The sequence below is a fragment of the Enhydra lutris genome, unplaced genomic scaffold (assembly GCF_002288905.1).
Source record: "Enhydra lutris kenyoni isolate GAN:26980312 unplaced genomic scaffold, ASM228890v2 scaffoldscaffold20, whole genome shotgun sequence".
Classification (NCBI taxonomy): domain Eukaryota; kingdom Metazoa; phylum Chordata; class Mammalia; order Carnivora; family Mustelidae; genus Enhydra; species Enhydra lutris.
Window position 1 is genome coordinate 24773992 of NW_019154104.1, and position 144179 is coordinate 24918170.

The 144179-nt window shown below is 45.7% G+C and overlaps 1 protein-coding gene across 1 annotated transcript; it reads right to left on the reverse strand.

Moving 5' to 3' along the window:
* Nucleotides 1-33879: 33879 nt before the first annotated feature.
* Nucleotides 33880-102157, reverse strand: LOC111148507 (dicer 1, ribonuclease III). Its single transcript, XM_022505113.1, has 29 exons — nt 102107-102157; nt 79764-79827; nt 78782-78882; nt 74932-75119; nt 73948-74110; nt 72576-72706; nt 71519-71653; nt 70915-71075; nt 68940-69108; nt 67006-67478; nt 60914-61046; nt 59201-59443; nt 58497-58651; nt 55717-55849; nt 54892-54967; nt 53924-54063; nt 52092-52271; nt 51637-51850; nt 51284-51437; nt 49944-50126; nt 49363-49468; nt 48790-48965; nt 47061-47844; nt 43282-43437; nt 39224-40112; nt 37299-37567; nt 34581-34743; nt 34419-34494; nt 33880-34068 (listed from the first exon to the last, which is right to left on the reverse strand). The coding sequence occupies exons 4-29, from the start codon at nt 75043-75045 to the stop codon at nt 33903-33905; spliced, it is 5742 nt and encodes a 1913-aa protein (XP_022360821.1). The 5' UTR covers nt 75046-75119; nt 78782-78882; nt 79764-79827; nt 102107-102157; the 3' UTR covers nt 33880-33902.
* Between the last annotated feature and the right edge of the window lie 42022 nt (nt 102158-144179).

The window sequence follows — 144179 nt, forward strand, 5'->3', positions numbered from 1 at the left end:
ACAAATACCTGTGACTGCGTGGGTTGCTGAACAGGGACAGGATTGCTGACCACGGCCGAGCGCCCTCCATTGACCGGGAGCAGACAGAGTCATTGCTTGTCCCGGCGTCTCGGGCAGCCAGCGCCCGCTGGGCAGACTCGACCCCTCAGATAGAATTCGGGGGAAACCCACGGTACATCCACACCCTGGACGACTCAGTAATAAGAAGGAACATACTCGGCTGCATCTCGAGGGGACGGCGCTGAGTGAACGAAAGCCAGTCTCAGGAGTCTCCGGGCCGCTTGGCTCCATTTACGTGACATTCTCCGTGTGAGCAAACGGTAGAGACATGGGAGAGATGGGGGGGTGCCAGGCGCTGGGCCCCAGGGAGGGCGGGCCTGTCCATCCAGGGGAAATAGGAGGGAGTTGCTGGAGGAGAACAGTCCAGATCACCACCACGGTGACAATCACACGAATCTGCACCAGCGATAAAGTGTCACAGCACTATATGCAAAGACATAAAAAAAAAAAAAAATGAAACGCAAGCATCCGTAAACACCAGTGGAATCAGCAAAGCCTATAGTCCGGTTTGCTGTGTTGTGCCAAACGATGTCCTGATTTTGATCATGGGCGGCGGTCACGCACGTTGTCACCTTGGGGGAAAGCTCACACAGGACCTCGTGATACTGTTTTTGCAACTTCTGATGAAACTGCAATTATTCTAAAGAAAGATAAAATTTCTGTACCACCCCAAGCTCAGACCCTCCGTCTCCACCCACCTCTCTCCATCCTTCGGACACCAAGTGACATCGGTGCTAGGTGGCTGCCTCTTCTGGGAAACCGGCAGGCGGCCCAGTGCCATAGACCAGTCACTCACACTCCTGTGCCTGGAAGGGACTGGAAACCCACAAGCTCCACCTCTCTGGTGTGGGTAACACACACACACACACACACACACACACACACACACACACACGGGCCCGTGTGCAAGCGCAAGCATCAGGCACCCTCCCCCTTGTCTCAATTCTGCACCCGATTCTGAGCGAAGACCCTGCATGTTTCCAGGGTGATCTGTGATATAATAAGAGAAAATTCTACCCAGATCCATGGTTGCTCACGTGCACAGCCTCCCAAGAGAGCAGCGGGGAGATGAAATCTGGAGACCCCAGGCTGGAGCCCTTCCTTGTGGGCCCATCCCCCACCAGCTGGAGCCGAAGGATCTTTCATTGCACCATTCTGTCCTAAAGGGGACACTTCTATCTGTCATTCAGGCCACAGGCCGCAGGCAGAAGCCCCGCCGGTTTTCGTTAAGTGGGGGCAGGGGGTAACTTGCCAGGGTTAGACCCTAAGATAGATGCATCGGGAGGCCCACGTGGGTTTGTGGCTCAGGGATGAGATGGCAAGTCTACTTTGAGCGCCGTCCAGATTCTGGTGGGAGAAAGTAAAAAAAAAAAAAGAGAGAGAGAGAGAGAGAGAAAGAAAGAGAGTTTCCTTCTTATGGCCACACAGTGAGCAGCAACTGTGTCTACACTAAAACAAGGCTGTAGACACAGTGTTGTCTTAACCCTTGGCTAGTCCTGTGCACTGTCTACACAGGGTAAGGGCTGGCAGGGACCTGGGGTCTCCGAGGTGAACTAGGTGCCTGAATGGGCCTGGGATATGAGCACTGGATGAGGAGTCAATGGGGTCCTCATTCTGATTCTGCTCTGATTCACCATATGAGACCCTTTCCCTGCCTGGGCCTCAAGGAAAGGAGGGGAAAGGATGTTGTTCTGATCAGTTGTGGTTCACACCCAAGGCTCAGCATCCTGCCTTTACATCTTAGAAGAGGCATTTAGGGCAATGATCACATGCCTGTCTATCTTCAGCTTCCTGAAACATCATGTAACCATGAAAAATGTCTGCAGACATTGCCACATGTCCCCTGGGGGTAAGAGCACCCTCCCCCACCCCCATGGAAAACCACTGCCCTACACTCACAGCACTCAGATCAGGGAGTGGTCCAGACTCTCACCCGATGGAAGAAGCCCGTGTACCCTTTCTCTGCCAGACTGTCCCCCACCTCTGCTCTGATGCCTCCTGCATTGGGAGCTCTGGAGCAGGGTCCTTCCCTCTAAGACAGCACTCCTCATTAGAAAGTTCTCTTTGGCTTGAGCTACAGGGTCTGTCGCTGTTTGGAACCATCTAGAACTGGGCTGTGCCTTCCCCTGTGTTCCAGGTCATTGGCTATTTGTAGAGAACCATGATTTCCCTTTTCTTCTCCAGAAACATCTCCATGGAAGGCAGGAGATACCAGGGCAGGAGAAACGAGTAAACACTTGGGTTAGCAGCAGACTTAGACGTCCCATAAGCCCCCTATGTGGACGTGGTGATAGATTCATCAACTACTACGCTCATATAAACAAATACATTAATCAATACGTAAAGACAACTTTGAGAAATATTTCATTCATTCCAATGTGCTCATGGGTATACAAACCAGATGACATGAATTATAGTAGAACTTGCTCAACCATCCGGCGCTTCTAACAATTCCCCAACAGGTGGTTGGCTTTTAGCAACTGCTGGGCCATCTTTTGACGTAGCTGTCACTAGCCATGATTTGATATGGTGAATCCCCGGTCTTAGTCCACTCGGGCTGCTGTAATGGAACACCACAGACTGAGGGCTCAACACAGTTGTTTTGAATTCCTCACAGTTCTAGAGGCTAGAAGTCCAAGATCAAGGTGCCAACAGATGTGGTTCCTGGTGAGCCCTCTTCCTGGCTTGTAGGTGGCAAATTTCTCTGTGTCCTCACATGATCTCTTTGTGTGTGAGCACAGAGAGGGCTCTGCTGTCTCTTCCTCTTCGTAGAAGGGCACTAACCCCACCATGGGGGCTCCACCCCATCACCTCATCTAAACCTGTTACCTCTCACAGGCCCCACCTCCTGACACATCACACTGGGGCTAGAACTTCAACTTCTGGATTTGGGGAGGACACACTCAGTCCATAGCACCTCTAAATGCTTCTAGTGGCCTGCCCATTGAGAGCCCCTGGGACGCTGGCGGCCAGCCCTTCGCAGATCCCCGCAGGTGTATGGGCCCCGGCCACACACCCAGTTGGACACCGGACTCCGTCTGACCTCGCCATGTCTCTGACCTCGTCCCCACCGCCTTCCCCTCCCTGCAGCCCTGGTTGTGCCAGACCCCCTGCCTGGAGCCCTGTTCTGCCGAGCACTTACATAGAGTTTACATGGAAAACTACTTCAGGTCTTTACTCAAAGGCTAATTTCTCAGTTAAACTCTCCTTGGCCACCCTTTCCTAAAACTGTCCTGTCCTTGCTTCGGGCAGCCCATTTCCCTCTTCTGCCTTGTTTTCTCCTGGCACTTGTCCCTAGCTGGCATTCTGCGCGTCATGAGTTAGGAAGCAAGGATCCGAGGGTGGGGCTCCTAACTGGGCTCCATAATGTGGCCTGTGGCCACCCTCAAAAGACCACTCCCTGAGAGCCCTCCGGTCCACCATCACACAACTATAATGGGATTGTTCAAGGAAAGGGGCGGGGTGAGGGAAAGGAACTTTCTGGAGTGCCTAGAACCTTCTGCTATCTCATTTATGCCTCCCCTAGGAGACAGGTATTTCCACTCCCGTGTTCCACAGGTAAAAGCTGAGGGTCAAGGGGAGTCTAAGTCAAGGTCAGAGAATCAGTAAGAAGAAGCACCGAGCCAGAACCAACCCCAGGTCGGCCCTGCTGCAAAGCCTGTGACCTCTCTGCCCAGCCTCCGTGTCTGGGAGGTCACAGACATGCAAGACACACACCCAACACTCTGGGGCTGAGATCCTCTGCTTCTCAGCCGCGTCAAGCCCAGGGAGCCTGCCCACCTGAAGCCTGGAACCCTCGGAAGGAGACGGGTGACGGGACCTGCCACCGAGGAGCCACAGGCTTGTGTCCTCCCCGCCAAGAGGAACCACGCCCTGCTCCGTGCTCCTGCCCATCAGAGCTGTCCGCTCCCATCAGGCGGGGGCCTCAGACGTACAAAACCCAGGCCCGGCCTCGGGCTGGTTTCAGGTTTCTACAACACGGTAAAGCGGCGTGTTTCTAGTTCTCCATCTGTAAACATCTCTCCTTCTAACACAGTAACTGCTGTTTATACAGAGCTATAAAAACAGAGGTCAGAGCACAATAAGATTATAGTCTTACTTCAATACGTCCAATCCATAATAAAATAAAATCTTACAAACGATCCAGAGGACCCGTTTAGGGGTTCTCGAAGAATTAATGTCTGTCGTATGTAAGGATTCTATTTGGGCATAATATTTTCCACAGCTGTCAGGGCCGATTTAAAAGGCAATATCCTTTCACTGGCATTTGATTTAGACTCTGTTTATACCATGTGGGGGATTGTTAATGCTGCAACATCTGACTCGGGGGTGTTCGATTACACGGAGGCCACCGCCGAGGGGACGACGTCGCATGATGTCGTGGGAGTCCGGGGCGTGGGGCTGGAACCCGGCAGTGGGGCGTGAGGGACTCTGCTCCGCAGGCAGTCTGGGTTGGCGGCAAGCAGTTTGGCAGGGGAAGGCTTGGCCGTGGTCACAGAGTAAGAATGTGGGGGGAGCCGGGATCGGGCGTCCTGGCCCCCCACCACCACCCCTGTTTCCCTGCTCTGCTCTGGAACCCACCTTAACCCTCACAGCTCACTGGTGTGACTCCCTGCCTCAGCCACCTGGGGTGCCCAGAAGTTTCCACTCACATTAATTTCCAGTTGTCCAGTCCTAGGCTCTGCTACAGACATCTACTCCTGAGAAAGTATAGTAAAGTAGTCAAGGTTCTCGACTGAAACAGAACCGTGAAGAGATTTGTTTTAAAGAATTGGCTCCCACGGATGGGGGGAAACTGGCAAGTGCACAGTCTGCAGGGCAAGCTGGTTCAAATCTGTCCACTGGCAGAATTCCGTCTCGCTTAGCAGAGGTCAGTCTTCTGTTCTCTTCAGGCCGTCAACTGATTGGAAGAGGCCCACCCGCCTGAGGGAGAGTCATTTGCTTTCCTCAAAGTCTACCGGTTTAAATGTTAATCTCATGCAAACACACTGTCACAGAAACACCCGGAATAATGTTGCACCACGTATCTGGACATCGTAGCCCAGCCAAGTTGAGATGGAAATTCCCCGTCTCAGAGGAGAAGACGTCCATACCACATGGAGCCCCTCGGGTCCTCAGACAGCACAGCCCCTGGGCAAGTTCCCTCATGTGTCTGGGGTCATGCCCTCTGCGGACCATGGGAGTCAGAGTCCAGCCCCTGGAGGCTGGGGCTTGGACTGAATGGGCCGGGGTCCATGAGGCTTACTCTTCCCCTGCACCCCTGTCCCTCCGCTGCCATCACTCGCCTGCCCTCCTCTTTGGAAGCAGTCCGGCCACCGCCTGCTCTCTCCACTCACGGCTGTCCGCTCCGACCGCCAGCTTCTGACTCAGCCAGGCCCTTGGACCCTTCCTGAGCACCTGTGCCTGTGGCTGCCAGTGCAGCACCCACCAAGCACTGATCTCCGTCACCCCCCGCCGCACGTGAATGCACATGGACACACGCACACACTCACACCCCCTCCAACACATACACTTGTGCCCCAATGCATACACACATACATCCAACACACACACACACACACACACACACACACACCCCTAACATACTTACACATATGCACTCCAGGATCGCGCAGCTCCCCTGATTTGCAAAAGAAACTGTTTGGTCTATCAAATCCCCTTTGTCTCTATGCTGACATGAGAGCCAGCCGCCTCCGACCCTCTCAGAGGGACGTCGTCCTGGATGAAACGGTTCTAAATACTGGGCATTTCTGTTCAAACGCTGTTCACAGAGACCCCTCGGTGTCCAGCACGGGGCTGTGTTCGGGGAAACAGACCATGGTGGGAATGTGTGTCGTCTTCTTCCAGGCGTCGTGATGTTAATTGGAGGCATGATGCAGGTGAGGGCCGGGTGGATGCCTGTGGGGACAGGGGGCTGACAGCCGAGCGCTTTCCTTCATTCCACAGTTACTGAGCCCCCCAGATGTGCTGAGGGCTTGACTGACCCCTCTGATAACTTCCATCTGAGGATGTCATTGTCCCAGCTGGGATTTGTCCCCCAGACAGCCTCTCCTGCCTGTCCTCACCTGTCCCCACAGTCGCTGGGAGCTCTAGCTCCAGGCGAGGTTTGTAACCCCCCCCCCCCAGAGCCAGAGGCAGGGCTCCATCGCTCTGAGGACAGCAGGACCCTAGCTCCATGCCATCTGTCACCCAGTACCTATGAGCGGCAGATCTGTACCAGGCCTGGGACGCCGAGGGGCATCACCATGGCCCTGTCCTCAAGGAGGACATTGGTAAACTCGCACAGTGGATCTCGTCCTCCTGGGGTTAGAGGCTACAACAGCATAGATGACAAGAGTCACAAGAACCCACATATACAGCCCCTCCTCCCTCCCACCTCCTCAGGGTGCCCCTGCCTTGACTCACCGCTGCCTCCTAGCAAGCTCGGCCCTTGCTCTACCTGCGCCCCAGCGACTCACACTGTCCCGCCTCCCTGAGCACAAGGCCACTGAGCTGGCTGGTGTCTGGAGCCACCTTGGAGGAAAAAGATGCCACACCCCCGTGGGCTCCTGGGAGCTGGGGCTGGGGCAGGGCTCGTGGCCGCCCCCGCTGGGACACAGGCATCCTCCGTGGTTGTCAGGGAGGGATGCCTGAATTATTTAACTTGTTTACTCCAGTTTCTTCACTGGCTGCATATAGTTGAGCATGGACACGAGAAGAGTCCCCAGATGGCAGTTCAAAGGAAGGTGTTCTACGACTGGGGACGCAGTTTGTGCGGGCCTGTGACACATCCTGCCGTGTTTTTATGTATGAATGTGTGCATCAGGGATTTCGGCTGCACAGCAAAGCCACGTGGGCTGCATTTATGTAAAATATCTGGCGTCATAGAGCTGGGCAGCAAGGACAGCACACAACCCAGGAGCCTGGGAGTATGAGTGCCTCAGCCCAGCACCGCCTCTCACCGTGCCGGGGCCGCCGTGCCCCTCACCTCGTCTGCACTGACACAGGAGCAGGTCCCGGGAGGTAATCGTCAAAGCCTCTCTGGCTCCAACAGCCCTCCACACACGGAATGTTCTGGGCTCTCTCTAGTTGGGCAACAAGCTGTAGCTGTGAAACAGATAACTTCATCCTAGAAAACTGCTGGAAAACACGATGACACAAAGAATTTGAGGGGAGAGCCCAGGGCGTGTGGCACACTTGAATTAGGGCCTCCGAAGTGCACCGGGGTGGGCAAGATCCCAGACTCTGAAGCCCGACAGACCCGGATTCTGCTCCTGGCTCTCCTCCTGGCAGGCTGTGTGACCTTGGGGAAGTCACTCAGCCTCTCTGGACTTCTGTTCCTTCATCTATAAAATGGAACTGATGATAATCACTCTGACCCCACAGGGAGGGGTGGGGTGAAAACATCGCACGGAACCGACTGGAAAAATGCCACATAAGAAGGGCTCGACACATGTTTATTACTATTATTACTGGACTGTGTGGCTGAGGTGGACCTACACAGCCCCATCCTCGGTGTCAGTAAGCCACGGGGTTGAGCAGTGCACAGCAGCGTTTTGCCTGTGAAAACATTTTGGTGCAATTTTCTGACCCGCAAAAATATTTTTACAATGAAAACGCACGTCTGGTATGGAGCTGCTCAGTCTCACGGCTTACTTAGTTTTTCAGGAAAATAAACAAAAGTGAATTTGCGGACACAGGGGGATGGACTCACAGCAAGCAGTCACGGCACCCGCCTGCCCCCAGCGTGCCCCCCACCCTGCCCGGCAGAGCAGCAGAATCTCAGCCCAAGTCACCAACCAGCTTGTCCCTTGTCCGGGAGGCCACGGAGTCCAGAGTCCAGAGTCCGGCAGCCTGGTGGGGGGCAGGGGGCAGCTGGGACCCTGGGGCGCCCACCCACTCCTCACGGCTCAGAGCAGGTGACCTCTGGAAGCAGCAAGGGGACCTGCCCAAGATCTCACAGCAAGGGCGTGCTTGCCCCTGTTAGTTTGCTTAGATATTTGCCATCACTCCTTGAATGTACCCCAATTCTTTAAGGAAGCCGTTCCATCCAGATATGAGGCTTGGGGACATGACCAAGGTCATCAGGTGCCCGGGCTCCGGATTCCTTAATTAGAGACAAAAGGCTCTTGGGAAAGTCTTTGCCGGGTCCTGGATGACTGCTCTCCAGGCAAGGTCCTTGGTCTGGAAAGGCGGCGGGCGGTTGAGGGACAAGCACGGTGTTGCCCAAATGGGGGATCCCAGAACACGCCTGTCTCCCGGAGTTCTATCCAGTTCGCAGACGGGGTGAGGCCAAGAGAGCCCAGACTTCTGGTCTGGGTTGGTGTGAGAGCGCACCCTTCTCTCCCCTCGCTTATGCAAGGAAAAGCCGCGAAGGGGCATTGAAACTCAGCCGTGCCTTCACCCGCTCGGCCCGCCTGGGGACCCACGAGGGGAGTCCATTCCGGCACAGGCCCGCTCGGGCTGCATTCCAGCAGAACCGTCCTGGCACCGGAGAGGGGGCTGTTGGAGGGGCGGGAGCGGCGCCGGTGGGCAGGAGGAGGCAGCCTGCCCTCTGTCCACTGGCCCGGACCCGCCAGCCCGCAGTCAGAGAACGTGTCTGGCTGGACTCGGACGCGGTGGCAGCCAGCGCACCCCAGAGGTCTCCGGAAGCTGCCCCGCCCCAATTTCGCCACCCAAGATGTTCAGCAAGGTCGGCTCAGGGCAGAGGCAACCGTGGAAACCGCTGTCCTCACGTTTTCCCAGGCAGAGGCCTCTCTCCTGTGCCTGCCACAGTTGAACAGCCGCCTGTCATCTGGGAGGAAAACCTGGGCCCCAGAATAGAGAAGAGGCGGCGTGTTCCTTCTGTGCCAGATTTCCTTCCTGTTGACTGAGCGACGTGGCCCTGCCCTCGGGTGCTCACGATCACTGCTGTGACAGGTGCCAAGGAGGAAAAGCATGGGGCACGTGGGCGCAGGCGTCAGGGAAAGCCTGGTCTGATCTGGGCACCTGGGGGCCTCCCGGGGGAGGCAGCCTCTCAGTTGCTCTCCGGGGCCAGTTGCTACTGAGCAGGAGAAAGAAGCAGGTGGGGAAGGGGTGCGGGGGGAGGAGCTGCGCGGACAAGCATGCCGGGAGGGAAGGGGCACGGACCGGGGGAGGCTAGGGCCCGCCGAGCAGGGAGCGGGAACTGGCGGGATGGGCCGACTCAGGCCTCAGAAAAGATCTGGGGCCTTCTGTGAAATGGGGTCAGAGGGTAGGGGCTCTGAGGGTTAAGCCAGGGTATTTGCTGTCGTTCTGGCAACCGAGTGGAGAGAGGCTTCGAGGAGGCAGGTCTGGGAGGGGATGGGAGAGCTTTAGGGCGCCTCAGAGTTGCCCAGGCAAGAGGCAGAAGAGACGGAACATGGGGGTGGAGTGACGACAGGCCTCCTGCCTTCTTGGGCCGGGTGGCCAGGCCAGGGTTGCGGGGAGTGCAGTCAGGAAACAGAAGGGTCCTGGGGGATGCCAGGTTTCTTCCTGGAGCCCCCGCCAGCAATGGAGGAAGACATGTCGGGGGGCCCTGAAGTCCAGAACGTTCTCTTCTTGACACTGGCAGCTGCAGTCACCAGGTTGGGCGCGCTTGGCCAGCTCCTGTGGGAAGCCCAGCGGAGCCCAGAGGCAGGGGGAGCCAGGGCAGCCACCCCACCGCGCCCCCCACTGTAGCCCCGCGCCTCTCCCACGCACCGTGCATGCCAGTCACCAGGCATCCTGGTCAAATGCACGTTCTCACTCTGCGGGTCTGGGGAAGGTCCCAGAATCCAGAGGCTCACAGTACGCTGCGCAGGTCCACAACTAACCCAGGAGCAAGGGGTTATGGAGACTCTGCCTGGGCTCCAGGTCAGAGACGTGATGGCCCCATGCCTGGGGGGGGGGGGCGGAGAACTCTCGCCTATCCCCCCTCGAAGGCAGGATCTCGGCATCTCTCCCTCCGTGCTATCCTCGGCTTCCCCGAGGAATCCTGGTGTCGTTGACTTGCTCAGGACCACGTTCTCTCGGACCCGGATGGCATCTGCCATTTTCCAGCTCACCTGCTCCAGGATCCAGTGGTTTCCGCCGGGCCTGGCCCTGCTGCAAGGAAACTCAGCTGGAAGGGCCCAAGGGGTGGCCCGGGGAACACCCACGTGGCATTGAGCCGTGTGTGGGTCTGGAGCCCAGAGAGCCACGGGTGGGAGTGCGCGGTGAAGGGACCCTAGCAGAGGCCCTGGGGAAGGACGGGCACGTTCGTTTCCTAAGGAGGCCACCACGAAAACCACAAACCGGGCGGCTCGACCCAACAGAAATGTATTCTGTCACAGTGCCGGATGCCAGAAATCCAAAGTCAGGGTGTCTGCCGGGCCATGCTCTGACGGCTCTAGGACAGAACACTTCCTCGCCGCTTCTGGCTCCTGGGGGTTCCGTGGGGTCACGTGGGCCTCTCCACTGTGTGTCTGTGTCCTCAGATGGCCACCTTACTGGGACATCAGTCATAACTGACTAGGGTCCATCCTCCTGACCTTGCCTCCATCCGCAAAGACCCGATTTCCAAGGAAGCCTCCCGTTCCCAGGTACCTGGTTCAGGACTTCAACGTACCTTTTGAGGGGACACAGTTCAACGCACAATGACGGGGGATCCCAAGAGAGTGTGTACAGTGAGGCCAGAGCCAGCGGCCTCCCAGCGCTGCCCAGCGCGGTGGCCCCCTGGGCCCGCACACCCCCCGCCGGCTCCCCGCATGAGAGGAGGGATGAGCTGTCCGCCCCCTCGGCGGCCTCCCTGGGCCGCTCGGCACTGAGGTCTCTGCCTGTAAACCGGGCTCCATTGGCTGTAAACTGTTTGTAAGGTTTTAAATAAACAGCCCCGGTCCTTCTGAAGTCTGGTGGCTTACCACGCAGCCCGGGCTTTGGCAGCTGTCGGCAAACTCCACAGCCCGACTCTGCAAGCGAACCGATGGGCAGAGCCACCCACAGAGGCCGGCAAGGAGGCTCCCGCGGCCACAGGCCACACCGGGGCACCTCCCACGGCCCCGCGGGGGCCCGGTGGCCCGGGAGGGGTGGGCTCGTCTCTAGCTCACATGCCGCCTGCTGGGTGAGAACTCGGCACACTCTTTCCCCATAGGCCTCAGTTTCCCCGGCGGAGGGGTAGGGTACAGGGAGGTGCGGCTCAGCTTCAGGCCGGGATACTTCAGTGGGAAGACTTCACCCCCTGAGGCAGGCTGGGACCCAGGAACGGGTCCCTCCCTTTACCACAGTGGAAGTCGGGGGACCTTGGTTCCCCCGTGGAAACGACAGACAGATGGCCTGTTCATCCTCGTGGCCTCCAGCGGCCATCGCTTCACGGCCTGGCCAGCGGGCAAAAGGCAGCCTCGGCAGGGGGTTAACCAGGCCCCCAAAGGGTGGATTTTCAGTGCGTGAGAGCAGCAGCCTGTATTTTAAGGTGGGGAAATTTCACAGAGGGATCTGGATTTCGAGCTGCTCCTTGGAAAGCCCACGTGGCAGCGTGCAGCCCACACTGCCTTCGGGAAGGGAGGCCGCTGGCATTCACTCCTGGGCTGCTGTCTCCTTCTAGCAAGCTCCAAGGCGGTGAGCTGGCCCTCGTGCCCGATATTTAGCCGGCAGGAAAATCAGAGTTAAAAAGGCCAAGGGTTTCAAAAAGAGCAGTGAGACCTATGCGGAATTTAAGAAACAAAACAGATGAACATAGGGGACGGGAAGGAAAAATAAAATAAGATGAAAATTGAGAGGGAGGCAAACCAGAAGAGACTGTTAACTAGGGAACACACTGAGGGCTGCTGGAGGGAAGGGGGTGGGGGACGCGGTAACTGGGTGATGGGCTGTAGGGAGGGGACATGATGGCATGAGCACTGCGGTGTCGCATGCAACCGATGAATCACTAAATTCTACTTCTGAAACCAGTAATACATACGTACGTACACACACACACACACAAGTATCAGATGTGTTAGTGCATGGAAAGGTTTATATTTCTGCTTTCTTTCAGAACGCTCACAGTCATCTAATCTATGGATATTTGTTGAATATAATTATTTGCTTCGCCTGAAGAGATTTTAGAGTTTGTATTATAAAAATAACTGATTCCAAGAAAATAAAGCTCAATAACACTGAAAAAAGGAAAAAAAAAAAAAAAGAGCAGTGAGACACGAGGGATAGCCTAGACATGTGCTGGGCTCATTGGACTCCTTAGCAGCTGCCTGGCCCACTCAGACCTCCTGGATTATAGTCCACCAGTGCTTTCCCCAGAGAAAAGCTTCTGGACGGTTCCACCAAAGGGCACCAACTAACATGACTACTTGCCTAGAGGTTAGAGCACGAGCGCCAGATTCTTCCAGAGCTGGAATCCCAACGCCGCACTCATGAGCTGTGAGGCCTGAGGAAGCCCCTGTAACCTCCCTCAGCCTCAGGACCCTCATCTGGAAATAGAGCTCCTGCTGGGAAACGAAAGGTTAAGGGAGGATGGTGCATGAAAAATGATTAGCGTGCTAATTGGAATCTAGTTTTATTGTCGTCATGGTTGTTTCTCTTGCTGTTGCTGTTGGTGGGTGTCCCGTGGCTCAGTTTCATTCTCCCAGAAACAGACTCTGAGGCCAGGAGGAGGTGCAGAGGTTTGTTTGTGGGAGAAGAAGGACCCCAGGACACACCAGCAGGGAGCTGGGAATATGGGACAAAGAAGGGAAGGGTGCCGAGCAAGTGTATGTGGACGAGCTTGTCACCACTGTGGGCAACGGCCCCCAGTCCTGCTGGGGGCTCTGGAGCCAATGCAGCCCACATACCTCAGAGCTGACCTGCCTCAGAGCTTACACACCTCAGAGCCCACACACCTCAGAGCCTACACAACTCAGAGCTGATATACATCAGAGCTTACACACCTCAGAGCCTATGCATTCTCAGAGAGTATATACCTCAGCCCACGCACATCAGAGCCCACACACGTCAGAGCTTACACACATCAGAGCCCACACACCTCAGAGTCCACACACTGCAGAGTCCACACACCATAGAGCCCACACACCTCAGAGCTCACACACTGCAGAGCTCGCACACCTCAGAGCCTGCACACCTCAGAGCTCACACATCTCAGAGCTCACGTCTCAGAGCTCACACACCTTAGAGACCACACACCTCAGAGCTTACACACCTCAGAGCTATCCATCTACCCTACCCCCTACCCCTATGAACACGGAAGCTGCAGCCCTGGTACACCAGCTGTAGTCACTCATTGGCTAAGGGCTGTCGGCAGAGGCTGGTTACCTCCTGGCCCCCAGGCCAGCACCGGGTAGGAGGAGTGAGCTCCGGCAGCCACAGAAATGCTGGTGCCAGCATTTGGGAGATAAGTGGTGAGACCTGAGGTCCTCTGGGTGAGGAGATGTGGGCAGGCCACCAAGGGCATCAGCCAGAGCTCATGTTTCTCTTTTACATGGATGCAAAATCTGCATTTGATTCCATAATATGTCCATGTCTGTTTTAAGATAGAAATATATTGGAAAAATAAGATGATAGATAGACAGGCAGACACTGGACCTTAAGAATTGACTAAAAGTAATATTATAAGAATGTGCTTCATGTTTACACTGCAATTCTTTGTACTCCCTAGCACGTGCACACACACACACACACACACACACACACACACTTAGATGCTGAGATGGCCAGGACCCCATTGGTGAAATTGAACCTTCGTGACTTCACTCAAACCTCACAATAATCCTGTGCATGAAACACATATTATCCCCATTTTACAGATGAGGAAATCAAGGCCCAGGGTGACGAGTGACTTGCTTGGACCTTGACTGATAAGTAGATAAGAAGCACTGGAAGGTGGCCCTTCAGCAGTGAGACCCCATGGAGCCCAGGCTTCAGAGGGGCTCCCTATGTACTCTATGCAGGGACATAGCCTAGAGGACCAGAGGTCTCCTGGAAGTGAGGGTGGGGGGGTGGAATCAGACTTGCATTTTGGCAAGATCACTGTGGCAACATGCAGAGGAGTCTGGAAAGGAGGAAGCCAGGGCAGGAGAGCAGCGGTGAGGCTGCTGAGATGGGCCCTGGTGGGGCTGAGCAAGACAACCAAAGCCAGAAGCTCTAACAGAAGAACTGGCAGGGTCAGGGCTCACTGGGAGGCAGGTGAGGGGATAGGGAGGGAGGTGACGAGCATGACTCCCAGGTTTCTGATTTGGACAACTGGGTGGAAGGTGGTGCCCTTTACTAAGACAGGACGCACAGGGGAAGGAGTGACTTCAGAGAGCAGGAGAAGATGATCTGTTCTCAATGAGATGATGTTAAGGGCCATCCGAGGGGGAGTCAGGGGATGGATGGATATGTGAGACCAGAGATGAGCACCATCAGTCTGGACTGGAGATTTAGATCTGGGGAGCCATCTGCACTTACGGCGATCAAGGCCATGGGACTAGAAGATGTCACCCAGAGAGAATGAGGAGAGGGGAGGAGGGAGAGCAGCACCCAGGGCAGAGCTCAGAGAACTCTCACATCAGAAGAAGAGCCAGTGCAGGAGGCCGAGCTGTGGTCACAGAGGCCAAGGGAGAACATCTGAGAAAGGAAGACATGGCGGCCAAGGGCAGAACGGTAGGATCCTGCCACCTCCCTGGGGCGGGCTCACAGGGGGCGCTCTAAGAAGACTTTCCTGATTGAAGGCGCACACGAAGGAATGGCATTTCCTTAGCTCCTTGCAGCTTGCAAAGTTCCACCACCGCTCTGGACCCTGGCGACCCTCGTAAGAGGTGAGCGCGGCTGACCCCACGCTACAGGTTGAAAGTCTGAGCCGTCAAAAACTTCGGCAGTGGGCGGAGAACTGAACTCAACTCGTAGGTTCTTCACGGGGTAATTTCTCTTCCCTGGCTCCCCATGGCTCTGTCTGGCCCTGAGGGCAACTAATTGGTGCCCTGGGGTTAAGCGCTTTCCCAGAGCCTCCTCTGTAGCCCTCCCACTGCCTCTCAAAAGCCTAGGTTGCCGGCACCAAGCAGGGATATTTGGTGCGTGAGAGTTGATTGGTTTTTGACAAATCCGGCTTGGCCTCTTTTTAGCACCTACTCATCCCCCAGGGGCTGGAAACCTGATATTTTAATGATTTGCTCCAGACCCTTTGGGGGTGGGGCAGAGATTCCATGAGGCCAAAATTGGTGGAGGCAGGCCTGGGAGATGTAATTAGCAGGTGAGGACTCGCTGGGCTGGGAAATAAGGTACAGTCCGCGCACGGTGGGTTGTGTCACGCATCTACCTCCGTTCCAGCAGGAGCAACTCTGGGTCCCCCAGAAGCGGAGGGACAGCTTTCCCAGGCCAGTGGGGAGAGAGACTTCAGGAGGGGTCGCTCATCTGTCTGGTGACCCAACAAATATTTCCCTCTGTCCCTATTTGGTCCCAATGAAGTTCCACCTCTTTGTTTTTATAAATGGAGAAACTGAGATCCAGTGCAGATACAAGTCTCATGCAAGGTCACACAGTGAGTTAATGATATCATCATCATCCTCACCATTGTCCTTGTCATCTCCACCACCACCACCACCATCATCACCACCATCATCACCACTAACACAAGCACCATCACCATCATCACTGCCATCAACATAATCACCATCATTACCATTATCACCACCATGATCATCTCTACCACCACCACCATCATCACCATCACCACTATTCACCATCATCACTACCACCATCATTACCATCACCCTCATCTCCATCATTACCAACATAACCACCACCATCACCACCAACACCATTACCACCATCATCACCACTAGCACCACCACCACCATCATCACCACCACTGCCATCAACATAATTACTATCATTACCATTATCACCACCATGACCACCACCACCATCACCACTGCCATCAACATAATCACTATCATTACTACCGTTACCACCATGATCACAAAGACCACCATCATCACCACCAACATCAGACCATCACCACCACCACCACCATCACTGCCATCACCATCATTACGATCATCACCACCACCACCATCACTGCCATCACCACCATTACCACCACCACCACCACCACCACCAAACAGGCCTCTTACTGAGTCCCATCAGTGTCTGGAAGACGATTACACATCAGCTGCCCATTAGGCCCCACCTAAAGTGAGAGGAAATGGTGCTGCTCTTAGCTTCAGCCCCATTATTCCTTTCCCTGAAAGGAAATTCAGAGCTTGGAGGTATGAACACCAGAGTATTTAGGAATCAGCAGGCCAGGCTGGGGATTGATTGCTGGTCCATGGATGTCCCCTGGATGTCACCATTGTCATGGCCTCGCCTCCTTGTAACCGCTTCCTGGAAGGCCCCTAAGCTGGGCATGGAGTGTGCTGGAGATTCTCTCTCTCCCTCTGCCCCTCCAGGGCGTGTGTCTGGCCCTGTGCTAAGAAACAGAAGAATCTGACAGTGGTGTGGCCATGGTGACTTTAGTGCGAGAAGGTCATACAGCTGCTAAGTGGCACGATCCGGGTTCAAACCCAGTCCTGCCTGACTCTCCAAGACTTAACCCACGGCTGCGAAAGCCAATGAAATAAATGAGGATGTGACAGGAAATACCTTCCCTGCATCTCTTAAGTCTGAGCTGGAGGGAGGTGGAAGATGGGGGAAGGAAGGAGCTGGAGCCAGGTGACAGCTGTGATGGGCCCACTGAGGAGCCAAGTGAAGAGGGTGCAAAGCAGGGAGTAGAGAAAGACAGGAGGACAAAGCCACCTGAGGCCTGGGCGTGGTCTGAGCTCTTTTTGTCTGACAGCGGCACAGGACAGGACTGGCAGGACAGGAAGGCTGAAGATGGGGCTGCCACCTAGGGGCCATGAGAAAGGTCCAGGCAGGCCAGGAGGAGAGGCAGAAGCTGGACATGCAGAGATGGCCAGGAGAGAAAATTCTAAGGGAGAGGTGAGCAAAAGGGAGGAGGAGGAAGGGGGCCTGACATTGCTAGAGGAGAAACACAGGTGCAGCAGCCCAGTGAAGAAAAGCAGAGGGAACGAGTCCACTGCACCCGGGCTGGGCACGGGAAATGCCAGGCAGCGTCGGGAAAATCAGTGCGGTCTTAGAGCTGGAGCATCGACTCAGGATCCGCTCTGCACATTCAGCATTATTCATTCATTGAATTAATTCGTACTGAAAACCTCCGGTTTCGGGCTCTGGACCACACACTCAGGGAGGCAATGATGGTTCGTAATGGTCCTGGCACCGCAGGAGTGTAGACTGACGCCATCCCGAGTACAGGATGATGGTGAAATGGTTCCTCACCTTTTTTCTCTGATAAGATCCAGGATGCCCCTCCCCACCTTGTGTGCATGCTCGTGCTCTCTCTCTGAAGAAAAGGAAGGAAGGAAGAAAGGGAGGGAGGGAGGGAGGGAAGGAAAGATTATGTTGGAAGGTCTGAATGCTCTCTATGGCTGTCACCCTGCATGGTTCCAAGAGCGTGAGGATTAGGGAGCAGGGAGGAGGGAGGAAGGTCTAGTCTGGGTATTCCCTGAAGAGGGCAGAGGAAACACTCATCACAGCCCCAGCCCCTAAAATCTGACCAATCTGGGAGTCTGGGCTGCATCTCTACATTCCGGGGGATTAGGGTTTTAGCTGCCAACTCTGCTGACAGGCCACTCCTTCTTCCAGATGCCTCTCTCTGGAGCCCCTTAGGTGGAGTCCAGCATGCAGGCTCGAGCATGTGAGGTCCCAGTGCCCTAATTTCCACGGGGACAGCTGCACTGGCAGTGCTCCCTTCAGGATGTGCTCTCCTAGGCAAGCTCCTGAGTATGTAATTCCCCAGCCTCCCCTCTTTCAGTCCATGGCCCCCTTGCCATGTCCTCTTCCTCACCCCCCTACCCCCCCAACCCTACTGGTTTGCCATTTGCAGCCTGACACTTTGAAATGCAGGTCCAACTTCAGCTGGCTTTGACCAGAAAATATCCACCCGTCACAGCTGCGCCTTTGGAAGGAGAATGAAATCTGCAAATCCTCCTCCAAGAGCCTCCCAGCAAGGAAGAAGGCTACCTTCGCTGCCTTTGCCTGAGTGACGAGCGAAGGGACACAGATGACTTCAAGTCATCCAAGGGTCCTCATGCCTGGCAGAATGAGTCTGACAACACAGGCAGCCAGGGTGCCTTCCCCACCACCATCGTCACCATCGTCACCATTATCATCACCACCACAACCACCACTACCACCATCATCACCATCACCGTCATCATACTACCACCATCACCACCAGCACCACCAGCACCGCTGCCATCAATATAATCATTATCACCACCATGACCACCATGACTACCATTACCATCACGACCAGCACCACTGCCATCAACATAATCATTATCATTACCACCATCACCTCCATCTCTTTGGTCCAGGTGTGCTCTTTGCCTCTGTGCACCACCCCCCAGAGTTGGACTGGCATCACCTCCATGGCAGGAGCCACCAACCCCAGCAGGATCCATTGTGCAGATGTTCAGCAACCAAATAAGATATGATTGATTATTATACTTACCAGTTATTTAATAAAGATACTCATCGTCAAATAATCATTAAACCATTCCAAGTTCCAATTAAACATAAAAATCAAGCAACCTAACTTTTGAAACTTGTGGATGGAGCTTTGGGATCTGCTCCTCCATTCTGCCTTCTCGGTCGTTCAACAGACCGTCACCGCCCCAGGTGAATCGGAGATGATCCAGAGCTCAGCCCTGAGTGGCTCACAGTAGGGCTTCAGGAATGCAGAGTAAGACTGATAACATGTGTAGATGTACATGGTACGCAAACTCAGGAGACAGTTCCACCAAGATGAGGAATCCAGGAAGGCTTCCTAGAGAAGGGATTACCTTGAATGCCGGGAAAAGTGGGCCACATGGAGAGAGACGGTGGTTCAGCAGAGCAGGGGCGGGGAGATTGAGGCCATGACAGCGGGAGTGTCGGGAGGCTGGGGTATATGGGTTTGCTTGTTTGGGGTCTGGTGGGGGCAACTACCAACCCGTTCATAATTCAAGGACCAAGCTGGGCTGTTAGGCCAATGAGATCCTGGAGTTTCCGGATCACATTGCCATTTCAAATCAGGAGTCCTTCTGGGCAGCACTCCCAGCCCTTAAACCATCCGGCACTGGTGCCCAACAGACTTCCAAAGTCCAAGCTCTGCGGGGAAAACCTTGCTGCTGCCGCTGTCCCATAGTCCTGCCCCGCCTCAAGGACCACTTCCCTTCCAAGCCCCACCCCCCCGCCCAATTCCACCTCTACTCACCTCCCCCAGAACCCATCATTACCTTCTCTCTGATTCTGTGACTCCCTGGGTCCCTTCCTTGGGGCGGAAATACCGTTCTGGCCCGTCAGTCTGATATTCAAATGCTTCCTCACCCCGCGGTAGGAGAGGACAGCGGAATGGCCGGACGTGCAGGCTCTGGACGCAGAGCGCCTGGGGAGGAGCCAGAGGAGCTGGGCTGTTTGCTGGAGGAGGCGGCCACACTCTCGGAAGGCTAAGTAGGAGTTAGTGAGATGAGGGAGGGACGAGCAAGGGAAATTCAGGCAGAAAGTGGCACAAGGCCGGAGGCATGTTCGGATCAAGGTGGGAAGTTCGGATCATGGTGGGGGTGCGATGGGGGGTGGCTGCCGAGGACACGGAATTCCTAGGGCTGGATCAGGACAGACCGCCAGTACAGTGGCCGAGAAGGTAAATACCGTCCCTCCCAGCCCCGGGAACGCAGCGCACACGGGAGGCCATCGGCAGACGGTGGCTGCTCACTCGCCTGGACGACACACACCTTTAGGGGACACGACCCTCCAGACACACCGAGGCATCGGCTAAAGGGTTTTCTAATGGACCCACCGTGAGGAGCCTTCTGGCCAGACCCAGCTTAGCCTTCCCTCTCCCCTCCTTTCCCGGGGCTCTAAGGCTGCCATCCTATCAGCCATCAGTTTCTTTTTTTCATTCATTCACTCGCTGATCATTATCCTCCGCCCTTCCGGCGCTTCAGACAGGCCGTCCGTTTAATTTCATAAAACTAAACAGCACGCTCGTTTCTTTCAGGACGCGTGATATGTTCTGGGGAATGTTTTTCGGAGCAGTGAAAAATTTAATTTTTTCCCCCAGCATTGAGATGTGTCAAACATAATTTATGCCTGGACATAATTCATCCCTAAAGATAAATATTGAAACCCAAGAGAGGAGAGACGGCTGCAGAATTTCCAGGGGCGGGCGGGTAGGAAAGGGGGTCTCCCTTCCTGATCCCACCGCCGGAAAGGTGAAAAAAGTGTAAACGAAACGAAAGTAAAGTAGCGAACTCCAGGTCTGTTCCCAGTCTCCTCCCAGAACCGCTGCAGACTTTTTTTTTTTTTTTTTTTAAACGGGCCTCTTTTGTGTCTGTTGAACTGTTGCTCTGTCTTGCATAAAATCTCTCGCAATAGAAGTCCTCAATTAAAGTCACCTGCTGGTCTTCGTCAGCTGAGCTTGACGCCGTCAAATCACGCAGAGCTCCTTAAGCCAATACAAGTCATTAAGGAGGAGGTGAATTAGAGATCCGACGTGGCGGACAGGAGCCATCCATAATCAATTGATATCTTCCTCTGCTGGAGGCGGGGTCTCGGGGAGCCCCCTCCCCGCTGGCCTCCTCTGCAGAGGCCGCTACCCCTGGATCTAATTAGGCTGAGGCTCAGCAGGTCCGAGGCTGCGCTGAAAGGCCATCAGTAGGCGAGCCCATTAATAACTCGCCGGTGCCCTGCGGATTGTAATTGTCAGGCTGCAATTTACAGTAACCCTCCAATGCAAAAGCCTAAGCCGCTGCAGCTGACTGGAAATTCATACGCCCATTTGAAAGAGAAAAACACAAGATGCACGGGTTAAAAGGGCAAAGCATGCAAGTGTGTCTGCTGAGTGACAGACATTTTAGTACTAGCCTGGGACCATATTTTAAAAGGTCACTGAAAACTCTTGGCTTGGGCCCTCTGACAAACAATGAACGTTCCACATATTTATTTGCCATCTCTTTGTTTTTACAGCAAGCAGAATAAATGAGTTAAATGACGTTGTGCGGGTCTGCTTACTGTCAGCACAGGTTATAAGTCACTATTAAACTCCATCAAATCAAACCAAACCCGGTCAAGGCAATGAGACTAAAAGTTATTTGCATTCCTTCTGTCATAAAAAATCATATCCCCTTACTCAAGACTTTCGTTTCTTTATTAAATGCAGCCACAAGAGTATTTCAGGTCTGGCAATATAAGCTGAGGAAAGCCTTCTCGGTATAACTCAGTGTAACAGCTTAGACCCGACCCACTAAAAAGTCCCAGTTGAGCGTATCTGGGCACTCCATCAAGACATACATATTACTTTTAAATAAGATTAGCCTTTATATTTTGCTGCTTAAGTTAAAACTTTTCATGTCATTCTCTACTTTTATGTAAACTCCAACATAATTCTGTTTTAGCAAAATACTTCAAACAAATTAAAAACCTCAAGTCAAACGTGTCCTTAACAAAAACTTTCTTAATGGTATCGCAATGTGTTTGCTGACACTAAAACACTTTTAAATAAGATGGATTTTTCCCTCCATTTCCCTGCATTTGTAATTATGGCTGCGCGGAGTACGCCTTCAGTTACAATGGCAAAAGCAGCTATCTGTACTCCGAATACTATTCGACCAATAGCTTACCAGGGAACCACTGTGTGTCTTTCCCCATCTGCCTCCTGTTGGGTTCTCTGTGAGTTGTGAAATGGAAAGTGATCAACAGGGACTTCACGGCGGGGGGGTGGGGGGGTGGGGGAAGGGTACCGGGAAGCCACAGGGTAGGCGGGAAGGAGGGGGTCGTGGCCCCGAATGGATCTCGTGTGGGAAATCACAGAGTTGTTGATCACAGTGTCTTTGGGAGGAGATCAGAATCAAAGTCAACGCCTGGACCCTGCATCCATTCCTAATCCAAAAAAGATGTCGTGGCCATTATTAGGAGTGCGGGGATTTGGAAAGGCAACTGTTTTGAAAAGTGAACTGTAAGCAGTTTCAGTGCCTGCTCGGGTCACAGATCAAATCAGAGGGGACGGCAGATTTGCCTGTGGTGTCTTCACGTTTGCAGGCGCTCGGGGACTTGGTGGGATCTTCAGACCGAAGTACAACTGCAGATTTGGAGTTCTCGGCACATCTGCGGGAGTACTCTTCACCCGGGTCCTTCCCGCCTGCCTGAGGCTTCCGGGCAAACCCCAGACTTCCCACACTTTATCTCGTCGAGGCCAACAAGATCCTTCAGAGACAGGTGGGAATTACCCTCCCCATCTGACAGCCCTCGAAGGGAAAGCTCAGAATTACGAAGAGTGTCTAATGTCACACTTGTGGTGTTGCAGGCAGAATTCCAAGATGACCCTGAGGACCCCCATCCCTCAGCATACATGCTGTGGGCAGCATGATGGGATGTCACTGTCATACTTAGGTTATGTTATATGACAAAGGCGAAATGACTGTGCAGATGTAATTAAGGTCCCTAATCAGTTGACACTAAAAGAATCAAATGGCACATTATCCTAGGTGGGCCTGACCTAATCAGGTGAGCTTCTAAACAATAATAGCCAAAAACAAAAAATGGATCCAATGGATCCCTGAAAAGAGACTGAAGTGGGAAAGAAGCTCTCCTATCCGCCTTGCAGAAGCAAGCTCCCAGAAGTTCTGCACCTGAAAGAAATGAATTCTGCCAACAACCATGTGAGCTTGGAAGGATCCCAGGCCCAGATGACACCACGGCCCAGCCAACACCTTGATCGTGGCCTTGAGGCCCTGAGCAGGGAACCCAGCTAAGCTGAGCCTAGACTCTGGACCCAAAGAAACCTGGGGGTAACAAATGCATACCATTTTGGGCCATCAAATGTATGTCAACCTGTTACCCAGCCATGGAAAACAAGTCCAAATGGCTCGTAATACACTCGGGGCCTCCTGGCCACCAACCTAGGAGACGCGCTCCGACATCCACATTGCGGCCATATTTCTATCCCATGTGTATGCTCCTTTCTAATATTTGCAGTCCAAACATTGAATATAAGCTTACTTTTAAGTCGCTTATATCCTACCACTTTCTAATCCTACAATATATTCTTAAATATACTAAAATCTGCTTCTTGCTTTGGCCATTACTATGAAATTGTCTAAGGGCTGTCTTATAATACAAAAAGAGAGCCTATAATACCGTTTCCTTTTTCATTTCAAAGACCCGCACACAGCAGCGTACTTGACACCAATATGAATTTTTCTTGGTGAGCCCATAAAAATTAGTACCTTATGAGAAAAGTCGTACCTTTAAAAACACCTGACTAAATATTTCATAAATGCAACACACAGCAAATTCCTACAGTAGATTCACTGGATTTACAACCATCAAACTATATTAAACTTACAATATCAAGATTTATCACCTACTAAATGGAGTCTCGTTTTAGTAATATCTTGCATTTGATCCCAAAGGATCTCAAATACCTTCAACCCTTCACCAGGGCACTCCACTGTAATTCATAACGAGGTAACAGAAACCCTCACTGTAAGGCCGCCGCTGCCACATTTGGGGATTAGCTCACCTATCAAAGAAGGGTAGCCAGATCTGGGCTGGAAGGCAGCGGCTGCTTTACGGGAGTGCAGAAACAGTACCAAGATCCAGACCGGGGGTGGGCGGGGGAGCAGCCCAGGGAACCACAGATGTAGAGTGGGAGGGTCCCAACAGGCGGTCCCAGGGGGTTTTCAAACATTTGTTTTTGGCAGTAGAACCCTTCCTTCCAACATGATGTTGTAAGAGTCCAATAAATAAAACAGATAAACCTGCACCGGGTCTGGCCGAGGTGGAAAGGAGGAGACCCCAGCCCCCGCAGCCTCCTGCAGCACACGATGGGAGACCGTTTCCACTCCCACAATTCCTCACACCGGCTACACGTCAGGATCCACCTGGCCTCACCCCAGAGATTCTGGCTTTGTTATGATTCTAACTCAGATATGCTGGTCTGGCCTTATGTCTGAGGAACCTGAGAGACCCCGAGCAGGAGAGATGTGCTTAAGGAAGTCAAGATTTAAAACTACAGCCCAGAAAAATATAGCCTGCTCGCAGAATGTGTGCAGGGATGTCATCCTCCGCGTTGAAACCGTAAATTTGGGTTAAAATATGAGTTAATTTTGAAGATTTATAGTGACCATTTACCTTAAATAATTCCTCAGAAAGACGCAGGGCTTTGTGATGAAGGCAAAGAACATGAACGGCAAAGAATACCATGGTCTACTGAAAAGACCGCACATGTCCGCGGCATCGCGTACAACTACTGTTGGTTCTATAGAGACATCCTGTAAGAACTTCTACGCATCCCTCAACACCCAGTTCGAGCACTACCCTCTCAGCAAATCATCCTCCCTCCACCCCACCCCCCCGCCCAATAAACCATCCTTTAATCCTCCAGCCTTTTTCTACTGTGCCTGGTCAGCTCTTCATTGGAGAGGACACTGGATTGGGATTATTTGGTTATACACACCTGTCACCACCATAACTTGAGCCCTGAACACAGGCCCTGTGTTTTGTTCATTTTCAGGGATGTCTTCAGCATCTCCACTTTTCTCTGTTCATCTGGGAGAGCAGCAGTAGCACCTACTTTTCCCGGAGACACAGGGAAGGTGCTCAGGGACAGGAAGCACTTAGTAAATGTTATCCATCACTATTACTTAAACTTGGCCATGCCACTCTGCCTTGCACTCAAATACATTACCCTGTTTTATCATCTTCCAAGCACATACCATTCTCCAAAATGATCAGCTTTCTTTGATTGACATCTGTCTCCCCCTCCACACTCCCACCCTCCAGGGATGCAAGCATCTGTGACCATGAATGTGAGGGACACTCACTTCACGGTGCCCGGAAGGCCCGGGCCACAGAGGGTGCTGAATCAATCAATGTTCATGGTTTTGGAAGCACAAATGACGTATCGAGCAAAAGAGCGAGAACATGAGCTCGGCTTCTAGGAATCTACAGTCTTAACCAGCCATGATTGAAATCTCTATTGCTTCTGCCTCTGCAAATTAAATGCTTGTGGCTTTGAGTATCAACAGTTAGCAGATCCCGTGGGCCCATTCCTTCACCGTAGAGGAGGAGACAGTGGCCACAGGAGACTGATGGCTTGGCAGGGAGTGACAGATCCAGGGCAGCGATGCTGTGGTGCCAGCTCCTGGCCACTGGCCGCCCGGCTCCTCTGGGCACCCCTGGTACAGGACGGTTAAAGTTGGCTTGCCCCAGGGGTGTGTCTGGGACTCAGGAATGCCAGATGCCTCGAAATGCTCAGACCACTAGCTGACAGTACCTCCCTTTTGTCAACAAAATTGGTTTTAGGGAGCCTTACTTCTGAAAAGCCTAGATTTTCTATTTATAAACATAACCTCAAGTTGGAATTCTAGCTTGTTAAGACGACTGATTCAGCCCTTTATTCCCAAATAGGTAAATATAAGTAAAAATAACTAACCACCAAACAAAACCCAAAGTGGCCTTATGGCTCTTAGGAGAACTTAAAGCTCAAACACACTTTCCCATAAAAGAAACTTCTGTCCCACTGTGTCTGCCCACATTGGAGCCCCAGGCTCTCAAAGGGAGAAAACAAAGAGTGCCACACACCCCCTCCCCGGCGCTGCGAAGTGTAGCCCTACCCATTTATCATTGTCACGCAGGCCCACTGGCCTCGGCCGCAAGAGCCAGTGCCAAGTTCAAGGATATGACTCAAGTGGTACCTGCCTCCCCAAGCACCACTTACTCATCTAGGTTGGCCCCACATCGAAAACTTAGTAGCTGCTTAATAAATATATCCCGGACCAAGGAGAGCCAATGTGCTCACTACAGCCGGTCTCGTTCCCCAGAGTGACGGCACAGGTGCCACTACAGGCCAGGGTCGAGGCACCAGGGAGGTGGAGAAGCTGTGCACACTGGGATCTGTTCCCCAGCCAGCTCTGGTGGATTTGGCCATGGCCGGTCTTCCCCACGAGGATCCACTAGAATGTAACTTCCGGTAACAAGGGCAAAATCTTCATATGCTTCCTTGCCCTGCTCCCAGCAGAAGAGTGCCTGCACACAGAAGGTGCTGGATAAACGAATGAGTGAACAGATGAACTGGAGGTCTACCAGAAATCCGGCTCGGAGTGGCGCAGCAGTCCAAGCAAAAAGGGGACAGAGCTGCTCCAACATCCAACGTCCGTTTAAACCGAATCTTCCGGAAAAGTAAGGCTCTGCCACAGATGTTTCTCTGCTGGGTCTTTAACTCTACGTGACCCAAATGTGTCCAAAGGACCAAGAGGCCCAGCCCTCACCCAAGACTAGGACACAATATTTAGGAGACCCAGGTCTGGGGCTCCTGTTAAGTGGCTGATTCTTGATTTTGGCTTGGGTCATGATCCCAGAGTCGTGGGATCAAGACCTGTGTCGAGCTGCCTGAATCTCCTTGAGATTCTCTCTCCCTTCCGTCCCTTCCCCCACTCATGCTCGCTAGCACACATGCTCACTCTAAAATGAATAAAATCTGAAAAAAGAGAGAGAGGGAGGGAGAGAGAGAGACCCAGGTCCTATTCTCCTTGGAGAAAACATGGTAAAAAGCAGGGATGTCCCCCCCGACCCCAGATGGCGCTGGCTCCACTCCCGTATGCCCACTTCCCTCCTGATCCCGCACCTCATCTGTCTCCTGGAGAATCGTCTATGACGGCAGACCCAGAATAGCACAGCCCTGAACTGAGATCAGTATCCACTGTAACCCAGAAGCTTTTGGGACTCGAGCCACAGAGTGGTGGCTGCATTCCAGTAGCTCACAGACCCCGGGAGAAGTGGTGGGGACCAAAGGATGGACACAGGCTGCAAGGTGGTGGGAAGAAGGCGTCCCGCGGGCAAGGTGCCCGGCTGTGTCTGCAAGGATGAGTAGTGTTGGGTGAGTAGAGGAGGAGGTGGGGAGCGCCAGGATAGTTTTTAGGCAGGGTCACCACCGCCTAGAAAGGCCTCTCGAAAAGCTGCAGGCTTGGTCTTATGGAGAAGACCAGGTCTATCAACCTGAAATGGGCAAGGTGCACCCCTCCGAGGGAGGTGAATTTCACTACTCCGTGCCTCATTTTCCTCATCTGAAAAGGGGGATCGCAGCAGTAACAATGAGCATTTATTATGGGCCCGTGACATGCGGGGCACTGTGCCCAGCACTGTACACGAACTGTCACTGAATCCAAATGATGTAGAGGCAGGGACACGAGGCTGAGTGGCTAACGACTTACCCAAAGTCACACAGTGCTGGAAATCAGGCAGGCTGACTCCAGTTCTCAGTATGAACCTCCACAAGGAGTCCATTTCCAGGCTTGTGGTGAGGAGTCAGTGACATATAATGTGTACGACGTTCGGCAGCCATCAGGCACCAAGTTCATGTTCAGTAACCCTTGGCTGATTATCAGGGGCCCACAAGCCCTGTCCTTGACGTCAACATGTTTTGCAACTCAGAATGTTTCAACAGAGTGAAAGGCAACTCAAAGAAAGGAAGAATATACTTGCAAATCACAAATCTGGTAAAAGGGCTTAATATCCAATATACACAGGTAACTCTCACAACTCACCACCACCACCAAAAACAACAACAACAACAACGACAACAACAACAACAACAAAAAAGCTCAAAAATTGACAAAGGACCTGAAGGGACGTTTCTCCAAAGAAGACATACGATGGCCAAGAAGCACATGAAAAGATGCTCCGTGTCACTGATAATTAGGAAAAGGCAAATCAAAACTACGAGGTGCCACCTCTTACCCCTTAGCATAGAAATGACAGAAAACCAAGACACTGAAACAAGTGTCAGTGAGGCTGTGGAGGAACCGGAACACATTCCACCGCCGTGGAAAGCAGGTTGCGGCTCCTCCAAAAGCCACAGACAGCATTCCTGTACGATCCCGCAAGTCCGCTTCTGGATACGGACACTGCAGCCGACCTGAGGGCAGGCATTTGAGCAGGTATGTGGATAGCAATATTCAAAGCAACGCCTGTCACAAAGCCAGAAGGGGGAAGCAACCCAGGCCTCCACCCGCGGCTGGATGGGCAAACAAAACGCGGCGTACGCGTACGCTGGAGTACGACTCAGCCTAAGGAAGGAAGGAAATTCCGACAGCTGCTTCGGTATGGATGGACCTGGAGTGAAATCAGTCAGTCAGATGCCAAAGGACAAATACTGCGTGATTTTACTTCTATCAAGCACCTCGAGTCATGGCATTCACAGAGACGGAAAGCAGAACAGTGGCGGGCAGGAGCTCGGGGAGGAAGGCGAGGGAAGTGAGTGTTTCGCAGATGCAAAGTTGCAGTCTGGGATGAAGAAAAAGTTCTGGGGCTGGACGGTGGGGACGGCTGCCTGCATAACATGGACGTGTTTAACGCTACTAAACTGTACCCTGAAAAATGGCCGAAATGTTAAGTTTTATGTCTAGCTGACCACAAAACAAAAAAAGAGAAAGAAAAAGATCGAAGGGTTCTCCCCACGTTGCCTTGCGAGCAGCTTAAAAAGCGAGCTTGTGGCTTGCCCAGCTACCACGAGTGCACACCCTTGCTCCCAGCGTCTTCGCAAGGACCCCGAGTCTGTTCTCAACCTGGCCGGTCGTGACCCGGCATCTTCCATCCCATCTAAAAGCATGCACTGTGTTCTGCTTATGGATCTGTAAAAAGAAAACACTTTGCTTCCATCTGGATTCTTTTCACACCCATCATGACCTGCAAGCTGATCTGCCTGGCCCGACTGCGTTCTCTGTCGCCGGCCAGAGGAGGGCAGGGGCACGGTGGCAGGAAAGCACTGTGGCACGGACACGCGGCCCACGCTACCCAGTGACTTCTGGGTCTTAAGGCCAGCTCAAACCCGTGGTGCTGCGCCAAATTCTTGGGATTCAAATACACAGACTTGTTCTCCTTTAGAGAAGCTGGAAGGGAGGAAAAGGAAGGGATTAATCTGGACTTTGAACAGAAGAAAACTAAAAATTTTTTTCTACTTCTAAGAGACTTATTACTAACCAATCTTGTCCCTACAGCCAAATCCTTTCTATTAGTCCTCAGTTTACTAAGTCACAAAAAGACTGGGTCAAATCTTGGGAGACAGAATTCTTGCTTAACCAATAATATCAGGAATACATCCTAAAAACCTGGAAGCTGAACATTCTGTCCATTCGATTTTAGAATAACCAAATTCACTTAAAGAATGTGTCAAATGTCTCGTGTATAATCCAGGACCTGGAACGCATCAGTCAATGTGGCAAAATTTCAGAAAAATACACTTATTATTTAAATCTCAAAAAGAAAAAGGCAACCACTACTATACAACTCTACCAGTAAACGTGAAGGAGAACTCGGTCAGCAAAATTTTTATCATATTAAAATGGGCATTTTCATACGACCGCGGAGCTAGAACACGTGAGAAAGATCCTGTCTGCTACAACCATTTCGGTGTTACCACCCTCTTGAACAGAACCAAAATGGGAAAAGAAAAAGATAGAAGGACACGGAATGAACAGACCATAACTTTATTGGAGCTTGACTCTGCTACAATTATGACAAAACAAACAACTAAAGGTAATCGGGGCCCGGGTGCCCGCTGGACGGTCCCGCAGCACAGTTACCGGAGGGATGGGTTACAGGGCGTTCCTTAGAACAGGTGCAGCATGTGATGGGAAATAGGCTACTGTCAATCAAATTATGTTAGTTTTCCTTGATTTTAGTCATTTTCCTTCACTCTATTTACAGCAGAAAAAAGCCAGAAAGTTTACTCGCTGTTCACCTCTGCGTTTTTGCTGGGTAACCTGCTGATGCAGTGAATTCTGAATGCATCCAGAAAATTTAAATTCTCTGTGGTGGTTGTCCAAAGAAAAATGGGCCAGGAAAAAAAAAAAAACAAACACTTAATGATTGCAATATATTTACAAGTTAGTTCTGAAAGACCATTTTCACAGCTAGTGGAAACCACAACACTAGTCTCAATGCAAGTTCCCGCGAGATAACTCCTGGCGGCTCCGAAAACTGGTAAATTCGCTTTAATACACTTGGTCTTAAACATATCTTAAAAGCTTTCCATGTACAATATAAAAGAAATTTATTTGGAAATAATTAAATTCCTGAAAAGTAATCAGTGGTTGAAAAAATATATCTACTGAAATGCAATTAAACCATCTAGGTGGACCGCTGGGAACAGGAGCTGGGCGAGGGCTCGGACGGATTCTCAGATGCGGTTTCAACAGAGATACCCAGGACTCAGATTGGTGGCTTAGGTCCCGTGTGGATTAAATACCCTATGAGAGGAAGACGGAGAGATTGCCATCGGCTGGGCCCTTAGACAGCACCATGGCAGGGCTGGGTATGGGGCACTCTGGGCGCCCCAGTCTCCATCATACTGGGAACAACCTAGAAGGGCACGGTGCTGGGCGAAGAGCCATCTTTATGAGCCGCCGAGCAGCCTCAGGCCTCGCTAGTTAGGGAGGGTAAGTCTGATCATTCTGAGGGCAAGCTACTACGAAGAACGTTAAACTATTAGTAGTTTAAGAGATCATTACAGGAGTGTTAGAGATCATTCTAAATTTAATCACTTCACATGACGTAAAAGAAAGAAAAAAAAGTAACAAAACATTGAAAAAAAAACATAATTAAGAGTTCGGTTAACAAATCTTTGTCATACTTTCACAAACAGTAAAAAATGCCACAGACAAAAATGACCTATTTAAGTTGTGCAAGGATATGACACATTGCAGGCATTATAATTATCTTTTTCAAATCCGGTAAATCAAAACAGCAGCGAGGCCAAACCACATTTTTTTTCCTCTCCGTTAAGCATATTTTCCTTGAAATGAGGTAAAGCATGGTACCAAGTGCAATGCTTATCTGTGCTACACCAACAGAACAAAGGGGGACAAAGCTATTACACAACGCAGCATAGTTAGGACTATTGAAAGTGTATTATAAAAGAAATAAAAAATCTTTACAATGAAGGTTCATGCCGATTAACCTCCACACAATCATCATAAGGAACTCCGGAGTTGCTTCTTCAAGACACACTTCCCCAGTCCTGCACACACGTGCCCGCAGCACCACCACACCTCCCACCAGCGGGGCCTCCGTATTACATTCGGTCTCATGTTGCAGTCACAGGAACAAAAGGATGACACACACACGGGCGGAAAGGGGGGCCACACAGAGTGATTTTCTTCCTTAGTTAATGGATGCAAAACATTTCAACAAGCTAGACTGGGGGAACTCTACAGCATTAAAAATCAGCAGCACGAAAGCGTTCATAACCATCTCGTATGTCTCAGAGTTTTTATTTTTTAACTTAGCAACCAGGGGATCACAGAATGCGTCCAAGTGCGAGTCACAAATTAAAATTAGCTATCTTTCTCCAACAACAACAAAAAAAATGAAATAGCTAAAGTTTGCCGTTGATAAAACATTTTGAATGGTAGCAGGAAATTTGAACCCCTGAGAATGTATGACCTAATCTTATCCAAGTCTGAACTTTTTCGTATTAACAAAAAATACTCTTCTTAAGATTACAAAATATATTGAGGCATTTTTCTCCCAACGGGAATTGTAACTGTGAAACAATCTGGTTTTGGTGCCAGGAGGCGAGAGAATCCCTTAACACTGGGATTAGTGCATTAGATGCAATGCAAAGCCCTAAGCTCCTGGCATCAGGTAGTTTATAAATCAAGAAGAGATTTGCGATCTAACTTGATCACAAATCACCCTCGCAAGTAAAATTCACATCCAGCCTTACTTACTTGTTAATTGTACATGTTTACAGTTAATATAATTCAAGAATTGCTTGGTTTTAACTTGCTAGGAGACCTTACGCTGAGGTTTTGTTTTTTGTTTTTGTTTTTTTTTTAAAAAAAAAAAGAAAGAAAGAAAGAAATCGGAAGGTTCCCAATCAGAAATATTTTTAAAATGAGTCTACCCAAATTAATTTGCTCAAAAACTCATTTAATAATTTAGATCGCAATTTAAATATAAGTTTGGAGACAACAAATAACGTTGGAGAAGCTTAACATCCCTTTCACTCGGGTCTCCTTAGAAAATGGAGTTGACGGTTTTCTCTGTGCACACGTGCAGAGGTGTTTCTCTGGGGGTGGGGGGTGCAGATAAAGCAAGAAGTACAGTATTCAACTGTAACTGAAAATGAAAAATGCAGCATTACATGAAGCGTCGAGTTCAGAGCGATGTGCTGGAAAACACTAGACACCTCTGCTCGGCTTGCTTAAACTTCAAGCATAATTAATGGGGCAAATTGCAGCAAACCTCTACTGGTATGTTGGTGGGAGTGCAAGACCAACCCACAGCTTTTAAAAAGGTAAATTAAGAGGTATTATAGTTACAGTGCAAAAAAAAAAAAATTAAAATTTCAAGCATAATACATAAACATAGCACCAAACGGGGAAAACGCATGCAAAAGAAAAGAAGAACTGAGGTATTTAGGTGAAGAGTGCCTACAAGTCTAACGAAAGAAACTTCGGCAAATGCCTACAAATGTCTTTTTTTTTTTTTTCTCTTTTCCAAAGATGGAAATCATGAGCTTGTTTCCCTCCATTAATGAGCTCAATCACAGGCGTGTCGCGATGATGGCAGTCTGTCGCAAACGTTAGACTCCCACGGCATTAGCGGCGCGGCTTTGGTAGGTGAAGAACGCACGCAACAGTGTGACAAGTACAGTGAGACACTTAAGTGACAAGACTAAGGGTAAAGGTGCTCTGTTTTGCTTCTTTAAATAAGTAACCAATCAGTTATAAAATCTGCAGCATATTTTAGGTGTGATATGTCTAGGGTTTATCTTGTTAGAGCAACAGCCTACCGGGCGGAACTGCCACGAACAATCTCCGTCAGTGGAACGACCTGGCGGAGGTTTTTAGCAAAATTGGGTATTTAGCCAAAGATTTTTATTTCGGTGCTTTAAAAAATCCATAGACTGCATATATAATATTCTGGTTTTCAAAATGCCTTCAGGACACATACGACAGGATCTCTAACATAATCCTGTAATAAGTAACGTCATGACTACACTAGTGAGTTGCAAATACCGCTCTAGCTCGACATCTCAATGCATAATAAAAGGAAGGGAATGTAAAATAGTTTGTTCCAAAAAGATCAGAAATTAAAGAATATCCATGAGGGTTTTACTTTTAAGGCAAGAACCTTTTGTATGCAAGACTATGTCGCATGAGAAAACGAAGACCTGATTCACCAACATGCCAGCCAGCGTTCATTAAAAACCTGTCCCTTACTCTATCAAGTGCAATGGCGACCGGGAGACGTCCTCTTATGCAACAGAACTGGAAAGAAAAAACGGGGTGGGCACGCTTCTCCTCTCGCAAGGCGCACCCGTCTCCTGGGCGCAGCGGCCACGGCGGGACCGGCACCGGCGCCCACGCTGACCAGGGAAGGGCGCTCCCCGGAATCTAGGGGCTGTCTTAGCGGTAACCTCCTTGGCCTCCTAACGCTAAGCAGAGCAGACAGAAATGAAACTAAAACACTAAAACAAAACCCCAAAACAAAGCACAGCTAACTAACTGTCAACAGTTCTCGCGCACACTTGCTAATGTCCTCGTTAAAGCACTCTCGTGATTTAAACAAAGCAGAAGTGAGGAAAGAAGACAAGATTGTGTTTGCGCAAAAAACTAAAACTACAATTAGTTCCAAAATTTTTATACATATGTTAAATGTTTTATTCTGTAATCTATCTTGTTATCAAACAAACTTTAAATTCTGCCTTCGATTCATTCCCCTCACTATAGACTTGAAACCATCCTTCTCAATTTAAATAGTTAGCCCCTTAATTCTGCTTTTCGTGGTTTGTTTTTGTTTTTGTTTTTGTTTTTGTTTCGTTGTAAAAAGGGGTTTCAGCTGTTGGGAACCTGAGGTTGATTGGCTTTGAGGCTGCGTAGGGCTCTTCTTGCTGCTGCAGACTTGGCGATCCTGTAGCTCCGGCCGACGCCTTTAAACTTCCCCTTCCCCACCACTTCCACCGTGACTCTGACCTTGCCGTCATACGTCCTCTCAGCCGGGCTGTAAAAAAGCCAAACAGCTTGAATCCGAAGTCAGAAGTATTTATTATTATTGTCAATCAGGACGGAGCACGCGCTTGGAGGCAGAGGGCCGGCTACACGCTGCCGGCACACAAAGGAAACGCGCATTACACAGCGGCGTGGCCGCGGCAGACCGGCCGAGTCTCTTCTCTAACTCGGCCTTACTCTATCAAAGCAGAAGGGAAAGCCAATCCGACTACAAACGGAGAGTGCAGAGTGCATGCCCCAGTGTAAATATTTCTCAGAATCATTAGTTTATGGCATCTTTGACAACTCTTCCCCCTCTTGTTTTTAAGAAACTTAATTTCTTCCACGTGCGGTTTTGCTTACCTGAATTTGGCAGTTTCTGGTTCCATTTCAAGCAATTCTCGCACAGGGGAGCGGGGCACATTTGCAGAAAATTTTTCTGTAATCAAAAGAAAAGTCATGTGAATAATATCCTTATAGTTGTTTTTAATTATGACTGCTTCTTTCGAAGGGAGCAAACAGTACCTATCAGCGGCCGCATCATTGGGTAGTACACCTGCCACACCATCTCCAGGGACATCCCGCTATCCATGTAAATGGCACCAGCAAGCGACTCAAAAATGTCCCCCATGGCCTTTGGAACTTCGATGTCCTCCTCCTTCTCTTCATCCTCCTCAGACCTCCTAAGCTATTGACATAGAGAAAAGTGATTCGTAAGCAACAAGACCACCTTTTAAAGGCGTTCCACGGTGCTGGGTTTTTATTCTTGGCTGGGACTTTTATTAAACCCTTTAATAAGGGTAACAATACCTTATGGCCATCACCTACTACACTGTAATAGGTTCTTCACAAACATCTTATCCAAAAAAAAAATAAAATTTTTCTCCCAATTTCTCAAGGGATCAAAAAATGCCTTCCCCTGTTAGTATTATTACTCTGCGCTCAGCAAAGGGGAAAAAGTCCTTCCGAATGAAAACAAAAACCACACGAAATTAGAAATAGTTAATAAATGTATGAAAAAAATTTCAAATCCACTCGTAAGCAAAGAGGTGCATCTTAAAACAGTTCTACCCCCTAGCGGCCTGCAAGGACCAGGCTGAACACTACCACCTACGGCCAGACAAGGGCGCGCGCTGCTCTGCGAGTATAAACTGCGGCATTTCCCCAGGAAAATCCTGCCGGACAACAGGTTCCTCCGAGTTCCCTTTTTATGAAACCCCTTAACGCACACTGACTGTAGGGGAGTACCTGACACACAGGAGGTGTTCAAAATACAGTAATAATGTAATATATAATGTATATTGTATAGATGTATATAATGTAAATATAATATGTAAAATAATGTTATATATAATGTAATAATAAATAATGTAATGTAATATAAAACTTAGATATGTATCAAATGCCTTTTAAAAGTTCCCAATTCTTTGAAGCAACAATCCCACCTTTGGGAATTTATCTTAAGCATGTACTGAATATATTTACCATACCCATGTTTATTAAACAACGCAAATACCTAGCCACAAAGGACTATTTAAATACTTTCCATCATAGCCATATATTATTGATGAAAGTGCAGCCACTGAAAGTCAAAATGCCAGAGAATACAAAGAAAGTTGTCCTCAGAATATTAAGCGAAAAAAAAAAAACACATTATGGTATACTACGCATAATATAATTCTGTTTTATGGATACTTATTGTTTATATACATTAGCAATAAAACACTACAGAATGTTCATTTTGGTTTTATCCAAGGTAGTATATTTGCATAACTTTAATTTTCTTTTTGCTTATTTGTATTTTCTAAAATAAACACAAAGTACTTGTGGAAGAGAAAAAAAGAGAAAAGGGCATTGGGAGTTTTAAAAAAAATTTCTAAATGGATTGTTTAGCCACATAGAGCTCTATATAAAACACTTGTAATGCTGGTTACAAGGGAAAAAAAAGATGCTTCTTGTTCATATATCACAGTTTTGAGGTAGAAAGGAATTTTAAAACTTATCGAATTCTTTCCTTTCACGGATGAAAAAACTGAGACCCAGAGAGGTGGAGAGACTTGCTTAAGATTCAACAGTACGTCAGAAAAGCCAGACCACTGCCATTTCCAATCAGTTTCTGTAACTTCTAATACATATGTTTATATAAACTAAAGAAAGGAAAAGAATGAAGAAAAATTAACAGAACCAGCATGTCCGCTGTCATCAAAAGAGAACTTAAATCTAATTTCAGCTAATGCCTCAAATTCGAAGCTTAAACATTTCGGAAGAGTAAGAGCAGAAATAGCTGGAGTACATATGAGGCGGCTCTAACTCCTGGTCCCCGGCGAGCTGTCCTCCGACTCAGACCGTTAACCTTGGAGGAGGACACCCGGGGGGGGAAGTGGATCCCCCTTCGGCACACGCTCTGTCCTGCTTACAGGGAAGGACACCTTCCCTTGCAGCTCTGCCTCAAATTTCTCTCACAGCAAGTCAAGGAAAGGCACTAGTTCCCAGCCACCGTTTGGTGCAATTAAAAGAAATAAAGAAATAAAGAAATAAAGCAAAGTACAAATTAAACAAAGAGGAATTAAAACAGCCACCAGAATTAAGAATAAATTCTCTGACTCCTTATAAGACATCTACACAGGGAAGACAAGGCCATCAGAATGGGGAGAACAGGAGGGAGAGGGCTCTCCTGGGTACACAGGTATGCAGAGGGATGGCAGCGAAGGGTCAGAGGAGAGGGGAGAGATCTAAGGGAAATTCTTCACTACAAAACTTCAAAATAGCTCACAAACACATTAAAATTAGTTCCATCACCAAAGAACCTTTGGCTGAACTTACCACAGAAGCCTCTCAAATTCCAATGGTTAAACTTAGAAGGTTGGTTTTTAAATGAGATTTTCCTATTTTCAAGTAGAACAGAAAATACATTTGTGAGACTTACCTGAGATGGTACCAGCGACTGTTTTCTGACCCATTTCAACAGAAAGAAAGGCAGAATAAACCCCACGGAGCCCTCCCTGAGGTTCAAGAGCCACGGAGAGGGCGGGGGGCAGGCAGGGGCCCGCAGGACTTTTCCGGGGACTGACCAGGCACCAGGAAAGGAAAAGAGCCGACAGCCCCTGGCCCCCTCTCTCCCCTGGAAGGACCGCACGCACCACCGAGGGGGGCAGTCAAGTTCTTAAAGGGCCCACCTGGAGAGCCGGCCCGCGTCCCTACCCCTGCCCCAAAGCGGAGGAAAGCGACGGCGGCAGCACGCACCTCGGAGTCCATGCCCTGCATCTCGTTCTTCTCCAGCTGGAACTGCACGAAGTCGTCGATAACGTGGAAGAGCTCAGGGGAGACGGCTTTGAAGTACTTGTGGTAGTCGTACTTGACTGCCAGCGACGCGAAGATGGTGTTGTTGACCAGCGCGGACCGCAGGTCGGTCAGGACGCCCGGGGAGTGCTGCCGCGGGTCTTCGTAAAGGTGCTTGGTAATGAGGTAGTCCAGAATCGCATCTCCCAGGAACTCCAGGCGCTGGTAACAATCTGCGGGCAGCCCAGGGCGCAGGCGTCAGCGCGCGCCAACCCCACTCTTCGCACATGGTAACCCACCGTGAGGTCTGGCCCCAGAACCCCCCCCACCCCACCCCTAGAATGCCACCAGGCTTCGTTTTCGCCTGTATTCCTCAATGACAACCCATGTGACATGTCACACTTCCTGGAGCCTCTGGAAATTCAATTTGAATGGCAAATTAAGCCTATTTCTTATCTATGAATTGGGGTCATAAAAGCCTTCCATGGCCCAGAGGCTACTGCTCCTGCAGACAAGACACTGGCCAGGGGACCTCATGAGGTCAGGCCCTTCCCGCAGGCACAGTGCTGGCCAAGCGGGTGCTGGGTACTGCCGAAGCCGCAGCCTCGCTCATGCGCCGGCCGTCAGGGGCCTTCCGCTGCACGTGCACCCCACACTCTGCCCCCAATACACCCCGTGCACCCCGTGCACCCCGCCCCCGCCACTAGGGAGAGTGCACTGGGGCCACCATGCCTCGCCACTCCTGGGTCACAGCAGCCACCCGCCCAGTAAGTACCAGAAAACCCTCCTGCCCACATGAGCGAGACATGCTGACTGGACACCAACCACCGCCTGGGAAAGGAGAGCCGTGGCCTTGCGCAGACCTGGGCTAGCACAGGTCAGCTGGGCGGAAGGCGCCCCAAGCCACCAGCACCCCAGCTCCTCACCCAGCCAAGCAGAGCCCGTTCAGGCCAGGAGGCTGGGGCAGGGACAGCCAACGTGGGGCGTCCGGGACACCCAGAGCGCCGAGGCAGGGGCATCACTCAGCAGAGGGCAGGAAGGAGAAACAAAGGGAAGCAGGGCCAGGCCACCAGCGCTTCTAGCCCAGAGCCAGACCGGTCTTCACGTTTCGGTTTTACGCTTTTCTGACCATCTTAACCTTTCTTGTTTTCCTTACACACTCTATACTCTGCTTTGGTATTCTAGACTCGAGCACTTACTACTCTGATAGAGAAAACAATAACCAGGCTTTTCGTAAGCCGAAGCTGACTGCAGTCCAGGCGCCTCGTCTTCCTTCGCATCTGCCGCACCGGCCGCCGCTACGTCAAGCAGGAGAGACCCTGCAGGACCGCGCCTAGCGGAAGGCGGCCGCAGAGCTCAAGCCAAGGCACCCAAAACTCACCCCGAAGCTTCTTTGAGCCCACGCACCTTTAGATTTAAAATGACCTTACGAGAGGGGCCTTTTAGTTTGGGAAGAATGACAAAAGGATGTGGAAATACATCCAGAATATACGAAATCAAGAACCATAAACAGCGCTAAACAGGCATCAGAAAGTTGCCGGGGAAGGACAAAAATGGAAAAAGCACAACAAAGTAGGAAGGCCCCAATTTCTCTAAGCATGTAGCTCGTGAAATGACCTCCCTACGAGCAGGTCCGGGGGCCGCACTGGCAGTGATCGGCGGCGAGGAGCCGGACGTGCTCCCAGAGTTAGAGGGAAATAAAGCCGCCCTCGTTTTTCTCTTGCTCCCCCCCTCCACCGGCCATCTGAAGCACCAAGTCTGCACACGCACAGGCCAGAGCTCTCCCCCAAGCACGCACACACACGCGCGCACACACACAGGGCAGAAAGAGTGCAGTTAACCCAAGCTCGCAGCTCCCGAGCTGCGGAGTTTGGCCGGGGGCTCCTTACCCGTGATGGTGTTGTAGTGGTAGGAGGCGTGGGTAAAAGCCTGTAGAAGGTAAGCCTTATTCTTGAATCTGTAGTTGATTTTCTTTTCGAAATTTTCGAAACCGGATATGAGGTGACTCAGTGTTTTATCTGCATCGGGGTGATCAAACATGCATCTCGGGGGGATCTTCAAACACCCATACTCCAGGTCTCTCGACACCGAGGAGCGGGAGCCGGCCACAGAGGCAGGAGTGCGGCTCCCTGAAAGGTTCTTTTGTTGGCTGCTGGAATTCTCCCGAGGCGGGCCCACGGCCTTCTCCCGACCAGTCCTTCTAATCACCGGGAGCACCTTGAGCCCCAGCGAGCAGAGGAAAAGCTGAGCAGCGCGCTCGCCGCAGCTGGTTAAGTAGCAGCCCAGCAGGGCCTCCACGCAGTCCGCTATGCTCTTGTCCGCGATGCACTGCTCGGTGTGCAAGTCGTACGAAATGGACTGCTTCCCCGTGTCAACACCGCAGTTTTCTTCAGACGGATTCCAGAACCCCACCACAAAGTCGTCCTCTTCCACAGCTTTGCTAGGATCCAGATAGCACATTGCATCCCAAGAGCTATAGTCAAAATCCTCGAAATCTGATGAGAAGGGCATGCTACCCAAGGAGGCCTTTTTGGGTATTTTCCATTCGTATGCAGAATCAGTGGTTGAAAAAGGAGAGAGAGAGATTTTCTTTACAAAAGCTCCTGATCCCATTAGCATGTTATCTATAAATTTGATATGTTCCTGATCATACTCCAGGAAATCGTCTTCGTACTCCGCGTCCTCCTTCGGAGCCCTCCACATCAGATCCTCCTCCTCCTCGTCCTCCTCCTCGAAGTCCTCGTCCAGCTTGCCATTAGCCAGCATGCAGTCTTTTGTCTGCAACGAGGAGGAATGGGGAAGGAGGGAGACATAGCTGCTGTTTTTAAAAGGGTTTGAAACTCAATAAAAGCAAGGGTTATGGATAATTTCAAATGACAACCACAAATACTAAAAGGCAACTTTAAAATCATGGCCATTTGTTTTCAATTAACATAAAATAAGTTATTTAATCATATAAACAAAGTAAAACATGTTCTTTGTTCATTTTCTAAGTTATAAAATGACCTTTCTCTCATGTGAAGCCTTAAGTTAAGAATTTTTAAATATGGATATAAAGTTAAAATTAATGTCTACGAGGCAAAACTTCAGCTAAGAAGTCTTACTCCAGCAGACACACAGTAAAAGCACTCACATGCTAATCACAGAGGTCTTCGATTTTGCTGACAAAGTTTTAAAATGTTTCAAAAAGATTTTCAAATTAATAAAATTAAATTCCAGATCCAGAAAAAGCATTATCTGGGCAATAAAGAATATAAATACAAAAAAAGACAAATTACTTTAAAAATCTGTCGAATATTAAAAATAGCTAGCAATAGGGTTTCATGCTGAAGGTTTGTCCCCATTTCCACTTCAAATCAAAGTATATTTGCTACAATGTAGAACTAGATTGCTCTACTTGAAAACTAGTGATCACTGAACTAAATTACAAATCTGGGAAATTATGCTTTCCCCTCCACTGTGCTACAGTAATCAGAGGAACAGATTATAGCATAACTGACAAAAAAAGAAGAAAATTTAGACTAACATGAAACACAACAATCCAATTTCTGTCAGAAGATCTTTGCTAATTCCAATTTCTTTGGCAAAAGCTTATTTGTGAATGACAGCCTTAATAATGGGCTAGGATTCAGTAATGATGTAACTTTTCTGCAATGCTAAAAGATGCCAAATTTCTGTTGCGCAAGAAATAAAAGAAAAAAAAAACTTCATACTTTGGGGAGAAAAAGGCAGGAGGGTGTGCTTCAATTCTGATAGAGACAACTTTCCAGAGATTTCCTGACAAAAAAGTTTTCCAGCTTTGTCAAGTATTTTTAAAACACTGCAACATTTCATTTTAAGCCAGACCCAAAGGCATAGCGTATTTGTAAAGAAGAGCAGTGAACCCAGCCATGGTTACATAACCATGTACATGAGTTACCGTGTACATAAGTACATGTATGTACATAACCATGTACGTAAGTACAAAGTTACATAAAGGTAACTATGTACCTTTACGGGTTGGCTTGGTTCTTTTTTTTTTAAATGAAAAAATGTTTAGAAAACTTTTCCAAGAACATGAAAAGAGACTGCAGTGGCAGATCCCTAGGAACTATTTCCTGTTAAAAATCCTATACCTTCCCAGGGTAACATGAGATGTTTTGGACTACTGTTTGGTCCTTAACATTTAAAAAGGCAACTGGAATTTAAAAAAAAAAAAAAAAATCAGAGTGAATAAGTTTTTAATAATTAAAAAAAAAAATCCTTATATATCTTTAGTAAGATGCTACCATAGTGTAAAATTGGCAGTACAGACACACACATGCACAAAAAAACAGGTTTTATCACAAATAAGCTATGTGATCTTGGACAAAGTTCTTTAATGCCTCTGGGTTTCAGTTTCTCTATCTGCAAAATAGCGGGATTCTACCTCACTAAATGGTCTCAGAGAACACTTCAAGCGCCTAAAAAAAAAGGAAAAAAAAATACTGGCATAAAATTCTTTCCTCCTGTTCAAGCCCACTTTCAACCTGAGTTATTACCACTTGGGCATTCGTATGCAAAGTTTCTCTTAAACCTATCTGCTGAGGAGTGAGTCAAGCAGAACAGGAACGCGCAAGCCTTTGCTCCTTCCAGTATCATGTAAGGGCCTACTTCAGTAAGTATAAACTACCAAGTGAAAATATGAATGGTATGTTTAATGTATTCCCAAAACCAAAGTGCCAGGCCATCTGAAAAGGAAAATAAGAGATTTCTATTGTATTTTTTTAAGTTCTTTTTTAATCCAAAGGACTTGTCAATGTCACTTTTATGCTAATTTTTTTAAAAAGCCAATTACATTATGAAACTACAAGGTAGAATAATTACTACTGGAATGTTTTTCATAAATATGCAATATCTTCTCTAAAGTCCTCAAAATCTCTACACTTCCCTCTAAACTTCTACCTATTTCTAAGTTAATAGCAAATATAATTTTTCTAACCCGGCCTGCATTAATATATTCTCTTAATGCTCTTCTGAAGCAGTTCAATTTCTGTAAAACATCGAACACTGCATGAGTTAAAAATGTACTCCATAAAGGGGTAAAAATCCAAAATCGGGGCGCAGAGCAGCAGACCTGGGGAAACTTGAGACAGAGAACCAGCACAGGCATGTCAGGAAGAGGACACGAAAGCCTGTCTATTTAGAAAGCGTGACCTGTGAAAAGAAACCGTGTTCTCACTGTTGGCCTGAAGGAAAAATTAAGTAACAATGATCCAGTCTCTCACTGATGCAAAATAAATGTCCACAAAATGAAAGTGGCCTAGAGATCGCCTTTAGCTCTGGGAGTGGCGCTAGCGTTTCCCAGCCGCCCGGCTCCGGACAGACGGCTTTTCCAGCTCCAAGGGCCTCTGAGGTGCCCTCTGGTGGCCTTTCAGACAAGACAAAATGAAGACGCTGCACCTACTGTCTGGCCTTAAGCCACTGGTAAGATTTAAACTATTTCCAGAAAACTACAACCTTTATGATTTACTTTCTTTTCTTTTCTTTTAAAGTCACCGGAGAGGACCGAGTCCTAACCGAAAAAACCCTGACCTGGAAAGCAAGGCTTTACTGAAATTAATTATTTCACAGACTGAAGATCATGGTTCATTGAAAAGTCACTGAACAGAGCTAAGGACTGAGGGAGGATGAATTGTTTTATGTAATAATAAAATGAAATGTTACGGAGTTTTGCTTTTTTTTCCCGTTTTTGAGTCGCGACATCATTATACTTCTGCCTCTGAAAATGATGATATAACTGACCCCCATCAAAATTACAACACTGTTTCTAAATTCAATGAAGAGACCGTTTATTTAAAGGAATTGATTCAATATATCAAATACCTACTCCATTATAAATACACCATGGAAAGAGAACACAAAAATTAATAGCACAAAATTCTCCCGTTCACCGAAAGATAAATGCTTCCAGTTACCAAAAACTTACCATTTCATCTTTTTCCCATTTATCTGTGTTACTTTTGTCTTGGTTGACTACATAACCAGGAGGAAGCCAATTCACCGGGGGATCAAATATTGATACCACCATACGGCTGGGCAGTCCCTTCTTTTTTCCAAGACGATACAGATTACAGTTGCTGACCTTGAGCAGAAAAAATGTACAAGATACTTATCTGCAAATGACCACTGCTAAAATTTATACCAGGCAAATAAACATACTTTTAGCTAAACATTCTTCATATTACTACAACTGGTCGTCAATTATTCTCGATGGCAAATATTATATTCCCATATTTTCTATATCCTTCAGTGTAGTCAGATGAGAATCTGATTTTAGAATCAGATCAGAAAACACTGATATACAAATTCCTCATAAAGTCAGAACAAAGGGTGCATACAATTTAAAACTTCTGCAAACGCCACGTGATGACAGCAAACGCAAAGTACCACCTGGGACTGTGAGAACAGAAAACAACCCACGTAACAAGTCTAGATGTCCCAACATTCTCAATGAAATAAAGGGGGGGGATGCCACAAACTCTAGCTATAAAGTGGAAACTGGCACTGAAGAGAGCCAAGAGAATTTTACACTCCTAGACTCTAAGCCACAAATATCACTTTAATTGTAATGTTTTCTCAAATATCATTCCTTTGTTTTGGATGGCACTTCAAGACATTTTTGTTCACCCATTTTAAAAGAGCAAAAGGTATAGCTTCATTGCTTACCCTCTGGTCTGTTTTTCCTAAGGACTCCATGTCCTCTGTAGCTCAGTCAAATCGTACCTTCCCTATCCAGAACTATCTAGTAAAAACCTGGGAGCCAGGATCTAAAACTGTCGATCTCATTTGCATTTTCTATAAACTCGGTTCCTTTTTTTTTTTTTTTTTAGTATTTTATTTTTTATTTGATAGAGAGAGACACGGCGAGAAAGGGACCACAGCAGGGGGAGTGGGAGAGGGAGAAGCAGGCCTCCTGCTGAGCAGGGAGCCGATGTGGGGCTCGATCCCAGGACCCTGGGATCATGACCTGAGCCGAAGGCAGCCGCTTAAGGACTCAGCCACCCAGGCACTCCAACTCGGTTCCTTTTTATGGAAGTACTTCATGAGCCCCATTTCCGGGGAACTTGATACCACTGAACAGGCACCCGCCCCGGGAGGGGCACCTGGCCGGCCATCCCTGGGAGAATGGCGTCAGCAAGACCGAGGAGCAGGCCCTGCGGACAACACAGCTGGGAGGGGACAGGTGTCTGCACACGTCACCGCGTGCAGCATGCCGTCAGAAATGGAACAGCTCAGATCAACGCCAGCATCCCTGTGCCTACGACGAGACGGCATCGCGGATGGCAGGAGAGGATGAAGATGGCCATCACAGTCAAAGTCAGACGGCATGGGGGAGGGACGGGGGGGACGGGAAGAAAGAGCTCAGCGCTCCTGAGCTGCAACACCTCATGGGCAGAACCGGACAAGCGGCAGCGGGGAGAGCCCTGAGGGAGGAACAAAGTGGGGGTGTGCGTGCCTGGAGCCTGTACGCGGACCAGCTAGGGGCTCAGGCCTGGTCAGAACACAGGACGTGTCCGGGGCGTGAGCACGCGGAGAAGGCCGTCCTCCAAGACCAGGCTCAGGGAACAGCAGTGACTCCTACAGGACATAAGGAGTCAAGGCTTTGCCGGCAGATGAAACTTCTGAAATGTACACGAATTTCTTTCTTACGTCATAGAGGGCACTGCTGCTTCCTACTCATCCTCGGTCTCTGACCTTCCCTTCCTGCAACCATCTGGTGGGAATCTCATTCGCTCTGACAGCTTGGATGATCACTCTTACAAAGACTGTTCCCCCAAACCGGACCTCGGTCCCAAATTCCAAGTTATCCGAACATCTCACTGAATATCCCACTTCATGTTCCATGAGGTCTGAAAACCCCACACCTGACCCTTATTCGCACATTTGTGCCTCTGGGTCACCACGAGCACCGTCGTCACCCCCATTTCCCCAGCTTACACACAGCCACCCCAGCAGGTCTCTCTGCCCCTAATCACACCGACAGGCAGCGAGAAGGGTGGCGAAGAGTACCAGCTCTCGCCTCCATCACCTCCCCGACGCTCTGGTTAGGCAGGCGACCTTATACAAACTAATTAAACTCTCTAAACTAATAAACTTCCCCCTCTGCAAAATGGGGACACGTTATCTACCCCTCGGGGGTTCGCTGAGAAGCAAGGGCTGTAAATGCTGAGGCTAGTGTCTGGCGTCGCAGAGGGACTTCAGAGGTTGGGGAGACTGACGTGGGACGTAGGAGAGAATGACGGTGTAGAGCGAGGTCTCTAAAGCCAGACCGTCTGGGCTGGTAGTGCCAGGTGACCTCGGGCAAGTTGACGTCTCCTGTGCCAGTACCCTCATCTGTGAGCCAGGACTACTGTAAGTATATGCAATTGTAAGTAAGATTACAAACTAAATGAGAGCATACAGAACTAAATTAGGCGATTAATGTACGTGAGGTGGTGAGAGTGCTGTCTGCCTAAAGGAAGCACTTAGCTGAGCTACAATTCCTCTTCCACCGAACTCCTACTCACCTCGGCCCTCTCCTCTCTGCCACAGCTCTGGACTATCCCATTTTCCACTGGCTTAGACGTCTTCGAAGGCCCAACGGATTGCTCAGCTCGGTTTGGTTTTGCTTTTCCACTCAGGCTGCACGCTGCTTCCAGAGCCATCCTCTACAGCTACCAGCTCGTGGTCATGAAGAGTCCCTTAGGGGGTGCCTGGCTGGCTCAGGTTGTGATCTCAGGGTCGTGAGATCGAGCCCTGCACTGGGCTTAGCACTGGGAGGAAGCCTGCTGGGCATTCTCTCCCACCCTCCCCCCATCTCTCTCTCTCTCTCTAATAAAAGAAAAAAGTCCCTGGTGCAACATTCAACATGAGTGCAAACTCCTTCGCCCAGCACTAAAGATCGTCCCCAGCAGAGCATCGCCTGCCTGCCTTCTTAGTCTCGTCTCAGGCGCTTCCAGTCTACTCCCTGAGGGCTGACACGCTCTGCCGGTCCTTCACTGTGCTCACACACCACGAGCGCACCTCTTCCATTCCCGCCTTCTGATCACAAGTGACAGTCCTTCCTTCTGGGAGTTTAGGGCAATTAAGCAGCTTTAGAAGCTATTTGTCAAGCAGGTACACGGGAACCTGTGCCACCTCTCTCTGCATCGGGTGAGCATTCTAACTTTGTGGCGCGTCCTCCTTAAACCTGAACCCGTGCTGGTTTCGGAACACACCCTTCCTCCGGGCTCTCCGGCCGCATGGCCTTGACCGCGTAGAGTCACCGAGCTAGGGGAGGGCGACTCTTTCCCTTCCTCATGCTCCAAAACCTTGAAGATGGGCTCCTCCACGCAAGACCTGTGTTTTATCCACACCTGTATGCCCCGTGAGCTGAGACGGCACTGTCCCGAGTAAATGGTGAACTGGATGAAATTAAACACGAGCTGCCTGAGTGACCATGCCACGCATCTCCTTACGCCCCGCTCAGAATCCAGGCACCACACACATTCTCCCAAACCGTCCTGGTGAAACTGGATTCCTACAAGTAAGCCACACGCAGATCAGCTAATGCCCACCCAAAACCCAAATGCTGCAGCAGTGAAAACCAGATCGCAGTCAAGCCCTGGGTGGGTGCATCAAAAGCCCTGCACAATCCCTCATCCTCCAGAACCACCCGACACCCGGAGCCACTCGTAGGCAGCTGACCAGTTGCTCGAACTGTCCCAGATAAAAACAGCCTCTTACCTTTTTGCTTCTCATGTATGAAAGGCGGCCCTCATGAGCATCAGGGTAAGTGCAAAAGAGATACGTGGTGATGGCGTGCTTTAAAAAGGAGTCACCGAGCATTTCAAGCCGCTCCAGGTTAAATCCATCACTAGCATTGGAAAGGGTCAAAGCCTGCAGAATAAGTCCAGGATTGGGGCCAAGAGTCCTCGAGGAGTACCCAGGACACGGGCTCTGCTCAGAGCCCGTCCTGTCCTTGAGCGCTCGAACAGCTTCGGTAGTACCAGGCATCGCGGCCGTCGTGGGACTTCCATCTGAGGTAGATTTGTGAGCATTTCCATCAAGGTATTTATTACTCAGTAGAGTACATTCATCGCTGGGCTTGGGCTGGTTCTCGTAATTGTATAAATTCTGAATGGGATATGAGGTAGTTGGTTGTACAGGTATTTCCTGCTTGTAGTAATTCAGCTGATTTCCTTGGCAAAAGTCTCTGTTAGCTAAATCATAACTGCCGTTGGCAAGATTTTTATTGTAAGAAAGACCATTAATTGCTGTAAGATCTGTTGAAACTTCAATTTGGAGCTTACCAGGTGACTCACTGAATACCGTCCTGCAGTTCACAGACATTTGGTCATGATTTTCTAGAGAGGAGGTTCTATTAGCACCTTGACGTGCAGCATTTTCAGGGACTACAATTGTGCTGTGCTTACAGTAATTATCACTTTCAGCTGAAGAGGAGTTAGCAATTGAGATGAAAGATTTGCTGTCAATAGATTTTTTCCACCCGAAGTCTAGGTTAGGGTATCTGCAAAGACATTTTTACGACTCCGTCAGATCCTTCAGAAGGGCTAGGCTTAGAGCGAGAACAATGTGAAGATGACAAATATATCAAGTAAAGATCGCTAGAAATCAGCTCCACTTCAAAAGAGAACCAAGTCTCCAAGGCAGACACCAGAAGTCCCGGACTTCTGCGGTGCCCATCAGGGAGGGGGACGGGGCTCGCCGGGCTGCTTCCATCCGCTGCCCTTCGGCAAGCGCGGTGCGGTGCGGTGCTCGGGCTCGGGCCTGGAGCCCCTGTGAGGGCTGGAATCCCAGGCCCTCCAGCTAACCAGATGCTCATTTCCAGAACGCCTCTCTGTGCCCTGGCTTCCCGCACTTGGAAGAGGGGCTAACAACCCCTACCTCCTAGGTTGTCCTAAGTGATTAAGTGACCTCGTAAAGGCTCCGGCATTTAAACCAGCGTAGGACACTGTACTAAGTATTCGACAAACGCAGTTGTGACTTGTACTAGTCTATTTTCACGTTCCTTAATCCCTAGAACCATCTTGGTCTTGACTACTGGATAACCCGAATTAATCAGAGTGGGTAAGCCAGGACTTTCCTGATGATGCAGCCACTTTCCTAGCGGGAAGAAAGTGAAAAAGACAAAGAACATATTGAGGCAAGTGCCATTTAATATATGTTTATAAAAGAGGAAGCAGCCCTAAAAGATCAATGTGGTTACAAAGAACTGCTTCCGTTTTCACTCTGACTGGCATGCCTGGAGGAGGAGGGACGCGCTCCCCTTCTGCGACTTTACAAGGACACAGGAGTCAAAGGATGTGTTTATTGCACGTATGAGACATCCATGCTTTTCTTCTTAACCTTTTAAGAATTATTTTATATAAAATTAAAACTTGAACTGAATTCAGTTCTTTTGCAAATAGGATTTCATGACCCACGTTCTTGCCGGCTGCCAACACAGGCGTACCTAAAATCCACGGGAAGTGATCGGACTCCCACGCCAGCATCGCTGGCCGTCTGGGCTCTAAGCTCCTCTGCGGTCAAAAGGCAGTGAAGGCGATAGAGTATACTAGGGAGACAGACTGCTTTTCTCCACAGTGACGCTGGAATCGGATGGATAGCACAGAGCTCTGGAACCAGTATCTTTGAATAAGGAAAAATGTGGGTAAATATAAAGCAAACACACAAAAGAATAAAAGATTAAACTTAAGGCCATTTTCACTAACAGATAAAGACAAAAATCATAAACACTAGTAAAAATTTAACCTTTAAAAATAATCCTTTAAGACCAAATGGGATTTATCCTAGGATTTACAAGGACGAAATGGATCAATGAACCAAGTATAAAAGCAAACCTCTCACACTTCTACCAGAAAGACATTCAAATACAAGTTAACACATAGTATTACCTAAAACATAACAAAACGTAAGGGCTGGGAAACTTCCAAAAAATTCATATGTCACTCAGTTCACTTGATAATATAAAAGCCAAACTTATCCTTCAACATATTAAATTATCGAGTAACAATGAGCACATTACCTGTTTATTCTGCAGACTTTCCCACTTGGCTTTTCTCTTTTCAGCACTGCTCAGAGGAAGAGCTTTCCCCTTCTGATTCAAATGGCGTGGTGTCAAAAGATTAAGTCTGTAAGAATTTCAAAATATTTTATCAAACAAAAATAAAAGGGGCGCCTGGGTGGCTGAGTCGGTTAAGCGTCTGCCTTCGGCTCAGGTCATGATCCCAGGGCCCTGGGATCGAGCCCCATATCGGGCTCCCTGCTTGGCAGGAAGCCTGCTTCTTCTCCCACTCCCCCTGCTTGTGTTCCCTCAATCACTGTCTCTCTCTCTCTCTGTCAAATAAATAAGTAAAATCTTAAAAAATAATAATAATCAATCAATCAATAAAATACAAGCAAGTCCCTGCTTCACAGTGGTTCCGCCCCTTCAGTGTGCAGACTCCGGACCCCACCCTGGGCAGTCTTGCATGCGAAGGGTCAGTCTCCCGATTTGAGAGAGTCTGCAGGTGGGGCTGTGGGGACAGCGAACCTGTACATCTGTCTACTGACCTCTGCAAATAATGCCTCGCACGAGATTTCAGATGTCCTTTCTGAAACCCCTACCTTGAAGATGTGTGGTCTACATCCAGCAGTGGCTGGTTGAGATTGGTCAGGTCAAGGTTGTACTTTGTTTTATAATATTCTGCGAAAGTTTCATACTCGGGGGAAGGAAATTTACTCAGTGGGGTAAGATCAGTGTACACATCAGCTACATAAAATCGATGAGGCTGATCAAAATTACGGTATCTACAAAAGAAAAACAATACACTTAGAGACAACTATTCTCAACAAATGTTTTTCTTATGAAAATGCAAATTATGAGTAAATTCAAAGGCTAAAAATAAATAACTGAAAATTTCAATTCTAAACATTTCAAGTGGGTGTAAGACATTTATAGTAAGTGAATACGGATTCTCTACTCTATTAACCACGTTCTAAATATCTGTGCTTCGCCAACACATTAATGCTAAACAGCACCTTTAAATCTCTATTCATTTCACCACTATGCACAGGGTAGAAAACTGTCAATGCCCCACCAACTGAGCAGGCACCCTGCATTACTAATATGCTACACGTGAAAGGCACCAGCCGCACACACACACTGAGACCCCACTTCCGGTGTTCATAGTTTGATGATAGCTAACATTTAAAATACGGCTTTAGGGGCGCCTGGGTGGCTCAGTGGGTTAAAGCCTCTGCCTTCGGCTCGGGTCATGATCCCAGGGTCCTGGGATCGAGCCCCACATCGGGCTCTCTGCTCCGCGGGGAGCCTGCTTCCTCCTCTCTCTCTCTCTGCCTGCCTCTCTGCCTACTTGTGATCTCTGTCTGTCAAATAAATAAATAAAATCTTTAAAAAAAAAAATAAATAAATAAAATAAAATAAAATAAAATACGGCTTTAACAAAGAAGAAAAAACATCAAAGAAAGACTAAATTACAGCCAGCACTCTAATTATAAAAAGTTCCTGTATTTAAATTTATTGCTCAAAAAGTCTATTCCCTTAATTTTTACAAAATAAGAAAAAAACTATTCTGACTTACTACTTCATTGCACTTAATACCATCCATTATTCTTTATAAAAAGTTTAGGAAGCTATTATTTATAATGAAATCGTTTAAGACTTTGGGGATTAAGAGGATGAAGATTTTCAAAAAGTCTTTCGACATCACTTAGATGGTCCGAACTTTCCCAAGGTAAAACCCTTCCCTCCGCCAACGGTGCTCCTTCCAGGTGTTGTTTCGTACAAAAGGAGGTCAACCAGGGAGGACAGGCCCACCAGGAAGAGACACCTAAACTTCCTACTAGTGACCTCAATGCTAGAGCCCAGTGATGTTTCCACGCGAACAAGTGAATCTCCTGAAATGAAATACCACCACCCCTTTGCTTTCCTCTTAAACACCCACCTTGGAATGATAACTGCATCCTGGTAATCTTCTAATTTAAAAACAAAGGGTGTTTCTTTTGAATACTTTGTACTGGGAATGCCTATGCGAGCTTCAGACTTCTCAATATCTTCCATGAATTTAAAGTCAATGTCCAAAGTGCTGGAGTCATTCACTTAGGGAAGGAAAAGACTAGCTTGTTAAAATGTACTACAGAGAAGATTCTTACTTACGCCCTCTATTCATGGATGTGCCTAAGGCAGACCTGTCTCTTATAAGAGAGTTCTCTGGCATCTGACAATGAACTAATGGTAAGCAGACTCCCCTTTCTGAGCTAGTCTCAGCGAACACTTCAGAGTCCGAGCCCGGCTTACCAACATTAAGAGGTAGAACACAGTATGCCGAATCAGCGTCTGTGGGTTTAAATTCTAGTGCAGGTTTTTCAAGCCGAAGAATATGTGAGAATATATACTGGTGAAGTCTTGTAATCAACTCAAGCATTTGTAGAGACAACGTGAAGCCAGACTTCTTCAGCTCAATGGATATGGTCACCTCTCCAGAGCGCGTGTACACAGGAAAGTGCGGGATCTTAGCAAAAACAAAACAGAGCATCCCCAAAAGTTAACAGGTATTTTATCCCGTTATAAATATTTAACCTCGAAGGAGGAATGACACTTTCAATCTAGGAAACAGAAGGGATACCTTGACTTTAAAATACTAAGCATTCTGAGGTAACAAAAGGTAGTTACTCGTAAATAGCTGTTCCCTTCTTTTAAAACAGAACAAAATCAAAAAGGTATTTTTATGGGAGTCATAAGGAGCTGACTACCTGAGGTATGGGTTTGGCTGTCAGTATTCCAAAGCATCTGGTGGTATCTTCAGGGGGATAGAGCTTCCGCCTTCTGAAGTTGAGTTCATCGGGCAAGGGCGTCGTCAGAACCATTCCTATCACGTACAGGTAACAGGGCTGATCGGGTTTGGGATAGCTATCCCTCAGACATTCTGGAATCTAGAATCGGAAAGAAAACCTAAGCATCAAGATCACATGTAACAGCCTCTTTTCCAGATACTGGCAAGAAAACAAATTTCTTCCTAGCTTCACTAAAAGCTGATGAGAAAAAGGTAAGAAAATACACAGGGAGGGAGCCCTTCTCACCTCGGGCCGCAAGGTGGCCAGGGGGTCACCTACCTCATTATGCACTGTTGACTAGATAACGAATACCAAATTATATAAAACAATCAAATCCCGCAGGGTCTCGTCTTAGAAACATTATTCATTTGAATTATTTCTTTTGATTAGAGAATTCTTTTTCTTCCTTGGGATTTTTAGGCTCTTAACACTGTAGAGTATCAGAAACAAATGCAAAATTTAAAAGTCCTACATGATTATACAAAGATAACCTTGATTAACTTCTGATATACTGAGCGTCCTCCCAACTTTTTCCTATGTGTAAATGCAGATAAACAGATCCACTAGTGTTTTTCTGTTACCTACGGAACGGCACAATAAAGACTGCCATCACCTGACCTTTCTCTCCAGTTACTACAAAGAGAGTATCTTCCCTATCTATATCATTTTTAATGGCTATCTAATTATACGAGTAAACTATAATTTAATGAATCTGAGACTGTTTCTTAACTTTTAATACTCGTACAACCCCACGCAAGGGAGTCGTGCGGTTTCTGAGGCTCAGGGACGTTAAGGGTTGCATGTGTAGTTAGAAGGCACAGAAACACCGCCGAGGAAACGGTTACAGTGACAGAATATCAGAGAATCCAGACCGTATTTGTAATTAAAACACTTTATTATTAATGATGATGTGCACCACATGAAACAAGTCCAGTGGTCTTTGGAGTAAATGTTAGAGTGGGAAGGCTGGGAAACAAGCATTTCAGGGAACAGGTCACATTCTTCATTTTTAAAAGAATGACGTGATTCTGAATCTTGAAAATGCTCAAGTGAAAACTTTTTTAGAAGTAGCAACTCAACGCAATTGCAAAAATAAAACAAAAGAACCACACTTTTAGGCTAAGATTTTTGCTTTTGTTTGCAATTCTTATGGGGAAGAAATACTAGCAGATATTTTTAAAATAAGTCCTTCAATCCAGCATGGCTGTAACTAGAAGTCCGACTCTGGGACGTCACAGTGTATGAACCCCACCAGGAAGCCACAGAGGGAGGCAGACGCAGCAGGCCACAGCCTAGCTCCTGACAAACCCTCGCGGTCACCACGCTCATCCTAGCCGGGCTCCCCACACGTGGAGCGGGCACCCTTTCACGTGCCTATTTTATCCTGCAAATCCCCTTCTTTCTCAGCCCCAAACATAAGTAAAGCAAAAATCTTACCACTAAAGTGAATGAAAGAAAAAATATCTCTAAAAGAAACAGACTCATTCTGGGTAGAATCTGACAAATGAGTCCACACTCCTTTTGAGAAGAAAAACGAAAGCAATGTCCTAAGTGGGCATGTGGCCACAGCGCAGATGGGAAGGAGGGGCTGACTGATCTGAGAGAAGCTGTCAGGGGAGGAAGTGAGCAGAGATCCCAAGTGGTCCAAATTACAAGGTCAGGGAAGGCAAGCAGAGGAATGTCGATCTGATGTGGCAGGAAATAAAAAGTCAGAAAGGCTAGATTTGTATTCGGTTCTAACCAATACTAACTGCTTTAGGGTAGCACTGTCTTCGTTTTGTGGAACCTGGTCTTCCTGGAACACTGGTCTCTTCTTCATCATGTAAATCAAGCTCTTCCTCATATTTAACAGTTTCTTTCCCAACTGGCATCAAATGGTCATCCAGTTCACCTAAGAAATGTAAAGACAATGAACATGAACAATCCAGATGTTGCCTCTCTACGAAAGAATCCAGAGCAGTAGTATTAGAAAGCAACTAGAAAGGTAACGAAATCTAAAGCATCTGTACTTTTCGTGACACAAATTGATCGGACGTGACGTGTCAGACGGTCTACTTAGGCGTTCATATATTCAGTGAGCAAGGCCTCGAGTTCTAAGAGGCAAACATCGCATCTACACACAGCACAGCACAGGGAGCGGAGTGTAGGGTACAGGGCCAGCACTCTGTGCCAACGGAGGCGGGGCGGGGTGGGGGGAGCTGCACATCTGGTGAGCAGAGCAGCCCATGGAGACTCGTGCAATCCCTGAGCGGGACACCTGGAGCCAATGTACATTGCGTGTCAACACTAGTTCAATAATACTGAAACAAAAATAGCACATAGCCACTGTTTCACAAAGTCTATGGAAAATGAGGCTTCCCATTAAAAAAAAAAAAAAAAAAAGAGGAATCTGCAAACTAATTTGAGAGACTGACCCACTGAAACCCAAGTGTCCATGATTCAGCAGTGACAAGAAGACTTCTCTGTATTGACAAGGGGTCAGGAAGGGGAGCAAATACAGCGCAGCCATCTGCAGCGAGCTATGGCCATCAGGAAGCCGGCCCATCAGAGGACCTTCAGGTGACATCAGATATCCACCCATCTTCACCACCGCCCAGTGAGAGCGACAAGGTCAGAATGCTACAAAATCCTCAGAGAACGATCAAGTCCTTGGCATGCTTTTGTCTGACAATGTTTCCAACTTTATTCTTATGTGCGTGTGCTTTTCAAACGCTCTTACCAATTTTGTGCAGTTTTTCACAGCAGATGAGAGCTACAACTCTTTCGGCCAATCGGATACAGCTCATTGGTGGACCCTGAAAGTAACAAACAACATTTCCACTGTACATGCGCGTAGCCATCTATCATTAACACATAAAACTTCTATGAAACCAGAATCTTTAAAGCCAAACTTTTTATGAGAGCAAAGTGGTTTATTTTGAAAAATGCCAGCAAGTTTGTCAAAATCCTAATCTCCAGAGTTGAAACAGCCATTTTTAAAAGTCCTGCCCAGTAAAACCTAGATAAGTTATAATGAAGATGTGACGATTTTAATGTATTTACATTTCAGTAAGATTTTAATGTAGCTTATTTTCACTAACCTACAAATAAGAAAAAAAAAAAACAAAGATATATCAAAACATGGCTGTACCATACACGTTAACAGCACTGACAAATTTTCATGTGCGACAGAAATTAGTCACCTCGGGATATCTGGAAATCAGTACTGGGACCAAGGATGGCAGTCACGCAAAGGCAGATTTTTGAGTGAACAACAAAACGGCTAGAGAAGCCCAAATATATCTAATACATTCTGTCCCTCAAGTGTCTAAGCCACAGCTGAATGTTGGTATTGGTAAGATCCTAGAGGGGACTTCTGGTTATCTACTCGGACAGTCTACTGAAGGTCTGGACATGTCGCTGATCACAAGAGACTTACAAACCTATGCTTAAGAACAGATTTAAAGCTAAATTTCCCTGTAACTTGCGCTGGCGTAGAGAAGCTGAAAAACAATCCATTAATGACATACTTGAAAAGCACAATCATTTCTTTTTCTAAACTTACAACAATGGAGGCTCGGAGAGGTGAGTTAATTGGCAGATAAAGAGTTGAATAAAATGTACCATCAGGCAACTCTCGGGTTCTACATTTAGGAGCTAGATGAGTGAACGGGTCACTTGGTAATCTAGCACAGTATCTGTGAAGAAAAAGAAATGCTGATGCTAAATCTACACCTGGGAAACGGAGGAAAAACTCTGTATCGACATTCACAGCCTCAAGTTTGATTTTGCACGTCCCTCTTCCCCGCTACCGGATTGGCATTTATACGTGAAGCTTGGGCTCCACCGCTCTGAACGTGGAATAAGATGGAACAGTGCTGTCCAACAGAATCCTCGGCAGTGGTGTTCTGTGTCTACACTGTCCAACGGGCCAGCCACTGAGCACCTGACATGTGGTGAGGCAGCTAGGAAACTAATTTTTAAATTTTATTTAATTTTAATTAAAATTACAACTTGAATTTCAATAGATATATGTCCAATGAAACCACAGAGTACAGAAAATACTGTTCAGAATCCACTGAAAGAGAACAGGCTGCTAGTCTTTGTTCCTTAATATCGGATACGCACCACAAACTCTCAGGGCCTGTGCAAGGAAAGCGTCAGAAGAGGCTGGAAGGACAGCCCAGTATTGACACAACGGAAGGCAGCAGAACAAGAAGACCACCCTCGCTGCCCACCACTCCCCCACAGCAGCAGCAGGCGAGTGTTACAGGGCAGGGAGCTAGCTAGCTCCAAGGGTGCTGAGACTGAGCAAGGAAGGTGCTGGGACAGGAAGGTAATTGATGGGGGCAGGACATGTACATGGAAGGCACTGGAATGAGCAGCCCCCCCGTAAGGTCACAGCCTGTGCAGTAAGGGCACCCAAACACAGTAGCAGCCCTGCAGAGTAGGACACTGGCTGGATTCGGGGAGATTGGACATAAAAGTAACAATTCTGAGGACAACGGGAGTCCAATCCCTTACTACCGAAGAAGTCAGAAATAAAGATGGAAGAGAGGAAAGCTAGAGTGAACCCTGTGGTGCGACAGGAAAAGTGAAGGGAACAACACATAGGTAGTCAGACAGAGAATAACTGCGCACATGAATACACGCGCGCGCACGCACGCACACACACACACACACACACACAATCACACAAATGTCGCTTCTAGCTCGAAGGAGCCGGGCAGCAGCAACACTCCAGGGGCAATAAGCATGCCCAGCGCTGAGCGCCCAGATTCTGGTCTCTAAACACCAGTCGGCTGCCACTGAAAGAAACCAGAACCTTTTGGAGAAATAGCCAGTATTGGGTGGGCAGGGAAAATAGAAGTTGAGGCTAAGAATCTTAGCACACCATAAAATAGGGAAGTAATAAAGAACAATGGTGACGTAAAAAGACTCGTTTGAAGGGACTCCCACTGGCCAAATGTGAGATCATTTTAACATCAAAATAAATAATAAAAGACAGTAACCAAACTATAACCCATTGAATAAAACAGAACTCCTTCAGCTCCTATTAGATTAAAAAAACAAAGGGAATAACTAAGTGGAGAAAAGAGAAAGCTGTTCGTTTCAGCAGAATGCCAACGAACAAAGAATAACAGAATTAGAAGATCACCGTTTTGCAGACGCCACAGCAATAATCAACTCAGGTGAGAAATATCAATGCATACTTAAGCTAATGGGTGAAACTTGGAAGAGGAATAAATTTTATACTGTCTCAAACTATCTCCCCAAGAAATATGCACTGGTTATGAATGGAGCAAAGGCAACTTTACAGCGGAGAAAGCTGGCAGGCCTTTCCTAAGTGATCAGAGCCACCCCCACGAGTAAGAGCTCCAAGTGACATCGAGTGCACCTGGGAGGACAGGATGAGAAGAACAAAGCATCACTTTTGTGACATGCGGGCCCCAGGGCACACCCTGGGGCTAATTATCAGAAAATATCAGATAAAGCCAAACCAAGAGACAGACTACAAAATGACTGGCCTATAATCTTTAAAAGATGCAAGGTCATTCAGGTCAGGGAAAGACAAGAATGGTTCCAGGTTGAAGGAGACTAGAGAGATGAGAAAAACTCATACAGCCCTTGATCCTGGCTTGGATCCTTCCACCACAAAAAGGCATTCGCATGAAACTTCAGGTTCAGGGGTAAATGGGAGCTCCCGGCAAACTTCAGGTTCAGGGGTAAATGGGAGCTCCCAGCAGTATTCCTGCAGCACTTTAAAGCTTGCAATTGTTTCAAAGTAAAAAGTTAAATAGAAAATCTCATGTCAGTTGCTCCTTTATTTTGCCTCCACACAATACTTATCCTGATACATAATCTAGGTATGTATCTGCTTTTCTCAGTTCTTGGAAATGTTTATTACCAATTCAGGACAAAGTAAATTAGAACATTTTAATAAATTAAACGAGTTAATTTATCATAATCTTATATCCTAGCCAATGGAAAATTCAACATCCCTTAACACTCATGGCACAAAACAACAGATTTCAGAACAAAAAAATTAGCAAGCACTAGAAAATTAAGTAAAATCTAATTGAAATTAAGCATGCCTTCGTTAAGTCAGCCTTGTCCACAAAAACTAAACATTTATCACTGCACAATACTGTTTTTGCCTTCTGATCAAAAAGTAGAATGAATGGAAAAAAGCAACTTCTTTTCTTTCTCTCAACAAAATAGTACGAGTCATAAACAGAAAGACTGGTGAATATTCGCAAAAGGTAAACACTGTAATACTCACAGGTTTAGACTTAAATCCTGCAATACTCCTAGGTTTTCCATGCAAATGGTTTCATATCCTACCTATTGATGTGTCCAATAGCCGTGTTGATTGTGACTCGTGGACCACCATCATCAGGCCTCAACACGTATGGTGGGAACACATCATCATCATCTACAACAGGTTCAATGTCAGTCTCTCCAGTGTCAACTGACTTGGAACACTTGTTTCTCAAGATCTGAATATTGTAGAAACAGATATTATGATGAGAATGAGTATTCTCTTTGCCTTATGTCAGGAGTCTGCCTCTGTACCTACAGAAAAAGCTTCCCTGACACAACAGCTCTCTCTCCTAAAAACACTTCAATACTCAAAAGTCACCCGATGCAGAAACTCCCTCCCTAAGTAGTCCCCCCAGGTTCAATCACGTGAAGACACTTGCTATATGCGCACACGGTCTGCACAGTATTGTACCTACACGCACACCTGTGTGCACACACATACACACAGATGGGGGCTGTCATCATGCTCCAGTCACTCCACAACTCCATCACTCGACTGACTACACCGTCCACACTAACGGGACACTCTCAGGCCTCTTCCCCCATAATCCATCGACCATTTTCACTGTGAGCTTTGAAACACTTTCTGGAATTACTTGACTTTCTCATAATGTACACACTGCACACCCCTGCTGAGACTACTCTCTATAGATAAAGCTGTTTTTATCTATTTCCTGGCACATAAAAAATAACTCAGAGATATTCTATTGACTTTCGGATCTTACCTTTTCAATAGCTTTGTATGTTTTCAGGTCTTCTTCAAAACTTTTTATTTTGTCTGTATCCGCTAACATTATATAATTGGAGATTGGTGCCCTTGCTCTTCCTTTAGATTGAACATAGGATCGATACTCTGTGGGCAAATCAAATCGAACCACCAAGTTGCACTTTGGTATATCAACACCCTCTTCCACAATACTTGTTGCAATGAGGAGGTTGGTCTCATGTGCTCGAAATTTCCTAAGGACCTGGAAAAAGTCCACCAAGAAAAGCAATTCTAAGAAATTTCCAAAGCAACGCTATAGTAAAAATAAGTGACAACTGTTAGGTTTTTTTTTAAGATTTTATTTATTTACCTGTCAGAAATAGAGAGCATGAACAGGGACAGCGGCAAGCAGAGAAAGAAGCAGACTTCCCGCTGAGCAGGGAGCCTGATGGCGGACTTGATCCCAGGCCCCTGGAATCATGACCTGAGCTGAAGGCAGACGCCTAACCGACTGAGCCACCCAGGCGCCCCACGGCTGTCATTTCTGACACATACTCTGGGTACACTAAATCTTTTGGTCCAGGCTAAGGAAGATGACGACACCACACAAAACTCAAGATGCATGAACACATGGGCAAAGAGACTCTTCTCTGATTTAATGACAGTTTTCAACTGAATAGGACTTGAAAAATCAAAGTGACTTTCTACCATACAGAAGTACATACAAATCACAGAAAGCCTTCGGGTTGAAGAGGTTGGCTTGTTCAAGGGCCACAGGAGATCTAACCAACAAAGTGACCAAATGAATCCACTTCTGGAGTCCTGTTGACACTCTGACCCTCTGTGGTAGTGTCTTATGTCTGTGAGACTATGCCAAGAGCTTCTGACCGCCAAAGAGGTCAGAACCCTTTCACTAAAATCCCTAAAATGCGTGTAACTTAAAAATTACAAGTAAGGCATTACCTATTTTCTGGCATCTTGGGACATTTTTCAACTTAAAGAATCAGAACTACTGATTAAAAAGTAAAGCGGTCATTTTTTTTCATATTAAATCTAAAATAACATCATTTCTCAATCCAGGATAAGTAAAGTAAGTTGGCTTCTAAAACAGATCTATCACACTGGTGGGCTATTGGACTCCCCAAACTTGGAATATTATCAAAAAGCTAGGACACACAAAATGAGCTTCAATGTGAATTATTCTACCTCTAAGTTAAATAACAAACTTCAAATAAAAAGTTTTTGTTTGCCAGCCAGAACACTGTATTAGGTTTCACATCTTTACTATGCTGTCTCCTATATTAAAATCTTAAAATGCATGAAAAAAAAAATAAGCCAGAATCTTTAACGTATTCAACCAAGGCAGGACTTTAAATAGAAAACAAAACACTTTCTAGGGGAAAAAAACATCGTTTTGTTGCTCACTCACATGGAGTCAACCGGAGTTATGGTTACACGTGCTTTGCTTTTCTGTGAAATGCCAACAGTCCAATAAAGGAGAATGAAATGGCTGATGGCAATTAAGAGAAAATTGATTTACCAGACCGCTCTTCTAATTCTGAACATGTGAATCATTACACAGCTACCTCATAGGAGACAGCCAGTCTATCTATAAGAAATATTCTGTATTACAAAAAAATACCAAGCAACCATGAAGAAAGGGAGTTCCAATGAGCAGAGTTTATATATACTCTGAAAACTGTTATTGTACAATTATTTCAACTTAAGTTACCTCTTCCTGTTTTCTGAACTCGGCTTCCATCTGTTTGTTGCGAGGCTGATTCTTTCCAATGCCATGTCCAGTTATAAAATTGCTGCTGATGTAAGCCAGCTCTGGATCTTGTTTGCCAGCTTCCTTTATCAATCTAAGAAAATTATATACATTTGGAAGTTAAGTATTGCTGAGGGAAAAAAATTTAAACTTGTGTTTGTAAGGTCTCCCTGAAAATAGAAATACACGTATGTTTTGCTGACATACCTAACGAAACGGTCTTGGTGCTTTCTTCCAACTAGCTTAAACAGAGAGCACCGCCACTCTTCCCTGTGTGGATCTGTGGACCAAACACGCACAACCCCAGAGAGAGGGCTGACTTATACTGACCAACAAAATGGTCACAGTACTTCAAACTGTCTAATTTGGCCGTGACGACTTACTAGAAACGTGGCCCTGTAGGGGACAGAGCAAGGCAGAGAGAAACATGGATTCCTCATATACCTTGGTTTCAAGCCAGGATCTATCATGAAAAAGCCACACACTTCTCTGCAGCTCACTGCACTTCTCTCCACACACACACAACTTGGGGCGGCCGTCGCCATCCTTGTCTCCACGGCCAAGTTTATACAGTGTGAGTACCAATACCCAATGCCAAGGGGCGACCCTACAGCAAGGGAAACCTCATTCCCCTGCTACATGGACGAAGAGAGCTCCTGCCGTGTGGGGAAAATAGCACCGTTATTTCTTTTAGTCTTACCCCGATGCCCTTTTTATCACCGGACGCAGAGCTCAGGGCAAGAAATGCCTGTCTACTGCGAAGCACCTCCATTCCCAATGCTTTCCTGCCCCCAGGCCGCCGACCAGAGCAATGCCAGAGTCCCCATCCCATTCCGTCATGAAAGAGAAGCTTCCCAGTTCGTCCCTCTTCCTGCCTGTTCTTCTGTATTAATCCAGAACGCGAGTAACCTAAAGCTAGCCTTCTAGCTAAGAAATGGAAAAGAGCTACAGGATGGGATCACATTACACGGGGACAGAAGGTTAACAGTTAGTGTTGCCATTACAGCTATTTTGGAAATAACCACATTCAAAAACTCAGCACACAGGATAAATGGTTCCACACCTGACATAAGTGATTCCAGATGGTTCTTCTGAAGTCATACACATAGTATAAATTCCTAATAGAAAATTGCATTTTTAAGTCAAACTGTTCTTTTTTTTTTTTTTAAATACATGAAACAGACTAATATCAAAGAGTTGGAAAAAACCTTGAGTGGCCATCTAGAATATCTTCCTGCCTCCAAATCAGCCAAACACTTGCATGTCTAGATTAGTTCAGAATGTTCAGAATCAGGAACTTTCTTAATATGTTCCAAGTTTGTTTAGTTATTAAAATAAAACATGATGTCAGTAGCAGAAAGCAATGTTACATGCAAAAAAAAAAAAAAATCACATGCCCCAAAGTCTAAATTATGAAATTATCTTAGAAATATGTACTTCCAAATGTTAGTTTTTGTAAATAAGCATCAATGTGAATGTAACAGAGGCTTAAAAAAATGCATTTCATGGCAAGCATTAGGCAAATTAATTAGTTCAATTAGGCAAAGAACGTGTTTTACTTTGCCAAAATGATCAGTCTAGCAGATTTCAATTAAGTAAGAAGCAGAAGCACTAAGAGTAAATGCATTTCCCCTTAATGAAACTCACATCAAAACTGCAGAGAAGAGACAATATGCACATTAACAAACCAAATCTTTTGTAAGCAGTAATTAAATGCTATATACCCATGCTGGTGATGTTTAGAGAAAAAAATGTCTTTTTCTGATAAATTAAGCGATGTCTAACCACAGTCCTCAGACAAAGCCATAGGCTTCCAGAGAAACAACAAGGTCTACAGTGTCCTGGGGCTTACAAGTGAGTAACACAAACTGCTTATAGATTTCACGGGACCCTGAACTGATAGGACAAAGCCTTACTTGTTTCTTTTGACTTTGACACTGAGTTTATGTGAGCTACTCCACCAGCAAGCAATTTGACAAACCCGGCTGATCTCCTGTGCACAAGGCTTCTGAAACTATCAGCAGCTAGGAACCACTTTTTTTTTTATTTCTCTAATTTCAAATCCATCAGAGACCAGCATTTTTCTAAAATTCCACGAAAATCTACGAAGAAAATGAAACCAAAAAGCATTCAAATGCAAGATTCAATCGTATTCTATTCAGGAGACAGAGCCTGCTGTCCAAAGTAAGAGTGTCTGGATATTCACCCTCCATCTCTGTAGCTCGCGTGCTCAGCTGGCGGCAGGGCCCAGATCGCGCAGTGCGCACACGGCCTCCCCAGCTACGCCGGACACAGCAGATACGGACGCGGAACTAGGAGATGTACCACGGGGAACCGGAATTTGACTAAATGTAAGTTTACACAGACAATCACAAGGGGAAACAAATTCAAAGAAACAAACACATCATTTGAAATGTCTGCCAGGTACTAAACACATTATCAACAACAGCTTTTAATAGTATCCTTACTCCTTGTACTTCCTTATCAACGTGAGAAAATCAAATGTAATTCCTCTGTGATCTCGCCAGAAAAACTATCACTGATAGTTACCGTACACGGATCCCATATGCCCCGAATGTGTGCATAAAGCCCGGAGGAAAACAGCACCTACTGAATCCGGTGATAAAACAGCCATTTTGTTGTGAAGAGACAGAGACTATCACTATTTTACAAATGAAGACCCTGAGAAGTTAAAAAAAAAAAAACTTTCACAAAATAGACATTTTAAAAAGAGGGTTGACATGAAAGGAACAAGGGCTCCTTAGAGAAATGGCTGATTCTACAGCTGGAGCAACAAAAATACAAGAGCCTGGAGCATCTAGTAGGGCTAGAAAGTCAGGAAATGCTCCAAAAGAAAAAGAAAAAAAAATCCAGGATGAGGGCCCAAGGGACACAGAGCTAACCTCAAAGAGCACCCCCCCCGCCAGCCCCATGGCCCAGAGTGGAACAATGTGAACAAAATAAATCACCTACTACCAGATTATAACCCAAGTGTAAAATAAGCAAATGTAAGTCAATAAATATCAATAAATGAGATCAAAGAGGCAGCTGTCCTTGCAGGAGAACTCCAATGATAACATAAATACCCCTCCCTCCAGGAATGGCATTCAAGCCCTCCCTCCCGGGACGCGCTACACTTGGCGACCTGCTTCCAGAGAAGAAAGTGAGGAATGACACAGTAACAACGTCCCAGTGGAGAAGGCTGGCAAACACCATGTGATGAAGTTTCCCACAAGCAGTGACGTCTCATGTCCAGACCATGAGGCCCCTGGACGGAATGTGACGAGAAAGGCACTTCCTCCCTGAGGTGTTCTTCCATCCTAAAACCCTGTTTTAATCCTGAGAAAAACATCAGACAAGTCCAAACGGAGAGCCGTTCTACAGAATACCTGACCAGTACGCCTCTGAACCGTGGAGGGCATCAAAGCCAAGGAAAACCGGAAAACACAGAAGACCAGAGGAGATCAAAGACACGCAACCATGAGACGCAACAGGACACCCGGGATTAAGAGGACGACAGTAAGGGGAAAACGGATACATGTAAATACAACCGGAAGTCTGGTTAACAGGGACACACTGAAGTCAGTCTCCTGGTTGTAACGGAGGGACACACGATGTTAACAACAGGTGGAGGAAGCCCCACAAGGTAGATGGTGGAGCTCTCTGCTCTCTCTGCAACTTTTCTGTAAACAAAGTTAGGAGGCAAATAGAGGAGGACGTGTAGACAGAGGTGCTGAACCCAGGCTTGTCGCACACACACAGTGAAAAGAGCACCAGACTTGGGAGACCAAAAACCCTTTTCTGCTTCTTGATATCTGTGTGATTTGGGGTGGGTCACAAACTGAGTCTTGGCTTCCGCGTCTATAACAGAGTGAAAACATGTGCCTTCCTCCCTCATGGAGTGTTGTTTAAGACTTAAAAAGGTATCTAAAGGTAAGTTATAAACCATAAAGCCCTACATACATAAGGCAAAAGGGAACACTATAAACATAAGACTGTACACATAGCTACATTATTTACAGAAGTAGCTATGATTTATTTTTTTAATTAGGAGAGGACAAAACTGCCCATGTATCACAATAGCTCAGATTCCCATGAAACTGTTCACTAAGGGTTTTTCCTCCTATTAAACTGATGGAAGGAAAGACTCTGGATTTCAGGAAGTTTTTCTAAGCTTATTAAAAAGCCTACTGGAACAAGACTTCTATTGTATATTTAATTAGCTGCCCATAAAGTCAACCCTCAAACCGCTCTTGATTCATCATCCAACACTAAATTCCAGCCCCATTTTATGAAAGTTGATCACAATTAATCTGATCCTCAAAGTCAACAGGAAATAACTGATTGATTTTTGATAAAGATTTTCAGACTAATATTCGTGCCATGAAAACCGGCACATCTCTACACTTAAGAATGCATGTAGAGAAGAGGGAAAAGAAGTTAATACACCATTTTTTCTTTCTAAGCACCATAAGATGTATTTGATTCTTAAACCATTCTGTATGGGGGCAGGGAGCATGTCTATAACGAGGCTGGGAACTGTGCTGATATTAAACTTCTCTGACTCCTGAAATGCCTTTTCCCCCATTCTAAGAAATAATCCTGACGGTCAGGGTCTCCCTGGTCTGTCTCCTGGCCGTCTTCCACACGGATTTTTAGTGTTCTCTGACGCCCAGGGGCACTATGACTGCAGAAGGACCTGGAAACTAGGATGTAGGATATCAGGATTCTAGAATTGTCTCTGCCACTCCCTAGCAATTTAACTCAGAGCAAATCACTTTTCCTCCTGAGGCCCTTTCTCTTTTTTTTATAAAAATAAGTGGGCTGGATTAGATAGTCAATGAGTCCCTTTCCAACCTTAAACTTCTGATTCCAATGTAATTCACTACCTAAAGTCATTTTACTTTGTATTCATCATAGGGATCAGGCCCAATGACTATGAAAATTACCAGACTAAAAACTGCCAGATGACTACCCCAGAGTCCAATTTCTCATTACTCCAGTAAGTTTTCAAAGCCCCCAAACAGTCAGAAGCAGTTTAGGAAAAGAAAAAAAAAAAAAAAAAAAAAAAAAATCCCAAATTACCACAGGAACCAAAGCTGAATTTCTCCTCAGAGATCACTCTGTGCACAACTGGCGCTTAGAGATCAACTCTGGCCAATTAATGGATCTCACAGAGAAACAGATCATTGTCTGAAGTACAAACTGAGGACCCTTTGTGGCCTTATATACCACAGCATCTGTACACATACCAGAAGAACCATGCATTCCCTGACCATGTGACACAAATCTGGAGTACAGCTCTTTGGCCGGATCTGTGTTCTGGAAAAATCAACTTCTATTGAAGAAGCAGGTGGACATGGGAATCCACAGCCTAACTTGGGAGGAACTGTCCTCTTTTGCCAATATTCTCTGAATACTTCCCTAACCTTCTTATTTTCTTCTGATTCAGAAAATTTTAATATATAGTCTATGAACCAACCCAAAACGCAAACCCAACTGTTCTGAACTTTTTCCACTTCAGACTTGCAAAACCTGAATCAATATTGGTTAAGATAAAAAAGTTAACAACAACAAAGAAAGCCACAATAATTTTTACGTAAAATGTATCCTAAGATTACCTGAAGGAGAAAGCTTGGTGTGAAATGGCTCAACGCAATGCCTAACACCCAGTCACAGATGAACCGCATATGAATTGAATCAAAATAAAAAAGCAAAACAAAACAAAAATTGCTTTCCCTTAATATAACTTCATTTTTCTACACTTACTCTCTATTTTAAATGGATTAGAATAGATTATCCACCTTTAAGGAAAAAAAATAAATCCCAGGTCCCGTCAAATCTAGCCTTTTGGGAAAGCTCCAGTCCCACAAACGTCCTCCCTGAAGATTCCCGCACAAAGCGACGGTGAATTACAGCGGTGCCGAACGGAGGACGCTCACCTAAGCCTTCTGCCAGGTTCAAAGCTATTATTACGGCACAGCACTTCCCAGAACCAAACACTGCCCTATGCTACTAGGCGAAAGGATATCCATTAATCTTAAGAGATTTACCTGTTTAAGACAACAGCTGTGTATCTTCTTTCCACAAAAATGATTCCGCATAAAATATTGGTAAACGGAGAAGGAAAATTTGTCTCCGGCTTTTCCTTTTCTTCGATTTCTTCATCCTCGTCATCATCCTCAGAATCACTCCAAGACACATAATTATCCTGGTTCCGATTATTGTACCACTCAACACTCTCAAACTGCTGCCGCTCGTACGGTTTGTATTTGCGTAAGATTTCAAGGAGTTTTATTACTTTAGGAGTCACAAATTTCAGGTCAAGGGAGGCAGGAGAGAAGTGCTCTTCACACAGAGCGTGTATTTTCCTCAGGAAGGTGTCTGTAAACAAGAGAAATTTCCTGTGCAGCTCCTCTTGCTCGTGCTTGATGTATTTCTGCAATTCTCTTACCATCATTCCAGCGACTTTATCTGCACACCAGGGGCCCAGAACCACCAGTACTGCACGACAGTCTGAGAGGATCTACAAAAAAAGGAAAGAGCCAAATGCTAAACAGTAATCAGGTAGCATTTTCATACGAGTTGTAACTGGGATTTAAACTGTCTTCCATCTGCACCTTCAAAATAAATGTTCCCCGCTAGCATAAACACTGAGGTCAATTCCTCAAGTTCAGGGGCGGGTAATAGCCAGTGGTCTTTTCAATCTCTACTTTTTCATATATATATGCATGCATACCTGTATATGTATGTATATGTACGTGTGTGTGTGTGTGTATGTCCAGAACTATCCTTTTGTTTTCCCCAGAAAAAATAATAATAGAAAATAAAAGATGCAACTGTATAAGGTTAATAAAATTTAATTTCAGGTCTGTCATTAGTTACAAGTAGAAATGAGTCATTTACTTCCAGGTAAATATGCAAGGAATTATGTAGCAGAGCAATTTTATTTTAGGTATCAAAGAAGTGATCTCATTTAGGTATCACTGTATTTTACTGTAGGTATCCTTGCACCTTACACGTGGCGCGCTACATCTTACAAGTCTAGCTCCGAGCAGAACGTAAATCCACAGCCAGGCTGTAACCGAGGAACCGTCAGCTCCACAGGCAAGTAAAAGACAAACCGGGTGCATCACAAACTTCATGAGAAATCAAGGATTGAGAAGAGTCTAGGCGTTGCTCCTCCAGAGCAAACCAGCAGGAAAGAAGCAGAGACTCCGATTCAAGTCTTGTTCACAAATGGCTGCAACGTCCTCGGACGGTGGGTCTCAAATTCTAGCGCATCGGGGTAACGGGAGTACTTGTCGACTCTCAGAAAGCTGCACCCCTCCACCAGGGCTCTAGCAGGTGAAGGATGGGACCCCAATCTGCTTTTCAAACAAGTTCCAGGGGGAACGGGGACACGGCTGCATTGGAGGCCACACTCTGAGGACCACTGATGTAAGGGACCTCCTCCCGAAGCCGGGCCACTCAGGAAGGACAGACTCCTCCCCAGGTACAGACGGCATATTCGCTCAGTCCGAGTGCTCAGCAGGGACCGACTCAGGACATGAACCCCAATCCATCCCGTAAGTCAGGGAGGTCTATATTTAATTATCTGTTAGATAACCATAAACTCAACCCAATATGCTTTGTAATGAGAAATGTTCAAAGAGATAAGAAGATAAAGCCTTAAAGTAAAACATACTTAATAGCCTCATCAGAAACATGTTTTCATTTCAATATTAAAAAGAAACAGAGGGGCGCCTGGGTGGCTCAGTCGTTAAGCGTCTGCCTTCAGTTCGGGTCGTGATCCCGGGGTCCTGGGATTGAGCCCCGCATAGAGCTCCCTGCTCAGCGGGGAGCCTGCTTCCCCCTCTCCCACTCCCCCTGCTTGTGTTCCCTCTCTTGCTGTGTCTCTCTCTGTCAAATAAATAAACTTACAAAAGAAAAGAAAATAAACAAAAGCCTTTTATTTTGCTTTCTCTACTTACTTGTACATTCTTACCTGTTTAGAAATTAAAGTAGAATCTCTTTCCTTCGAATGCACAGATACGTTACAGTCGTTGATAAAGTTAAGTGCTTCCTCTAGCTCCACCAGCAGTCTGCCGTAGAGGCCACTCCTGTCCGTAAATGGCCCACAGTCTACCACGATCTCACACGGTTGAGAAGTGTATCTTTAACAGGGGAAACAGAAGTTGTCGCTGGCACCAGAAACTCACTATAGCACGACGATCCATTATGACAGCATGTCTACGCCTTACGATCACGGGCAGGCTCGCAGAGGTCTTCCTAATGGGGTACTCACTTTTATCTGCACCTGTGCTCACTTGGAAGGGCTCAAGGAACGACTCCTAAGCCTGACATTCAGAGACTTTTGTGGATCTTGTCATTACCTTATTCTCTCAGGGTTTCTGTTTTGGTTTTTAGATTTACTTTCAACTTCTGCCTTCTTGGGCATCAAGAAACTCAAACAACACAATGATTACTTCTTGGAAGCAGAAACAGGGATGAGGGGGCAGATCCCAGAGGGAAGGCTGGTATCATTTAATCTATCCACTTCCGTACTATTTGATATTTTTGGCATTTGCAAATGTCAGTTTTGTTTTAATGTGTTTTTAAGGTATCCTCGTAAGGAAAGCTCACCTAATTTTCAACCAGTTATGGTATCATCCTTGGATCGCTTATGCCTTTCATAAAATATGACAACCAGGACAGCACATAGTATTCTAAAAGCACTAATAATGATTAATAAAGACATACTTAACTACTACAGTTCTCATTATTTTCAACCAGCATTTATACTTAACCAGAGAGTCACGCTTAGAAAACTAGGAAGTATCAGATTTAACAGATCACTTAACAGTTTTACTTAAACGCTCTAACACATCTACTTCTGAAAACTTCAAGTGTACAAGCCCACCAATCTAAATCAGGGCAGATAAAAGCAGAAGTAAAGCCTTTTACCTCCACCTCAGATCATTCAGGCTCAAGAAGTCAAAAACAACATGTCCAAAACGTGCTGAGATTTGTACGTCCTATGGCATTTGAATCCTTAAGTTCCATGAATCTGAAACCTTCCTTTTCATCTCATTCTACAAAGAGAACTTTCCCCAAGCTTCTATTAAATGGCAGGCACATCACCATTTTTAATGAGACTGATCATCAAAGAATCCCCTGAAACCACTGTCCGCGCCATCTTCCAGGGTCTGGGAGACCACAGGATGCCCCCTCAGTGGCTTCGGTTAGTGGCCTCCAGGTAGCGGCTTCAAAGCTTCAAAGCCCGACTGACTGAAGTCCACATCCTCTGAAATCAGGTCCTCTAGTTGTAACTGTTCTAAGAGCCACCACCTGATCATCTTTAGCCCTGCTGAAGACCGTATCTAATAAGGACACTTGACTATGAACTGAATTATATTGATTTAAAAACCAAACTTCTTTAGGCTCCCTTCCACCAACTCAAGTCAATGTGCGCATGTGTGCACATTCTACTGAAACTCGAAACAGCCACCTTCTCAAAGACACAAACCTGGAAAGCACACACAGCTTTCTCAGACACACCCATTTTCCACACTACAGGGTGTTTCCAATCATTTTAAAACCTATTGTAAAATACTGAATTCTGCCAGTAAAGGGGTGCTCTTTCAAAGGATCCCGTGGGACGCTTAGGTGGGAACAGCCAAGCACAAATGGACAGGAAAGAACACCAATTTCCTGTCTGAGTTCCGGGTCCTCATCTATGTCCACAAACAGTCGGGGCCCACGCTTCTACAACCTTCTCTCAGAGTGAAGAAACCCCTCCATCCACTGGTCTCTGTGAACACAAGGTTAGATCCTTGCCCTTGTGGGCAACCGTCCCGACAGAACTCTCCAACTCGCTCGCTCCGTTCACCTGAACGGGCGCCGGCCAGGAGAGCCTACAGGAGGGACGAGGGCCGAGCTCGGTGCTGGCCACGGGAAGGCCGCAGAGGCCCAGTGCCTACCTGTCCAAGACCACCAGGTCAGTTGCGGTTTCAGCATTACTCTTCAGAATTTTCTCCAGTTTCTGAATCTTTTCTTCCAATTCCTCAGGATCGCATTTCCCATTTAAAATGGAAGCAGTCAGTCCCAAAATACGAGGACACGACGGACAATTTTCACAGAGCTAACACAACAAAAGATACTGACGGTCAGTAATTCATTCTGCAAGGCCGGAACAAGAGACACTGCTGTGTTAACACAGGTCGAGAAGATGGACGGATACTAAAAATAAGACTTATGGAGTTACTGTAGCTTGTTTAAAAGACCTGCTTGTCAAAAAGGCTCATTTAAATATGCTATGAGAGATTAGATCATTAATTTATCACAGATCATGTACTTTATTTGTATCGTTTCAAAAATTTTATTCTAGATTTAGATTTATTGTAGGTTACTTATGATATTTCATTATCATAGACTTAAGTAAAAATTAATTTAATATTCATTCATTCATATATGGAACCAAGGTCCCCAATCTGGTAACTAACATTACAGCTTTTGATATACAAAAACACTCCTTAAGCTCAGTAATTTGACTTGAATTAAGACTGATAAAAACTAAAATTTTACCTTCATAATTTCTCGGTAGGGGTGGTCTAGAATTGCAAGATGACACTCATCAAACACCAAAAGGTTAATGTCTGACAGCGATAAGTAACCATTTTTCAAAACATTCAAGGCGACAGAGCAAGTCATAACGAGAACCTAAAAGAAAATGGCATCCGCATAAAAGTGTGCCCGTCACCTGCCTGGATACACTTAGACGAAATCAGATTCCAGAAACATTATATTGTGGGTGAGAATCAGGAAATTCATTAGTCAAAACAAAATCTAAATGTATGGAGGCTTACACTTTGGAGTCAAGAAGCAGAATTTTGAAAATACAGGAAGAGATTATGAGAAAAAAAATCCTTGATAACAGAGACCATGTTGTCAGCGATAACTCTAACTAAGTCTGCTTCAGGTTTTCAGGGTCCGACAGCCATATTTTGACTGATAAGACCTATCAGTTTAATCAACTCCCAAAACAATTCACCATGTTTTCCTCTTTTTTCCCATTAAACGGAGAAGATTTTCTGGATGAAGGTGCAGACTCAGTATTCTTTTATAGTGTCGTCGTCACTCATCACCATGCAGACATTTAACCATTTTATCGATGAGGACTCAGACCCACAGGTGAGACACGCTCATCCTTGTGGACAGCTCCCGGCTGGTGAGGAAGCCCCTCTTAACCACGTCGCCCACCGACACCCAAGAGTAGCTCAACTCATGCTGCCTCCACAGAAACGGGTCACTGAGAGAAGTCTCTCAAAGACCCAGAGATCTCAACCAAGAAATGCCTCCAGTTTCAAGACCTTCAACTCAAGCATAAACTTTCTGAAAAGCAGGTTATCTACAAGTGGGAAATAGGTCACCAGAAATTGCATTTTTTCAAACAAGTAAATCACAGTATAGAGCTGATTCTCTTCTATGAAGTAAGACAAAGAGGATGTAAGGGCTAGATTTTAGGCTGACAAAGTACAGGGCAGTACATGAAAGTAGAGCTTTCGAAGTTACAGGTGACTCTCACAAACAAAGCCAAGGATCTGCAGGGATCTAAAAAGTGAAATTTCTCTAGGAGTCTTACCTGGTGCTTAGCAAACTCTTGGTTCCATTTCTCTTTTGTCCAAGATGCGTTTACTTCTAGGTTTGAGTATTCCCCAACCTTGAGATCTGAATGCGTTCTGACAGCCGACACTTGTTGAGCAACCTGGTTTGCTGATGACAAATATAATATTTCATGTAAATATGAAAAATCGTATCTAGGAGGCTCTCCAGACTACCAATGATTAAGACAGCTAAGGAAATCTTTATTACTATATATCACAGCTAACCCCCAATTTTTCAGAGAGCCAATTTAAAATCCTGTTTCCAAGTTCATCCTCCAGAATGCACTGACTAGATCTAGATTCAAGACCCCACCCTCTGTCATTCCTTTCAGAGAACCTTTTATCAGCTTCCTTATTTATGGCTGATTTTCCCCAAACCAGGAATGTAACTTCTAGGCTAGAATGGTAACTACTCCAGATCTACCCCTCCTGTTTTCTTCAGTAAAATCGGATCATTTCACTAAGAAATAGAAATGTATTTCACTAAGAACTATATGTTTAAAGTACATGAGAACATCACACACCGAAACAATCTTTAAAAAAAAAAAAAAGGAGAGCAGCAGCAGGGTAATACTCATGTCCTACGAGCAGCTTGGGTTCACACTGATACTCTTAATACATAATCACAAACCCATACAAACCAGTATCATAAGGTCTTACTGAATATCTAACTCTTAAGAAGCATCCAACTTCCCTTCTGTAACTGGCATAGCAAAGTAATAAATCCAAAAGTTACTGATCTCATAATCAAGCACACTTTGACATACTCTGCAAAGCTAAAACATCGAGAGCAAAAATAACTGTCAAGGCTTAGATGTGATGATGTTCCAAAAAGACACTCAAGCAAAAAATGAAGAATCAGAATTAAATGCAATTACATTTAATGGGGCGCCTGGGTGGCTCAGTGGGTTAAAGCCTCTGCCTTTGGCTCAGGTCATGATCCCAGGGTCCTGGGATCAAGCCCCGCATCGGGCTCTCTGCTCAGCAGGGAGCCTGCCTTCCCCCTCTCTCTCTGCCTGCCTCTCTGCCTACCTGTGATTTCTGTCTGTCAAATAAATAAAAATTTTAAAAAAAAATCTTTAAAAAAAAATAATGCAATTACATTTAAGGAAAAAGCTGAAGTCTAACCCCCATAGAATAAAATGCTAACACTTTAAAAAGAGGCCTGCTACAAAGTTAAAAAAAAAGTCAAAATGATGTCTCTGCTACCACAATTTCAACAAAGACATTATTTCTCGAACTCTCTATATTTTCAATAATCTAACTGAATGCCCACAGAGAAAATGGTCTTCACCATAAACTCTCATGCAATTTCCTCCACGCAATTTCATAAAATAATTTTTTTATTACCAGAGTTGACCAAGAACACCGTCCTTTTTCCATTTCTGTTGAAGTCTCCCCTGATCTGATAGGACAGCTCTTTAGTGAGTAGTACTGCGATAAACGTCTTCCCTGAGCCAGTGTTTAAACAGACGATGGTGTTATGATCCAGAGCTGCTTCAAGCAGTTCAACCTAGAAATACAGCGGGGGGAAAAGATTATACACTTCTTACCGAAGTACAAGGTTGGGAAAATCGGGTTTTCTTTTAATCCAGGAAACGTCACTGTTTTCTACAATCTCCCTCTGATGAATCTGCCAAGAAACAGACCTTCTGTATCTGTATATAAGAGTCATCACAGGCCTGTGACTGTGGGGCGCCTGCGTGGCTCAGCGGGCTAAAGCCTCTGCCTTCGGCTCAGGTCATGGTCTCAGGGTCCTGGGATCAAGTCCCGCATTGGGCTCTCTGCTCAGCAGGGAGCCCGCTTCCCCCTCTCTCTCTGCCTACTTGTGATTTCTCTCTCTGTCAAATAAATAAATAAAATCTTTTTTAAAAAAAATGCCTGTGACTGTGCAGCTGTGTTGTGTAAACATGCAAGGAAGGACATTCACAGTTTCTTTAAGAATTATTTTTTCAGGGGGACAGAAAACTTCCCAAGAATCTGAATGACTGAGTTTATAGTAACCAGGGTCCCGCCAGCTCATGGTTGTTCAAACCAATGTCAATTCCTACGCAGCTCGTGAGGACAGACACACCCGAGTGGGTATTAAGGAGCGGGGAGGTTTTCAGAGGGAAAAAAAAATAAGGATGTTCACAAATAAAACTACCAAATCAATTACCTGGCAGCTGTTAGAAAAGAAAAGGACTATTAAGAACAAAAGTATCTGGAATGAGAAAATTAATCAGAAGAGGAGAGCTTGAAAAGGTAAAGGGGTTTTATATAAGTCGTGTCAACGATATGCTAATTTATTCCATTTTAGTGAAAATGCTCCGGTATTAGTGTTCTCATTAGTACCTGATATTTTCTTGGCGTGTAAATGTTATCATGAATTGCTTCTTGTTGCCATGGCAGTCCAAAGAAAGGACCCATTGGTGAGGAGGCGGGGGTCATGAGCTGCAGGCCTGCCATGCTGAGGGGCTGCAAAGCAGGGCTTTTCACTCATCCAGTGCTTCTTTCATTGCCTTCTGCTCTAGCACAGCTTACTACAAAAGGGAAAAAGAAGAACATTACACCACCATGCAGGGTTAAGAACAAAAGAAAGCACAGAAACAAGAGAAACATCAGCATATCATTCCTATGGACCCTTTCACACTTTTCCTATGTTTTCGTTTTTTCTTAATCTAAGAGGATCATTTTAAAAAGTCAAGTGTTCCACACTCTCCAACCCGGCAATTCTACATCTAGAAACTTATCTGAAAGAACTAGGCGACTACACAGACACAAGTACACACGTATATATTGCGCCTTATTCCTTGAAAGCAAGAAACACCCTCAAATGTATGAACAAAAACGCGAGCTATGTAAATTATGGTACAGGTATGACACAACGGAATCCTTTGAACCCACGAAGAAAATCCGTGTCTGTATTTAGTGATAGAGAACTATGCCTTTTCTCATACAGCTTTAAACACAATATGAACATGATGCCTTTTTAAACATACACGTACATACGCAGCACAGTTGATAGGCGCTTAAATACATTTCAAACATTCTTTGTCAATTCTTTGATGCCATTATTGATAAACTTACGAGATAATGGATGGAGGGCACTTATCACTGCACACTGTGCCTGCACATAAGAAAGATTCAAAAGCCTGCCAACATTTTATCGTTTATCAATAGCCCATAAACACACAAGGTCTTCTTCTCGATTGACAGCCTATCACAATGGCACAACTGACCAACTATTTAAATATGTACCTTTAAAATTACACACGTCCTAGATAAATTAAAGCCAGTGCACCATTCTGTGAGTTTTTCTTGGTATGTAAGCACTTTTCTGTGTTTCACGCATGCTTTCCCAATGAGAAATTTGATTCTGTAAAATGACAGACTAAACAGGAGTCTTCTTAAAACTCCTAACCTGCAGATAGAGGGTTAAGGTCTCAAACCTCACCATTAAAGTCCATCAGCTTTCTGACGGCCAGCAGAACTTACTTGCCCCTCAAGGAAGTTTTCACCCTCATCCTGCTTCGGAGCGCTCATTGTTACCACTCTGCGAAACCGGAAGGAAAGAAGCCCACTCTGTTCCTTGACACGAACCTCTGACTCTCCTGACACGTGAAATGCACAACCGTGACACAGCAGAGTGACCGAAGCTGTCCCACCTGATCCAACAAGGAGTCTCAAGTGTAGTCTCTTCTAGGCACAGGCATGATACCACGTCCGATTCCAGGGATTAGCTCAGCTGACAACTCAGCATCCAGCTAACAGCAGCGTGATCCCAAGCCGGTGGCAGAGGGCACAGGGCTGCGGCGGCCCGGGACCTCCGAGGGGCAGGTGCCACTGGACCAGACAGCACAACCTTCCTCATCACCCTTCTCAGAGGAAGACGGCAAGCCAAGGATTCTGGAGTCCACTCTGACAATTACCATTCTCCCGGAGACACAACGTGCTCTTTCTCTACTCAACCAAAGCCCAACAGCCATCTTTTTACCCCACACTTGGCGTTCACTTTGCTCAACTCCTCAGGCCCACTGGTGGCGCCCGCCAACTCATGGTTGTTCAAACCAATGTCAACTCCTACACGGCTGGTGAGGACAGACACACCCAAGTGGGTATTAAGAAGCAATGAGGTTTATCAGGTTCATCAGTCAAGCTTTTTACTCCACACGGCTGCACAGAACCCGAAGTCAAACCCACCACACCTACCCTCCGGAGACGTAGCAGGTCATTCTGGAGGCCCACAGCCAACACGGCGGGTGCTTCCCACCTGACCTCCATCCTGGGGATACCTCTCGACATCTTCGTTGCGACAGGCTGCCCACTGTCTGGAATGATTTATGCGCAAGCCTGACCCGCTCACTTTTCGTCCAAGCCAAATGCTAATCCAAGACCATCTAAAACATGGCAAAAGGCGTCAGGAATGAGGCTACATCCCAGCAGCCGGTGAGACTAGAACAGGAAGAACGCAGAAATGCAAATCCCCAAGTACCTCTTCCTCCACCTCCAAACACCACATCCAGCCAGGAACCCGCAGCACCCCTCCTCCTGCCACTGTCACCGCTGTCACCACTTCATCTCACAGGGTAACAGCGCTAATAATAATAACTAATTACTCCAGAGAGGCAGTCTCAAAAAGACTATTTAAAAAAATAGTCCATTTTTTAAAAGAGAATCTATAGACTTCAAAAAGGAATAAAATATAAAGAAAAACTACAGAAATCCTCCAAATTAAAGAAGACTACAAAGAGGCACAACAGCTAAATGCAGCGAGCGATCTCCGACTGGGTACTGTACTATAGGACAACGCCGTCAAGGGCGTCACAGAGCCCCTCACGAAACTGTTCAGGTCAGCGAAGCCGGTAACTGTGCTATGGCTGTTAAGAAAGGATCCTTATTCCTAAGAAATACACCCCAAAGCATCTCGGGGTAAAGAGCCATGAGATGTATGCAACTCATTCTCGGGTCAGAAAAAGAAACCACACACACATAGAGAAGTGTGCAAAGCGAATGGGGCAGAGCACGTGTTCTTTGTCCTATGCTTACTCTTGTAACTTGGCCCATACGTTTGAAGTTATTTCCAAATAAAGACTTTTAAAAAGTCAATAAACAAAAATGACCGGCTGGACTGGGATTTCCTTGCATACAGGAGCTGTAGGTCTCATGGGGCCTGGGTCGGCTGAGCGGCCGCCTTCGGCTCAGGCCATGATCTCAGGGTCCTGGGATTGAGCCCCATGTCTGGCTCCCTGCTCAGCAGGGGAGCCTGCTTCTCCCTCTGCCTCTCCCCCTGCTCATTCTCTCTCTCAAATAAATAAGATCTTGGCGGGGGGGAAGCTTCCAAGAGCTTCTGTCTGCCTTTCAAATTTTGTCATCTTGCACATACATGAACAGAGACACACACATACACGTCTTATCCTTCACCAGCGCACGTGCTACCTAAGAGCAAGATGCACGTCTCATTGTCTACAGCTCCTCAATCTCCTGCTACAACGTGCCATATGTGTGTTTACATAAGTATCTGATGAACTCAACGAGAGATTCATGAGTGTCACCCAACAACTGTGAACTGGTCACAGTTCAAAAGCCAGTTCTCTATGTTTTGGAAATCCATGCCCTCCCCAACTGGAGGGCGGGGTGGAAGGGGGGTGAGGAGATGGGCCGGAGAAGACCTGTAAGGCAGTGGAGGACGGCGACTGAACCCTCAATGAACTTCTCCATCATGTCATAACCGCTAAGTTAATCCTCATTCATTTCATATATAGTGGCTGGCCCCAGAGATACACTTCCTATTCCTATTCCTAGAAAACACAAATCCATGATGAAAAAAGTGAGAAGGTTATCCAATAATGTGGAAACAGAAAAATCTACAACTTTGCCAATTTTTATTTTCTTTGACATGTTTAAATAGATTTTTTTTTTCCTTAACTCGGTCTTAATGAGAAGTTCTGAATCCCTGCTGGTCAGCAGAAGTCCTGCAGTCTCGCAGATGAATTCACTATCAGGTAGCGGCTTTCATGGAGCCAACAGACAACTCCTCCCAACTGTTTTTCAATCACAGATCTTAACTTTCTGGCCAATCTACATTCATGAAATCGGTGAGGCTGTTTTGTAATTTCTATCTATTATTCACTCAGAAATAATGGAGTAAAACACATGAATAAACACTCTTCCTCCTTCCGCATATGATAAGTCACAGATTTACCGTGTTAATGTTTGAGATCTCTGTGTTGCTGTTGTCTGAACTGCACTTTGACATTGTGATAGCGGTTTATTGGAAAATCACAGCATGCCCAAGCTTCTGCTCTAAAAATAAATGCAAAAATAGCCAAATGTAAGATTCCTGCACTTAAACAAGAATTCAAACACATCTTATAAGAAAGCCCTATTGGCATGAGGAGTTAAATAAAAGACCACTATTTTATATTAACTTTTACACAAAAGACATCTGGGTTGTTGCTCTCTGAACAAAGAACGAGAGGACGCGCTATGACAAGCGCACGCCTAATTCCCAGAGATCGGGAGGGAGAGAAAAAGCTGGAGGCAAGTCCAAGAAAAGATTTCCAAATGGATACAGGGAAATCTAAAGATAATGCTGGGGACAATGGGGGAAAAAGAAGACAAGCATGTGTTATTTCCTAAATTCACACACACGAAAGAAACGAAGATCACCAGGAGAGGCACTGGGCAGAGAAACCCCAATCACTCGATACACGGACGCAACTGGTCAGTGATTTCAGTGTCTCAAGATGGAATTAAAAATGCCACAGTTGAACCCATACCATGGTCTCTTTTACAGAATGCATTCGCGAATAAAGGAATGCAGAACATAGCTCATTAATACTGTTATAAATGCATGCAAATGTAGTGTGGTTCTCCTCAGAGACTACAGTTCAGAGAGAAGGGAATCGTGAAGCCCTGAGCCAGAAAGCTTAACTGAGTCACCAGGTGCTTATCTGGTCAGCTGTGACCCCCGCTCGGGCTTGTGCTCAACACCCTGGACGGCTTCACTACCAGCAGCTCGGGGAGAGCAGCCGTCACACGCATCTCCGTCTCGTCCAGACCGCGCGAGGACAAGGACATGCTCTGGTTACACTTTCTCACTTCAGAGACAAGTTTGATTTGCTAGAAGGTTAACAAAGCAGAATGGGGAAACCTTAGCACTATTTTAATAGGTACATATTTACCTCAAAATGCTGATTCTAAGTTCTTTCAGTTTCCAAGTCTGTATTAATTCATACCCTAGGTAACCTAAAAGCAATCAGAGAGAGTATTTTAGAACACACAACTCATTTTTAAAAACCAACTTTAAGAATATTCCTATTTGACAAAATTTTCACATTTAACTTATCAGAATAGGATTCCCGAGAATTCATTTTTCTACTGAAAGTGTCGAGAAAACAGTACATGCCTCAAAGAGCTGCCTTTAAAATTAGTATTTATTATGTTCTAATACAAATGAAAATGTTTGAAAGTTGTTAGCACAATCCGGTGAGATATAAGGGAGAATCATTGAAAGTACATTACATTTTCCCCCAGTAAAATCTGGCTTTAGAAGTCCCTGAACACTATGTAAGTCAGTACCATGTTCAACGCGAGCAGATCTTCCCTCTCCTGGTGTCAGTCTGCATTTCTGAAGCTCCCTCCATACTTAGAGGCTTAATTCCATTCTACGCTGCCACCTAGGCAGATGCAAACTCAAGACACCAACAAGGCCTGATGTGTCCTGCTCTACACTGTTCCAGTCCACGTTCCCGTCTTTTCTAGAAACACCATAACTAAAATAAGAACACTGATATTCCTTTAAACATCAATGCAATTCCACTATTACAAAATTACTACTGAGTTATCCGAATTATTTCCCCAGACTACTCTGTACAGAGATACGTCAGAGAGTTAACAAACAAGTACAAGGACAACTTATTTCATGTGTTCATGAATACAGAACCAATAGGCCAAGTTCTCTCATTTTAACTGATGATCGTAACTTCGATTACAGACATGCAAACTCCTGTCTGATAAGCCCCTTTAAGATGACTGAAAAACACGTGCCACATCCCAGACACTCAGCCAAGTTTTAGTACAAACCAACAGACTTCACCCACATTAGCAACTAAATCCGGTATGCAGCTGTAGCCCTTCAGACAAAGGCTTGTAACAACAGACAGCTTAACCCTGCTTATCTTATGTCTAAAAGCATCTAGAGCTTCTTGGTACACATTTCCAAAACTGGCAACAAAACTCCCAACTTAGTCTTTTTATTACAACGTGTCACAGATGCTGATACTGTTAACTTTACAAGTATCACTGTCCAAGATTTCCGTCCTACTCTCATGAAGCCCAAGCAGGACTACCATAAAGTCCCGTGTTGTGAGCAAAAGACAAAACACACATACACACACACAACAGTAACACCGTGACATTAAAAAAGCGTCTAAAGTACTTCTGTAAGCTAACAAATAAAAGAAAGAAATGTTTGAAAAGCCTTTAGAGGTCCTAGTAACAAATGTGCTATGGAGATCGAGGGCATTATTTTAACCAACCAACCCTAAAATCACTAAGGGAATCCTCGGCTATACATGCAAACAGGTTAATACAATTACTGGCATAAAGGCAAATTAAAAATAAGAGGCTTGATTCTCCCAGGCAATAATAAAGGGAAAAGCCTCCTTCCCTCTTCCTTTTGTTCACAATGTCTCAATCTTCTCCAAATGTAAGTGAATCTTTTTAAAGGCTTAAATAGCCTCTTGCCAGGGTCACATCTCAGGAACGTCTCCCTAAGGACCAGAAAGCCATCCCTGAAACAGAATCATCGAGAAAGACAATGCCTGATCTCCCAGCTTCCTAGGAAGATATGGGCCTAATTTGTCACTTGACTCCCCCCCAGTCATAAAGATGCAAGGAAATGAGCAATTCTGCCTTGAAAAACATGGGTGTCAAGTGTCTAACCAATTAGCTATACAAAAGAGTAGGTTTCTGTCTATCTTCCGAGTCTCTTCAGTGGACAGCTTGGGATGCACATCACACTCTGGTTTAATGCTTACCAGTAACAGGACTGCTTTCTTCCCTCTACCTCTGTGGATAGGTTTTCTGGGATATAGGGAGGATATTCTGTTTTTAATTCTATTTCCTCAAGACTGGTCTTAAAAAAAAAAAAAAGGACATAAAATATATCCTCAAATAAAATCCATGCCAAATAACAAATTTCCATTTCTTGGAATTTGAATACTGGAGAAATCTTAGAATATGCTGCCCAGCTACAGGAAGGAGACGAGCTTTTAAAACGAAGACGGAGCTAAGTGTGCAAACACCTAACTACATTAAGAAGGAATCTGCACACAGAAAGGATCCAAGTTGTTTAAAAATCACTCCCACCAGCCTTCCTTCTCTAAATTAAAGTTGGAGCAGGAGGAATCTCAGCTGTTTTTACCTTCAGAAGCCAAGGTGATGTCCTCATCCCTTAGTACTTTCTCACACAGTCACCCCTCAGAGAGGCCCGCCATGGATAAGGTGCACAGAGCAAGACCACCGGGGATCTGGAAAGCAAACCTTTTTTTTTTTTTTTTTTTTTTAAGTATCTTTCATTTAAAAATCATCTGAAAACAGGCAAAGGGTCCAGTGTCAAGACAAGGGCTTATCAAGCTACCTCTCAGGAGGTCTCTTTGCCTGTTAAATAACTCCGGGCTATCAAGAGAACTCAGTAAGATCACGTATGTTAAGCTTGGTAGAAAGAAGTTCCCCCAACACAGAAAACGCTCAATATATGGTAGTATTTACAAAACTACACTCCCACCTCTATCTAAAATCTTTGTTTTCAGGCAATTCCTAAGACTTTAAGAAACTTCTTAGAGAAAACCTAAAATACTCTATTATTCCTAAGATTTGGCATAGGAAACACATTATCATACACATTTAAAGTATATGAAATTTTATACAGTATTTTTAACCAGATGAACCTAAAAACCACAAACCACGAACTACCTAGTCATCATGAATTTACAGTAGAATGAAAATCAAACATTTAAGTCACAAAATTCGGTAAACAGTGTGAAATAAAACTAAATAGCTTTGTGTCCACTAGTTCTCTTTAAAAGCAAAAACCAAGGGGCGCCTGGGTGGCTCAGTGGGTTAAAGCCTCTGCCTTCGGCTTGGGTCATGATCCCAGGGCTCTCTGCTCAGCGTCCCCCTCTCTCTCTGCCTGTCTCTCTGCCTACTTGTAATCTCTGTCTGTCAAATAAATAAATAAAATCTTTAAAAAAAAAAAAAAAAAAAAGGCATACTATACCTACTTCTGTCTGGCTCCACAAACATCACTGAAAACATTACTTCACTTAGCCATTTCTTACACAATGAAACACTACACGATGGGAAAGAAATCATCATCAAATGGATAAAGTCTGAGAATATAAAAATACCCAAAAAGATAGGAAATAACCAAAATACCCATGGTATATAAAATAAGTATTTCAAGGATTTCTCAACTACCATTCGGTAAATATAGATTATGAAAAGACTAAGGTGGAACAAAAGATCGAAAGACCAAAGAGAAAAGAAAAGGGATAATAATTTCAAGAATAAGCACCAGCATCTTCACAAAATGAAATACACAGTATAAGAGAAATACTTCCATTTTTACTGTTAATTGTTAGGTAGGGGCCAAGGATAGGCCACCCCCAAGATGGGCCACTTTGGCAGGGAGATTCTTTTGAGCTGAAGGCAAGGAGACCCTGTGGGCTCAAAAGAAACTTCTGCCCTTCCATTAAACACATGAAAGAATCTAAATCAAGGGTCTTTCCTGGAATAAGAGCTATTAGCAGAGATCAATTTTATTTAAGTGACCCATCTGTAAGGCAGAGCAAACATCTAATTACCAAACATCTGCTCTTCTCCTTATGGCCCCGTGAAGTGCTTTCCTTTACTCCGCGGTCCCAGACCCTTTGCCCTTCCCCTTAGTTCTGGATGACCCACAGACCTCTCGCTATGCCCTCCCATCTTTGGAATGCCCACGTCCGCATGGTTTCCCTGTATGTACACTATAACATTTGATTTTCTCCTGTTAATCTCTTTCAGCCAGTTTGAGCCTCAGCCCAGTTACAAGGACCTTGAAGAGGATAGGAATTCTTGCTCCCTGACAGTTGTATCTGTCATTATTAATTTACAATCCTTGCATACTAATCTATCTTGAAATATTAATACACACACACACACACACACACAAAAACCCTCATACAGAAATGCTCTCCTCATCATTACCATCTATAAATAGCAAAAAATGCCCCATGTCTAATACCAAATGAGGGGATGGTGTGGTGGACTGTGGTTCATTTTACATGATACAATTCAACTGAGCCATTAAAAATGATGGCAGCTTATAATGAACAAAAATGGTTACAGTATGGCATACAATGGAAAAAAAAAAGAGCATTTTTATTTACAAGAAGACCATGACTAAGTCAAGTTAAAAACTAAAGAAGAAAAGGAGGAATGGAGAGAAAATTCAGCCCAAAATTCAGGATGGGACTGGATTACTGCTATGAGCGATTTCTTTCTTCTTAAAACTCTTCTGCATTCTAAAATTTCCTACAATTTGAACAATTTATTACATTTAGGATTGGAAAACAAATTTTCATACTGAGGATAACTTGTAGGATGACAACAGTTTAGACAGAAATGATTCTGGGGTGCCTGGCTGGCTCAGCTGATGGGGCATGCAACTCTTGATCTCAGGGTTGTGAGTCTGAGCCCCATGTTGGGTGTAGAGATGACTTAAATCAATCAATCTAAAGAGCAATGATTTCGCTTTAGGTTAAAAACAAACGAAACAACAAACAAAAAAAGGCATTTTTTTAAACTCCCTTAAAGCCATCAGATGTAGTTAAAACTTACCCCAGTTTCTATGACTTAAACCACGAATTCATTAGCCTTCTTTTCTTGTACTACTCTGTAAACCAGATAAATTTCTGGGTTTCTGTAAATCTGTAACAAACATATTATGTTTATACTTCAATGTCATTATGCCTAAAATTAGATTTATCCAAAACTGAAACTGAATACAGGTCAAACAGCATTTTAACAAGTATCACCCATCAAAATCTCCGTATAAAAAGTATCTCTAGGCTGCCAGCCAATGGCCCACGTACTTGGAATACTTCCTAAAAAGACAACATTCCAACATACCAAAATGGCAGCCAGAACCATCCCTCCCCTTCAAGTTACCTACAATGGCATTTACCCTTCAGTTTTGTTTCAAGAGAGGCAAGCGCTTAATAAACCACTAACTTTCAAGGTCAGTTTTAAGGTTAGTGTTTGATTCCACGTTTCTGTACTTTACTCAATAAAAACACTGCTATGCTAGAATGTACTCAATTCATGACCACCTTCTAGCCTATCTTTTATATGCCCTGTAAGAACATCCATGAAGGAAAAAAGGCCATAATTTTCTACATTAGGCTGTTCTAACACAATATAATGCATGTATATTTTAATACCAAAGAGAGGTTAGGCCTGAGACAAAATGAGTCTGAGAGACTGCTGAATACGATGAGTCTGGAAAGCAAACACATTAAAAGTTCCAGGCAAGGGGTAAAGCACCACACTACAGCTATGTGCAAGATCCCCAACCACTCACGTTATCTGCTTTCCCTAGAGAGCTGTGACAAGTATATCCCAACCTTCAAATGAGCCTCTGTTTCTGGGCCCCCGCCTGCCCCTTACCCCCTCCCCCAAGAACCTAAAAACCTCTATTATTTGATTCCCCTCTCATGCAGCACACAGGGGCCATCTGTACCACCCAGATCAGGACTCATCTGTATCTTCTGTCCCATATTAGATACTATTACTACTGCTATTTCCCCCGAAACTGTAAGATTTTTCAAAGGAAACCTCTCATATTTGACTTACACAGAATTGAAGAAAAGCTGGAAAGACCCACAAATATGGATATTTAATTCTACATTCAGTATAAACCTTATTGATCTACCCTTCAAATCATATGTTTGCTTTTTGTAGGTCAAATACAAAATTCAATTTAGATATTTCTTACCTTTAAAGGACTTGAAACAACTCAAATTATTTTAACAAGTTTAAGATCCCCATCACCGCCCCCTTCTCCAACAAACAAAAGTTCAGAGCTCATCCGAAACCAGCAAAGCTAGAGAGGCATTGAATGCAGGATAATTCTGACAGCATCCCAGCTCTACCCTCCCTCCAGTCTCATCCCTCCCAGAACTCCCAAAGCCTGCAAAGTCATCTTCCACATTAATGCAGTCTTATCTGATACAAACTGTGAAAATGTTTCAGCAACAATGTACGGTTCCAAAGTTAACAATATAACTGGGAAAACCCAAAGACTCATTTTAGAAACAGTGTTTTATTGGGTTTAAAATCCAGATAAAAATTCTATTCAATGTCAACTAATAAATGTAGGAGGAACGATAGAAAAATCACCATTTTTAACCATCATGTTAGTAATTGAGGCAAGAGTCATTAATGGGCACTCAGGCTACTGGGTGAAGTTTACAAAAGAACATTTACATCACTTCAAAGTCCCTCTGCACAGATTCCCTGCAAATCCTCATGAAAACGGATATAGTCACACTGGGGAAACCTGACAGACACCACCCTCCACCAAAGTGACCTCATCAGTACTGGGACAGCCTGACATGTACCTCCTAAGTGTGATGAACTGAGAAGGAAGTATCATTTATGCAGTTTTCTCGGCGAAAGTGAGAACCCGGAATCGAATCATGAGTCGGCATCAAAACCGAATCTGAGACGCACTTTACAAAACAACCGGCTTGCGCTCCTCAAAAATGTCAGCCGCCGTGAGAGCCGACAGCTGCCCAGCGAGTCCAGATGGCGAGCGTAAACACACACGACAACTACACACAATGCACATTCCTGGACTGAATCTTGTATCAGAGAAGGAGCGCCGCTGCAAAGGACGCGACCGGGCTGAAGGGTGAGCAGCAGAGGCCACCTGAAAACACGCCGCCCTGCCTAAGGGTTATTCTGAGCCGAAGGCAACAGAGAAATAGCAGATACAGGAAAAATTCCCTGCCCTTTCCCTTTCTGCCTAAAAGCGGGAATAAGTGTTGCTTTTGTGAGTGTCCCTCCTCCCCACTCCAGTACCAGGAGAAGGAGATGACAATTATCACCAAAGACACCCCTGACTTGCACCTGCACAAACCCTGTTACTAACCCCTACTGTCTTCTGTCATCTATTCACCTTCCCACAACCTACCACCCCTAAAAGCCCAAACTCCCCCATTCCTTTGCCTTGTCAGTTGTCCACAATACATGGCCCTTTAGTAAAATGGTATAGAAGCTCTAGAGTCCAGCCACTTCCTTGGGTTTCCACTCCTTCGGGTGAATCTCCAGGGTGCACACAAGATAAATCTTTTCTCTTGTTCATCTGCCCATTGTTGATTTAATTCACAGGCTCCACCCACGAAGAGCACAGAGGAAAACCTTTTTCCCTCCCCCTACAGGGACACTGGAGCAATTTAACTATCATCAATGAATGCTAAATTCTCTGAATTCAATAACTATATTGTGATCATGTAAGAGAATGCTCTTGTTCTTAGAAAACAGACCTTGAAAATATTCAAGTGAAGAGCATAATGCCTGCTACTTATTCTAAAAAAGTTCAGAAAAATAACAACTATATGCAGGGGATGAGGGGGGAGAACACACACAAGTGTGGAAAATATTAACTATTGGTAAATGTAGGTATTGATATAGGAATTCTTCATACTATTCTTACAACTCATAAGCTTGAAAATATTTTAAAACAATATTAAAAATAAAACTCTACTACAAACTGATACATACGTTTGACTATCAGAACACAGAAAAACGGAAATTGTCCAACTGTATTTCTGGGTAGTCTAAAGAGTAACACTTAAGGTGATTTTCCCTATTTAAAAGAGCTTTAAGTCCTGTCCCTTAAAATCACTCATTCATTCAACAAATACTTAATGAGCAAGACATACGTACTGCAAACCTGTGTTTTGGAGAAGGTGAGGACCGGACTGGAGGTCAGTTCTGAAGGACCAGCGTACCAGCCCCATCAGGGAGGAGACAGTAACAGGGCATCCCAGGGGTGAGGAGACAGTAACAGGACACCACGGGGGTGAGGGCATGTGGAGAAGCACAAAAGGACACAGGCGAGTCAAGCTGTAGAAATTACAAGCAGTGTGCCAAGGCACTGTTCCCACACGAGTGTGGCAAAACGGTGCAACAGGTTAAGACAAGGCAGGGCCACATCCTAAAGGACCTTAACACACAGCTCCACAAGGCTCCGATTCTCATCCTGGGGAATTCAAGCAAGACTGGGGCCCCCGCTTCTCTATTACACCAAGGGCTCTCCCCTAGTTCATCTCAGCCGAGAACAAATCTCTATACGAGACCCAGAGGCAGGAACAGTGCAAGACAAGACAGGAGACTCCTGAAGTCCCCTCTCTCCGTTAGAAGACATTCCTTTTCCCGGTTATAATCATGGATTATGCTGGAACTGCCCGTCTGCGCACTGAAAGTCCCCTGTCCCGGGCACTGTCCACTGACTTCTCCCAACCCTGGAGGATCCAGAAGGGTTGGTCACCCCATTTCCAGCTACAATTCTCTATCCTTGGGGGCCGACTGCATATTGCCACTTGGAGACAGATCCACACTTAGCTATCAAGGGAACTTGGGGCTGTTCCCAAAACTAAACTAATCTAAAAAGAAAGATGAAGATTCACTACCACTAAATATAATTCCCAAAAATACATCCATTACAGGAATTAGAGAGAGGTTTCAAAAAAGAGAAGCAGCATCAGAATAAACACAGCCTCCTAAGGTAACCACCCTTGTTTCGCTCAATTATGTCACAATTAAACCCCAGACACACACATTACAGAAAGAATCCAGACGAGAGAGGAAAAAGAAGCGGGCTCCAAAGTCGGAGCAGTGACAGAATCCTTCGGTGAGCTACAAGATCTTGGGCAAATGCCTTGTCTGCCTTTCCACATAAGCCCCATTTCTACCATAGGACCCGCAAAGATGTTGGCCTCTGGCTCCTCTTCCTCCCCTACACAATCCCACAACATACACACTGAGTTCATTAGTTAAGTCAAATCTGCAGATCACTAAAAAGACAGGTCTGCTGTTGGCTGTGAGAGAACTTCGTGCACTGGAGGCGGGCGGGGGTGGGGGGGACACCACGAGGGCCCTGCTGGAGAACACTGCACTGGAGGCACAGTGAAGAGCGTGAGACGTCACTGACACATGTGGGGATTACGAAGGACGGGAAAGGAGCAGGAACAACTACAACTGGAGAGTCATATCTCCCAGAGTATTTATAACCCTTTAAAAAAAGAGAGAGAGAAAGAAAAAGAAAACACAGGAAAGCATCCATAGTAGACCAAAGGCCCACACTGGCAGCCACCATACCTTGCAAAGCCGGGGTGCTGTTAACATCCTACGCTGTCTGAACACGAGCAAAGCCTAGGACACACAACAGGTTTCAGGATCTTCCACATCTGCTTACACCTTACTGCGTGGGTAAAGTCTGGCATGCGTGAGGGACCGATATCGTAAGTAAACTGTCAGAATGACAAGGGACAATGTGATACACAATATGAACGCTAAAGGCAGAAGTAAATATTTGTCATTTGCCAGACCCAAGCTCTTGCCCAGGATTACCAACAAGCACGAGTCCCAGAAAAAAAAAAGAAAGTGATTAAGAACAGAAGAAGAATACTAACAGAGCTCAAAGCAGTGCGCAACTAGGTTTGAGGAAAACATGAGTCAAACCAGTATAGCAAGATGGCTCAAAACCTTCACTGGACTCCCCCAGCACTCAGGCTAGAATCCAAAATCCGTACTACGTATGGCCCTGCCTCTATCTCTAACTGAGATTGTGTAACTCTGCCACCTCCCGACAGCCATGAGGACCTCTCAGCACCTCTACCAACGCCTTCCTACCCCAGAGCCTTTGCACATGCTATCCCCCGGCTAACTGCCCCTCAACCTGTAGGTCTCAGAGCTACTTTTTCAGAAAGTCAACAGTTTCAGTAAAAGACAGTAAATATGTACATCCAGAACCAACTGGGGTGCCAGGCACAAGCGAGATGTTTTTTAATAAATGAATAAATGCTGACAATTCTCACCAATAATAAGCAAAAGTTAGAGATTAATTGAATACTGACTGCCCCCCTCCAAAAGAATTATTAAGATACTTTATTTCATACTTTAATCACTTTTTTATGTTTATTATCCCTTAGAAACAATCCTACAAGGAACAACCAAAGAACATGTTAGATTATAATTCACTAGTCTAATTAATCCAAAATGAATGCAAGTCTTTAGAAAACAATAAATCCAAAATTAATCCAAAATGGAGCAAAGTTAAAAATTTAGCTCCAAGGGGCACCTGGGTGGCTCAGTCAGTTAAGTGTCCAACTCTTGATTTCAGCTCATTTTCTCAGGGTTATCAGAGTAAGCCCCGTGTGGGGCTCTGTACTGTGTACAGAGCCTGTTTAAGATTCTCTCTCTCCCTCCCCTCTGCCCCTCCCGCTTTTAATTAAAAAAAAAAAAAAAAAGCTCCAAATCTAATTACAGATTTCACATAGCAAAAGCCTTTGAATATAATTGTTTTCAGGGAACTAACTTTGACCATATAAATCACACTAGAATAAAAAACCTAATTCAAGCAGCATTAACCACTGTTAATTCTCCCACAAACCACAATGAAGAATATTCTTTATATTAAATCAGTTAACAATCTCTAAAAAAAAGTTACAGTTTTCCAAATGGAGTCAACTTTTACCTGGTTATTTCTATTTTTAGTATCAATTACTTCTTAGTAGCCCCTCAAGATAGTATTTTAGAAGTGGGCAAATTCCTTGAAAAACATAACCTACCAAAATTAACATCTGAAGAAAAAGAACATTTGAAAAGGCCTATAGGTTTTAAAGAAAACAGATTATTAAAAACTCCCAAGCCCAGAATGCTTCACTAGAGTGAATGCTTCACTAGAGTGAATGCTTCACTAGAGTGAATTCACTAGAGTGAAACCCTTCAGTAAGACTGAAATGAGAGGGAATACTTTCTACCTCTTTCCAGGAGACCAGCATAAACTTTAACACCAAAACCCAACAAGGACACTACAGTAAAGGAAAATTATAGACCTATCTCTCAAACTAGAAATGCAAAAATACTAATCAAAATATGAGCAAATAATCCAGAAATATGTAAAAAGGAGAACGCATTAAGACCCATTTTGCTTTATCACAGCAATGCAAGGACGGCTTAACATGCCAAAGTCAACTGACTTTCACCAATACTCAGTATAAAGCATCAATACTTAAGACAGGGTGGGTAATGACAGAAGAAAAGACAATGCAACAGAACACACAATGGAAACAGACCCACACATATAAGGTTATTTAATTAGTGACAAAAACAATACTGCACTGGGGTACAGAAAGAGATGATCTTTTCAAGTAACAACCAGGTTAACTATGTATCCAGATGGAAAAAGCAAGTCTTGACTCATTCCTCAAGTCACACACAAAAGTCAATGCCAGTTGGACTGCAGATCTAAAGGTGTAAACTAAAACAATGAAGTGTTTAGAAAACAACCTAAGAAGTGTGCCTGGGTGGCTCAGGGTTAAGCATCTGCCTCCGGCTCAGGTCATGATCCCAGAGTCCCGGATCTAGCCCTGTATCCCCACCTCAGTCTCCCCGCAGAGACAGGAGCCTGCTTCTCCCACCGCCCCTCCCCCTGCTCATGTGTGCACCCACACACATGCTCTCTCCCTCTCTCTCCCAAATAAATAAAGTCTTTAAAAAAAAAAAAAAAAAAGGAAACAAGACAATACCTCCATGTCCTTGAAGTGAGCAAAATTTCTTAGAGGAGACATTAAAAGCACTCGTCATAAAGGGAAAAAAAATGGACAAACTGGACTAGATTAAAATTAAAAATGTCTGTTGTTTACGTGACCTGATTATGAAAGTGAAAAGGCGAGCCAGGGTAGAAAATACACGAACAATTTCTACAGATCGATAAGGAACAAACAAGTAAATGAACAGTGGACAGAGGACTTCGCCACACAGGATATCCAACGGTGAGTACTCTGCATATGCAGTTAGAAGGATGCAAATTAAACCACAAAGAGCCACTACCACATCCATCAAAATGGCCAAAATGAAGAAGACACAGTGTGAGAATGATGTGGAGCTGCGAGAACTTTCCTACACAGCTGGGAGAACGGTCAAGGGGACGTGGATGCTCTGGACATGCACATCCCGATAACCCAGATACTCCATTCTACGTGCACACCCGACGGAAATAGACATATATTCACCAAAAAACATGCACAAGAACTGCAATATCCATAACAGCCCAAACCAAAAACGAGGCATATGTCCCCCCACAATGCGACAGACAAGGAAAGACTGACATATTCATGCAACAGAACTCTACGGACCCCAGAAGATGCAATGGAATGAACCTGACCCACCTAAGATGTTCAGGAAAGAAACCAACACGAAACCGTACAACTTCCACTACACAGAGTTAAAAATAAGGAAAAGTCAGGGGCACCTGGGTGGCTCTGGGGGTTAAAGCCTCTGCCTTCGGCTCAGGTCATGATCCCAGGGTCCTGGGATCAAGCCCCACATCGGGCTCTCTGCTCAGCAGGGAGCCTGCTTCCCCCTCTCTCTCTGCCTGCCTCTCTGCCTACTTGTGATCTCTGCCTGTCAAATAAATAGATAAAATCTTTAAAAAAAAAAAAAAAAAAAGGAAAAGTGGGTATGGTGTTTTTGGCCAGGGGTTAGGGGGGCATAATTGCCTGGAAACACTTTGTGTATCCTTGTGATTTATGTACCTTCCGGTTTATCAGTTGAAACCGATGCCACTTAGAGTTTATTTTGAAAGAGAAGTAAGCAATCCTTAATACAATATGTAAAACTTCCTCATTTGCCATGGTGCACATGTGAGACGGCAGGGAGAAGATTTACCTTTACTGAGCACTCAAATTCTATTATCTCATTTCATCCTCAAAACAACCCTGAAACAAGGATCATTTCCATTTTACAGGGATTTGAAAACACTTATCCAGGGCCATTTGCCCCAATAAATGGGAGAGATGGAATTCTACTTAAATTCTGACTCCAAACTTATTTCCGTAATATACAATTACCCTCTGGGGTATTTACACTAAATCTATTTACACTGATTTGCCCGTCAAAATAAGCTCCTTCTGGATATGTTCCTTTTGATCTCATGACAGGGGTGAAAAAGAGTAAATGTAATTTAACATTAACAGAAGCAAACTAATATTTTTATTTTAGCTCAATCTGCACACACACATAAGTAAATATTCCTTTAATTTTAAAGCCTGTGGCAACCCAAATCAGCCCTGCCCACGGACATTTCCCTTGGCCTTTCTAGTCTAAGAGCATAGATGCTCAATAAATACACAGTAACTGACTATACATCTCACCGTTTTTTCTAGAATCTCTATTCCACTCAGCTGATGACTAAACGTGATGCACTACCGGCTATAAATACTGCATAACGACTTCTTTAGTGAAATGGAAAGTACTACCTTAAAAGAGATTACAATCATGGAGGGGGTTCAGACACAGTGAAATAAACTAGATAATATTTCAGAAACTACAACATACTGTGTAATTTTGTCTTCACTCAACTCAGACAACACAAGTAAACATTTAACCTGAGCATCTGCCACAGATACACAGCAAATACAGATTTCATACATGTATATATATGGATTGTGTGTGCATGTATGCATGTATGTGTGCGTACACAGGTGCACGTGCTTTAAAAAGGCTTTAAGAAAATTATTTGTTTCCCTATTCTCGGCCAAAGTACAGACCGAACTCAGGTTTAAAAAAACAAAAAACAAACAACTTCCCAGAATTCTCCCAGTGTTTAGCAATACAAAAGCTACGTGTTTATATAAACTGAGTAAAACTAATATCCTCCTTCAGAACCGCATCATATGTCAGTGGTGATTTTCTACAAACACATCCCAAAAGGACGTGCTATTTGGCAATACCTTATTTCACATAATTAATTGAAGAAGGGCTGGAAACTAAAGGCCGTATATTGGAAAAGCCAAAAAGAATGATTCCTTTGAAGCTACTAATTGCATTTAGACAAGAAATTACAGCTGGCCTGAATTGCTGTTCAATTTACAAACGGCATTCAAATGCCTAATTTAGGCTGTTTTATCACTTGTTCCCATATTTTTATCAACAAAATCCTGCCTTTTCCTTAAAACACCCAAAATTATGTTTGGTCTAAGATTAATAAACAGTTTATTAGATGCAGGAGGTACATATAAAGATTTAGAAGCCAGGGATTTCTCCTCTTTAATACTCAGCTATACAAGACTGAGAAAAGTTAAGTAATCTCAGTACAGTGTTACGTACAAAAGAAAAGCCTTTAAAATTAAATTAGCAGGGGAGCACCTGGGTGGCTCAGTGGGTTAAAGCCTCTGCCTTGGGCTCAGGTCATGATCCCAGGGTCCTGGGATCAAGCCCCACATTGGGCTCTCTGCTCCGTGGGGAGCCTGCTTCCTCCTCTCTCTCTCTGCCTGCCTCTCTGCCTACTTGTGATCTCTGTCAAATAAATAAATAAAATCTTTAAAAAAAAATTAAATTAGGAGGGTGTCTATTAGACACTTTTCCCCTCATTCACAGGACCAGAGGCCTCTTGATGGGTTACCTGCCTGTCACCATACTGATCAGATAGAAGTCTTTAAACAGTTTGCTGGATTTTCCCTAACAGGCATTTACCAAGCTGCACTAGGAACAGAGACAGAAAATGAAAAAAGACTCCACAGTCTCTGATTCTGCCCTCTGTTCAAGGCAAAACCTGGCTCTCTCTACTTTTCAAGATGATTTCCCAGAGGTTTTCATCTTATGTTCCCCCTGCTCAGAAGAGCTCACAGGGCCATGGTCTCCTTTCTCACGATCACTGTGCACAAACCTTAATGGGCAAAAAAAGGCAGCCTCTCTATTTCATGCCTCATGTTTAGTAAAGAAACAGAGGTCTGAGGTCTGAGAACGATACGGGTGCTTCAAAGACGACTAACTCTAAGATATTTAGAGACCTGTAAATGTTTTCAATATTACTAGAGAGAAAATTAAAGCTAAGTCTGGAAAGGCCAAGGTGGCCTGCCCTCAGCCTGCAGCTAGTTATTTAGAAGTAAAGCCCATCTAGAGCAGAGGTTTCTTAACCACACAGTACTTGGCACTATTCATTCCATTCCATCAATCAGGTGGAACTTGCGCCTCTATCACCCAGGATAGTGTCACTATTCCTCAGTTAACCTATTATTTCTCTATATATGCGTAGACATAGCCTAATCAAGCAACTACAGATAGGATTCAGGAAAGGTCCCTGCACCTCCTATAATTTAATGTAAAATTATGAGCATGTATATTTTTCTGGGAATAAGATTCACATCTTTCATCAAATCAGCAGTCTGCAAAGACTAAGAACCACTGGCCCACAACTGTCTCCCACACGGGAGACAGATAACATAAAGTTCATAAAGGTTTGAAATACAGATAAAGGATGATGTATTTATTCATGTCTAATAGAAGAATAATGGTTATTTAGGGAGAGCTAGCAATATTAAGGTACTATTACACTTGACATCACTATTGCAGAGACCCAAGTGAGACAGCTGAACCATTAGACACAATGTAGACCATTTTCAGTATAGAACTTTGCCTATGAAATAACTGCTCTCCAGCCCTCCTCTCTTCCACCTTCCATTATAAATGTATCGGACATCCATCCCTACAGCAATAACTTTGGGGGGATCATAACATAACCACATTAGGAACATAAGTAAGATTTTCTCAATGCAGATAAAGGAAAAACAATATCCGCTAAATGTTATCAAAGAGTAATTATGTGCCAGAAGTGGGATGGGAGTTTAAGAAACTCGTTTTTTTCCCTCACAACCTCAAACAGGTAGTCTTATGACCAGTTTACCAACGAGGAAGCGGACACTCGGCAAGGTTGCTACACATGGGGGACTCAGCATCTGAACCCTGGTCTCTCTCACATCAGACATTTGCTCTACAAAGCTCTGATAAAATATTAATATTTAATTTTGCAAGGTGGAAAAAGCTTAAAATACCACTGATCAGAGCTCCTCCCGAGCGACAGCTGGGCAGGAGGCTGTGTAAGAGAAGGCGAGGCCCTTCAAACCATTGGGATCATCATGTTAACTTTGCCTTCCTGGGCTGTTACCAGCAGGAAGACAAAAATTCTGGAATCTCAAAGTATCAGACAAGTCCACTGCCTTTCTTTCCCCTTCAAATATGTTACTGATCTAACTTCTTAGAGAACCTTTCTAACATTTCAAAGATCAATTTTTAAATTGAGATCCTACTTTCCTTATTCGAGTTCTGTAAATACATTATTTTTAAAATTCTGAACTGGTTTGCTGACATTTTCTAATTCCCAGAAGACTTTCCAAACCTGTTTTTTCAATCACTGCTTTATTGTATACACGGAGTTGTCAGCTAAAACAGAACTACCATGACAACTACCAGAGTGAGGTTGCTTCAACACTGAGAAAGCTTTCTATACCAGCAGAACTTTCAATTTTTATAGCACTTTTCTTTTTATTTAAAGATTTTACTTATTTACTTGAGAGAGACAGCGAGCATGAGTGGGGAGAGGGATAGAGAGAGATGGAGAGGGAACAGACTCTCCACCAAGCAGGGAGCCCGATGCAGGGCTCCAACCCACAACCCTGAGATCATGACCTGAGCCGAAGGCCGACGCTTAACCAACTGAGCCACCCAGCACTCTTCTTCTATGAAATTCTTAACACTTGTCTCAGTCCACAATGTTTCTATGCACCTAGTCATAGGGAATCACAAATGGAGGAGAATCAAGAATCAGACAGCATGACTGGTCCAAGATCAGAAGGGTGATGGTCTTTTTAAAAGCCTTAATATACAGGCAATATTATTCTCCATAAATCTACCTCAGCTTCTAAAATTTCAAAAATTAAATATAAACTAATCTATTCATTCCACAAATCTGCTATGCCCGGCACTATTCCATCCTTACTCTCATAAATGCTTACACAGCCAACACACTGAATATCACCAAGAACCTCAAAAATGAAAACACGAGGGCCAACGTGTCATTACTTTACGTCTTCTTTCTAGTAACAGTCCTGCTGACATCCTCAGACAGTGTTTTCTTGTGACACCTTCTCAGTCACTTATTTAAAATGTAAAGCAACTTTGTATTTTAAAAAGAGTACAAACAATTCATTGACAATTTCAGATAAACAGGAAAGTCACTTCGTACTCGGGTTTATTTTAACAAAGGCCTTTTTACAGGACTGAAAATTTAAATTTCATCAGCTAGGCTTCTCGACCGCTTCTCTCTCCGTATTCATTCACGAGCATACACCACCCCATAAGAAAGGCGACCAACACACATTCCTAAAGACAGGCCCAGAGAACCCTGACCATCTATGCTGTGCAGAAAAGAGTTCACTTGTGAATGGATTGTTACTCAGCAACTGTCAAAAGCCTGAATGAGACAATTGATATTTCAGGGACATCAGCCTAAAGATAAATTAACTAGCTCTATGGAATCAAATTACCACAACGAAGCACACCTGTATTACTAAAGCTTTTCTATTATGCCTGATCCTTGTATCCACTGTCTCTAAAATGGCACGCAAAAAATGTTTCCCTATCATTTGTAAAATGTAAAACATTTTCTCCATATATTGTTAATATCGTTTTATGCAAGAATCCAAACGATTAACTACTCTTCGTACAAGAGAAAAGTCTGCTTCTCTCTTGGTATACTTCCTCTCATTAATCACTGCCAACAATAATTAGTCTTGTTTCCTCTTTTGCTCTAACAAAAATTTTAAAAAGAAAAAAAAAAAACCCTTTAGTTACACACAGATGCTGAGCCATCCTTGCCGTAAGCCTCTCTTCTAATTCCCTCTAGCAACTTCCATACTCTACCCCTCAACCTCCGCCGTTCCTTTCAGTCTTCTCAAACCTGTCATTGTAAGACAATCTCAAATCCTTTCTCAAGTAGACAAATTATAAAGTAACACACAGTTGTCTCTACATCGCTGTACTAATACTAGAAGCGCTTTCACAGAAATTAGTTGCAACTAAAAACCACCCTGGGTCATGCAAAAGATTTGTTGAACATCCAAGAATCAGAAGATAAGGACTAAAAGATCCACCTCACAGGCTAAGCAGGTAGACTCCCAAAGAGATAATGGCACCCCCTAAGATCCTGGTCTACTTTGGCAAGTCCTAAGTGCATAACGACAGAAAAAATATTACAAAGAAACCTGTGAATACGAGCTAGTTTAGTACATATCCGTTCCCTGGGGTTTCCTGAACGAAGGACACTCCTGAATGTCCAAAAAGCTGAGCACAAGGTGAACAAAATAAACCACTTGGCTTCAACTTAGTATTTTAGCAAGTTAAACATGTGCCTTCCCAGTCTCCTCCTCTAGCACCCACCGGAGCGCAACGGAGCCCCAGATGAAGCAACGGAAAGACCTCAGTTACTTGAACATCCACTGGCCAGTGGTAGGAAGCAAGATCGTAAAAATGAGCAAATCCTGGGCCTCAAGGAGATGAAAGTCTTTTATTAACACAGAGGAATTATTTACAGGAGAGTATCACTGCCTGGAACAACCCTCAGGAAAGTCACAGTGCAATAAATTCTGAATTTTTTGTGTGTTTTGATGACCAAGAAACAGTCTGACCTCTTCCGAGTTTATACCCAAAAGAAGTGAAAGTGGGGGCTCAGACAGAGACCTGTACATCTATGTTCAGAGCAGCGTTATTCACGAAGCCTAAGGGCAAAAGCAACCCAAGTGTCCACTCACGTCAAAACAGGTAAACAAAATGTGTGTGTGTGTGTGTGTGTGTGTGTGTGTGTGTGTGTGTTGAATATTATTTGGGCTTAAAAAAGAAGGAAGTGCTGACGCATGCTACAACAGACGTCTACGACACGATGCCTGAGGACTATGGGAGGTAAAATAAGCCAGTCACGAAAGGACAAATACGGTATGACTCCAGTGACACGAGGTTCCTAGAGCAGTCAGATCCACAGAGACAGAAGAATGGGGGTGCCCAGGTCTGAGAGATGGGTAGAATGGGGAGTTAGTGTTTAACGGGGACAGAGTTCCCCCTGAAGATGAAGGGAAAGTTTCGAAGATGGATGGCGGTGACAGTCACAAAACAACATGCACATACTTAATGTCACTGAACTGCACACTTAAGAACAGTTAAAATGGTAAATTTTGTGCTGCATACTTTACCACAAGAAAAGGGAAAAAATCTAAATTATTAATCAGATAATCAGAGGTCACCTGAATATTTAGAGTTTCTTTCTTTCAACAGATACTAAGGACTCACCTACATTTATGCAGGTTTTTCTCCTAAAATCCACTTGGCACAACAACGCAGTTCAATGCAATGCAGAGGGTCCACACAGAGGCCCCTGAAATCAAACCACGACCGAATCCTGACTGCCACTTTCAGGTTCCTAACTCGGGTCAATAACCTGAGTCTTCGTTTCCTTACATGTAAAATAAGGACAATACTGAGTTGGCCTCAGGATCACAGTGAGGATTAAATGAGAATGTATATAAAAGCAACTGAAACATCTTGGTACATAATAAGGGGGCACTCTTCATTAATGAATGTGTCCCTTCTTTCCTTTGCCATAAGGAATGACCACAGGATGTTAAGGTCACGAGTGAGAGAACCTCTGTGAAACACCTGCTTTCTCAAATGAAGCCAGCATCTCTCACTTGCCAGACAGTGGTAGGGAGTAAATCATCTCAATGCCATGAAAGTCATTCTTCCTAGAAGGCAGCACTACGCCAAAAGAGCTACCAGCTATGAAACACCACAAAATCACTATCGAATAAGAATCATGAGCCCCTTGGAAAGACAATGTCTTCTACAACCAAGACAAGAAAACTTAGCAATGGCCAAACCTCGCTGTACAACTCATACAAGAGCCACAGGCAAAATACAGTAGATGGTCTTAACCTTCAATGACGAGATGACAGCATAAACCGAAAATCATGGCAGGAAAAGAAGATCTTTTCTCCCCAAATTAAACTAATACATCTTTTCTTAGAACTGCACGTTGAGGCCATGAATACATCCATTAACCCACGTTACCATTTAAACGTACACAGTGACCATTTTAAAGACAGTCTTTATAGTATTTTTAATCTGTAAACAGAGTAAGTTTGACATGGTCTAAAATAAAATTCTACAATTATATGCATGTGTGTGTGTGTGTGTGTACGCGCGCGCGCGTCTGCTCCCTAGAATACACACGTGCCACAGGCAGTAGCTGGCTCTGAAGACAACACTATGCCAAATAAACTGATTATTCCAGAGCCTAGATACTAATAATAGTCCCCAAAATATTAATAGGGCTAAAATCACTATTCCCTAGCAGTCTCATTCAGAATCCTGTACCACCATCTACCCTCTAATATAAAGTTCTGGAGCTCTTGGTTAAGATGTGCTCTTATTTAGGAAATTTAACGTTTACAACAATACATGTTCAACTGAGCGAACCTGTTTCTGAAAGCACATTTTAAAATATATATTTTCCAAGTTACTTAAGTCCCCACTCCTGCCCTTTTCCATTCACTGAGTGTGCTGCAACTTGAAAAACAAGCAACGGAAGACAATTGAAAATCGGGATTGTAAAGATTGAGAAAATCCAAAGCCAGAAGCGCCTCCAAGCAGCACAGACTTCAAAGTAATTACTTTTTAATAAGACGAATGCTTTTTAAGTGTGATAGTTCTAAGAATGCTTAGACTTTTCATATGGTTCGGTAACGTGTCGCGGAAAGAATGACTTCCTTCACAAAAGCACGGGCTGAACTCTGTAGAGCGCAGGACTCCCCACTCATCCCTGTTTTTACAAATCTCCATGCTATTAGAGATACATTACGTGGTTTTGTTAAGCTCGGCTGCGGGCAAAGCCTTCGGGGCAGCTCGGCTTTTCTAGACAATCCACATAAATCTGATGTGCTAACCTAAAACATACACTCACTTCCCGAAGATTAAAAACCCTCCAGAAAGGCTCCTCTGCAGCGTTCCGGCGTTCTGGCAACAAAAACATCGGAGGGGAGGGGCGAAAAGATGGCCTCGGCCACCCGCCCCGGGGGACCCAGAGCTGGTCACCTGCCAGTAAACACGAACAATCCTCCTCGGGCGGGACCCGAAGGCTCGCGCTTCCCTGCCAGCCCCGACAGCCGCCTTCCTGCCCTCCGAGGGGGCCTCGCGCCGGGGGCCCCACCGCCGCCGCCGGTCCCGAGGATGCTCCCGGGACGCCGCCGCCGGGCCCGCAACGCTCCCGCGTGCCTAACCGGACCTGTCAAAGCCCGCTCTCCTCCAACCCGGCGCGCGGCAGGCCCGGCTCCGTGCCCGCTGCGGACGCGCCCGCGGCCCCGGCCGCCGCCAGCGACACCGCACCGAGTCCCCCCGAGGCGCCGACTCCGGAGGGGCGTCGGGGTCGGGGCAGCGCGGAGCCCGGCGCGGGGGCAGCCCGGCACGCAGGCCGCGCCGCCGGGGACCAGGCGAGGCGGCGCCATCTGGCCGCGCCGGCTCCCCTCCCCGGCGGGTCCGGGCCCCGGCGCCCACGCGGGCCTCGGCGCGGGGGCCGGGCGGAGCCGCTCCCCGCCCCGCACACAAAGCGGCTCCGCGGGAGCCCGCCTCACCTGCAGCACGGGGCGCCGCGGGCCTTCGATAACCATCGGACCCCGCTCCGGCGCGCGCGTCACAGCCCAGGCCTCCCGGTGCCGCCTGGCGCCGCCGCCGCCGCCGCCATTTCCTCCCGCTCGCCGTCGCCTCGTCCCCGCTGTCAGGTTACTCCATTCACCTGGGCCTGGAGCCGCCTGCGCCGCGCCGCGCCTCCGCCTGGACCCCTCCCGCCGGCGCCTGCGGAGACTGCGCAGAGCCCGGCTCGTCCGCAGCCCGCGCACGGCCCGCGGCAACGGCGCACAGCCGCTTGGAGAATCCCACCGGCGCCCGCGCCGCCCCCTCCGCGCCCCCACGCTCCGTTCGCCCTGCTCGCCCCGCGCCGGCATGAGAGCGAGCCTGTGATTGGACAGAGTGCGGCGGTGAAAGGTTAATCCTGGCCCCGCAGCCACTCAGGAGCCGGGAGACAGCGGGCGCAGGAGGCGGAAGCCAGGCGGCGTTTGCGGCCCAGCGCCGGTAGTGGGCCGGGGCGATCCGCCGCCCGTGGCCGGGCGCTCCCGGGCCCGCGCGCCGAGACTCCGGGCGCTCGCCCGGCTTGGCAGTATCCCCCGGCTCTCAGGATTCGTCCGCCTCCATTGTTGCCCCTCTGGCGCCCACCGCCCCCAAAACGTGGCCCTTCCCCACGGCCGGAATTGTTCTCCGGAGGCTCAGCGCTCCTCTTACCACCGCCTCCCCCTTTTTAAAGGGCCTCCCCACTCGCCTGCTTCTCCCGCGGTGGTGGTGCACAGCCCTCCACATTTGGGGAGACAACAGACCCCACCCCCACCCCCGCCCCGGAACTGGGATAACCGGATAATGGGATGGAGACGGCAGCCTCGCTTATGTAAATTGCTCATTTGCATAGGTCGCAACCCTCTGCCAAACCTCGTGGCTGTGAATTAAAGTATGGGTGGAGGTCAAGTACGTGATTGGCTTAAAGAGAATCCTATGAATTCATCCCAAAATGTAGGCATTCCTGGCAGAGCACTCCCGGTGAAAGACCAGTGTACTCCAGAGGAGGTGCGGTGACAGACGCCCTGCTCCGGATCTTAACGCGGTAGCCCTTAGCGCCTACTACATGCCGGAGACAGGGTTCCCTGCAGCAGCCACCAGCCCCATGCCGCTACTGAGCACTTAAAAATTGGCTAGTTCCCATGGAGATGTGCTGGTTGGAACCCAGATGTATGCGTTCTTTAAAAAAAAAAAAAAAAAAAAAGTAAGACAAGACACTGATCATTTATGGATTGCAAATTGAAGTGGTAATATTTTTATATGTTGGGATAAACATTGATTTCACTTGTTTCTTTTTCTTTTTCGAATGTGAGTGCTGGAAGACTTTTAATGTCTTGTGTGGCCCACATTCTACTGCGGTTGGACAGGCTGCTCTAGGGCTCACAGGCCTGTGATATTAATACGGACCCTCCGAGGTGGGCGTTGTAACTGCCCCGGTTTTAACAGCTGAAGAAACTGACAAGCCTCCAGCCCGTAAGCAGCTAAAAAGTGAACAACTGAGATTAGAACCCCAGGTACTCTAGCTTTGGGATTGGTGGGCTGTGAGTCACTACCGTGCTCCAATTTTGATCATCTGTCTACCTTAAATTTGCTTGAAGTTTCACTTGAACGTAGAAAGTTCATGGGCAACATTACGAAGTAGAACGCTTTGGGCAGAGACCTCCATAAAAGCGTTTCTTATATGTTCAGTACTGTGGGCAACAGACCTCCCCCAGTAACACACATTAGAGCTTTTTCGGAGATAATCCTTTGTGAGAAGGATAGCTTCTCAGGGTGAAGATATGCAGCCATCCACTAACACTGAGAATCTGTGGGCAGGTCAAACTTCTAGCCCCTCCTGCTGCCTTTTCAATCTGTCAAGACTACCTAGGCAGATTTGTCTGATTTTCACCAATTTTTTTTTAAATTTTAAAAATAGGTGGTACAAAGGGTGCCTGGGTGGCTCAGCAGATTAAAGCCTCTGCCTCTGGCTCAGGTCATGGTCCCAGGGTCCTGGGATCGAGCCCGTATCGGGCTCTCTGCTCAGTAGGGAACCTGCTTCCCCTCTCTCTCTACCTGCCTCTCTGCCTACTTGTGATCTCTATCTGTCAAATAAATGAATAAAATCTTTAAAAAAAAAAAAAGGTGGTACAAACATATGGTTCATCCATCAAACAGTATAAAAATGTACATAGCAAAAAAAAAAAAAAAAAAAAGTACATAGCACAAAGAATCTCTCTCTCACACCTGTTCCCCCAACAGGTAACCAGTGTTTCTTACTCTTCTGCAGAATTTTTTTGTGCAGATACAAGCCAAGACTCCCTCATTAACAAAAATGGTAACATGCTACACGTACCTACTATACCTTGCTTTTTTTACATCCTATATCCAGAAAATATTTTATAGCAATACATACAGAGCTCCTTGCTATTTTTTCTTTTCAATCCCCATAACATTTATTGCTGGGATGTGCTGTAAGTTTCTTAACCAATTCTCTATTGGTGGACATTTAGACTCCCAGTCTTTTGCAATTAAACATGGAACCATTTGGAACAGATTCAGTATATGGGATGAGGGATGGATCCAAAAAAAAATTTTTTTCCAGATGGCTACACAGTTTGCCATTTATTGGCCATTTGCTGAAGAGTTCACTTCTACGCTCTGCATTTCGTTCCATGCTCCAGTTGCTGGTTTGTTTTTAAATCCGGAGACCTAAACTCTTACAAGGGATAGAGTTTCACACTTTGTTTGGATCACTAGAAATCTTAGAGCTAATATTTCAGCCCATGTTAAGCAACAGTACAGTACCATGTGGTATGCATTTTCTGTGGGCTAATTTCTATTTTCCCTTTGCCCTGATTATTTCCACAATTTGTTTTATTTATTTTTTTTTCTTTATAGAACAAGCCAGGATATAAATACACCTTTGTTTAAGACTCTCTGTTTGCAAGTAACAGAAACCACCCTGAAATAGCTTAACCAAAAGGGAAGAATTTTATCATTGGTTGTAGGACCTTTCACAAAGCTGGGAGCAGGAATAGAGCTACAGCAAAGACCTAGACCCAGGAGTTGGAAAGCTTTCAGGAACTCAAAGGTACTCTCTGTGTCCTTCTTCTAGGTTTTTTTTTTTTCTCTATATTTGCTTATCTGTGTATCTTTCTCTACTAACTGGTTCTCTCTGCTTTTCCAACGACACAGGAGAATATAGCCATTCCCCTATTCATCTAGAAAGTCAGCCAAGGGTGGAGGTCAGAGCCCAGAAGGGAAGGTGGGGTGCAGTCCTGCAAAGTCAGGTGGCTGAATATATACACAAGGGAACTACACAAATTAAAAACTATATTGAGGATAATGGAAGCCAGATTTCTCACTATTGGGGAACAGGGTTACAAATACAGAAAGGGGACAAGCAAGAAGGCTTGCGTGGTCAGATTGGAATTGGAGGTTTTGATGTGAACATAAGGTCCGGTATATACATAAAAGCATATATATGGGATGCCTGGGTGGCTCAGTTGGTTAAGTGTCTGCCTTTGGCTCAGGTCATGATCCAGGGGCCCTGGGATGGAGCCCCGCATTGGGCTCGTTGCTCAGCAGGGAGCCTGCTTCTCCCTCTGCCTGCAGCTCCCTGATTATGTGTGCACGCTCTCTCTCTCTCACAAATAAATAAATAAAATCTTTATTTTTAAAGTGTATATGTACAAAAAAAAAAGTATGTATATGTATATATACTTCCTAGCTCTTTCCACTGAAAGAGCTTTGGAGTAGCAGCAAACAGCTTGGAGAACACCTTACACCCAGATCTAAATAACATTTTCCACTGAAAGGAACCAGGGCTCCTTGAAGAAAGATCTGATTTCAGGGTCAGGACAGAGAAAGTATAAGATGAGCCTGGAACTCCTTATTGGGCCAGAAAATAGGAAAATGCCCAAAGAGTGAAGGAGGCGTTTCGAAAGGACAAAGAAGTCAGCGTGAAGGGGCTCATGCTGGCCAAATCTGGGAAATTGGAACATCAAAATAAATGATGATAGTAGGAAATTATGTCCCATGGAGTAAAGTAGAATCCATGAGTCCATGCTGATGTGTTTGTTGTGGTTTTTTTAATGAGTAAATAAATGAGGGGAGGAGACAGGTCATCCTTATACTAGAATGTAACTAATAAATTTAGAAGGAATAATGGAATTAGAAAATCACCATTTAGGGAATGCAAACCGGGGAAGCCACTCTGGAAAACAGTATGGAGTTTCCTCAGAAAGTTAAAAATAGGGCGCCTGGGTGGCTCAGTGGGTTAAGCCGCTGCCTTCGGCTCAGGTCATGATCTCAGGGTCCTGGGATCGAGTCCCGCATCGGGCTCTCTGCTCAGCAGAGAGCCTGCTTCCCTCTCTCTCTCTCTCTGCCTGCCTCTCTGTCTACTTGTGATCTCTCTCTGTCAAATAAATAAATAAAAAATCTTTAAAAAAAAAAAAGAAAGTTAAAAATAGAACTACCCTACGATCCAACAATTGCACTGCTAGGTATTTATCCAAAGGATACAAAAATGCAAATTTAAAGGGGTATAGATACCCCGAATGTTTATAGCAACATTATCAACAATAGCCAAACTATGGAAAGAGCCCAAATGTCCATCAACTGATGAATGGATAAAGAAGATGTGTTGTGTGTTTGTATGTGTATACATATATACACAGTGGAAAATTACTCAACCATCAAAAAAATGAAATCTTGACATTCACAATGCCTGGCTAGAGCCAGAGTGTATTATGCTGAGTGAAATAAGTCAGTCAGAGAAAGACAAATACCATAGGATTTCACTCTTGGGTGGAATTTAAGAAATAAAACAGATGAACATATGGGAGGGGGCGAAAAGGGAAAAGCCATAATAAACTCTATAAGATAGAGTAAAAACAGGGTTGATGGTGGGAGGTGGGCAGGGGGTGGGCATTAAGGAGGGCACTGGTTATGATGAGCATTGGGTGTTGTACGTAAGTGATGAACCACTGAATTCTACTCCTGAAACCAATATTGCATTGTAGGTTAACTAACTAGAATCTAAATAAAAATTTGAAAAAAAAAAAATCACCATTTGCCAATCATCAGAGAAGAACAATCTGTGTTTGGTAAATCTAGTGGGTAAAAGCTGGATGAGGAATGCGATATTACATGGGCTCAAAGCATCTCCCCATAAAACTCTCATTTTAAAAACAAGAACATTACTAAAGGGAATCCAACAGACATCACCTTACTCAAGTATTCAATGTTAACGGTCATGCAGAAGGTCATAGACACACCCCCCTAGTGCTACATGGTACAGCTATAATTTGGGCTTTATTGAGGTAAACTTAAACACACACATACACACTGTCGTTACAATACAGCACAGGCCAAGCACAACTACTACGTGTGTACCATGTCAAAGATTCCTACAGGATGAAGCCTGCTTCATCCAGCAGCCAGGGATAAAACAAACAGAGCCGTAGTCCAAGACAGAATGTGGGCCTTCCCCACACGCGTTACATGCTTATATGCTAGCCTAGTTGGGGCTGGAAAATTCCTAGTTTCTCCAGATAATAAGAAATATATCAGGGAAAACCCCAGATAGGGTGCTAAGGAGCAAGCATACCAAGGACCAAGGGCTGCTCAGAAGGCCCTGGGAACGGCTTTGCTCCCCAGGAGCACTGACCCTGGCCCAAGGTCTTGTCCCTCCACTAGCCTGCTTGGTCCAGCTTAACAAGCTCTTAGCTCTGCTACCAAAAGAGGGAAGGAAATGAGCTTCCAGAGCCATAGAAATATGTCTCTCATCAGTCTTATTGTCAGCAAGGCAATAAATTAACATCAGGAGCTACAGCATCACTTCTGTAATCTTTCTCCCCAAAATGGGTGTCTTGAACCTTATGAGGAAGCATCAGAAAAATCCGAGTTGAGGGACAGCCTACAAAATTACTGGCCTATAATCTGGAAAATTTTTAAGATTATGAAGGTCAAAGAAGAACTAAAGAACAATTTCAGAATGAAAGAAACATAAATGCAATGTGTAATCCTGGCATGGTTTGGATGTTTTTGCCCTAAAAGATATCATTGGTATAATTGCTGAAAAATGAATGGAATTTCAGGGTGAAGGGCTTATGGGAGGTCTGTACTTTTTTATTAGTCAGTGTTCTCCAGGGAAACAGAACCAGTGGGTATAGGAGAGAATTGTAAGAGGAGATTTATTTATCTATTTATTTATTTATTCATTTATTGAAGAGACAGTGTGTGTGTGTGCACATGTGCATGTGCTTGGGGGGTGGGGGGAGGGGGAATCCCCAAGCAGACTCCCCAGTGAGTGAGGAGCTTGATGCAGGGCTTGATCCCACAACCTTGAGATCATGACCTGAGCCAAAACCAAGAGCCAGACACTCAACCCACGAGACAACTTGGCACCCCAAGAGGAGATTTTTTAATAGGAATTAGCTCACCCTCTTCTATCTTCCATCTGCAGAACGAGGAATGCTGGGGTTGTAATTCAGTTTTTAAGAGCAAAGGCCTGACCAGGGGCCACTGGTGTAACTCCCAGAGTCCAAAGCCCTGAGAACCAGAGCTCTGGAGTCCCAGGGCAGAAAGTGGATATCCCAACTCAAGAAAAGAGAGAGAATTTATAGTTCCTTTGCCTTCTTGTTCCATTCAGGCCCCCAGTGGACTGGATAATGTCCATCCACATTGGTGAGTGTGGCAAATTTTTTGCTCAATCTACTGAATCGAATGTTAGTCTCTTCCAGAAACATCCTCACAGGCATAGCCAGAAATATTCTTTTACCAGTTATCTGGGCATCCCTTAGGCCAGTAAGTTGAGACATAAAATTAACCACCATATTTTCTTGTAACTTTTATTTTGGAATTATTTTCAAATAAAAAGTGAACTTAAAAACAAGAAAAAGAAGTAACACTGTAGAAAATTTCAAAGAATCTGCAAAAGGCCTACTGGAACTAATATATGAGTTTACCAAGATCACTGGATACAGGTTAATTATGCAAAAATCATTTATATTTCTATAAATAAATAATAAAAAATAGTGATTGGAATTTTAAAATATAATGGCATCAAAAGACATGAAATATTTGGAAATAAAGTTAACAAAATATATATAAGAATTTTACATTGAAAACTGGAAAATACTGATGAGAGAAAGTAAAGAAGACCTGAGTAAATCAAGAGATATACTATGTTCATGGAACTATGACTGAGTATCCTAAAGAAGTCAGTTCTCCACAAATTGACCTATAGATTCTATGCAATTCCAATCAAAATCCCAGCAGAATTTTTTGGTAGAAACTTACAAGTTGAAAAGTTGGAAGATGCAAGTACTTAACTTTGAGATTTACTATAAAGTTACAATTATCCAGATGGTATGACACCGATGTAAGGACAAACACAGATCAATGGAAAATAATCAAATATTAAAATATTAAAAAAATCTCTTCAATATTAAAAAAAATCTATTCATACATATATGGTCAATTGATTTTCTGCCAAAGATAGCAAGGATCTAGAAAGGATAGTCTTTCGACAGTGGTGTTGGAACAATTAGACACTAATGTGCAGAAGAAAAAGAAGGAGGAGAAGAACCTCAAATCATACCATGTATTCATACAGTTAACTCAAAATGTATCATAAGCCCAAATGTAAAACCTACAAATGTAAGACTTCTCGAAAAACTATAGGAGAAAACCTTTGTAAGCTTGGGTTAGGCAAGGGTGTCTTTGATAGGAACAAAAAGTATGAATGAGAAATTTTTTTTAATTGATAAACTAAATTTGGACTTCACCAAATTAAAAATTTCTGCTCTTTGAAAAAAAAAAAACACTGCTAAGAAAATTAAAAGCACAGACTGGTAGACAATATTTTCAAAATATATATCTGATAAATCACTTGTATCCAGAATTTATAAAGAACTTACAACTCAGTATAAAAACACAACCCAATTTTTTAAAAGATTTTTTTAATTTGAGAGTGGGGGTAGTGGCAGAGGGAGAGGGAGCAAGAAATTCAAGCAGACTCCACTCTGACTGTGGAGTTCAATGTGGGGCTCCATCTCAAGAGATCATGACCTGAACTGAAATCCAGAGTTGGGACACTTAACTGACTGTGCCACACAGGCACCCCAACACAACCCGATTTTTAAATATGAGTAAAAGATTTGAACAGATACCTTACCAGTGAACATATACAGAGCACAAATAAACATGAAAAATTTTCCTTGATATCATTAGTTATTTTAAAAAATGCAAATTAAAACTACAGTGCATACCTTCTAGAATGGCCACAAAGATTGAGCTTATAGAGTGCCGACCCAGGTATAGAGCAATAGAACTCTCATGCATTGCTGATACAACGCAAATAACCACACTGGAAAATGCTTTGGCTGTTTCTTGTTAAGTTAAATATATACTTTCCTTATAACCCTAGCAATCTCAATCCTAGATATTTACCTTTACAAATGAAAACAAATGTCCACACAAAGACCTTTATATGAATGTTTATAGCAACTCTCTTCACAATCACCCAAAACTGGAAACAACCCAATTGTCATCACTTGGTGAATGGGGAAACAAATTGTGGTACGTCCATACAACAGAAAACTACCCAACAATAAAAAAGGAATGAAATATTGATATAAGCGCCAACACTGTTGAATCTCAAAAGTATTTTACCAAAAAAAAGAAAAAAAGAAAAAAAAAGTATTTCACCAAGTGAAAGGAGCCAGACAGGAAAAGTTACATGCTATAGGGGATTCCATTTACATAATATTCTGGAAAAGACAAAACTACAATATAGGGAAAGAAATCAGATCAGTCATTGCTAGGGGCAAAGGATGAAGGGAAGGGATTGGTTACATAAAGGTATTAGAGAACTTTTGGGGGAGAGGGAAATGTCCTCTCTCCTAATCGTTGTAGGAATAATCCACTGTTTAGACTTGACAAAACTCATTGAATTATTCACTTAATTTTAATGACTTCAAATTAGACCTCAACAAACCTAACTTTAAACCAGAATCTACTCCACAGTAGGGTAGACTCCATTCCACGACTTCACTCCACTCTACTCCACGACTCCGCGGTGGATCTCACTTACCTCTTCATGGTCACCCTAGGATCTGGGCAACTAATGCACACACCACCTTTGCCTTGTACCACCGACATGGAACCCAGCCTTGCCTCCATTTCCCCCACAGGCTTGTTCACACTCTTCAAGTATAATGACCAAAAATGCTGAGTGGTGTGAGGAGGCAGGCAGGGAGGAGGATGGGGCAAAGGAAGAGGTTTTGCCTCTTATCTGTGAAATCAACTTCCGCCGAACAGAAGGCACTGTCATCCTCAAAATGACTTCTGAACATCGCTGCAGAGTTCCTTTGTGTCTTCACCTTGCTCAACTCTTTCCCTGTCTCCTCTTTGGTGACATTTCTGTTCATCTCTTGGGGTCTGAGAATAAAACTTCTCACCCTCCACCCTCTCAGAACAACCGATTGTTTTCTCGAGCACCGCACCTGACTCCCAGAGACGGTCTAAATCAGATCCGCTCCTCGTGAGCACATGGGCCGCCGAAAACCGGCCAGAGACAGTGCTACTTTCTGCAAGTCAGCGAGCTTCGGTCCCATAACCACATCTCCAGAGCTAATGATCCATCAATCCCTAGACACTCTGGGTTCTGAAAGTCCCCCCATCTCTGAACTGCACACTTCCCAAGGCCCGTTGAAGATCAGCAGTTTGCTCTGACCGGAAAGCCGGTGCACATGCAGCTCTCCGTGTCTCCACGCAAACAATAAGTTCAGCTCTTTAATTCAAATAGTGAGAGGCGGCCTCTTCCTCAAACAGGTTTTAGTGCTTGTTCACATTCAGAACTAGCAAGGGCTCACCCACCCTCTTCAGTTTCCTCAGACTATTGTTCTGGGAAGAGAGTTCCTTTCCAAAGAGGAATTCTGAGTATCAGCTGTTGCAATATTTTTTTCTTACTTTATTAAAAACACTCATTTATTCACGAAATATTCATTGAGCACTTCCTTTACAGGAGGCACTATTTTGGTGCAAGAGCTACAGAATTGAAAAAAGGTAGACATGGTTCCTATTCTCATGGAACTTACAGTCCAACAGGGGAGAATATCAAATAATATCAATAATAATATCAATGATCGCTTTAATGGCCCATGCCTTTGGGTAGGAGACCAGACAATAGGGGAGCCTAACTTAGTTCATGGGGTCGAGGACATTCTTCCTAAGTAAGAAATCTACTTATAAGCGGAGACCTGAAGTTCGAGCAGCCAGGTAAAGTGTAGGGGGATTTCCAGGTAGAAGGAACAGGATGCCGGAACCTAGAGGCAAGGAGGTATTGCTCATTCCAGGAACCGAAAGAAGTCCAGTATTGACCCACACATAAAACAAGAGATGAGGAAAGATAAGAAAATGGCTCCAGAACACAGAGGAACGTGGGTTTCATGTTAAGGATTTACTGCTTCATCTCAAAGATGGAGAAGCCATAGAAAGGTTTTTAAGCCAAAGTGGTTAAGATCTATATTGTTTTAAAGTTAACTCCAGCCAGTGTAGAAATGAAGAACAAAATCGGAGTGTTCGTTTGCAATAGGGTAAAAGACGTGATGGTTTTGACCAGGATCGTCCTGGGGCAGAGAGATGTAGCTGAATTAGAGATATCTGAAAGGGAAAAATGTGTGCATTTTACTCTCTTTTATAGTTATGGTTTCAAGCTCACCAAGAGCCTGTTTTCTGGAAAGTAGAAGGTGCCATTTGGATAGAGCACTGCTGGGCACTGGAGCTCTGTGATCTGAACAAAGGGGCTTATCAACTGGGATTGAGATTAGTAGTCTTGGGGTGCCTGGGTGGCTCAGTGGGTTAAAGCCTCTGCCTTCGGCTCAGGTCATGACCCCAGGGTCCTGGAATCAAGCCCCGCATCGGGCTCTTTGCTCAGCAGGAAGCCTGCTTCCTCCTCTCTCTGCCTGCCTCTCTGCCTACTTGTGATCTCTGTCTGTCAAATAAATAAATAAAATCTTAAAAAAAATTTTTTTGTTAAAAAAAGGAAAGAAAAAGAAAAAATTCATCAGTCAGGCACACTCCATAACCTTTTTCCACTGTCCCAGATTCTCATTGTATCAGTCTCCTCTTTCCACTCGAATAAAATGAAGTCAGTATTTCTTGGCATCTCCTTTTTCGGGATGACTTTTGCTCAATCAGGTCTTTTGCCCTCACCTCAGTACTGAATCCCTGAGGCTTGTTTAATTTAGAAGGAAAGAACCCCGACCGTCAGACTATTCTGTATTTTACCAGGGAAAGTTACCCAAAACTACTTGCTGCTTTTCCCGGTGCCCCGAATAGTTCCCTTACAGATTTCCAGTATCTTGTCACTCTGACAGGGGAAAACAAAACAACAGAAAGATTACAGCCATGCGGTTACCCTATCTGTGTCTCAGTATTTGACTGACTTCCCCTCCCCCCGTCCCCTGGACGACAAGTTTCCCATATCTTGGCATTAGTTCTTCATTATTTGGAAAAAGTATATAGTATACTCTTAATTTGTATTGAATTATTACTCGGTTAACCACATTCACAAGGCATTAGTACTTGCATAAAGCAATTTTTAAAATAGCTTAGAATGATAAAATCGGGTATACCCAGATTTTTTTTTTAAAGATTATTTATTTATTTGACAGAGAGAGAGAGAGAGAGAGATGTCACAAGTAGGCAGAGAGGCAGGCAGAGAGAGAGGGGGAAGCAGGCTCCCCGCGGAGAGGAGAGCCCGATGCGGGGCTCGATCCCAGGACCCTGAGACCATGATCTGAGCTCAAGGCAGAGGCTTAAACCACTGAGCCACCCAGGTGCCCCATACCCAGATTTTTTTTAATACTAAGCTTAGTTAAACAGAGCTGTAGACTTCAACATAGATTTTCGGTGGGTATATTGTCCATTCCTTCTCCCTACTACCATTTGCCTACCTGTTTGTTTTGCTGGACAAACCCAAATTAGCAGGGGTTCAGCTTTCCCAGGCAATATGAGCCAAGCCAGCAAAAAAAGGTAACTGTACGGAGTCACTCCCTGCTATGGTCTGAAGATTCGGGCCCCCCCAAATCCAGATGTTGAAGCCCTAAATCCCAAGGTGATGGTATAGGAGGTGGGGCCTCTGGGAGGTGATTAGGTCATGAGGGTGGAGCCCCCCTGCGTGCGATTCGTGCCCTTGTAAAAGGAACCCCAGAGAGCTGCTCGCCCCTCCCACCATGTAAGGACACTGCAATGGAGTCAGGGGTTTACAACCTGGAAGACAGCTTTCCCCAGAAGATGGCCATGCTGATACCTGCTTTTGGGCTTCCAGCCTGCAGACCTTGGAGAAATAAATTGCAGATATTAATACCGATTTGTGGTATTTTGTTATAACAGCCTGAACAGACTAAGACACTCCCTACCAACAACAACCAGCATCTGGAGGACTTGGGCACACTGACTGGATTAGCTCTGCTAGTTTTGTCGGAATTAAACTCCACAGACTGGCAGGAGGGGTGGGGGTGGTAGGGCAACAGAAATTAATTTTCTCAGAGTCTGGAGGCTGGAGGTCTGAGATCAAGGTGGTAGCAGGGCTGCTTTCTTCCGAGGCCTCCCTCCTTGGCTTGTAGACCCCGTCCTCCCCCTGTGTCTTCAGGTGGTCTTCCCTCTTCACACTCACATCCCTGATGTCTTTCTGTGCCTCTGCCTTTCCTCTTCTTACAAGGACATGCTGGATAAAGACCCACCCATATGATCTCTTTCTACCCGAATCACCTTTTTAAAGGCTTTTTCTCCACAGACAGTCACATTCTGAGGTTGGCAATGAAGGCTTCAACATGTGAATTTTGTGGGGACCCAACACAGCCCATAACACTCCACAGTGCTTCTGCCCTCACCGGGCTCTCGGGGTGCGCGAAACTGACAGCCAGAGTGTCATCCCAAGGTGAACACTGGTGGGAGCCACCGTCCTCGTTTGCCTACTGTCCGCTTATGACCTTCTCCTTTATCTAGTGATTCAAAGGAAAAAGAGAGGCTATTAGGTATGACTCTCTCAGACTGGTTCAGTCCACTGCTCAGAATCTTCCGTTGCCCTCATCCAAGCTTATGCGCTCAAGTTCCCGCATAACCCAGCCTCCACCAGGGTTTCAGTCTCATGGCCTGCTGGTCTCCGATCTCTGATCTGCGGGTCCCTGTGCTCTGGGCACACCTGCCTCCTCGGGCTGCCATGAAAACACTCTTCTTTCCAGCGGCAGGATGTTGGGGTCCCTCTGTTTTGCCTTGAGTTTGCAACATAGTTATATTACACCTCTTGGCTGGAAACCCTCCCCTTGTCCTTGTCTGCCGTGCTCCTTGTCCTTCACTCTTTATTCAAATACTGCTTCATCATGTCGTGGCCCCTGACTCCTCTCCCGTGAAGAGTTCATGTCCACGCTTGGTTTTCTCCCAGCAACTTCGCCTCTAAGGGTACAGCACTGATCACACTGCGTTTTCTCTCGTCTCTGCCTCCCTGCCTTGGTGCCCGGGGCCTCATCCCCGCTAAGCAGAGCTTCTCGAGGGCTCCAATACGGTGTCTGTGTCACACCCATCTCTACGTCTCCACTGTGCGCATGGAGCAAAAGTAAAAAGGGGGAAAGAGAGAGGGGGAGGAAGGAGGAAGAGAAGGAGAGGGAGAACAAAACGCAAGACTGCGTGATTCCCCGTGATTACAACACAGTCGCCTATCACACCACTAGTGCGAAGATCCTTCCCTCCGTTCAGAGTTTAGCTAAACATACCTTCTTCAGGCACTTTCAAGGCAAGTTACACCGACAGTAGCCTCCGGAGGACCCCGTGGTTCCTGTCTATGGAGAACGCACACACATTGTTTTGTCTGTCCTGGTGCAGCACATGCTTTCTGAAAAAGGAATTTCTTTCTCCTCCCCCCGCCACCCCCCCTCCCCGCGATCCCACCTCTCACCTTGCAGTTCTCCAGGAGGGCGAGGCACAGACCCCTCCCTTAACCTCAGGGCGGGGTGTGTGAAGGCTGGACCAATCACTGTTCACGGTCCTCCTGGCCACATGACATCATCCTGGCCAATCAGAAACCTCCCCTAGGATTTTTGCAGCTGGATTTGGTGAAGATGAATCCCTTTGCCTCTCTAGTCAATGTGTTTTAAGTGCGGGGTCCTGGAGGCAGCTGGCAGCCAAGTGTTCCCCAGGTGTGGAGAGACCCCATGTCAGGAGAGGCAAATGACACCAAAGAAACCCGGGAAAAAAAAACCGAGATGAGAGGTGGAGACAGGGAGTGGAGGAGGAAGGAGAGAGACCAGAGATGGAGACATGGTAAGATCTCCCTAAAGCCAGCTTCATCCCATCTTGCCCCCAATACTTTTAAAACCATTTGAATTGCATCTCTGTCCTTGCAAGTAAAATGATGATGAAAAATAGTAAGCTTGACTTTTCATTGAACCTTAGCAAATTTCCTGTAAAATGTGGTCCAAGGTTGGTATCTATAGTGAGAGGGAGGTCAGGCTATCTCTGGATAATCGAGATTGGAACCCAAGCTCTGTCTCGTACTTCTTCACCTTACTAAGCTTCAGTTCTGAGTTCCGTAAGTGTAAATAATAATGGTAGCCGTGCCTTGGAGTTGAGAGAACTCAATGAAATATTGTATGTAAAGTGAGTAGCACATAATCAGCATTCCACGGGTTGTAGTTATCAGGAATGTTAGAGACGTATGGGAAGAGTCATTGAAATCAATGAAACAGAAGCAGCAATATTTGAGTACATCTTAAATATGAGGATTCTCAACCCTCATAATCCCGTGCTGGACACCCTGGGAAAGGAGAGAATTGCTCATGCTCTGAGCAATTCCTAGAGAAGCAGCCTGTTTCTGTGTGTCTCCCACCTGGTGATCGGCCCCTGAGATCAGGAAACATGCCAGATCCTCTTTGCACTTAGCCGCACCCCGGGCACAAAGCAGTAGTTCAATAAACGTCTGCTGGATGAATGAGCCCTAAAGCAAAAGACATCTGTTTTTTGGAAGTCACTGTCACTGAAAATGACTTTTGAATGGATGCCAAAGAATATAAAGTATGCAAGTTACAGAAACAAATGCTCCGGCGCCAGGTTTCAGCTACAATGTTCTCTCTTAAAGTGTTCACACTTGGGGTGTGCCTGGGTGGCTCAGTGGATTAAAGCCTCTGTATTCCGCTCAGGTCATGATCTCAGGGTCCTGGGATCAAGCCCCGCATCGGGCTCTTTGCTCGGTAGGGAGCCTGCTTCCCTTCCTCTCTCTCTGCCTGCCTCTCTGCGTACTTGTGATCTCTGTCTGTCAAATAAATAAAATCTTTTAAAAAAAATAAAGTGTTCACACTTGGTAGAGCTTGATCACATGCCAGAGCAAGTGTGAGATTTTTAGACTGAACTATTCATGTTTTTGTATTTCTCCCAGAAGTTTGGCAACTGGGCAGTGAGACTGTTTCTTTTGTCACCCCCTCCCACCCCCACCCCCACGACCCTCGCTGCCAAAATCAACCACAATCTCTTAGTAAAAATCCAGGAATGTGTCAAGTACGTGCAACTCAACTCAGAATGGAATTTTTTGGGACTTCCCCCTAAAAATGAGCTGCCTCACTTTTGACTGTGCCAGGCCAGGAGAGCGGTCTTCTCTGCTGCCCTGGTGCCTGGTCTGTGCATGGTTCAATTGTGCTGCGGAGCGTCTTCTCAGGGACCATTGTCAGCTGCTTTAAAGTCACAAAAGCCCAAATCAGTGCTGCCACAAAGGCTGCAATCCAGTGGCTTGTTGGAGACCACGCAGTTTTCTTAGTTGATTGTTGATTACAGCTTGTCTGTATTGATCAATTTCTTGGAGTGACAATCAACCCAAACCAAAGCCAGCTACCTTAACCGATAAAGGGATTTTGTTGGAAGGATACTGTTAAATCCTACAATAGATCTCCCTGTTATAATCTGAGCGTGAGTTGAATAATTCCAGGCAAGGGCACGAAGCAGGAGTAGCATGAAGCTCACGGTCATTGGCGTTCTGCCATGGATGTGTCTCAATACCTGTAAGTCTAGAATAAAATTCCATATGCCTGGGAGGAAGAATCCGATTGGTCCAGCTTAGGTCATGTATCAAGTCTTAGACCAAGTGAAAGAAATAAGGCTGCTGAAATAAGTCATGGAGATGTAATATACAGCACGGTGACTACAGTTAATAATATATTATTGCACACTGGAAAGTTGCTAAGAGTAGATATTACAAGTTCTCATTACAGGAAAAAAAAGCATCTTGCAGGTATGGATGGTGATAGAAGTAAACAACTTACTGTAGTGATCATTTTGCAATACATACAAATACCAAGTCATTATGTTGTACCCCTGAAACTAATGTAGTGCTACATGTCAATTACATGTTGATAGAATAAAGAAAGAAATATGGTGGTCCAGAAACTCCCACTGTGGGCAAGTGTCTTCCTTTCCTGTAGTTACTGTAATGGATTACCACAAACAGTGGTTTCGAACAACAGAAATGTATTCTGTTACAGTTCTGGAGGTCAGAAGTCTGACATCAGTTTCATTGGGCTGGTTCCTTCTGGAAGCTCTGAGGGGAGAATCCATTTCCTTGCCTTTTCCCACATCTAGTGGCTGTGTGTATTCTCTGGCTTTAGGTCCCTTCCTCCTTCTTCAAAGCACAACATTCTGCTTCCAACACTAGATCACTTTCTACTCTTCCGGAGTCAAATCTGTCTCTGCCTTCCTCTTACAAGGACTTGTCAATCACCCCTCACATTTACCTGGATGATTCAGATAATCCTCCCATCCCAGGAGCCTTGACTTAATCTCATCTGCAAAGTGCCTTTTGCCAATAAGACAACATTCATGGGTTCCAGGGGTTGGACATGGCTGTCTTTGAGCGCCATCTTTACTTGGCCTACCACAGTGGGGCAAGAAGTTTTCAGAGAAGGACAGATGAAGAACCAGTCCCTAAGATACCCACTACTGATTACCCGCAATGAACTTAAGGGATTGCTGTGCCCCAAGCGTTATGCTAAACACCCTACCCACACTAATGGTTCTACTCTTTAGTGTGACTTGAAGAGTGGATGTTCCTGTTACCCTAGTTTTACAAATAAAGACACAAAGAGACAAGCGACACATATTATCAATAGAAACCTCAGGAGATAAGGGACACAGTCACGTACCAGTTAGCAGTGAATCTGGGATTTAAATCCAAGACTGAATGACTGACTTCAAGGCCTGTGTCACTAGGTTTGTGTTGTGAGGCTAGGGTCCCAAAAATGCAACTTGTACTCTTTCCAGGCCCACTGACAGGTGGGAGGCTAAAACACACAGGGAGATTTGTTAAGGCAGGTTCTAGATTCAACAAAGCTTGTCTGCGACACTCTCCATTGCATTTTCTCTTCTCTGACAACTGTTCCTCAATACGTTACACTGCTTCCCAGTAAATTCAATCCGTCCTCCAGATTTCCCTTCCCCCAAATGAAAGCACATGCCCCAGACCCATCCCACTAAGTTAAGTGACTGAGTATTGTCTAAACCTAGGCCAGAGGGAAATAGGATACTATTAAAAATAATAGTGGGGGGCGCCTGGGTGGCTCAGTCAGTTAAGTGTCTGCCTTCGGCTCAGGTCATGATCCTGGAGTCCTGGGATCAAGCCTCACATCAGGCTCCCTGCTCAGTGGGGAGTCTGCTTCTCCCTCTGCCTCTCCCCCCAACTCGTGCTCTCCCTCTCTCTCTTTCTCTCCCCTCTCTCTCCCTTTCTCAAATAAATAAAATCTTCACAAAAATATTGGGATGGCACACATAACCTGGAACTGTCCCAGGCAAGCTGGATGTGTGGTTGAGCCACACTTAGATGTTTTGGGACTTAACCTCCTCAGGCCCCATTCACAGACAGCTTATTAAAAGCGAGGAGTAAATAAAACATCGTTAAGTGTTACTAGGTCATAATGGCTTGTTATTTCTCTCTCAGGGGTATGTATGAGCAGCTGAAAGAGATTTCTGTAATCACAATGATTTTAACTCCAAAAGGAAAAAAAATCACAAATGGTACTATTTCCAGTATTGAGGGAGCCTGGAGCTAAGATATGTGTGTGGGGGCTGGGAATGAAAGGAAAGGAAAGAAAGAAACTTTTTGGTGGAGGATTTTCTAGACTCTTCACGTGATGGGGAGGGGGCGCCTGGGTGGCTCAGGTGGCTAAGAGGCCAACTCTTGATTTCTACTCAGGTCATAATCCTGGGGTCTTGGGATCGAGCCCTGCATTGAGCTCTAGGCTCAGTGGGGAGTCTGCTTCGGGAATTTCTCCCCCTCTGCCTCTGCCCACATTTGTGCTCTCTCTCTCTCTCTCATAAATAATCCTTTTTAAAGAAACCCAAAAAAACAAAACTTCTCATCAGTAGGAACCACGTCTACATGCCCCTAAAGCTAGTCTTAGTCTTCCCACTTTTGCTGTTCGCCGTCTGAAGAAATTAACCCCAAGTCATCATGGGTCTCAGCAGTGCACCAGCAGGAAAGGGCAGAGACTAGGAACTGGGTGGGGCTTTGGGAGACTAGGGCCCTCAGAAACCAGAGTCAGCAAGGTTCCCAGGATCCAAAAGATGTTGACAGATCTGGGCTTGGTCCAAGAAGGCTCCGTCTGTTGCGTAGGACCCCGTAGCAAATGAGCTTCTTAGAAAACATCACATCTGTGATAAGATTCCATCTGCTAAGGGAAGATACTTGGATAATAACTTGGGACTCCAAGGAATGAGTTAGAAAAGGCTGAGCTAAGTATCCAGGTTCCAGCCCAGTAGTCAAGATTCAGAGCCATTCTTGAATCTTTGCTTAGAGAACTAGGAGACAACCAAGAACTTGGAAAGCAGCACCAGACCATCAATTGAGAAAACAAGGCTGGAGTAAGGAGGAAAGTTGCAAATTGGTGGTCATACCAGGGCCACTAACCAGCCATCAGGTATGAAGCATCACCAATTACAGTGAGGCAGGCAGATCCCCCCAGCACCTGGCTTGCACAGTGCCAGTGCCTTCCCTGGTGTGCGGTATGGCAGGAAAGGTGGCTTCCCCAGAGTCTGGATGCTGCCGTATACAGCACCCAGCACATAGCACCCAGCACCCAGCACCCCGCAGTTCCACTGCTGGTTTCATAGTGCCAGCAGCGAGGTGCCTCTCCAGGAATGGCTTTCCCCAGCAGCTAGAGGATGGATTTCCAGCAAATTCCACCAGCAACTACCCTGTCATCCAGTAAGCCATGTCCTGCCTTCTGACAATGTCAGTCCTCAGTTCTCTTTCCATCTTCAATTCTTATATCCTTCAGAGCTCTCTTTACTTCCTACTAGTCAATTCCTCCATCCATGTTATAGTTAAGAATTATATTAAACTTTTCCCTTTCTTTTTCTTTTCTTTGTTTTAAAGATTTATTTATTTTAGAGAGAGAGCATGAGCAGGAGGGGCAGAGGGAGAGGGAGAGAGAAAATCTCAAGCAGACTCCGTGCTGAGCATGGGTTACTTTTCCTTTTCACACGTCTCTGTGGTTTCTGTCTCCTCGTGAACCCTGACTACTACGGACAGCATTGACCCCAGAGCCCGGGCATGAATGGGAATGTGGAGTGTGGCCCGTACTATGAGTGACCCCCAGTGTCCCTTCATCTTATGCTATTACTGGGGATGCATAAAGGAGGTTTGCAGACTCCAAGAAGCCTTCGGATAGAATTCAGTGTGTTCGTGAACCAGAATAAGAAAAAAAAAATACATCTTTGTTTTAACTAAGGTCTAAGTGAAATTTATCATTTCCTTCAATTACAGATGTAATAGAGGTGATGGTCACAGTAAGTTACAGCTGCGATCAGGCCTGCTACCAGACTTGCTATTAATGCAATAAGAAGCACAAATGCAAACCCTTCACTATGATTTTTAATGTAAATATTTTTGTTTTTTTGTTTAAAGATTTTATTTATTTATTTGACAGACCGAGATCACAAGTAGGCAGAGAGGCAGGTAGAGAGAGAGAGGGAAGCAGGCTCCCCGCTGAGCAGAGAGCCCGATGTGGGGCTCTATCCTAGGACCCTGAGATCATGACCTGAGCCGAAGGTAGAGGCTTTAACCCACTGAGCCACCCAGGTGCCCTTTAATGTAAATATTTTTAAAGGTATTTTTGTTTTTGTTTTTTACTTAGATACTGAGAATTCTGAGAAGCAGTTTCAATAGATTGCCAAAGGGATCCATGGTCTGAGAAAGGTGAAGGGCCTCGTTCTGCAGCGATGGAAGCTGCAGCTGCGCCCCCCGGGAACCCGCTAGATGCTTCATCTCCCAGCATGTCTGGGATCCATGGTGGTCACTTGACCAGCTTTGGCTAATGCAAAGCCTGCAACTTCTGGGTCATGCTCTTAAAATGAAGATGTCCTCCTGCCCTCTTTTCTCCCCTTCCTGGGGCTGGAATAAGGATACGGTGGTGGGGAATTGGATCTGTCATATCAGACGAGGTCCTAAAAGCTGCCTGTTGATTATGCAAGAGCCACAAAACAGAAAGAACTTGGAATCCCAACAGCTTGGAGCCGCCGTAAGAGCCTAAAACTCTCAGGTGGAAAACATGACCTTGTTTAAATCCCTAGTAGCGGAGTGCCTGGGTGGCTCAATGGGTTAAAGTCTCTGCCTTCAGCTCAGGTCACGATCTCAGGGTCTGGGGTGGAGCCCCGCATCAGGCTCTCTGCTCAGCAGGGAGCCTGCTTCCTCCTCTCTCTCTCTGCCTGCCTCTCTGCCTACTTGTGATCTCTGTCAAATAAATAAATAAAATATTAAAAAAAAAATAAATCCCTAGTAGCTGGGTTTTCTGTACCTGCATAATATGCTCATACAAGAGGTCTGTGAAAAGGGGCACCTGGGTGGCTCAGTTAAGTGTCTGCCTTCGGCTCAGGTCATAACCTTAGGGTCCTGGGATCGAATCCCACTTGGGGCTCCTTGCTCAGCAGGGAGTCTGCTTCTACCTCTCCCTCTGTGTTCTCTCTCTCCCTCTCTCAAATAATTAAATAAAAATCTTAAAGTCTGTGAAGTGCGCAGAAAATCTGAACGATAATAAAAACTGAACCCAAATTATTTGGGCTAAAACCTGTCCTCTTTGACGAGTCTATTTAGCGAGAAAATGGTTCTGGAGAGGGAGGATGTGGGTGGCTGGACTTGAGCTGCCTCTGGGTGGGAGGAGAACTGGCCCTTCTTCACCACAGATTCCAGTGTGGCTAAGTGCATCTGCCAGGAGTCCATTCTACTCGTCCCTTGCCTGGGTCATTTAGGCCATTTCCAAGTATGATACACATTATATTTGGTCCAAAAGAAGGGATTTCTTTCCCCCCGGATTTCATTCTTTTGTTGCCTCACCCATTCTCTCATGCATTTCTTCCTTCATTCTTTATTTGGGAACACTGGTCGTGACCATGTTCGGAGATCTCCCACAGAGTGTGGGGACATGAAGGCAAGTAAGTTGGCGTCTGACTTGTGGATGCTCTCGGTCCAGTATGAGGGCAGGAGACAGAGGAAGAGCAGGTGGGGTGACATCGTAATGCTGTCTTCGTTGAGCTGCTTCATGAGCAACATCGAGTAAACTAAGTTACCAAGGTTCTGATCTAAGGGTTAATATTCTTAAATGCAGTAATATTTTTCTAGTAATCTCTGGTATTTTGCTTACTACGAAGAAATTTAATTATCTAACTTTTCTAAAAATTGTCCATGAAAATGAGTATCTGAAAATACTTAGCAAATGATGACTCCGTTTTTGAGACATATAATAGTAATAATAATAAATAACATGGATAGAACACTTTTCTGTGCCATTTAGTGTGTTTGTGGGTGAATATTAATCAAATGCCTGATCAGCCCTTCGCTCAATGTCCTTGTCTTGGTGAGAGATGCCACGCAAGTCCAGCTGATGGCCCCATACTGTCCTTTCCAAAGACAAATTTGAACTTCCCCTTATGATCTGTTTCCTCCTCTTCATACTGCCACTGTCCCGGTTGTGATCTTCCATTTCTCTTCCAAACTCGTTCCAACAACTTCCTAACCTCTTTCTAACCTCTTCCTAGCCTCTCTGACCTCCAAGTCGTAACGCACTACAATCCACTCTGTTTTGCTTCTAGATGATGGTTCTCTTGTCTCTGACCTGTCTCAAACCTCTGGATGTCTGCAGCATTTTTGCCTGGAAGCTTAAGGTCCTCCAGAAGCTGACCCCCGCTTATGTAACTTCTTGCCCTGACATCTTACATCCTTTAGTTGCACCAGGCTGCCCTGTTTCCTAAAGACATGATGAAATTTCACACCTCGATGCAGATGTGTGCGCTGTTTCCCTCCCCTGAAATGCTCTTCCTCTCTTTCCGTGCGCTTAGAAATCCTACTGTTCCGTGTTTATCTCACCTGCTTCCTCCTCCGTGAGGTCACCTGTGGGACACCTGGTGCCCTGCTGCCCCTGCCCTTGCTCCTGGCAGCAAAGGGCATGTCTGTCTTCTCTCTTCTGTCAAGGCACATTGCAAACACGCACGCTTATGTCAACACCCACCACAGGGTGTGGTTCTTGCCTGGGCATCTTTTTCATCTACTAAGCACTATTGCTTGATGGTTCTTCTGGTTCCGAACATGTTGTCTGGTCTGTGCAAGGCACACCTGCTCTGAATGAATGACCTGGTCCTTCATGGAAGGACCTTTCTTCCGTGTCTTTCATTGACTTGAAATGCTGGTCAGCTAAGGATAAAGAGAGCATCACCGGCTGCTTTTTCCTCCTTGCCCTTGGCCCTCTATTTCCCTACCCATCTCTCCAACCCTTCCCAGAAGTCCTTTCCCCTCTTGTCACTTAACTTCACTCCCTTCCCCCCAATGTTTGCAGCTTTAGATAAAGCAGAATAATTCCTCTTAGACCCTAAAATCTCAGTCCTTCTAAGGCGGAACTGGGTCAGCAGGTCACCAGATGTCAGCCTGGGTTAAGGGTGGCCTTGAAACCGTTCAGCTAGGATGGGGCACCTGGGTGGCTCAGTGGGTTAAACACATGGAGCCCCAGACTAAGCGGTGAGCCTGCTTCTCCCTCTCCCTCTTCCCCTCCCCACTGCTTGTGCGCATGAGTGCTCTCTCTCTCTAATAAATAAAATCTTAAAAAAAAATCATCTAGGAGATCCAAGGGCAGCATCCTCTTGTTAATTATGTTTAAACAGCATCCTCTTGTTAATTATGTTTAAATCCCTTACGGCCTAGCAAAATGCTCGGAGCCTGACATCGCTTACAAAACTCCCAAGTTAAAGTTGGGATGAGAATAAACTAAGGACCATGAAGTACAAAATCCAGAGATATCCAATTCAAAGTCCTTACAGTAGATGGAGCTATGTATTTCATGGTGATCTATTCTGTATTTCATATATCATGTGAAATTATTACCATTTTGGTGTCTATTAATCAGTTCATATTTTTTGCTTAAATTTATTAAAAAGCCATGGGATTCACTTGCCCTGGTTATCCTTGTTAGCTACACGCTGTCAGAAAATGTTTAATTAAAGAGTTTCCTTAAAAATTGTACTGTGATTGAAAGCAACTGATACAAGTAATAGATTATTAAAAGCCAGAGATAAGCGGTCACTGTAGGTTCATCAGTTGTAACAAATGTCCCACTCTGTTGATGGGGGATGTTGATAACCCATAGGTTAACTGTGTGGGGGGACAGGAGCTTATGGGAAATCTCTGTATTTTCCCCTCAATCTTGCTGTGATCGTAAAACTGCTTTAAAAAAAATGAAGCCTGAAGAAAAGAAAGAAACAGACAAAAAAACAAAGAGCCACAGATACAATGACATCTTCAAGACCCTGATAGATAATGTGTGCAAAGGACAGGTACATTTCTTAGAAGGGCAGTCAACTTCCAAATAAAGAGGTCAACCCCCTTTGTAATCTTAAAAAAGCAAAAAAAAAAAAAAAAAAAAATTCAATAAATATATTTCTAAAACATATTTTCTAAGTTAACCAAAAATGTATGTGAAAATGCCCAGATGTGGTGACATTCTGTTAAAACTGCTGTATTCCCAGTAATAAGAATTGGTGCAATTTTTCTGGAAATCAGCTTGCTGGGAAACATAAAAATAATCACTCCTTGAACTGGTGATTATATTCTTAGGAAATTTTGCTAAGAAATACTGCAAAAGGGAAAGGTGGAAGTTGTTTATTATAACAGGTTTTTTTTCAATCATAGTAAAATATTCAAAACAACCTAAATAACAAATGTTAAGACAGTAACTAAGCAAAATATGCTATCATTTCTGATGAATGAAAAATGCTTGAGTGAAAGAAGAGTTGGACCAAATATTTCCAAGTGTAATATTATATATATGCTCTGGTTAGGTTTTGTAAAAATTGTACGTAAATATAAACAAGGACTAAAGTAAATGGAAAATTTTAAATAATATATGTATTAGGTGATTACCAGTGGAATTATCTCTTCTAAAATATTTTCTGTTCTTATAATGTTTTTGTAGGTAAAAAAAATTCTGAATAGTAACTCCTTTCTTTTCCTGTTAGATTGAAGCAGGCAGAGATTTGCTGAGATTCAGGATTTTATATCTAATCACAAATAATAGCATTATGCTTGGTCTGGGAAAGATCTATTTTCCGTCAATAGTGCACATATTTCTGTCTTCAATCTCATGTAAATTAAACCACCAGACTACATGATCTTTAAAAGAGGGAGAAATAATGCCTTATTAATCTGTTTTCTCCAGACCTGCACAGTGCTTGGCACAGAGTAGATGCTGCCTACAAATTTTTCAGAGTCTGTTTTCACGGAGGAAGTGGCTAAGAACGTTCCCGAATAAGCTGACACTAAATGTTCCTAGCCTGTGTCTGTGAAGTTCACGGATGCCCTGTGATTTATGGCCCCTAAACGAAGCTGGTGAGAGTGTGTTCAATGAGTGACTTCCGAATGAAGGCCCACTTGATGTAGTCCTAGAAACTGGTCCTGAAATGATCTGGGGAGATGAAGTATCCCTCACTCTTACTCTTACACAACGAAGAATGAACTTCTCCCATGAGGGACAACAAAAAGGTCAGGATTCCTTAGTTCCTTCTGACTTCCCCAGGATAGCTGTGGAAAATGGCAAAGGTCAGGAAAACAGGTGTACATGGAGTTTTGTTTTGTTTTGTTTTTAAAGCAAGACCCATGAACAGATGTGTCACGTGTCACTTTCTCTTGCATCTTATTGGTCAGAACTTCATCACATGGCAACACCCAGCCGCAAAGAAGCCTGGGAAATGGAGTCTTTACTAGGCAACTAGGTGCCCAGATAACTATCTAGAAAAAGTAGTAAGGTACAACTAATAGTCTACTGAAATGGGATAGTTTAAAACTTTTTATTATGGAAAATTTTAAGCATATAAAAATGTATAATAAATATCAATGTACCCATCATAAATCTTCAGCCACTGTCAACATTTACCAATCTTAATTCATTCCCACACCCCTCTTCCCCACCACTAAATATATTTATGGATTTTAGAAAATCATGGTAAAGTATACATATCATAAAAGTTGGATTATTTTCAGCATGACATCTTACCTATAAATACTTCAAAATGCCTCTTTAATAATGACTTTTTAAAACATAATCATCTGGGGGCACCTGGGTGGCTCAGTGGGTTAAGCCTCTGCCTTCGGCTCGGGTCAGGGTCTCAGGGTCTCAGGGTCCTGGGATCGAGCCCCGCATCGGGCTCTCTGCTCAGCAGGGAGCCTGCTTCCCTTCCTCCCTCTCTCTGCCTGCCTCTCTGCCTACTTGTGATCTCTGTCAAATAAATAAATAAAATCTTAAAAAAAAACACATAATCATCTGCCACTCTTTACATTACAAAATTAACAATAATTTGTCAATATCATCTCATTTCCAGTCCATATTAAAATTTCTCCATAAGTCTAAAAAGAATCTTCTTATAATTCATTCAAATCAGAGTCCAGACAAAGTCTATATATTGCATTTGGTTGTTAAGTCTTCTAAGTCTCTTCTATCCTGTAACATCTCCCCCCACCCACTTTTTAAAATGTCACCAATGTATCGGAGACACCAGGGCATTTCTCGTGAACAATAATATTCCTCAATAGGTTTTTAACTTCTGTAGAATTGGGTTCTCAGCAAACATTCCTTAGAATAAATTTCTAGAATTTTCTGGTCAAAATACATGAGCATCTTGCTCAGCACACCAGCGAACGGAAGTGTTTATCAAGTAGACTCCCACTAGTGGGAAATTATCCTATCACACTCCTCACAGCTTTGCAAACGCCAGGTGGCATTTGAAATTGTATGCTGATTTAGTGTGTGTAAAACAGCACTTCGATTTGCATTCTGTGAATTTAAAATGTGCAAAGTGGTACTTTTAACTTACATTTCTTTAGTTGTCATTTTCCCCCATGTGTTCCTGTAAGTTTGTTCTTTGTCTTATGGGACTTGACTTTTCAGATCTCTCCTCTGAGACAAGCCATGTACCTCTAACCCCTAGAGGTAATTCTGGAATAACTTCCTGTTATAATCATGGTTATCATTCATCTTTTTTTTTTCATTAAGCTAAAAAAAAATTGAAAAGACTTCATGTGTAGAGCTGTTTTAGGCTTAAGGAAAAACTGCACAGAAAGTACAGAAAGTTCCCCGGGTGCACTATGCCCCGATTCTACAATTTTCCTCTTTTTCACAATCTTGCATTAATGGGGTACATTTGTTACAATCGCCTAACCTGCACTTGACACATCATGATCACCCGAAGTCCATACTTTATGGGAAGGTTCACTGTGTTGGGTAGGGCTGGGGGTTCTGACAAAGTCATAATGACAGGTACCCACAATTACAGAATTGTACAGAATAATTTCACTAAAAATCCCGTGCTCTGCCAATTCATCCCTCCCACTCTCCCCCGCAAACCTAGCAGACCACAGATCTTTCTACTATCTCCATAGCTTTGCCTTTTTCAGAATGTCATGTACTATAGTTGGAATCATAAGGCGTGTAGCCTTTTCACTCTGGCTTTCTTCATTTACTAATTTGCATTTAAGGTTCCTCCGTGTATTTCCATGACTTGCTAGCTGATGTCTTTGTATCGCTGAATAACATCTCATTGTGTAAATGTACCACGGTTTGTTTATCTACTTACCTGTTGAGGAAATCTTGGTTGCTTCCAAGGTTTGGCAAATCAGAATAAAGCTGCTGTAAACATCTGCGTATGGGTTTTTGTATGGACAGAAGTTTCAGCTCATTTGGATAAATACCAAGAAGCATGATTGCTGGATCATTTGATAAGACAATTGTTACAAAAGAAAGAACAAACCCAAATTGGAGTCTTTTGCCCCCCACCACAGCAAATGAAGATTTCTCTACAGTTTCAACCTCTTCCAAGAACATGACCTTTTAAGTCCCCAGGACATTTCGGATCAGCTGTGGTGAGATCATCTGTGTGATACAAACCCTGCCGTTCCCTCCCCTCCCCCAACAAAAGATGTTCTGGCTGAAACAATCCTTTCTTTTCTTCTGCTAATAACTTCTTGTGTCACCCTCCTGCCTATGAAAACCTTCCATTTGGTACAACTCTGAGCATCTCTCTACTTGCTTCATGGGCTGCTACCCCATTCTTCAGTTGCTCAACAAAGCCAATTAGATCTTCAAATTTACTCAGTTGAATTTTCTTTTTTAACACGATGCTTAGCTTTGTGGGAAACTGCTAAACTGTCTTCCAAGGTGGCGATACCATTTTGCATTCCCAACAGCAATGGATGGGTTTCTGTTGCCCTGTATCTTCACTGGCATCTGGGGTTGGCAGCGTTCTGGACGTTGGCTTCTCTAATAGATGTGAAGGGCGATCTCAGTTTAATTTGCAATTCCCTAATGATCTACGATGTTGAGCCTCCTATTAAATGCTTACTTGCCATATGTATATTTCTGTCGGTGGTGTATCTGTTCGGATCCTTTTCTTACTTTTTAATTGGGTTGTTTTCTTATTGAGTTTTAAGAGGGTTTGTTTTTTGTTCGTTTTTTGTTTTTGTTTTTGTTTTTGTTTTTGGATACATGTCCTTTTTTTACAGAGAGGTGTTTCAAATATTTTCTCCCAGTCTGTGGCTTGCCTTTTTATTCTCGTCACAATCTTTCACAGTTAGACTTTTTGAGATAACTATAGATTCGCAGGTTGTTGCAAGAAATTGCAGGGGTCAATGCCAGGTTACCCCAAAATGTGCTTTTTTGGCATATTGGTTACTTTAAATAAAAGTCACTTAAGAGGCTGCCGGTACAAGGAGGACAATCAGAATTTCGTCCATCCTCTTGAAAGCAGTAAATAAATGTCACATGTGAAAGGTCCCCTTCTTGTGCCAGGAGGTAGAGAGCCATCCTTATCAGCAGAGGTGGGAAATTTAGAACCAGGAAGCCTGTTTAGATAACCCGTGTTACTTTTTGCTAATCGACTACCCCAGCCCAAACTAGAATTTCCTACTAATGAATGCTCTCAAAGTTTTCCGTGAGCACGTAATAAAACGTTGTGTTTTTTCTCCTGTGAATCTGTCTCACGTAAATTTAATTCTCAGTCCAGCTGGAAGACCTTGAGGGTAGAGAAGAACTTTCCTTTCCTTTCAAGATAATACAGAGGCCCTGTGTACCTTTTACAGTTTCCCCAACAGTACCATCCTGCAAATGTATAGTAACATATCAGGACAAGGATGGTGACATCGACACATTCTAACACAGAATATTTCCATCACGACAGGGTCCCTCAGTCCATCATCTTCTGAATAGTCTTCCGCACTTAGAGAAATTCCTGCTAGTGGAGTCCCGTCTCTCCGTATGAGATGTGGTGGTGGAGGGCACCTGGCTCTCGGGGAGGCATTGGTAGTAGAGGTTTGCGAAGTTGAGCTCCTGGTGCTGAAAGGGCATCAGAGGGGTACTGCTGGTGCCTTTCCCTGGGGCTTGAAGGGGCGGGGTAAGTGCAGAGATTTTCTCATCCGACTTGGGTATTGTTCTCGAAGCTTTAGCTTCAAATTCCTTTCCCATATCCTTTTATTTACTTATTTAGTTGGTTTGGCGAGAATGCATAGCCTTTGATTACACAAACAATAAATAAACAAACACCCTCCAGCATTATTAACTACCCCACCTCTATCCTTTTCATTGACTTTTTTCTGCTTCATCATCCAGGGTCAATTTCTTTTGCTTGGAAGGAAGCATTTTGACTGATCAAGGAACCCAAGTTCCCTTGGACCTCAAGAAATAGAGGTTAACTTTCAAGCATTTGTGTTTATAGGAGTTTTGGTACAAAAATATTCATGGGAACCAAAAATAATGCAGATGGCCATCTGAGACTGGATACCAGATTGTTTGTATCAGTGAGTGAACCCAGGGGACAGGCAGCTGAGGAACAAGCGGAAAACAAAAGATGCTGAATTTAGAAGAATGATCTTCAGCGTGAAAAATCTCTCAGCCCCAGCCCTTCCTCTGAGGCACTCATCACGGTGTATACTGGGCTATAGCAGAAAGTTCAATTTTAAGGAGACCCCAGAGTTAAGATTTAGATCTTCTCATCTATTGCCTAGGTGATGCCTTGCACAAGACCCTTGACACCTCTCAGCCTCTATTTCTTCATCTATAAAATGGGGATGATAGGGATGCCTGGGTGGCTCAGTTGGTTAAGTGGCCAACTCTTGATTTCAGTCCAGGTTATGATCTCAGGCTCCTGGGATTGAACTCTGAGTCGGGCTCTGAGCTCAGCTGGGAGTCTGCTTGGGATTCTCTTTCTCCCTCCCTCCCGGCTCCTCCCCTCCATTCTTTCTGTCTCAAATAAATAAATAAATCTTTAAAAAATAACAAATGAGGGGTGCCTGGGTGGCTCAGTCAGTTAAGCATCTGCATTCAGCTCATGTCATGATCCCAGGGTCCTGGGACCGAGCCTTATGTCACACTCCCTGATCAGCAGGGAGCCTGCTTCTTCATCTCCCACTCCACCTGCTCTGTCTCTGTCACATAAATAAATAAAATCTTTAAATATAATGAAATGAAATAAAATGGGGATGATAATAATCTACCTTCAGGGTTATTGCAAAGATTGACAAACTTCCAAGCTCATAATAGATACTTAATAAGCAGTCATTATTATTTGGTGTTCCATTGCAAAAGAATGAGCTAACCCCATTCCCCAAGATGGACGAGGGAATGCTGGAGCAGACACAACCAGCAGCTTCCCCGCTGTTCACTTTCTCCTTCTTCACTGTTCACAGACAGGTCCTTCTTTTGCAAGGGCAGCAACAGTCTTAACTACAGAACTACATTTCCCAACCTCCGTTGCTGCCCAGGGCTGGTCATATCCACAGTGTCAGCCAACGGGACTTACATGGAAGTCTACCAGGATGGTTTTACCTTCTTCTTGGGGCTTCCTTCTGCAGTTCTGGCACAGAGATGGGAGGCTGGAGCTGTAGAGACCATCTTTTGACCAGAAGAGACCACAAGGGCAAAACCCACATGCTAAGAGTGGCAGAAGAGAATAAATCCTGAGATACTGGTGACACCATGGAGCCACTGCCCCTCAGGACCACCTATTTCAATGGCCTGTGGGAGAAATTAAAGCCTATGTGGTGAGCTCCTGTGGCTAGGTTTCTAGAACGTGCAGCTGAATGGATTCCCTGATGTGGAGACTCCAGGTGTAAATTAGCTTTTAGTAACAACTTTAAACCACAAGTTCTAGAATGTACTGGGGAGGAAGGGCAGCTTAGACTTCTATCCCACTTATCACATACATAGTAAGAGTGAAAGCTGTTATTTTTTATATAAATTTAGAAAAGTTGAATGTTTTCCATAGCATCTATGTGATGGGGTTTCTCTGGCTTGAGGTCTCATTGGTCCCTGGAATGCAATGCCAGCCACCATTTCACATGCTGTACATAGGAGGACATTTGGAGATTTGTCCCCATCTCCCCAAATTGTCCAGGGCTTCTGGAGTGTTTGAAAGAGGAAGAAGTCTGATTTGGTTCAGTCCTGTCTGGTGCTTTGATGATGATGGAGGATACAGGCTTCCTGAAGCCAGGTACTCACCTGTGTCCACATGTTGACAGCTGGACAAGACCTCCTGCACCCCTGGCAGCCACAGGCCCTTGACAGTCTCTTTCCTTGGCTGGAGTATTCTTCCAGTGGCATGTGGGCCTACCTGCCAAGGGCTGTGCTCAATGAAGAAGGCTTGAAGCTGAACTGGTAAATGCCAGTTGGGAGAAAGCACTTATGATTCTGTGGGGGAGGAGAAATTTCTTTCTACTCTTAAAGGTTCTTACATGAAACATTTAAAAGGAGGAAAAAAAGAACAACAATGTATAATTACTCACGCAGAGAGGCCCAACAATGAAATGGGGACTTAAAGAAATGACAAAGGCAGGCAGTTTTTATATTTTTTAGACAAAGACAATATGTCTGTGAGGAACTGATGGGACAAAGAAAACTTAACTTTGGGAGGTTCCTTCAATAAGGAATCCTGAACAGAATTTGGGCTGGAGTAGTAAATTCGTAAAAAGAAACAAGGGTTACTAACGCTAGTGATAAGGATGTCTCCTTACCTCCTGGTACAGGGAGGGTACCTTTCATTTGGGACATTTATGTCCAGCTTTCAAGAGGACAGAGCTTTCTGAGTGTCCTCCTTGCACTGGCTGTCTCTTAAGTGACTTCTATTTAAAATAACCAATAGGCACATTTTGGGGTGGCCCGCAATTCTCTCCCCAACCACTTTCCAGGGCACGTGGGCAGCCCTTTGTGGTGGAGATGGGCCCGATGGGTGTCAGCACCTTGGGTGTGGGGCTGCAGTGGGACTCTCCGACCCTACCCCCTCATCGCCAAATGACCTTTCTCAGTTCAGTTTTCCCCTCCGTACTACAAGAAAGACAACACGCCTTTAGGAAATACAGAAGGATACCATGAACATGAAACTAGACCATGTGTTGGCAGGTTCCTTGTACCCTCTGCAAGCAAACTGAAACTTCTAGGAAGTACACCAAGCAACTGTGATGTGCAGGTTCAGGTAGGTGGTATCTGCTTAGCTAATAATGATGAGGTTAAGACAAAAACAAAGACTATCATTTCCCTTTTGAAGGTGGAAGGTACAGGTGGTTTATGATGATGCTACTCAAAGTGTGGGCCCTGGCTTGCTGCATGTCCTTGGGCCTCTGCGAGGTTAAGTTCAAAAGCTGAGAACATCCAGATATTTTTTAAGGATGTGACAGCACACCTGTATGTCCACGGACTCTAATAACAAAAAATTGGGGCTTTTATTTTTTTATGTCTTTATAAAATTTCATTTCTTGGTTATTAATTTATACCATGTGGTACAAAAGTTGCTCTAGGACAGATTGGAAATACATTTTTTTTAAAGAGATGTCTTTCTCCCAAGTAGTCTGGGGAGACCTCTTGTTGAGAGTTTCTCCCCATGGACTTTGATTTTAGGGAACTCTGTCCCCAGGTAGGTCAGGCTCCAGTCCACAGTCCTAGCTGAGCTCTATCTTTGGACGCGCAGTTTCCCCAAGGAGTGCCACATGGGATCCTCTGAGGGTCTCCAGGGACTGAGCTAAGGCTTCTTAGCAAGTAATTTTGCCTAAAATGGCACCTATGTGATTTGAAAGCTAACATTACCTAAACCCCAACTTCACACAGACTATTAGGAGGAGGAGATTAAAAACTATGCTCAGCCTCTAGTTTTTCCTGTGGTCACTCCAGACAGGTCTTTCACCCAGGAAGGCTGGATGACTTTCCACAGGGGTTCCCCATCTGTTGGCAGAGGTGGAGCCCCCTGTGGGAATTAATTCTACTCTTTCACGCTAATATCAGTAGATGGGGCATTGCCACTTGGGCCGGACAGAATCTTAGTGTGAAATGCTGCTGTCTGTCTAGAACATTCACGGCCGTCAGGACATCCCGAGTGTTACAGCAACGGGACACAAAGTCCACAGATGACGAATATTGACTAAGAGGGGGTTGAGTTCTAAGCAAATATAATTGGAGCTTTGACTCTGTTGTTTAGGAGGGAAAGAAATAAGGGCGCTATTCTAATAATATGAACATCTGTCCTTGGGTCATTTCTTGGGGATTTTCACAGACAAGTCGCTCATTTCAATCCTCACAATGGGCCTGTTACTATTTTCCATTTCGCATCTGAAGGATCTGAGGCCTGGGAAAGTTAAAGACTTCCCTGAGGTCCCTAGGAGAACCGACCCCCTGGTGCCGGGTAGCAAGGGAAGCTGTCCTATCCAGTTTCCTTGCCCGTGGCAGGCTGTGGGCCTCCGACCAGAATCCTGGGGGCTGTTCTTTCTGGGAGCAGCCATGGATCCCAGGCCCCAGGTCATGTCCTCTTGTTGGGGAGGGGGCTATAGCTGGGGGCACGGAAGGGAGGCTGATATAGTACACAAAGTCTGGCAGCCCCAAGTTCTTATTCTAACTCTGCTGAGCAGCGTGTGAGTGAATTTATTTTATCCAGCCTCAATGTTTGCATAGGCAGGACAGGGCCATCTCCCTCCTGGGATGTTGTGAGTTTGATGACGGTGTCAAGGGTCTCTGTGGCCCTGGGGGAGTGCTCAAGAACTGGTAGCCAATGGCAGCCATATACGCCGCTTTGCTCTCCAGCTACTCGCGGGCCCCTTCCAGGGCTAGACTTGACCTTATTCCTGCCCTTATCCCCAACACTGAGCCTGTGCACCCAGGATGCCTTCCACACAAGTGCATTTAATGGAGAAGCTGCACCCAGGATGCCCAACCTGACTACCAGGACTTAAGCAAGGGTCACCGAGGCTGCTAGTTGCCTGTCCCCAGCTACATCCCCCCTCCTGTTGGAAGTTTGTGTAGCCGTGTTCAGCCAAAGGACACCTGTCCTGACTGCCTAGCAGCCATGCTCATGACCAAGTGCAGTGATCCCAGGAGAGATGGTGTGTTGTCTGGTTCTCCCGGGGAGTCGTGAAGGCAGGATGGACGACTTCCACTCCTTCTGCCATCCTACAGCATGGAACTGCCTGGGTCATTTGGGGGGACAGACAGCATTTTGGAGTGTGAGGAAAAGGACGTTGGTCTAGGGATGATGCAGCGTGAGTGCTGTGAGCAGGGAGGACAGAGAAGGGGCTGAGCCAACCCTGGATTGATGGCTTCTCTCCTACGAGAGACAACATTAAAACTTTGGTCGTGTTTATTAATCCCATGCTGTCATGGGCTTTCTGTCAAAGGCAACCGAAATCAATCCTAAATGTTACAGCTATTCATGGGAAGGAAAATGTCTTCCCGCTTGACCTTTTCACGGCACAGGTGTGCCATCCAACATTAGGTAGAACGTCAAGTTGGAACAAGATGGTGCAGCTGGTTGTAGGCTTTGGTGAGCCAAGCGTGGGATCTATCTTCCTGGCATGAGCCTCTGGTTCTTACTGTGGCCAGATAGTTGGATGTGTTTTCACCCTGCATTTTCTCCTTGCCTCTGATCAAGTAGGGAGCAGGCCTCGCATGAGGTCAAGGAGATCAGAGATTAAACCATGTTTGGAAGAGGAAAAATGCAAAGACAGCAAGGGGGGAGGGCAAAATGCCCATCTGGGGAGCAGGGAGCACAAAGTGGAGGATCCTTGGGATGCCAGTGGGAATGGCTGGTCGGGTTCCGGGAACCTGGTGTCCAAACCCCACTGGAGGTGCCCCGGCCTCAAGGCAGGGCAGCAGCAGAGCTTCAAAGGGGCTGTGCCCAGGGTTGACTGATGATGGGTCACCCAGGGCGTTCCCTGCACCGTGCGCTGAGGATCCTTGGGCAAGGAGAGAGAAGGGGTATGTCCAACAGGCATCCCAACCTAACAAAATTCAGACTCCAAACCTCTCCCTTCCATATCCCCCCACCTTGGAGCATAGCGCATCCCCTGTTCCAGCCTCTCAGGCCAAACCTCGGAGCCTTTCTTGACCCTCTTCTTCTCTCCCAAGCCACACTCAATCCGTTAGCAACTCCAGAGGGTTTGCTTCCAAAATACACCGTTCAGGTGCTGCTCACCACAGTGGTCCGTAGCTGTGTCCTCTCTTCCCGAGCTGGCTCTGCGCTCTGCCCTTGACCCCCAGCACCTACCCTGATGGTGGCCGGCCAGCCTGCTTAAGTCCCATGTGCTCCAACCTTCCAGGGGGCCCCAGCTCCCTCAGAGGAAAAGCCAAAGTCCTTATGACATCCTACGAGGCCCTGCCTGACCTCATGCAGTGAGCCCCAACCTCTCCTCCAACCCCCAACTCACTGCTTTGGCCCCACGGGACCCTTAAGAACACTGGCCGTGGGCCCGGCTCAGTGCCTCTGTCACCGCTGCTCCCTCTGCCTGGAAAGATCTTCCCCAGACATTTGAGGGACTTATCCCTGCATCTCCTTTGGGCCTTTATGCAAACGTTTGTCCCTCAGAAGAGGCCTCCTTGACTATTCATACCGTTCCCTCCCCACCTGCTCTCAACCTGATCCCCCGTCCCTGACTTTTCTTCGAGCCCTCATGGATACGTATGTGACGTGCTGTGTATTCTACTTATTTTGTTCAGGTCTCTCTCCCTCCACTGAGATTGGAAACTCCAGGGGCAACTGCATGGCTCAGTCGGTTAAGCAGCCGACTCGAGCTCGGTTCGGTTCATGATCTCAGGGTCCTGGGATTGAACCCTGCGTTGGATTCCGTGTTTAGTGCTCCGGGATTCTCCCTCTCTCCCTCTGTCCTGCCTCTGCTCGCTCTAAAATAAATAAATCTTACCCAAAAACCCAACCAACAAACAAAAATGTAAGCTCCATGACTATAAGCCCCACGAGTACAAGACTTTGGTTTCATTTACTGCTGGATTTTCAGCAATCAGAATAGCACCTGAGACCCAGCAGACGTGCGATAAATATGGTACATGGCCTTTGCTTTCCCTCTTTCCCTGCCTCCCTCTTGCTGCCCTGGGCTGTCCTCACCCCACGACAGTGCACTGGCACATTAAGGTTCACTCGGCCTCTGTTTTCTGGGGAGCCCAGGGTACCGGTGGCCCTTGCTGTGGGTCCAAGGGCTGGTAAGAGACAGCTTCAAGTTCAGGCAGTGTTAAGGACAGAGCCATGTAGCTATTACTGGGTTGCCTAGTAATATTGAGGTGTCTTCTAGGAGCTTCGCGTGCCAAGGCTCACACTCCTAACAACCTCTACAGCTCGAAAGCCAACTGGCTTTACGCTTACCGGGACCACAGTCTTGGTGGGTGGGACCACGGGAAAGACGGTGAGATTTCTGACTGGCAAAGACACCGACACGCAGGGAAATAAAAGTTATCAAGGACATGGACAGTTGGCGAAATTTATACTTAAAAATTTTCTTAAGAATACATGGGATTTTCCAAGACCATTCATCATAGCACCGAGCCTACCATTCCTTAATAGAAAACGGTCAAATAGCAAATACTCCAGTTAATTTCCCACAGGTATAAATTATGCAAATAGTCATTTATATCTTCATTTACAATAATCAATAAATAGGACGGCACATTCATACAATTTTTTTTTTTTTACAAAGATCCCTTTTTACAAAGCTACGGCTATATATATGTACTCAGTAGACAAAATAATCCTTGTTCTACAAAATAACATTTCACTCTTTTTTCCCACAGTTCTCTTGGCGCTCTCCATACAAATGTTCAGACATTGTCCCTGAAGCTCTGGCCTGATGTTAAAAGAAACAGTAGCAGTGAATCTGTTAAACGTATTTACAGACCTTGAAACAAACTGCTATCACCATTCACTAGAACAGGCTCCTAAGAAAGCACTGCCTGGCTGCCATCTGTCCAGACAACACGAGGGAGGGAACAACCATTTATCCTATTTGTCTTTGGCTGCAAGGCAAGTGATGCAGACACTGTCTTATGGTCAAGTTCAAGCACAAAAGGCAGACCTCCTCTTCCTCACAGCGCCCCGCAGGTGCGATGCTCATTCTGGGACATTCTCCACAAACGTGCCAACCTTCGGCAGAAGGGATCCAGTGTTCCCACGCAAACGCCCAGCTCGAGTGGGGTTTCTGTCCCTGGGGATTTTGAGTCTGCTAGGGGAAGGGGGAAAAGATGGGAAGGGTAGGAAAGTCCTGTTTCAAGTTCGTTGTTCCTACTGCCGAACGTGGGCATTTGGGACAGATTTCTCTGGCAAAGTGCCCCCGACACGGACTTAATTTGGGGAGACCGGTTTCGTTCCAGCAGCCCAAGGAAGCAGATCTCCTCCATTCTACTCCAACGTTCATCCGTTCATCCCCACACCTCCGACAGACTACCCTTTGTTTTACCAAACCCTTTCTGAAGGCACCTTTATCAGATACGAAAGCCGGAAGGAATGTTCTGACAGCTTTGGATTTCACTTAGAAATACAGACATGCATTGACTTTAAGCAAATAGGTCACTTACTGAGAGTTAAAAAAAAAAAAAATCTATCTTGTTAACCGTTGGCTTTTTAAACATAGGAAGGACTTTTTAAAAGATTTTCCAACTTCCGACCCAGAGAGGTCAATGAATTCTTCAAGATGTCACAGCAGGTGAGCCAAAGCCCCCATGTGGCTTCCTGATGCTCAGGCCAGTGTTGTCCTACTCTGGAACGATGTCAACTCTCTAGGTTACAGAAACGCCCAGAGTTTCCTTTAAAGAAGTGGTTCGAGCCTCACGGGACACTAAGAATACAGGCCTTTGTGCCTCTCCTGACTCCTGGCACAGCACATGCTCTTACTGACTCCAGGTGGGACTAAAAGAAGTGGGAGCTACCACAAATGCAATAAACCCATCAAAAGCTTTTTTTTTTTTTTTTGCAATAGTGCAAAATTCCCAACTTGTAAACTTAAAGGATACAGAGGTATTCCTGGCCCACAGACCAACCGATCACGGCTTCATCCAAGTAATCCAAATCCTCCCTCCCTATTTTCATTGTGTTCTGCCCAGCCCAGTGAAGCGTCTTCGTGTTTTGAAGGAGAGAGCCTGATTTCCTGCTCTGAAAAAGCACGTGCTGGAGGGCGCCCGGGTGGCTCAGTCGGTTGAGCGTCTGACTCTTGGTTTTCACTCAGGCTGTGAGACGAAGCCACACATCAGGCTCCAGGCTCAGTGAGACCCTTGCTTGAGATTCTTTCCCTCTGTCCCTCCCCCAACTCGTGCTTGCTCTAAGAAATAAATAAATCTTAAAAAAAAAAAGCATGTGTTGGGGTGGAGAGGTGATTAGCTGGGGTGGGATGACTAAGTGGTGGCTGAATTTTTTGAGGTCAGATGCCGAGATTTTGCTGCTAGAGATTCTTTAGAGGCAGTGATTTCGGTTGCAAATTTGCAAGCATAGACGAAAACATGAATCTGGGTCATCTTCAGGCATTTTTATGCAAGCAGGAAGGAGACATCTGAGTGGTCTCGGTACGGGGTTGGGAGTGGTGTGCAGAATTTGGGGGGGGGATGGATGCATGGTGGGGAACGGCGATCTGACGAACCAAATTCACCACCTTCCCAGCTCTGGGACTCTCCACCCACAGATGCCAAAGTGGTCAAAGTCATCAAGAATCAGAACCTCCTTAGGGTGTAACTTTATCTTCTAAGCAGTGAAGTCCAGGGTGAAAATCAGCATTTGAAATCAGCACAGAGGGGCACCTGGGGGGCTCAGTTGTTAAGGGTCTGCCTTCAGTTCAAGTCATGATCTGAGGGTCCTGGGATGGAGCCCCACATCAGGCTCCCAGCTCAGAGCAGAGTCTGCTTCTCCCTCTCCCACTCTCCCTGCTCGTGTTCCTTTTCTCACTGTGTTTCTCTCTGTCAAATAAATAAATCTTAAAAAAAAAAAAATTGAAATCAGGAGCCCAATGTGGGGCCTGAACTCATGACCCTGTAATCAAGACCCGAGCTGAGACCAAGAGCTGGACTTGCCACTGCCCGAGTCCCTCAGGTGCCCCAGGTTCCTCTTAAAAGGTTTGGTTAGATTTGAGACAGAGCAGCTAGTGCAGATGGTGGGCTGGAGAGGCTGGAGGAAAGGAGGCATCTGCAAAGCTCGGAGAGGAGAGGAATTCAGAGCAGGGGATGCGGACACTTGCAACAGCTTCAGGGCAAGCTTGCAAGGAAGGATTCATTCAGTGAGGATGTATGTAGGGTCTGCTCTGTGCAGAAGACACTGGGAGAACTTCATGATCATCCGGATACCAGATGAGAGCAGGGACTCAGACCTAGATCTGGCTGATTCCCAAACCTGTGCTTTCTGGGTCTCAGGACACCTCCTGGAGGAAGAGGAGGAGAGGGAGGAGGAAGAGGATGAGAAGGAGGAAGGGAGTCATGATGTAAGGAAAATGGTTTTAGTTACGCAGACCCCTGTGGGATGGAAGCTAGACTTGGTTTCTGGGTGTCAGGAATTTGGAAAGTTCCCAGTGGGATCGGGCCCCAGATGGTTGAGTAGTGCTGTATTTAAGAACAACGTGGTCGAACAGCATAAAGTATTGGTTGTCTCTTCCCCCATACAGGAGGATGTTCCCTGGCTTGTGCATGTGACCGCCCTGGGCCGGCGAGAACTTCCTGCCCAGTGTGTTTTCATCAAGGTTCTCAGAGCAAACTGTAAACACAAGAAAGTCACTCTCTGGCTCTGCGGGGTCTGTGGATCACAGGATGGGCCTCCACCGGCTCACGAAGCAGGAGCTCCCAGTCTCTAAGCGTTTGCCCAACGACTCGGCCAAGCTCACCCCAAGCCCACGCAGGAGAGATGACAAGGCCTGACGGTCAGTGGGGAGCTCAGAAAAATCAGAGCCAGGAGGGCTGAGTGCTCACAAGGAGCTTAAACCCACCGAGTCTGCACCTGATGGAAATGGAAGCTCTGGGGCCCAGCTCACCCCAAGCCCGTGCTTCTTGAGCACCAGGCTCACTCCCCTGAACTGTCCTCCCTCAAGGAAATGCTTGACGAGCCAGACTCCAGAGATCTGTGCACTCAGGATCCGGCAAAGAAGCTACGTCTCCTTTCTGGGCTCCCTCCCTCGGCTGACTGTGACGGCACACTCTGCAGCAATTTTCAGCAAACAAGCACGATATCACCCCTAGCAGCTCTCAGCCATCGGTGGCTCGCCCCTGCTCCTGGCTCTCATCCTCGGAGGCACCCCGCTCACCGGCTCAAGGGCCGGACGGATAACCTGCCGTTCAGCGGGGTTCCCATGGCAGCTGCAGGCCCAGGATGTTAAACCTCCCCTTAAAGGCAGTTTCAGCCGCGATGATGCAACGTCGGGGAAAGAGAAAGAACACAGCTGGACCTGGAGAGATTTACGGGCTTGTTTCCTGGTGAGAGCATTGCCGAGAAGGTTCTGAGAAGCCACGCTGGCCGGAAACTCCGACACAAACCATTCTGGGGGCTTCAGGATGTAAGGCTGAGTACAGGTGGGGGAGGCGGCAGAGACCCGTGACCAAGGTCTCTAAGCAGAAAGAGAGAGAGGCCACATGTCAAAACTCCAGTGGGCCAAGATTCAAGAAAAACTGAGCTTGCATGAAAACCGTCCTGTCGTGGGACTGCACTCCGGTGACGTCACCACGGGAAAAGAAGAGTTCTTACCCCAGAAACTCTGATGCACTGATACTCAGTAAAAACCTTCTTTACTTGTTTACTCGCTTTTGTGTTTGAGAGATGAGCTTCATGGCGTTCTGAGTCCTCGGCAAGGAGGGAGGAACAGGGTAGCTTCAGGAACTGGAGGGTGAAGTTTTGGAGAAAACGTCACTGGTAATCAAGATGACCACACTGGGGTCACTTGGTAGCAGTGTGATGCGTCACGTCCCCTTCCTGACCTCCAGCGTTCTCATCGCTCAGATGGAGTGGAAGACCCATAAGAGATCCCTAAGGTTATCGAATATTCTATGATTCACAAAGATTGACCACAGAGGCAGCCTCTCAATGCTTCTGCTTTCTGAAACGCTCCCCCTTCCAAGGAGTAGGCATGTGCTGTGTGGGGGGAGACGACTGGTGGGAGTTCGCTGCACCCCAGAAAGGGAGCAGCTGTCCTGGGCAGTGCAGGTTCCAAGTCCTGGTGGGAACCCGTCTCCCTACGGAGGCCAGCTCGGAGCAGGACAGGAAGCAACGCTCAGGTTCCCCGTAGCTGACCAGCAGAAAGAGAAGCCCCGTTTGCCGGCAAACACGAGCTTGGGCTACTTGTTTCCTACATGAAGCCAGGGTGGTGAGGGAAACCTGGAAACTGTCGGACACCTCAGACAAGAGCTTGGGGGAGGTGGGAGATCCGAGTGTCTGGGGGCAAGGTGTGAACACAGAGGAAAGGAAGAAGGATCACTTCTTATTTGGGGCCTTCTAGCTGAGCTTCTGCAAGCTTTTCAACCCTCTCTGGCAGCGGGCACGGAACCATGCAAAGGCACTTGGCCACAGCTCAGCCGAATGGCCATTGCCACAGCTCCAGCTAGACTCGGGGCGGGTTCACAGACAGGTGAACAGAGCGGTGAGCCACCCTGTCAAGCGGTGAGTGTTCTGTGGGATCTGTGGTTCACGATGGCGTGCTGAACACGTGGGCTCCTCCCATCCCTCGTGAAAGCCCATGAAAATGAGAGCAAAGAAAGACAGACAATGGGGTAATAAGGGATGACAGCAGGCGAGAGATGCCAACCCACGTGTAGCGGGGCAGAGGACCTAACTGCCCCACACGGGCAGAGGCACGCCACCGAGCGGCCACGGCTGCGGTTCTACCCCATGGGGGAGTCAGAGGAGCTCTATTTCAGGGGGATGCCGGGCACAGCAAGGCAGGAGCAATTCAGCGAGTCTCAGTACTGATCGTGATGAACTTGCCTGCTTGGGTCAGGACACGTGTGTGCTAGGATCTCTGGGTACAGCTCTACAGTCTGCGCACTGAACAAAGGCACTTGGCTAAGGGAAGAGTTGGGAGTAAAAATCTATTCCTTGCTCTGCTACTCAAGTCTTGCCCTAGCTCAGGTCTACATCTCACTGGAGAAAGGGGCAAGAGAGGCCACCTGCCGGTCAAGCCAAGTGCCTATGGGTGGCTTCTGCCCAGAGGGGGCATCCTTCTCTAAGTCAGCCACCGAGAGGGAAGGCCTTTTCTCGAAATTGCATGAGGACTCTGCATAGGCCAGTAGCAGCTCTATGGATGTCCCGCTTTCCCGGGCAGGAGAGAAGTGAAAATATCTTGAAAGAAACACAACAAGTTCTAGAGAAAAGACCTGCAACTGACATGTGGGGTCCTCCCATGGAGGGTCCAGGTGCCAACCCCATGACTCTAGAGAAAAGCCCACCGGTTGACACACAGAGCTTCCAGTCTGTTTTCTGATGGGTCACCCTTCAATATGAACAGATCCAGAGAACCACCAGCCTGTGATGTGAAAGACAGAGCCTGAGACTGACCAAGAGAAAGGGTACTCAGAGGAGACAAAGCCAGTACAGGGAACAGGAAGGAACTTCCCCAAAGTCACTCTCCTGGGCATCCACAGGGAGAGAAGAGCTCCATCCATGCAATGAGAACAGGGCATGATAAAACAGGAATAAAAGAACAGCAACAGAATATTCCAGAAACCAAGCATTAAACATCCATCAGGTATGCGAGAAGATAAAGCTGAAGACCTCTCCCTAAGATCAGATCCCCAAAATAAAGAGGCCATACACAGAAAAGATATAAAATATTAAAGGACTATAGCTCAGAAGATCCAACACTCGGATAATGGGTGGTTCAGAAAGGATGTGAACCATTAGAAGATTTATGGGGTGCCTAGGTGGCTCAGTCAGTTAAGCATCTGCATTCAGCTCAGATCATGATCCCAGGGTCCTGGGATTGAGCCCCATGTTGGGCTCCCTGCTCAGTG

What these genes read in the sequence shown, in the direction of transcription:
- LOC111148507 (XM_022505113.1), bottom strand. Translation starts at nt 75,045, where the DNA reads ATGGCAGGCCTGCAGCTCATGACCCCCGCCTCCTCACCAATGGGTCCT. An exon ending in GATGCAGTTATCATTCCAAG is followed by an intron (nt 50,127 to 51,283) that starts GTGGGTGTTTAA and finishes TTTCTTTTGTAG; the next exon opens with ATACCGTAATTTTGATCAGC. An exon ending in AATGGGAAAAAGATGAAATG is followed by an intron (nt 40,113 to 43,281) that starts GTAAGTTTTTGG and finishes TCCTCGTTGCAG; the next exon opens with ACAAAAGACTGCATGCTGGC.